Source organism: Leopardus geoffroyi, chromosome D1, assembly GCF_018350155.1.
Source record: "Leopardus geoffroyi isolate Oge1 chromosome D1, O.geoffroyi_Oge1_pat1.0, whole genome shotgun sequence".
NCBI classification, from domain to species: Eukaryota; Metazoa; Chordata; class Mammalia; order Carnivora; family Felidae; genus Leopardus; species Leopardus geoffroyi.
This window is the reverse complement of record NC_059329.1, coordinates 72,077,432-72,190,364: the sequence shown is the minus strand read 5'-3', so window position 1 is coordinate 72,190,364 and position 112,933 is coordinate 72,077,432. Positions and strand designations below refer to the sequence as shown.

At 46.0% G+C, this 112,933-nt stretch overlaps 5 long non-coding RNA genes across 6 annotated transcripts; all 5 read left to right on the top strand.

The window, feature by feature from the left end:
* The first annotated feature begins 20,878 nt into the window (after positions 1 to 20,878).
* On the top strand, positions 20,879 to 62,123 carry LOC123601419. 2 transcript variants are annotated; one of them, XR_006714102.1, is made up of 7 exons: positions 20,879 to 21,378; positions 22,446 to 22,648; positions 33,471 to 33,607; positions 45,999 to 46,096; positions 48,590 to 48,753; positions 53,381 to 53,608; positions 59,774 to 62,123. It is a non-coding gene; the product is annotated as an uncharacterized LOC123601419 (long non-coding RNA). The 2 variants fall into 2 exon arrangements; XR_006714103.1 differs by lacking the exon at positions 48,590 to 48,753.
* A 2,610-nt stretch (positions 62,124 to 64,733) lies between these two features.
* Positions 64,734 to 70,290, top strand: LOC123602587. Its single transcript, XR_006714513.1, has 3 exons — positions 64,734 to 66,001; positions 66,765 to 66,868; positions 69,965 to 70,290. It is a non-coding gene; the product is annotated as an uncharacterized LOC123602587 (long non-coding RNA).
* A 150-nt stretch (positions 70,291 to 70,440) lies between these two features.
* On the top strand, positions 70,441 to 73,814 carry LOC123602586. The gene is made up of 2 exons (XR_006714512.1): positions 70,441 to 70,810; positions 72,621 to 73,814. It is a non-coding gene; the product is annotated as an uncharacterized LOC123602586 (long non-coding RNA).
* An 802-nt stretch (positions 73,815 to 74,616) lies between these two features.
* LOC123602585 lies at positions 74,617 to 86,466 on the top strand. Its single transcript, XR_006714511.1, has 3 exons — positions 74,617 to 77,148; positions 78,328 to 78,433; positions 85,664 to 86,466. It is a non-coding gene; the product is annotated as an uncharacterized LOC123602585 (long non-coding RNA).
* Positions 86,467 to 98,399: 11,933 nt separating this feature from the next.
* On the top strand, positions 98,400 to 111,409 carry LOC123602584. Its single transcript, XR_006714510.1, has 2 exons — positions 98,400 to 99,192; positions 110,202 to 111,409. It is a non-coding gene; the product is annotated as an uncharacterized LOC123602584 (long non-coding RNA).
* Positions 111,410 to 112,933: the final 1,524 nt, after the last annotated feature.

Genomic DNA, 112,933 nt, shown 5'->3' with positions numbered 1-112,933 from the left:
AAGGCACATTTATACATAATTACATAATAAAGTAGTCATGGAATAAGACTGTACCTCTTAAACCATGGGGGAAATGTAACCATCTCAGGTTATTTTGTTTTTCTAATTGTCTATTAGAAGCAATGGAGAATATTGTGAGAATTTCAATTTTTAGTCAGTCCTGGAGTGGGAAATTGAACAAGCCTTGGATACAAAAGAGGGAGAGACTTTCTCTGGACCTGCGGGCTGGCTGAGGAATGATTCTGGTGGTGAGTGCCTCTGACTCATGGAGCAGGCCAGGTGAGCAGTACCCTTGACTTCCGGTTGTTTTCCTCTTCTTGGGCCATCAACAGGAGTGCCAGGGACAGCAACTATGGTGGGTGCTTTGTTTCCAAACTGCTCATCTTGACAAGCAACAATTCAGAAAACTGAGAATAATCTGAGGACTCACGGTGAGCAGGTACCACTCCACAGTCATAGGGGAGGAGTAGTTCTTAGTACAGTGTTACTTACCCTCGACCCTCACCACCCTGACACAGTGGATGCATCTTTGGGAAAACACTTGCATGTGAAAGATGAGCATAGCTGGTTGCATGGGTAAGACAACCGGAAAGGGATGGTAGGACCCAGTTCCTCCTCTGCCCCTAGATGAAAACTTGAGCTATCCCCTGAACTTCCTGGACTCTCTCTGTAATTAAAAAAAAAAGTTATCAGTTATTTAAGGTCTCAAAATATAGTCTCAATTTACAAATTAAATTGTCCAATCTCACATCGCAGTGGAATTTTCTATCTACATTTACAGTCATGACTTTTCTCCTCCTTCTACCTTGGGTTTGCTGCAGAGAGGAAGGCTGAAGTGAGAGAAGAGGGTCCAAGGGGCCACTCTTCCCTTTTCCATTCAGTGCTTTTACTCTTCTCTCCCCGCTCCTGCTTTGTATACCTCCGGGGCTGGAGCACAATGATTCAGAAGAGGGAAAAGGAGCACAAGAGTTCTGCCATGAGTGGTCCTGTTGAGTGAGGGCACACATCTGGGTTTTCCAGAATCCTCATTGCTGGAGGTCTTCATCTTCAGCACTTGCGATGATGATGCCTCCTCCCAGCTAGTTGCTTATTCCTTTTGCAGCCTCCTTGCACATGGTGGTGCCCCAACTTTTTTCTGCCAAGTTCTTCTCATCTATTCAGGTCCTCTTAGGTAAGACCTCAGATGGCCCCATGCAGGCTCTCTCTCACACGACCCCAAGCGTGGGCCGGCTTTCCTTTCCTCTCCAAATCTGAAGAGGTATCCCAAATGTAGCTGTCTGTCATTTGTTCCTCCACGCGAGCAGCTGCCTGGCCATAAAGTCTGCCCCTATAGACTTATTAGACATGGCTACACCACTGAAGTCCCCCGATCCTCCACCCAGCAGATTTATATTAAGGTTTGCTAGTCATGTCTTTGAAGTTCTTCTCTTTTAACTTGAGGTAAAGCTAGAAGTACCTTCCAGTTCTCTCCCTTCGGGACGCGAGGTTCAAAATGCATAGCTTTCTCTACAAAATCTCCTTCTAAACTCCAACTCAACTAATTTCCGCTTTTGTTGTGGGTGGAAGTTAAGAGTGATATAACCTGGCTTTTACATACCTTTTGAAAATCCTGCTCCGTGGCTTCTCACCTCACTTTGAAGTGTTGTGTATATTGTCTTTAGCTAAATTAAGAAAGAAGAACGAGGGGCACCTGGGTGGCTCAGTCAATAGAGCATGAGACTCTTGATCTCTGGGTCATGAGTTCAAGCCCCACATTGAGGGTAGAGTTTACTTTCAAAAAAAAAAAAAAAAAAAAAGGAGAAGAAGAAAGAAAGGAAGAAGAGCCAGTTTTACCATTATTTAAGTTGCACATTCTAGAGGCTGATGACTCATATGGAACAAGTGTTCTCTTGAAAGCTTAGGTTCCTGATTTTTTGTTACCCCTCTTTAAGACAGTAAAGAAGGTATGAAATGGCAGCTTCTCTCCACTACAAATCCCAACCTGGAGAATCACATGATAATGTTCCTTCCCTCCCTCCCTGCCAAAGTGATGCTTCAAGATATAACAAGAAATAAGATGATGACGTTGGTAAAACAGCCTGATATAAATGAGTAAAGTAAATGTTAAACAGCACAGAAATGGTCATCAAAGAAAATATATTCCAGGAATAAGAGGATGTTCTTTACTCCATGACTGATTCATCTTTATACCTTCCTAAGCCCCCAACACAGGGTCTGGCACATAAGGGTTTATAAATGTAGCTGATTTTGTTCCAAATACAATGTCAGGCATTGACTTCTGAGTGATGGACGAGGTCAGTTAGCTCCACAGTCTACTCATGTGCCTGGTGGCTATTTGTTGAATGAGGCCAAATTATCTAAAAGCATCCACTCTAAGGCTCATGTCCCCCACCTACAGTTGTCACATACTGTCTTCCAGGCCCTTCCCCTCTCCTACTGAAGATTTAGAGAGTTGATCACAATCTTTCCATTCCACAATATCAGGAGATTTTAATATCTACATGAGTCATCTATCAAACAGTATAGCTTCATACTTTCTGAGCCTCCTCGATTCCTTTTCAGGGCCACATCTTATCACGTGGGACTGTTCCCTCAGAAAAGTCCCTCTCCTGCTTCCGAATTTGACCATAACAACCAATTCCTTCCAGCAATCTTATCCCCTGTTTCTCACTACACCTGCACAGACTGTCACTTGGTCCTGCCATTCTCTCCCCCACTTCCTGATCCATCAGGGATCCCATGGCTGATCATTGCAATTACTTTCTCAAAGGCATCCTCAGTTCCCTTGCCCTTTTGTTTTTCTGCCATATCTGCCTGAACAAACCTCAGCTCTAATTTCCTTCATATTCTACTTATTCATCTTCTATATGTGTATAGAGCTGATTGATGCTGGAGAAGAAGCAAATAACCATAAACTTTGGTACTCTACAAATTCATGGTCTTAACCTCACCTTTGGTTGATTTCATCTAGCATCTTCTTTAAAAGTCCCAATCTGGGGCGCCTGGGTGGCGCAGTCGGTTGAGCGTCCGACTTCAGCCAGGTCACGATCTCTCGGTCCGGGAGTTCGAGCCCCGCGTCAGGCTCTGGGCTGATGGCTCAGAGCCTGGAGCCTGTTTCTGATTCTGTGTCTCCCTCTCTCTCTGCCCCTCCCCCGTTCATGCTCTGTCTCTCTCTGTCCCAAAAATAAAGAAACGTTGAAAAAAAAAAAAAAAAAAAAAAAAAAAGTCCCAATCTTCCTCATCTGTAAGTCTCCAAGTCAGCTTCTCCCCTACCTCCACTCCCACTCTCAGCCAGTAGCATTTTCTTGTACTTTGTCAAGACTCATCATGGGCTTGGGACATGGACATTGGTATGTTGTAAAAGCTCCCCTGGTGACTCTGACATGCAGCCACTGTTGAGAACAAGTGATCTAAGGAAACCTGGTGAATATCTGAAATGCTGCTTAGAGAATCTGTTTCAGGCCTCTGGCTCCACATCACCTCCACTTGTTATAATCACCACCCACTCAGTATCCCATGGTCCCAGCAGCTGGGCCCATCTTGGCTCCTTTTATCTCATTTTGTTCCATTAGTATTTCATGACCTAACTGTTGACCTGGATACTGCAGTGATGGCCCCATACAATACTTGTGATAATCTCAGCTGTGCACACATAATGGCTGGCATGGGACACCATGCTTCTGTGTCCCTGTCTATCTAGGAAGGGGTATCAGACTGGAGGAACTGAACTGTAAATGCCTTTTTTTTTTTTTAAGTTTTATTTATTTATTTTTGAGAGGGAGCGAGAGAGCGAGAGCGGGTGGGGCAGAGAGAAAGGGAGACACAGAATCCAAAGCAGGCTCCAGGCTACAAACTGTCAGCTCAGAGCCCGATCTGGGGCTTGAACTCATGGACCATGAGATCATGACCTGAGCCGAAATCATTGCTCAACCTACTGAGCCACCCAGGTGCCCCTATAAATGCCTTTTATTTATTTATTTATTTTTTTAAATTTTTTTTTTCAACGTTTATTTATTTTTGGGACAGAGAGAGACAGAGCATGAACGGGGGAGGGGCAGAGAGAGAGGGAGACACAGAATCGGAAACAGGCTCCAGGCTCTGAGCCATCAGCCCAGAGCCCGACGCGGGGCTCGAACTCACGGACCGCGAGATCGTGACCTGGCTGAAGTCGGACGCTTAACCAACTACGCCACCCAGGCGCCCCTATAAATGCCTTTTAAATGCAGAACATGACTGTGTCAGATTGGCGGTTGTCTTCTTCATAGTGCTGCCACCACGCAATTCTGAGGATGAATCTGCTTCCTGTAGAATTTTGGGTTAGTCTGCCCATGAGAAGATGCATGGGATTTGGAAGGTGAAAATGAAGCAGTCGTTCTTCACAGGAGGTTGTGGTGGTCAGACATGGCAGGCGTCCAGACCTCTTCCTAACTCTCCATGTTTGCAGTGGTTGGAGAACTTGTCTGTTTCAGTTCATCAGGCTTCATTCTGGTAAGTGTTTATCTGATCCTCAGATGGTAGCCTTCTCACTTCTCCAAACTCTTCTTACATTTGTGTGGGTCCCATGTTAATCTTAATCTTTTTATTCTCATAATGTCATAGAAGCTCAATCTTTTTTTTTTTTTTTTTTTTTTTTTTTTTTTTTTAACTGAACGTTGGCTGATCCCAGGGCTTAATATCCTGGACAAAGGATAGTTTCTGACAGTTCTAGGGTAGAAGGTCACACCATAAAGGGAATACTTAAGGCAAATTGTATATTTGGAAGCCAGAAACCTATCCAACAGTGGTGTTGGTAACTATCTCATTTTTTATGTGATCCTACTTTGAGTGCCACCTGGGGTAGGTTTGACAAGTCTGTTGTCACGCCCTTCTCCCCTTGCTCTGGTTGAGGGCATGTCAACATGTGCCTTTGCGTGGACTGGGGGTGCCTGAGGAGAAGGTGGTATAGCTCTCTTTGTTTATGCTAGTTCTGTTCTGTCACAAGCCCAGGGAAGACAGCTGATGTGTGAGATCCAGAACACCTGGCTCCGCTCTTGTCCACCGCGTGTGCCTGAGCCTACCCCTTCCTCTGCCCATTCTGCAGTTTCCTCATCTGTTAGTTGGTCAAGAAAATCAGTTATCACAGAGGTGCCTCTCAGCCCTAACATTCTCCAAGTCCACGATTCCATTGGACGACAGTTGGAGTTCCTCGGCTCAGAATGTCTCACCAAGCTGGGCCTGCGACAAGACCAGCCAGGGCAAGGCCAGGCCTAGAAGCTGTGAGCTTTCTCCTGGGCCTGCGGGGGCTGATTTATGGACGTGACTTTGTTCTGGGACAGGATCTGACGGCAGTCAGGGAGGTGACAATGCACAGGCACTAGGCAAGCAAACAACTCTGCCTGCAGGGTTAGGGCCCAGGGCGGGCTTGGCCACAGCGGCTGCTGACAGACAGACAAATGGACAGACATGCCTCACTCCAACCTCTTGTCCCTACCCTCGCAGGGGCTCCTGCTGCCTCTCACTGTGTGATGAGTAGGTTAAGAATAAGGCTCAGCGTGCAGTTATGTTGTCTTTAGGCCTCCTGGGTTTCCTTAGGGCAGATTCTCTCACCAAGCCTCCCTTTCCCTTGTCCTGAGGCCCCAAGCCTCAATCAGACACAAATCTTGTTTGCATAAGTTCCCTGTTCCTTCAGCGGCTCTGGTTTTCCCTCTTAAGACACACACCCTTTTCTACATTTTATTGTTCCCCCCCGCTGCCTCATTTTCTCACGGGTTCCTTTCTGGGGAGCTGGGACTCAGCCAGCCTCTTCTTGTGGCAAATAGACCAAGCACCCACAAGAAAGCCCCCTTTCCTCTTCAGTGTGTCTCTTCTTGTCATTAAAAAGAGAAAAAAAGACAATAAAATTCTCTTCCTCCTGCTTCTCTTTATAGGTTTTCTGCTTAAGAGAATTAAGAGCAATCCAAGCCAACTCCATAGCTACTTCTCTTCACACAAATCATCTTGAAAGTCTTTGTTCCTCAAGTCAAAAATGAGGATTGCTGGCTGCTAATACTGAGCTCCCAGGGTCAGCTTCTCCTTGTCACCTTCTCCACATTGCAACCAGGGGAGAGAGAAGTTAGTGGCGTTTGAGGCTGCACGTTTCTGCCCAACAACCATTTTCTCCCAGGGTGAAAGGGAGCTCCATGCTTGGTTTCTGACTAGGCTTCTGTAATGGGTCTATAGGATTGCTCTTTCTGGAAACCATCCAGACCCATAATGGGTTGAGGTAGTGATCTACCCATTTCTGGAAATGTTTGCATGGGAGACGTATGATCCTCTACTGGAGAGGAAGGACACTGGATGGCTGCTGAAGTCTCCTTTGACTTGGTAGTCTACTAAATCCCAAGCCCATGTGCCACCAGTTGTATCACAATAGCAGGTCCAACAAAGAAGGATCTGATGGGATGTAGGGCCTAGCTGCAGCCTCAGGAAGAGGTCCCCATGGCAGGCAAAGGGAAACTCCAGGTCAGGATATCTATAAAATTCTCTGCAGCCAAACCAGAACTTCTCAGGGCAATGGTGGGCATTGTATCATAAGACCCACACTGTGTAATGAGTACCTTGTAGGTTCCAGTACACAAGGAAAAGTAGAATATGGTGACATTAGCTTAATGACAGCAAGACATTAAATTACATTGGAGCGTGCAATGATCTGAGAGTCAGAAGAACTTGCTTACTGTTCTCTTTCTCTGTGTGCTTTTGGGAAATTATTGTCCCTTTCTAGGTCTTGGTTTCTTCATTTGTAAAAATTCAGGATTGGTGTCTATCTCCTTTTCCCAAAGAAGTTTCCAGGGAAACTTAATCCTACTAAATAATTCACATAAAATGATTTCATGGCAAAATATGCTTGGAAACCCCATGTGAGGTCCCCCTTAGAGAATGACAATGCTGATGTGCCCATGAATGGCTTCAAAAATCCTGCAACAAAAATACCTGTGTCTCTTTGTGTAAACAGTGTTTCCAGAATGTCTTTGAACATAAAAGTCTTTTTTCCCCAGTATAGGCCTTTATCACCCAAGGTGCTAATACTGCTTAGCACACACTCAGGGAAATAGTGATCTAGATCATCTCTGTGGCTCCTTAGTCTGAGGATATTCTGTGCTTTTCTAATCAGTAGGAGGATCAACAACAAAAAGCTATTTCCTTATGTGCATGAGCAAGACCCATGCTGCCTGCCTCTCTAGGTTAGCATCTCTGATTAGTGTCTGTTACAGGCTTCTGCCGACACTCTTTCTTCTGCCTGAAACACTGTCCGTAATTTGTGATTGGCTAACAGCCTTCTCGTGTCCGCCTCACTTGTACTTCCACTGGGCTGCCTTCTCTGTGCCTTGGGTCTGCCTTAGGTACCCAATTTATATGTCTTTCATTTTCCAGATCATGTCTAACACTGTAATAAAAGTTCCATGAAGCCCAGAGCCTTGCATGTTGTGTTCTCTATTATATCTCCAGTGTCTGTTAAAGGATTTGACATATTGGAGCCCTGATAAATATTTACGGAACAATTAGATACAAATTAATTGACTTCTGGGATTGCTCCTTTAATTGGGACAAGGAACGAGTGATTACCACCTATGGAAGGGAGAGGAGTCTTATTTTCTTATTACACTGGGGAGGTTACAGAAAGAAAGACATCAGAGTTGTTCTACTTGGGACTGGCTGCCTCTCTTAAGAGAGAGCTTCCCATGACTGAACTTGTTTATATGAACATAAAGGAGACCATCACCAGTTAGAATTTTGAATGAAATGACTCTGACATTCCCTTTGAATGCTACGAGTCTGGGACCAAATTCTTCCTTAACCAGTATTCTGTGTAATTTACACATTCCTACAAATTGTGGGCTTTTATTTATTTATTTATTTTTTGGTCATATATCTTTGGTTTTGAAGAACAATGACTAAATTTAAATTTTTTTTTTCAACGTTTATTTATTTTTGGGACAGAGAGAGACAGAGCATGAACGGGGGAGGGGCAGAGAGAGAGGGAGACACAGAATCAGAAACAGGCTCCAGGCTCTGAGCCATCAGCCCAGAGCCCGACGCGGGGCTCGAACTCACGGACCGTGAGATCGTGACCTGGCTGAAGTCGGACGCTTAACCGACTGCGCCACCCAGGCGCCCCAAACAATGACTAAATTTAAACAATAATTAGTTTACTAGCAATCTATTATATTAATAATAGCAATCTAAAGCATTAATAAAAATGCGGTTTAAATGCTGAAGTCAAGGAACAATTAAGCTATATTATGCAGCTCTCAGTGATAATAGAGACTAATTTTTTTAAGTTTATGATCTAATGTTAATTGGAAATATGTAGACTTAAACAAGCATTATATGAACACTGATTGCAACCTGGTTGCAATACAGAAGACAGAAAAGAAAAAAACGGAAAAGAAACATATAGAAATGCCAGGCATGTAGGTAAAGAAGAGGGAAAAGGTGACTAGAGATGAAGTTTGTTCGTTTTATAATTTGCTTCTGCAAAATTTTTCTCCAATTCTTTTCAACGTGCTTGCCTTCTTTGTAAAATTTTTTGAAGGTAAAAATAAGATTGGAAAGGGGCGCCTGGGTGGCGCAGTCGGTTAAGCGGCCGACTTCAGCCAGGTCACGATCTCGCGGTCCGGGAGTTCGAGCCCCGCGTCGGGCTCTGGGCTGATGGCTCAGAGCCTGGAGCCTGTTTCCGATTCTGTGTCTCCCTCTCTCTCTGCCCCTCCCCCGTTCATGCTCTGTCTCTCTCTGTACCAAAAATAAATAAAAACGTTGAAAAAAAAAATTTTTTTTTAAAAATAAGATTGGAAAGAACAGAAAATATGTTTGCTGGCTCTGCAAACATGATTTTGATTTTTTTTTTCCAGCTGAGGTGTTGGGGCCTTGTTCAAAGATGACTGGACTGTAAGGGTAATTCTGGCCTCACTCTCCTTTCCCAGCCATCTTGAAATGCCCTCCAGAGCAAGACGGAATGACAGCAGTCACCCCTGACTCAGACACTTCCTCGAGTCACTGACAACTGCCAAAGACGAGAGGCTGGAAGCTAGGCTAAGATGGAAAGATGAGAGGTTTGGACTTCACCTCCCCTCATTGCCATTTGTGACTTGTGAATTATGTTGCTTTTTTTGGAGGGGGCGGTGGGCAGTTGTCCCAGGTCAGTAACCTTTTTCCTTTGTCCCAAGATAAATCCCCAAAGCAATTACCAAGAAAAAGAAAAAAACAAAGTTTCTGTTTGGCTTTTTACTGCTCTGGCCCATAAACAGCAGTCTGGGATCAAGGGCGTTGTGGGTGCGCAGGATTTAATCTCCGCCAGGTTTTTGTCCCATAAACATCCTTTCAGCTGTCCTGGCCCCAGACATCATTCCCTTTGTGCTGCTGATGCATGGTCTGCGATGGAGTGGCCTGCTACATTGCTCTCTGTGGACCCAACTACCACCAATTCTGACCCTTCAAGCCTGGAAAATCCCAGCTCATTCATGCTTGAGATATTTGGACCCAAGACAGTCCCTGACTTGACAGTTAAATATAATTCAATGGAACAGAGAGGCCTGGCATAGTGGAAAGAGCACGGCTTTGGGGAGTCAGGACAATTTAAGTTTGAATCCCAGTGTCACGCCTACAAACAATGTGACTTTGGTCAGGCCAGTTACTTAACTTCTGGAAGCCCTCATCTTTCCTCTGATTCCTACTATCAGGGCTGTTTTGTGGACTGAATAAAGTATCAGATGTAAAGTGATTGGTAAAGTAAAACCGAGTTCTTATCCCCTTTGGTCGCTGGTGTCACAGACTGGAGTGCTGAAACCACATTTTCAGAAGGTTTCTGGTGAAACTAAACCCAGTCCTGAAGAAACTAACAAAGATGATGAGGGGTCCAGATCCCAGGCCCTATGAGGAGCAGGTGAAGGAACTGAGCATTTGGTGTGGAGAAGAGGAGGATCTTCACTAACTGCCTTCACATCTGGGAGTCACCCAAATCTGAAAGCAAGAGCAGATTTGGTCTCCCCCCACCCGCCTCTGTTACCAAAGTTACTGGATGTCTTCCACGTGCCAGACTCTGTGCTTATCACTGAGGATAGACTGGGGAACAAGAGGCCTCCAGATCTCCTGGAGCTTTTAATCTACTTGGAAAGACAAACATTGGATGAGTAATTTTAGGTGTGATTGGTCATCCAAAGGGGAGAGTAGTCAGTGGCACCTTGGGGTTTTATGAGTGGTCAGAATTAGGACCAGTGCACGGGAACTACAGCGTGATTGGGTTCAGCCTAGAAGTCAGAAGAGAGGCCTGTGACTGCGGGAGTGGGCCGGTTTGTGTACTGCACAAGGTTCTAACCGAGGTGATGAGTGAGGATTGAGACCTGCGCCTTACTTTATTGTCTCTGCCTCGAAGCAGTGCTTTTTCTGATTTGCACAGTCTGGTTGTGGCCCTGAACTGAGGTCACCAAAAGGTGGCCCATGACAGTATCTGGGCTACAGATACTCTTTACAGGCCAGCAAATTCTTTTTGTTTATTTGTTTGTGTGTGTGTGTGTTTAGTTTGTAGGAGCTGTCAGATTTCAAAGTTTGGGAGATTTTACATTAGCATCTAGATTTCTGGGATCTGTGGGAAAATTGGGAAATCTGCTAACACTGGCCCCTATGTTCCAACAAGGAGGAAATTACCTGGTGGTGAGTGATGGCTGCTCCCTTTAGAGAATTAAACTGTTCCCCACCCCAACCCTATCACTCAAATACTTTCCCACCCTGGACCCTGGGCAAAGGAGTTTGCTACCTCTGCTCTTTACACATCCAGAACTGAAAGGAATGGGCTGTCTGCTGATGGAGTGACGAACTCTATCCTTGCTGGTGTCCAAGCAATAACTGTAGACTCTGGGTCAGAGATGATGCAGGAGCCTTTCCTGCCTGGTAAGTTTGGACCAAGCTTTAGGCTTTGCAGGTGCCTGAACCCCTATGGATGAAAACCAGTCCTTGGTCCCATGACACAGTCATTATATACGTGGCACCAAAGTGTATGGACCATAATGAGAGCTTCCCTTTCTGTGGTTTTTACATGACGAAGCCAAACACCTCAATGTATTTATATGGTGAATTCCTGGCATGGACCCAACATTACACTATGTGATATGGGAAGGATTACACGTGAGTTTATTTTAGCTCTATTCAGTCTACTACATGGCAGAAGGTCCAGCTAACTAGGTAACTAACTAACGAAACGAAACTAACTAGCTAAGTAACTACCTAACTAACATGGGCTGAATTGTGTCCTCCCCTGCTGAAAAACAATTCAGGTGTGACAGATTCCATCCCTGGTCCTGGACACAGAATATGGATTATTACCCCCTACCTGGACCTCAGAATGTGATTATATTTGAAGGTAAGGCCTTTAAAGAGGTAATTAAGTTACAATGGAATCGTTAGGATAGGCCCTAATCCAGTATGACTGGTACCCTTAGAAAAGAGAGCTGAGCAAACAGTGAGAGGGTGACCATCCGCAAGCCAACGGGAGAAACCTGAGAAGAAATGAAACCTACTGACACCTTGATCTTGAACTTCTAGTCTCCAGTGTTGTGAGAAAATAAATTTCTGTTGTTGAAGCCCCCACACTGTGGGATTTTATTATGGCAGCTGCTATAAACTGAATGTTTATGCTCACCAAAATTCATACGTTGAAACCTAATCCTCACTATGATGGTATTAGGAATCGGGGCCTTTGGGAAACGGGTAGGTTGTAAGGATGGAGCCATCATGAGTGCAATTCGCACCATTACAAAAGAGACCCCGGAGAGTTCCCTCCCCGCTTCCACCATGTGAGGGCACAGCAAGAAGACAGCCCTATCTACGCACCAGGAAGCAGGCTTTCACCAGACAGTGAATCAGCTGGAGCCTCGAGCATGGACCTCTGGCCTCCAGAACTGTGAGAAATAAATTTCCATTTTTTATAAGCCACCCAGTGGGTTATTTTGGTATAGGAGTCCAAAAGGAGTAAGACAGCAGCCTTAGCAAACTAATACACTAGCTAACTAACTAAATAATCACACACCCAATTTCCTCTACCCAAAGGGCTGATATTACAGGAAGAAAGGTTGAATTGTAAACATTTCCACCAATAACCAGAGTGATGTTCTTATAGTGAGAACTGGATCACATCATTCCTCTGTTCTAAACCCCCCCTCGATGGCTTCTCCCTGTACTTGGATCAAAACCAAGCACTGGCCTAAAGGTCTTAGTGTGATCTAGTCCTTGAATGTTTATACTGGTCAGTATATACCCTCCAGTCAGTTTATACTGGTCAGTTTGTGCCACTCTCCTTCTTGCTTACGACACGCTGCATCCTGCCACAAGCTGCCACCAATCTCTTTCCTATCTAAGGTCTTGGTATGCTTTGCTGTTTCTACCTGTAACCCTCTTCCTCCTTTCTCATTTGACCTCACTCCTGTCACCTCTCCCAGCCAGGGCTGGTGGAGGGGAATTCAAGGGAGAAAAATGGACATTTTTCTGAGCAACAATTGAGCACTGCAGCAAAGCAGTGGACTTAGTGCTTTGCATTCATTATCTGAGTATATACAAAGCTTTATGACATAAGTAAGATTATCCTTATGAGCAAGTGAGAAAACTGAGGTGCAGAGAAGTCCCAAATCCTGAGTAAGAAGAGGCAGTGTCTGTTAAGGGCTTGGTGACATGAAAGGCAACCCAATGCATAATCCGTACATATAGAAATTAAGCTGGGGTCAGTGTCCAAGGAGATCCCAGCTGGTGAGCAGACCTGTACTTTCTAAGCAGTAAATTATGGCCAAACTCCAACAGGTATCAGCATTCAGGTCTGAAGTGATCATCCCCCTGAGAGCATGAGACCAGCCAAGGAGGCTGGACACAACTGATTCTCTCCTATTTCCCAAGGAGAGGGGTCAGGAGGAACTGGGCAGTTGTTGGGCCATAGCCAAGTAAGCTAAGGTTGAAGGTGGGTTTGGGTAGATAATACACTGAAGGGAAAAGTGAAGCTGAAGACCATTTGGGTAGAGAGTATGCTGTGTGGATGCTGTAACATGCCTCCTAAGTCACCCTTCAGAGAAGAACTTGTTGCCTCAGCACAGAGGCCCCTGTGCCCACAGTAACACCCTTCACCAAGGCCACATTCAGTGACTGATCAGTGCAGGGGTGTAAAGGCCTGGTCATCTCAGCCCACCCAAGAAAACTCTGAAGGGCCATTCTATATCCACATCTTCCAAGGGGATGGCCAAGCCTGTGGTTGGGCCTGCATCACAGCTAGACCTTTCCCTCCATCCTCTCCTACTTTTTCTCCTTTTCTTCCCTAAGTGTTGAACCCAAGGGCACTCCTTAGTAAATATCCTGTGTGCTTGTGCTTGACTCTGTCTCAGAGTCGACTCCCATGGGAACTCATTCTACAACATATGCCTCGTAAGGTTTAAATAAATGGATAGCGTTGTGGGAAAGTAGATTCCAGGGTTCCTCTTGGGAAGATAGAATACCAGGTCTCTGATGGCATGACTCATTACAAGTACTGTAAGCTGGTCCCTTCTGTCATCGTTAGGGTTGGCTCAGGGATTGGGCAATGCGAGGTATATGGATAGAATTGTCAATAAGTGCATATGAGCAGAGATCAGAAGATTGGCAGAGGGGCAGATGCACACGGGTTCATCATCTCACACGGCTCAGAGTTTCATGCATAGAAGCCCCACACGCAGGCTCAGTGTGTTAGTTAGCAGGCTTTGATGCTGTTAGTTATCAAAGGCTGGGTCTTCCGGGCCCAGACTGTGTGTTGCAGATGTTCCTCCTGGACCGCTAGGATGCAGGTGGACAGGGCCTTGAGGTGATAGAACCAAGATACTTCCAGATGCCATTCTGGCTTCTTCTTTCTGATCAAAACTAACAGCAACAGACCTTATAATGAACCAGACACTGTGCTAAGCACATGCCATAGATGATCTCATTTAATCCTTGCAACAACTCTATGGGGTAGATATCCATTGTACAGTTAAAACACATGAAGTTTAGGGAAGGAAAAGAACAGATTTGCACTCCAAGTATTCTTTTGTTTGTGTAGGTTTTGTCCCAAGAGACGCTTCAAATTCAACTTCAATTTCACAAGCTGGTAAATTTGTGGGAGGTTTCCCCCTAACCTGTGCCTTGAAAGGAGCTAATGGAATTAGTTATCTGCAGGCATCAGGCCACCCTGGGCTTCCTTGGCTTTTGGACCCAAGAGTTGTCATCTTGCTTGTCCACAAAGAAGCTGCATTTGTTCCTTCCAAGTCATAGCAGCATAAATCAAAGCTCTGATCAGAAGCAATGATGTACAAAAAGAAAACAGAGACAGAATAAGATCAGTCATCAGATTAGAGGGCTTGTCTATGATGGGAAGGAAGTAAACATTTGTTGAATAAACACAAGTATTGAATGAATAGAAGAATTTACTCAAGTTTATATGAGTCTGAAGGGTTTACTATATATGTGTAGGCATGTGAATTATTGGTCAAATGCTGGTTTTTGACAAGCTGCAAGAGAAATCAAGAGAAAAGGCTGACATCAAAGCAGCATTTGGTTTGAACTGTCCCTTTGATTGCACTTATTTATTTATTCATCAATTTGATTGGCTTTTTAAGTACTGCTCTAAGTCTGCTCAGGCTGCTGTAACAAGCATTATTTCTCCTAGTTCTAGGGGCAGGAAAGTCCAAGATAAAAATGCTGGATAATTCAGCTCATGATGAGGACTCTCTTTTTGGTTCTCAGATGGCTACCTTTTTGCTATGTCCACACATGGAAGAAAGGGGAAGAGAGAGAGAGAGCACATGAGCCCTCTCTGGTCTTTACTTATAAGGGCACTAATTCTATCATGGGGACTCCACCCTCATGACCTCATCTACACCTAATTGCCTCTCAAAAGCCCCATCTCCACATACCATCTCATTGGGAGTTAAGGCTTAACATGAATTTGAGGAGGACACAATTCAGTCCATCACAAGTACCCATTCTGTGCCCAACACAGTTCTAGATAATGAAATAGGTCAGTGAATAAAGCATATAGAAATCTCTGCACTCAGGAACTCGTGTGTGTGTGTGTGTGTGTGTGTGTGTGTGTGTGTGTGTGTGCACGTGTGCAGGGGGAAGAGGGGTGATGATACAATTGACATAATAAATAAGGTATTTTAGGAAATGAAACTGTCAAGAGAAAACAGAAATAGAGCCATGAGGGCCACCTGGGTAGCTCAGTTGGTTGAGCGTCAGACTTCGGCTCAGGTCATGAACTTGTGGCTCTGTGTCAGGCTCTGTGCTGACAGCTCAGACCTGGGACCTGCTTCAGATTCTGTGTCTCCCTCTCTTCTCTCTCTGCCCCTCCCCTGCTCTCTCTCTCTCTCTCTCTCTCTCTCTCTCTCTCTCTCTCAAAATTAAATAAATGTAAAAAAGAAAGAAAGAAAGAAAAGAAAGAAAGAAAGAAAGAAAGAAAGAAAGAAAGAAAGAAAGAAAGAAACGGAAGAAAAGAAAGAGAGAGAAAGAAAGAAATAGAGCCATGAGTAAGGGAGATGGTGTGGGCTGTTCTGTATTTAAAAGCCTCATTGGGGAGGGCTCATTGAGAAGGTGACATTAGAGCGGAGTTTAGGGAGTAGAGAGTGTGTACCACACAGATACCTGGAGGAAATGTGTCCCAAGCAGAGGGGCCAGTTGTGATAAAGCAGTACGTATGGTGAGGGTATGCCTGGTGTGTTTCAGTAAGGATGCCAGCATGGCCGTGGGGTGGGCGGCCAGGATTAAGAGAACAGTCCAAAAGGTAACAAGAGGCAGGATCACATATGCTTCATTGGTGTTTCCACTGAGTGAACCGGAGCTCATGGAGGGTTTTGTAAGAGGAGTGACGTGATCTGATGTTTTAGAAGGATCCCTCTGGCTGATGCATTGAGACAGATGGTAGGGAGTGTACACGACGTGGGCACCACTGTTCACCCTGCAGCTGCTCCCCAGTCAGAGAGGAAGGCCCCACTCATTGATGCTGCAAATGTTTGGACTCTCGTGGGATTCTGGGCTCTCCTCCAGGCTTGGGGGCTCCAGGCCCATACTGCATCTGTGGGGATGGTGTGTCCTGCTCCCCGCCTTCTGGAGGAGATCAGATCCCACCCTGTGGAGGCAAGATTGCATGGTTTGCTCTCATCCTCTGTAGACTCAGATGCTGGCCTTGCTTCAGAAGCAAACAGATCCTTCTGCTGGGTCCTCACTGCCTTTATCACAGTTGTCTTTATACTAAAGTATACTTTGTGCTGAAATGACTGGCTTTTTTTGTCTGCTTTTCAAACTGACTCTGCAGAAATGGAAACTTCCTCATTTTTATTTTAATCTCAAGCACCAGAGGAATGTCTAATACAAGTAGGGATTTGTCATATGTTTAAGAACTAAAAGAATGAATGAACAGAGACTGTCTTAGTCTTCTCAAGTTGCTATAAGAAAATACCATAGACTGGGCAGCTTAAACAACAGAAATTTATACCTTGAAGTTCTGGAGGCTCAGAAGTCCAAGATCAAGGTGCCAGGAAGGTGAGTTTCATTTGGTGCCTCTGCTCCTGCCTTGTAGGTGGTGCCATCTGGCTGTGTGCTCGCATGACCTCTCCTTTGTGTGCTGAGGAAAGAGCAAGCTCTCTGGTGTCTTCTTATAAGGGCTCTAATCCCATCACTAAGGCCTCACCCTCATGACCTCATCTAATCCTAATGATCTCCCCAAAGTCCCATCTCAAATATCATCACATTGGAGGTTAAGGCTTCAACATATGAATTTAGGGAGGACACAACTCAGTCCACAGCAGAGCCAATGGTTGGACATTATAGAAAATTTCACCCAATTAAAAAAAAAAAGATTTAACAGAGCTGCCCAACAATGTCCCATCACTGGGAAGTCAAGCAAGGCTAGATTAACAGCTTGGCAGGGCTACTAAAGACAATCCAGTGAGAGTTGAATAAGATCTGGAACACCATTCATTAATGATGATCTTGTGTAAGTTCCATTTGAAGGATGCAGTAAAAACTATAACATTTCATCTGTGTATTCAGAGGAGAGCCTCAGGGATTTGGAATATCCCATTTGATAGTAGAGTTTGGGGGTAATACTAATCCCACCTCTCTTCATCCTGTAGGTCAGACCATTTAAGAGAGTAGCTAGAGTCAGAAAGATGGAGCTTATTGGAGAAAGTTGCTTGGATCTTTATCCAAACTGACTCCCTAATTCCTCCGGCTCTGGACTGAACCTTTCCCTCTAGTTCTGGGTAGAGGTGGATGGACTATCACAGACCTTCCAAGTAGACTTCCACAACAGAACTCAGAAAGGGAGAGCTACACATGCCGGTATCCTTATTCCCCATCTCATCTACTCCTTGAGGAGCACCTAGGGGCTGGACAAGGGCCCTGCTTTTCCCTCTTTGGAATAAAGTGGGAATTTGTTCCCCTCAATGAAAAGCTGGGGATGAGGACGGAGAAATCAGTGTACTGCCCCCAAGCTGTGTGAATGCAACTAGATAGCAAATCAGGCCCTATAAAGGGGGACCTTTGCTGGCATTCCTTGCCCTGAGGTGTCTGGATCCTGTGAAGGGTTAAAAGCAAGAGCTGTGGTTCTGTCTGATGGGGAGGCAGAACTCTCCTCCAATTGAAGCTTTTACTTGAAGACACAATAAAAGACACTGACATGCTGCGTAAGCATTGTTCCTGGCTGTAGTTATTCCAATTATTTTTTATGTTTTCTCTGCAAATGAGGAACATATCAGACACTAACTCAAACACGGAGATACCTATTTATGCTTCAGAACAAACAGTTTAAGGGCATTATATACAGATGTCTAAATATTTAGAAAGTGTCTGTTTATGGGAGCAAAATGAAAAGTACCTGTTTTCATTTGAAGGATTTTATGTGACATTTGCATGTAAAAAAAAAGGCAGGCCCAGTGGCAAAGGGGTGTTAGTGAGAAGTGTGTGCACAGGCATGGAGTTGGCAGGGAGGGGGAGGAGGAGGAGATGTGGTCTGGGGCTGCCCTCAGCTGCCACAGACCCTGCACTGACCCACAGTCGGAGAGAACCGGCACCAATGAGGGGGCCATGCTTCTCTTTGGGGGTGTTGTAAATAAATGCCTTGAAGACACCGGCGTGTTTCAATGACCTAACTCACAACATCCTCTGTTTATTACACACTCATTTTAGCCCCAAAGGGACATTTAAAGAAAAATAGGATTCTGATTGCTTTGGAAGAGTGTAGTCAACTGGGGGATTGTTCGATTACTTGGTGGTGCTCTGGGTGCTCCCAAACCTGAGGTATCGTGACAGCTGAGATGCAAAAGCTGCAAGTTTGACACTTTATCTCACTTGAAGGCAGGTTGCAGACAAATTTAAAAGGGCAATATGATATGTGAAGATACGTATGGTTTTGTTAGGTAGTGAGGTCACTGTTTGCTGAGGTAGTCTAAAACAAGATGACCTCTTGTCAGAGGTATTTTAGGGGGTTAGCCAGATGGCCATGTATCTCCGGCCCTTTTCAGTCCTCGGGACTCTGAGACTGTGTGATTCAGAGTAGTTCAGGAGGAGCTGTCCCTGATTCTATCTCTGTCCCGGGGGCGTCCTCAGCACCTGACCGGATCTGGGTGTGGTGGAGAGAGCCACAGCTGTCTCTTGAGTAAATGAGAAGTGCTCTCTGTGCTGGGTGTGCCTCAGTGCCCCCCCAGAGCCCTTGAGGGTCCCAGGCATAGAGGTTTACACTCCCTGCAAAGGGATCTTTCTCTTGCTCGACTAAGGGAATGGTCTCAGACTTCTCTCCCCTTCTCCAAATGGGGTGGGATCTTGTATCACGTGTTCTTAGCAGAACCAGAATTTGCTGCAGGGTCCTGTGAGGACGGAGACCAGAAGCCCAGGGGCAGGGCAGGATTTCTGGGCATTCTGTTTGTCTGACCCGTCAGCGAGGCAGAGCTGCTCCCGGGGCGTTAGAGAACAATGTCCAAGTGCTGAGTTCCATCAAAGCCTCATTCAGCCCCCTCTCCTCAACCATCACAGCACAGAGGTTTAGGGAAAGGCAAAGGGCATAGCTGAACCAGATGAGGGGCTAAAAAGGCAGAGGTAAAATGCCCAGTGCTACTAGAACCCTTTATAGTCATGACTGAGAGTTGCTCCCTAAAGACACAATATGAATAACTGCGGTACATTCTTGGGGGTTCTGCCAGTGAGGGCAGGACCAAGGATGAGAGAACCTACACTCACCAGGTGGGGACATCCCTCACCATCTGCCCAAGCCTTGTGCCAGAAGGGACAGGCCAAAACAGGGGAAGCAAGAAAAGAGTTGGAGGTTGGGCATTGGGGGTGGTGTGGTGGAGAAAGAGAGCTTAGGCCGAGACGGAGATTGCAAGGATCAGCAACAGGAACTAGTCAGAGAGAGTGGAGAGAAAGAAAGAGACAAAAATGAGATTTCCGTCTCAAATCTCAAGTGCTGTGTTCCCTCTACTTCCCTTGTCCTAATGGAGGTGAGCTCTGAGGCTGAGCATTCATCTTTTGATGTATGTGTTTGACATTTTTTCAGTTGTATGTACAAGACAGGCGCTGTCTGTATTCTAGAACGAAGCCCCTGTCCTCAAAGAGCCGGGTGTTCAGTGGTGCCTGAACCTGCCAGACCACAGTGGGGATTTTATACTCAACTTGTCAAAGCCAGAGGTGGCTGGCATCTGGGAGCAGGCCCCTGAGACCAGCTGGGGATCAGGAGCAGGACTGCGGTAACTGGAGAGGATACTGGCAAACTCCTTAGAGGAGCTGGTCTCCTCCTTAGAGGAAACAAGGGAGTGGAGAGGCCACCAGAACCTGGGAGCAAACAGGCCAGACTGGTACTGATAACATCTAGCAAAAAGGCCTAGCTCAAAACCTGAGTTTTGTGGAGGGGGCCTTGGCTGTGGGAGGCGTGAGGGGGGAGCCCAGAATCTGGGTGGTAACACAGAGCACCTCCCAGGTCAGCCAGTGGAGAGGCAAGTCGGGAAAAACAGTGGAGTCCCGAACTCAGTGCCGGGGAAGTGACTCACAGACGAGGCCGATAAACAGGGTGAATCAACACTAAGCCCCATTGGACTAGGTTCTGAAGATGCTTAAGGACTTCCTGTCTTCCTGGTCAGATTTGGCTTGGGGCTGGGGCTGGGGCAGGGCCAGGCCAGCAGGTGGGAGCAGGCTGAGCCCTAACTGTGAGTCACTTCGGCCTTTTCCTCTCTTAGCCAGGAAACTGGACACATACGTTGTCGGCTGCTGTTCGTAGGGAGATTGACATTTCCTTGTGCTTGTCCTCACACCCAGACAGGGATAAAAGGGACAGCCTCTGCCTTGGAAGAGACACGAGCTCATGGCTTGCACAGGACTCTTAAACAGCCAATTGCTATCCACTGTGGCAAGGGCCCCAGATGGATCTGGCTGGATTTGCTCACACAGAGGGAGAGGCACGTAAATCTGCAGTGGAGTAGATACCTGACCAATGCTCATTGAACAAATTAACAATTTATTATTAGTATCACTACTATCATCTTTATTTAGTTATTTGTCTTTTGATTTTTTTGGTGGAGGGAAGAATGGATTAAGAAGGCCATCATAAAATAGGAGAAATTCGATCCTTGCCTTAAATGATGAGTTGGTGAAGAAGATGGGTCCAAGCAGAGGTCCTAACACAGGGGGCTTGGGAAGCGGGGAGTCATTCAGTGTGGTTGGAGGGAGATGAGGCTTAAAGAAGGAGAGTGACGGCAGATGGAGCAAAATCCTGAAGACAGTGTTAGTCAGCTTTGACCAGGTAACAAACAAGCACATAAAAAATGAGCATTGGTTTCGTGCACATGTATTTTCAGGTCGCTGGGTTGGCCCTGCTTCAGGCTTGGGGGGAAGTTCAGGTGTGCTTCCACCTATCTCCCTGTGGGTCCGTGCCAGAGGGTAGCAGCTCTTGAGAGCGCATTCACGGGGAAGGTCAGAAGTTTTCAGAGGAGCAAGTAGAAACACAGGATGCTTCTCAAAACCTAGGCTCGGGAACTGGAAACTGTCACTTTTACCAAGGCAGGTCATGTGGCCATGCCCCAAGAGAATGAGGAAAATAGGTGGGGTGAGGATAATGAGCTAATAGTTGGTGAACAATCCTCTAACCTGCCATATAATATAATGTAATTTTGTTTTGATTTGGGAGAACATGGGGGACTGTTGCTAGTCCTTTTTTCAGATAGGATAATTTTAATAAGAGTGTCCAGGAACATTTGCCATAATGCACAGGGACACTTTGTGCGTGGATGTAGTTAACACACTCTACTTTGTTTACATATCAGAGTTTCTGCAGGGCAGGGGCTGCGATTCACTTATCTCTCTAACCTCAGCACCCAGTGCGGCACCCAGCACAGAGTAAGTGCTCATAGTATTTGCCGAATAGACAAATGGTCTCTCCCTGTCATCAATGTGTGGTTAAAATTTAATAGGAAATGCACATTGCTCTGCCCCCATTGACAGTTCAAGGTAAGGGTGGGATGGTGAGTGAAGAGCAGGTATGACCCGCTCAGAGGTGGGAAGAAAATTGCTAAGCAGGGAAATCAACAATGGCAGGAGGTGGGTGGCCCAAACCCCAGCTGCTATAGTCAAAGGACTGTTTGATAATGACAGCCAAGAAGGTCTTCTAAATAATGGACTTCTTCCAAGTAACTGTCAACTTGAAAGATACAGATTTCTAATGATAATGGCTAACATATATTGAACGCCTCTTATGTGCCTGACACAATCTTAATACATTTTCTATTTCATTTGATTCGGTCCTCCCTTGGACCACAGTTATTAATAGGGGGCATCACTGAAGGTAACGACAGTTTGTTCGTATCGTGCTGGAGTTGCATCTTCACATGCTGAGTCCATGGCAAATGAGGACAAAAATGCCATGTAAATACAACTGAGTGGTGTAAGCACAGCTGATAAAGTCAGCAGATAATGAAGGCAAAGTAAGGTTGAGCAAATGCAGATGAAAGACCGAGAACGCACTGCAAATACTTCAGCTCTCAAACAAAAACACGACCAGGTCGGTGGACAGCAGACGGCAAAGATTCTGTCTCAGTCACTTTTTGTTCAGAAGTCCATCCATGTTCCAGCAAGGAGACACGTGGGTCCCACGACCTGCCCCCCCCCCCCCACAGCTGCCCTATGTCTGATCTTCAGACCATGGAGGGCAATGATGTGGTTGTCTAATTCTGATGCCCCACAGCATAGTACTGTAATGGATACATAGTGCATGTCTAGGATCTGAATTCTGGACCTTCATGGGACCCAGAGGCTTAAGAGAATCCATAAACCTCTGAACTAAGTTTCTGCAGACAATGTACACAGCCTCTTCTTGGCCCCTGTGGTAGACATCTCAGTGATAGAAGCACCTACCACCATAAGGAGGCTTAGGTTAACTACTCTTCTGTTCTCTCTTTCAATATCAGAACACAGTGTTTCCTCCAGCCCTGTCCCTGCTCCTCACTGCCGGCCCCAGGAAGCAGCCAGATGACAAGAGGCCACTGGGTAAACGTCTCTTGTTCTCTGAAGAGTGTTAGACTGTGAGGATGTACCTCTGAGGTTTTGGGAGGACGAAATGAAGAAGTACAATGGCTGGACAGCATAAGCACTCAGTCCATCGCCGGAAAGGGTATGTGTTTCTCCTAATTATCAGGAATACAAAAAAATGATACAAAGTATTTTTAAACCGTTCTCCTTAGGTTTTCTTCCAGTTCATCTACCAAGTTCACCTTAAGTGGACCCTTCCCCCTCCCCCTTTGTCTCTCTTCCTCCTTCTTTATCATCCTGTCTCAGAAGGGCCTGGGCTTTATCTACTGTGCTCCAATATGCAAGTTCTGTTCTGAGCTGTTGCCTCTTCAGTCTAAGTTGGAAAAGCCTACTTATTTATTAAATGAGAACACCAAGGGGATCTATTAGACTATACCAGATAGCTCATACTTTGAATGAGGAAAATGAAGGGCAAGCAGGCTCAAGCAGGAAGCAAGAGAGGACTGGTACAGCCAAAGAACGGTTGGCTTAGAACCATGCTGGAGTCATTGTCTCAAAACAATGAAGTTGACTCTTCCCAACACTTCCGCCAGGTTGCAGCCTGGGGATGCTCCCTGCTGCCACTGGAGGTGATCTCTGAAGGCAAGCCCTTTTTCCTTTTTCATTTCCTACTTTTCGGAGAAGTTTATATGAGGCTAAAAAACTTTTAAAATAGGGATCATCTGGTTAGCAATATCTTGATGTATTAAAATACGAAAAATACAGACACACCACAGAATCCAACTCTCTCCTAGATGGAGATGTGGGGGGTGCTAGGAAGCAGGAAAAAAGGGATGAAAAGAGTAGAGTATTTAGTTCTCCTCCTTGCACAAAGCATCTGTCACATAGCAGGGGACCGATACCTAAATCTCCCTGTCTTTGCAGCCTCTGCTGAATGACTTCCCTGAGGGGTATTTGCCCTGTGGGTTTTAAGCTTTGACCACACTGATCCCTCCTTGGCAGATGAGGCTGGTTGTATTAAGCAAGTTGAGGACAGCCTTGCGTTTACGATGTCTTTGCTCCTTGGAGCTGAATATTAAGAAATACCATGGGGGGAGGAAATCAAGCTACACCAAAGACAGCAAGATGGAAATTGCTCCCTGACTGTTGTGATGTTGAAGTTGCTGCAAAAGCCCAGTACCCCAGTCCCAGCATTTCCCCTGATTCCTTTATCCATTCACTCACTACATGGATTTCAATATCTATGTGCAAGATACCCTGAAAAGTCCAGGAAAGGGAAATAAGATACATGGCCCGCTAGTGGGAGAGCCAAGGGGGTAAGTCATCCATGACTGTGGGAGTTATTACAGCAGAGGCAGCCCCAGAGCACAATGCACGCACAAAGAAAAGGGTGTGTGATTTGGGACTGTCTTCAGAGAAGAGGTGCCATTGAGCCCAGTGTAAAAACAAATGTCCACATTCAATAGTGTGACAAAAGTATGAACTGTTTTCTGGGTAGAAAGAAGGGCATTGAGAGGGGCATGGAGGAATGAAAATGTCATATTTGGGGAACTCTAAGAATTTCTATTTGGCTTAGGTGCATGGTCTCCACATGGAGGCGTGACAGGGGATGAGACTTGAGAGAAAAACAGTCAGAGTCGCTCTCCAATGTGGGGCAAATCATGCACCACTTAGGACTTTGAGTAAGTTCATTTGTATGATGAGACTAGAGTTTCTGTTCTCCCTAATTCATAGGGCTTAGCTTTAGAATTACAGAGAACAGGAGGGGGAGTTCAAGGTCATCTAGTGTAGAGATTTTTGAGGTGTCTTCGCAGCACTTCCACTGGGACGGGGGTCAGCTGCCTCAGGAAGGGGTCCTCAGGTTTGGCCACATAGGGAGAGACCCTATGTCCAGCTTTGGTCAGGGCAGCTGTGCTTTGCTTTGAGTATTGGGCTTCCAGCTATGAATCGAAGGGGAAAAGGTGAGGTTCTGCTGCTAGCAGGTGAAGTTCGAAAATCACTGGGCTAGTGCAAGCCTCCTACAAGGAAATTGACTTGTGGGATCCAGTGAGACAATCAGACTGGGTTTCACAGCACCCAAGCCACATTCCCACAAGGATTTTCTTAGGCAGGCTCCAGCCAACAAAATCTTCCACAACACTTAAAAGACAAAAGATCAAAGTGGAAAAACAAATGCTAATGCCCCCAGCCTGCTGCCCCCCTGCTGGGCCCAAGAGGTTCAAAGCTTACAGACCAGGGAGGGAAAGCCCAGCCCCTCCTATCACCTGGGCTCCCTGCTGCTTTTCTGACCAGCACCCCTGCCCCTCCTTCCACGTGGCTTTCCAGACCCACTTGGGTCTCCTGACACCCTTGGACAAGAGAGGGTCCCGGAGGACCCTGTCTCCTGAATGTCCCCCTACCACAGAGAGGTGTGTGCCTGGGGTTAACAGCGGTGGACAGATAGCGCTTCCCTCTGTTCAAAACATGTTTACAAGGTGTAGGCAGAGAGAAAGCCTGTCAGTACACACACTTGAAACTGCTGAAGAATTTTGTGAAGTGCTCTGTGTGTTTTTGGGCAACCCGCTCCAGTTTTCTGGGTCTCGGCTTTCCGCTTTTGGAAACGAGCAGCTGGCGGAGTTATTTCCAAGGTCCTTATCGGCTGACGCATGCAGCTCAGCCTTGTTCTTTTCTCTTCTCTTAAGGCATTCTTTGCAGAGAGTTTTCCCACAAGGAAAGTGCTTCAGAGGGGAAAATATGTCAGGTATGTGTTCCCTGTGCTTATTTTAGGACAGTTTGGAGAAACAGGGATTGTGAAAGATGGAAAGGGGAAGAGGAAGAAGAAATCCCATGCCAAGTCTGGCGGGAATCCCCCGCTCCATTTCAAGAGTGGAAAGGACCCCTGTGTGGGCTCCGAGCCCCTTACAGAAACCACGGAAGCCCAGAGATGGCTTGATCTGTTCAGGGTCTTGATTTACCCAGGCTGGCCCTGGTAATGCCACTGGACCACCGTGAAATTCGAGTTGGGATGCATCTCAAGATTAAGTGGCAATGAGTACAGAGTGAAAATTAGTGAGAGGCCACCATCTATGTGCCTTGTGCTTTTGTAATTCCTGCTTTGACCGTTCTTTTAATGCTCATAAAAATTCAGGTCAGTCACTTTTACGCTGTTATTTTAAAAAGCCTCCTCCAGGCAGGGCTGATGTATACTGGTCCGCACAGATAATGCCAAATGGGTTGTTTACACCTGATTTTTGATCTGATGATCAGTGCAATTCTGTGCAATACCAGATGACTACATATTTTTAATCCCTCCCAAACCTCCTTGAGCAGGAGAGTAGCAGACAGAAACCCTCAGGAAGACTTCTCTTACTACTCTAAAACTTACTTACCGCCTACTACGTGTCGGATCTTTCCAGGTGACTGTAGTTCCTAAACATCAGGTCCTCTACAGCATGGTGCTGTCAGGAAAAGGGTGTGTGATTTGGGACAGTCTTCAGAGAAGAGGTGCCATTGAGCCCACTGTAAAAACAAATGTCCACATTCAATAGTGTGACAAAAGTATGAACTGTTTCCTGGGTAGAAAGAAGGGTATTTAGAAGGGCATTGAGGAATGAAAATGTGATTCCTCAATGTATTCCCCTGTATTATCAAATCCTAGAAAGGGCTCAGTTAGAAAAAAAGGCTATAGAACTAGCCCTGACCAAATCCCAAAGTTCCTTCTGCTGGACTAATTCCCTCTCCCCGCTGACTTCTGGGCAGAGCCCACGTGGGCTGTATTCCACAAATTGTTTGCAAGTCCCTGAAAGGGAAGGGACTGGCAACAGCAGGGAACCAAGTCCTCCTAACCTTGGTTTATCCCTTTTTAAAAAAAAAAATTCTTAAATGTTTTATTTATTTTTGAGAGACAGAGACAGAGTACAAGCAGGGGAGAGGCAGAGAACAGGGGAGACAGAATCCAAGGAGGCTCCGGGCTCTGAGCTGTCGGCACAGAGCGTGACACGGGGCTCGAACCCATGAACCGTCAGATCGTGACCTGAGCTGAAGTCAGATGCTCAACTAACTGAGCCACGAGGGCTCCCCTATCTTTTCTTTACTCATCTTTGGGGGAAGAGGTTACCTTCCCTTTGAAGTTTTGTTTTCAGATCTTTTTTTTTTTTTTTTTTTTAGAATTTCCTCCAATCTCTTTTGTTGCCTCTACCACTATTTGTACGTCAGCCGTTACAGTCCCCATAACCCTTCTCTATATTACTCTCTTTAAAATGTCTGCTCCAGGGGCGTCTGGGTGGCTCGGTCGGTTAAGCGTCCGACTTCGGCTCAGGTCATGATCTCGCGGTCTGTGAGTTCGAGCCCCGCGTCGGGCTCTGTGCTGACAGCGCAGAGCCTGGAGCCTGTTTCTGATTCTGTGTCTCCCTCTCTCTCTGCCCCTCCCCTGTTCACGCTCTTTCTCTCTCTGTCTCAAAAATAAACAAACGTTAAAAAAAAATTAAAAAAAAAAAATGTCTGCTCCAACCAGACTGGATCTCCTCTAAGAAGGGACCAAGTCTTATTTGTCTCTGCCTTCCCAGTGCCTAAGAGTGCCTAGCACATAACAGGCTTTGTAAATACTTGTAAGATAAAAAACAGAAGAACTGAATAATAAATAAAAAAAGAATAAATAAACAAGCCCATCCCCAGTCCCCGCTCCATGAAGGTATTACCAAGTTATGTTGCCTGCCTGGCTTCTGGTAGCATTTGTCTTCCAGATCCCTGTGGTAGGTGATAATTCATTAGAATTAGGATTAGCTGGAGTGTCAGAAAAGTCTGAAATATTGCTGGCTTAATCATAATGAAAGTTTATTCCTTTCTCATGTGACAGTTTGGAAGAAAAAGACAGGGTTTGCATAAGTGATCTATGGTGTGTTTCTATCTTACTATGCACTACCTTCATTGCCAAGGTCACTTTATGACCCAGGATGGTTACACTAGCTCCAGCCATCACATCTGCATTCCATCCTGCAGAAAGTAAGGAAATATAATGAAGAGCCTAACACTTCCCTGTAAGGACACTGCTAAAAGTCATACATTCCATTTCTAGGTGAGTCTCATTAGTTGAACATGAGTCACGTGACCATGCCTTGCTGCCAAAGAGGTTGGGAAATGTGGCGTTTATTCAGCAGCCTCCTAGAATGTGGAGGGTTGTGTTAATAGAGAAGAACAGAGACTGAAAAACAACACACTATTTCTCTTGTAGGAACCACTTAAAGCTTCTTGGTTTTGTTTTTTAGGGTTTTGTTTTGTTTTGTTTTTTGCTTTTCTTTTGGTAAAGGAGTGACTGGGTCAAATCAGTAACTTACACTGAAATGGCTCCTGGAAAGGAGAAGGGATTCGAGAAAGACTGGAGGCAGAGAAACTAGGAGGAGGTAGTTGTACAAATCCAAGCAGAGATGAGGGGGACATGAACTTAGTAGCAAGGGGATGGAAAGAAGGAGATGGATTTTGAAGCCATTTGGTGGTAAAGCAGGCGACGCCTGGTGACATTGGCTGTAGAGTGAGGGGACGGGAGTTGAGAATTAGCTTCGGCTTCTGCCCTGGGGCCCTGGAAATAGGGCAGTCATATGCTGATTTGGAGAAATGCAGGCAAACCTCCGGTGAGCGCTGTTCTGCACACTGATTTTGACTTGAGACTTAAAGAGCTGGGCACCTCCCCAAAAGGAAACTTTAGGGGTCCCCAGAGCAATCGGTAGGGGATGGGCAGTTAATCCAGTTGGAATGAGTACAAGGGAGCAGAAAGCCCAGTCGGGGCGGGGGTTCACATCCCTGTCGTCTCCCTGGTACTGGAGTCACTGCCCTGTCAGTGGGCCCCCACTATCTTAGACGCTGCCAACCAATTCTCCCGAGTTCCAAGACAGAAGCGATTTCAAATTCCCTCTAATTAAAAGGAGCGTATCAGTGTGTGCCTGGAGTCCCCGCTGCTGCTGGAGAGGGGAAGGGGCTTCCCAAATCCACCGCCAAGCCTCCAGGCTGACTCCAGAGGGAGGGAGGAGCTGGGACGGCTGGGGAGGGGCAGCCACGTGCCAGCTGGCTGTGCCAAGTGTAGGAGCAGCACGCCTGGGGTTCTGCCATGTGTTTGTTTATTTGGTTTGGCTGCTGTAAAACATACACACACAGACTCACAGCCTCGGGGCCTGTGTACAGAGCCCACGTTCAGTTCTTAACTAAAATCAGGAACAGTGTGGGGGAAAAGGAAGCTCTAATAGGAAGATAACAGATAGCAGAGTTCATTCACTCACTCACTCATTCATTCATTCATTCATTCATTCAGCAAAAGGATGCCAGGTACGATGCAAGGCACTGGGGCAATGATAAAATTCAGTTCCCGAGAAACTCAGACAGTGAAGGGGAACAGAAACCAGGAAAGAGGCCATTTCAGCCCAAAGTGAGAGGCACTTGATTCAGATTACAGCCCGCGTCTGGTCTGGTCATTTCCTGGATTAAGATCTGACCCGTGCTCCCTTGTGTCTAACCAGACTTTCACAGGCCCAGCAATCCCCCCCTCCAGCCCCTCACGCCTGGTTCAAGCTCATGGAAGTCGAAGCAGCTTCCCTCCCTCAGGTCTCCCCTCTGCAAGCTCATTCCCCCTGATTGCAAGGTTCTTCTTGTTCTCTGCCACTTCTTACTTAGACTTAAAGGTCCAGTTGAATCCTCTGGGGCAGCCATCACAGACCATGCTCTGGGTCCTCACTGCATTTCTTTATGGCTGACTCTTCTCAACTCCTACTGCCATGGTTCACCTGCCCATTTCCCCCATGGCCTGTGAGCCACTCAAGCAGAGAAGAATCTTGTCCACATCTCTATTCTGGCAGTTAATCGATGCCTGGCACAGAAACACTCTTAATAAATGCCTGACCGAATGAATGGACATAATTTAGTGCCACTGTGGATTGCCTCAAATGTGCCACAATTAAAATGCACTTGGATGCTGGAGTCAAACCCCAACTCCATCGCCTCTGACTAGCCATGTCCCTTCTCCCAGCCTCAGTTCGCTATTCTTAAACTGAAGCCAATACTGTTCCATGAGTGTGACTTACATGAGAAAGCTTTCTTTCATGTGTGGTCACCTTTATTTCTCTAACATTTGTAGGAGATTTTATTTATTACATTTATTACAATCACTCATCTGAGGGATGCCTGGGTAGCTCAATCAGTTAAGTGTCTGACTTTGGCTCAGGTCATAATCTTGCGGTTGGTGGATTCCAGCCCCATGTCAGGCATTGTGCTGACAGCTCAGTGCCTAGATCCTGCTTCGGATTCTGTGTCTCCCTCTCACTGTCTTTCCCCTACTCATGCTCTGCCTCTGTCTCTCTCTCTCTCTCTCTCTCTGTCTAAAATAAACAAAAATAAAAAATAAAAAAATAATAATCATTAGAAGACAGAGCTCTAATCAGTGAGGGCTTTTAAGATGGGCACTGTGGGACACCCCTGAGAGGCATGTCTCAAGAATTTTCTCCTGAGTTCAAATTCTTGAGATGTGCCCCTCAGGGGTGTCCTAGAGTGCCCATCTCTAGGGAACACCTCTGTTCGTCCGTGCATTTTCTACGGGCGAGGCTGTCCTGACCGCTCCCACTCTGGACATCTCCTCTGACCACTGCTCTTGGCAGGCAACAGTGCACAGTAGTTAAGAGCATGGACTCTGGAACCAGACAGCATGGGTTCAAATCCGTCTTCCCCTTGACTGGCTCCTTCTTTCTCTCCTGATCGGAGCACTGTCCCATTTCTGGACTTGGATGGAATGCCACACCACAGGCACGGAACCTGGTTTTCTGAAAGTACTGTTTTCAGACCAGGGCATCAGGGAGTCCAACCCTGAGCCACACTTTAGAGGGTTCTACTGTGGCCCACCCAGGCCAGTCCCCTTAAAGAGAAGGATTTGAGGAACTAAGGGGATGTGTCAGCCTAGAGTCCTCACCCTCTTCTGGTAGACTATGGTATGGGCATCTGGGACTCCATAATTCTAGCTTAAATGCCCCTGAGTCTGCTTTAAGGCCTACAGTGGCCTATAATCCCTGGGGGAACCCCACCTTCAGTGTGAACACCTCTAGGTCTGAAGGGTAGCCAAGAGGTGGCAGTTTGTAGAGGTTGTAAGCAGAGAGGAGTTCCCACACATAATGTAGGAGTGGGGAGAATTGGGGGAGGTCATAGTCTAGGGGGTCAGAGGTGAGCTCTACTATACCTAAGCAGGAGTGACATAGACTTCTGAGAATTCTAAATTCTAATGTAGCCTCTCAGGTCTTTACAAAGGTGTATGTGACAAGATAGAAACACTTTACTCACCCAGTTTGTTTTCTTCATGTCGAATATTCAGATATTTAAGTGTATGGTATATGAGCTTCTCTATTAGTCAACTTGTGCTGCCTTGGCAAAATACCATGACTGGGTGGCTTAAGCAACAGAAATTTATTTTCTTGGGACACCTGGGCGGCTCAGTCGGTTGAGCATCTGACTTGGGCTCTGGTCATGTTCTCATGGTTCGTGAGTTCAAGTCCCATATCAGACTCACTGCTGTCAGCGTAGAGCCCGCTTCAGATCATCTGTCCTCTCTGTGCCCTTCCCCTACTTGTACTCTCTCAAAAATAAATAAATATTTTTTAAAAAAGAAGTTTATTTTCTCACAGTTCTGGAGACTTAAACCCAAGAGTAAGATGTTGGCAGGACTGGTTTCTTCTGAGCAAGCCTGTCTGCTTGGCGTGTAGATGGCTGCCTTTTCACATGTGTGTGCACGTGTCACTAGTGTCTTTTTGTGTCCAAATTTTCCCTTCTTATAAGGACACCAGTCGGATTAGATTAGGGCCTGAGGGCCTCATTTTAACTTGATCATCTCTTTAAAGGACTATCTCCAAGTATAATCACTTTCTGAGATACTGGTAGTTAGGGTTTCAACATATGAATTTTGGAGGGACATCATTTAGCCCACATCAGCCATTCTAGAGTGCTACCTGTTTGTAGAGTGACCAATCTATCCAGGTTTGCTGGGACTTTCCTTGTTTTGACACTCATATTCCCACATCCCAGGATATCCCTCAGGACCAGGCAAACTGGGAAGACTCGGGACACTTGCTTGTCCAGAACCCTTACCTGAGTCTTTGGCAAAATGTAAGGACTAGAAAGACCAGACAAACCCAACAGGTATCCAGAAGTGAACTTTGACATCCATTTACTTCCTCAATCCTCACTTCAGCCTTGTGAGGTAGGTGGGACAGGAAATAATATTACAGTTACACAGAGGGGGAAATAGGATCAGAAAGGTTCATTTTTTCCCTTGGTCCTATTTATCTTTCTCCTGGTTCTTTCATTACTGGGTACTTCCTAGGCCAAAAGCCAGGCAATCACAGTATATGTTTCATGTCACCTGTGCCCAAGGGTCTGAACGAGAGGTAAGTACCAGGATGTATCAGTGAGTGAGTACTGATGTGTACCTACACTCATTTGAATTAAAGAAATTAAACAATCACACTTGCACTATGTGGGGAGAGGGGGGTGATAGGTGGGCCACACTCTGGGCCTTGTAGAGCAAATTCCTCCGACTGGAAAGAAGGGTGGGTGGGAGGGAAGCAGGGAGAGATGCAGGCTGTGTTTGATGATCTGCTCTGAAAGGCAAGGAGGAAGCCATTGATTAGTGAGCTTTGTTTGATGTGCTCAAGGATCAAAGGGACAAACACCATGTGCAAAGATGAAAGTTGACCCGGAAACCCTGCGTCCCAGCCACTGGGATGCCAGGCTGCTCTGGGCCCCATGGGTCACAAAGGACTCTTACAGAAATCATGGGCAAGATTGCAAGCCCACCTGTTCCTCAACTTGAACCCTGACCCTCTTCCCACCACTGTCTTTCAGAAGGGCTTCCTCTTGCCCCTTGGGCCCTCTCTGGAGTAACAGAAGCCCAGGGCTGTAAGGGGGCCCAAGGTTACCGCTGCAGGGATGGAGGCTTACTTGTGAGCAAGTAAGTAATAGTGTGCAATGGACGCTATGGTGAGGCTGAACTTGGGGAAATGAGGGTCTACCGCCAAGAAATCATTAAACCTGTCTGAGGGGGGTTGGGGGATGAGGCACAGAAGATGACCCAGCTGAGGTCTCAAGGAATAAAGTGGTAGTTGGGATAGGTTTTGTTTTTCTTTTGGGAGGTGGAGAGGAGAAGCAATGTAAAAAGTCAAGGAGGTGATAGACCCCAGAGTACACTGGGGACCAGCCAGTATTAACTGAACAACTAACCTGTGCCAGGACCTAGATCATCTCAGGAATCCTAAAGGCATCTGAGCAGGTAGGCCCTAGGATTATTCCATTTCATAAGGGTGGAAAATGAGGCTCACAAAGGTTGAGTAAAACGCCTAAGGACAGTTGGCATCTAGCAGAGTCAAGATTTGAACTCGGGCCTGCCTACTTGAAAACGTGGCTTCTTTCCAGTAGAGGCACGGTCATATCCATGTTTAAGTGTCCCTCTTGTCCTCGTGTAGAGGGAAGAGTGGGAAGTAGGGACAGACAGATCAGATAGGATATTACTGAGTAGTGTTAGGCAGCCAGTAAAATCTCCCAGGCCACAATACGAGATGTGCAAAAAACCGAACTTTATTTTCTATGAACTTGAACCCAAATCCACTCTTGGCAGAAGCTTAATCTTAGTTCAGATATTTTTCCCTCTCTTTCTGCTGTACAAGGCTGTATTAAGTTCTGTGTGGAGAAGAGTTTCTATAGCCTGAAGCTGTGGGGTTAGGACAGGATGGGGATGGGGGGACAGTGGCAGTGGCTCTCATCTGTTCATGCTGGAATCTGCTGGGACACCCAGGCTCTTACCCAGCACAAGCCTCATTCACACAGGTCATTGTGCAGACTTTGCATCTAGACAGCGGGTGCTTTTGGTCCATAGCATTCAGACTATTCTGGAGGTTCGTTGGGTCTGGAATAGGCCTTATGTCTAATTTCCTAAGCAGTTTTACCAACCATTCTGTTCCCATCAGGTAGGTCACCGAACTCTGGATGCTGCCATCTTGTCAGGCTAGAGATGGGAAGTGAGGCACAGGCCCTGCTTGCTCTTAGATCCAGCACTGAAGGGGAGAGCAATCACCTCCTCCACACCCTGGGCTCAGCTGGGCAGGTAGGACACGGGGACCCCTCTCAGAGACCCACACAGACATCCACTTGGTTCATTTGCTCTCTGACTCTCTGCCTGTTCTCCCAACTCAGTTAAACCTTATCCTTGCAAAAAGCATTCTAATTTCTTGTTTAGGCTTGGGTTTGGCTGCTATCCCAATAATTAACTTACTTCCTTCTCTGTGCGTTTCTACTATTATAACTCCCTTACTTTGAGGCAATGGATGTTCAGGCTTGATGTTCTAGTTTTGTTTTGTTTGTAATTTTTTTAAATGTTTACTTACTTTTGAGAGAGCGCATGCATGTGCACAGGAGCGGGGAAAGGGCAAAGAGAGAGGAGAACAGAGGATCACAAGCAGGCTCTGTGCTGACAGCAGAGAGCCTGATGTGGGGGTCAAACTTACAAACCTAACGGTAAGATCATGACCTGAGCAGAAGTCGGATGCCCAACTGACTGAGCCACCCAGGTGCCCCACTGGTGTTCTAGTTTTAATGAGGGGAAGACTGAGGGATGTGTAGCAATGCAAATGGGATCAAAAAATGCTGAGGTTAAAATTTCCGATTATTATTCTGTTAATACATACAAGATATTTGAGGTTCTGAATTATGACAGTGACATTGGGGAAAGCAGTGAGGGGTTGGCTTAGAGAGAATTTCAAGAGTCAGAAGCCAGATGTTTTGGTGACTGTTAGATGTGGAGGACAAGGGAGAGGGACAGCTTCTGTGTCTCATTCAGTTGTTACTTCATCCCTCATGAGTCTTCTCAGAATGTTTGGAATCAGTCACCAGGAGCCAGGCCAGGCTCTGCTGGGCTACAGCATACACAGCCAAATCAAGGGTACTGGGTTACTGAGGTCTTGCCCCATATTTGGTTTCCTTTTGTTATTTACTTAGCCTCCTCACTTTTTCGGAGATGAATAGACACTAAAGCCTGCTGCAAACCAAAGTGGCTCAGCCTAGGGTTCATTCCAAGCCCAGGACCCAGAGAACCCCAGTAATAGGGGTGAGGCACAGATTGGCTCCCACCTAAGCCATTGCATGTTCAATTCTATAGTCAGGAATGGGCCTGATGAAGGCCCAGAAGAAGAAATGATGGCTCTAAGCATGGCGAGAAAGCTTTTATGGAAAAGATCCATTGTTAAAGGGGTGAGGTGGTAGAGATACTGACTTTGCTCAGAGGAATCTAGGTCCCCACATCTAGATCTCCACTGGAGTCCCAGAAGAACAAGTTCTAGGAGTAGGGGGAGGGGGGAGGGGGAGTGGCTTGCCATGGAGGCCAAGGGGGCAAATATGAGGGCACATCACAGATTATAAATACATAAATAATATGTCAAGTGGTGATAAGTGTGATGAAGAAATGTCAGTAAGCGAAGGGTGCAAAATATGGCAGGTGTGGGACAGTGACATTTAAAATGAGAGTTAGAAAAGGCACAGATAGCATTTTGGAGAGAATCAAATGAAGAGAAGGAAAAAGTCCCAGGAGTCCTTATTGAAGAGGGATCATCAAGTGCAAAGATCCTGTGGCAGCCCCAGGTTTGATGTGCTCAAGGTGCAGCAGGAAAGGCAGTGGGACTGGAAAGGAATGGACAAAAGAGGAGGAGGCAAAAGGTGAACTTGTAGAGCGGGAGGTCCAGGCCGTGGAAATCCTGAATGCATGGTAAGGACTTTGTATTTTTTATCTTTATTATTTTTTAGTAAGATGGGAAGCCGCTGGAGATTTTTGAGTAAAGAAACTATATGATTAAACTACATTTTGACAGATTACCCTCATTACTGTGTGGAGATCAGAAGTATGGTGACCAGTCTGGAAACGGATCCAAATTGCAAATGGGAAAGGAGAGAGAGAAGGTGGCTTTTACCAGAGTGGTAGCCATGGAGGCAATGAGAGATGAAAAGTTTTGGGCTACATTTTTAATCAATTTGCTGATATCTGGGTATGTGAGGGAAAGAGGAATACACAGGAACATCAGAGTACTGAAGAAAGATGCTGCTATAGATCAAGTTCACTGGAAGATTCTGTGTCTCTGAGATTAGGGCACATGACGACATTTATTGGGGAGGGCTTTCAGGAGCAATGCCTGTGAGTGAGGGAAGGATGTTGGAGAGGGGAAGATGTTGCACTGTGATGCAGTTGCAACAGAGGCCTCAGCGGATCCCATGGAAAGTTCTGGAACTGAGATAACCCTTTATTGTCTCATTTGGGGCAAAGGAGCTAGACGTGTATACCCTATGCCAATCCATTAAGAGCAGGGAGTCCCTTCCAAGATGTAATTGGATGCAGGCTGTCCCCAGGGAGGTGGCTTCCTTCTGCTGAAGGCAATTCCTGGAGACAGATTCTTCTGTGAGCCATCAGCAGCCAATGTTCCAGGCAGCTGGGGAGGGGTGCCTGAGGGGAGACATGGGGAGGAACTGCACTGTCCCTATAGGTGCCCACTCCTGGTCTGGTGTGGGGAGGCTCAGGGGGATTTCTGGGAGGAGCTGATACATGGGCTGGTGCTAAAGGACCCCATGCTACTTTTCTTAGTCATGTGATTGTGACCATGAAAGAGAGGGTATTTGAACAAATCCCAGGCTTGGGCACCAAAACGGTCCTATTTACTCATTTATGAAATCTTTAACTAAATTCAAATCTGCTATCAGTTGCCTTTTAAACTAAAGTGTTTTTAGCTTCCAAAATTATAATAAATCTCTCTGATTCACATCTAGGCATATATATGTATATATTTTATTAATTCAGAACACATATCTATTTGTTGAGGCAAAATTGATATTTCAACTGGTTCAAATTTCTGGCAACCAAGTATTCCTCATTGAACAGAAGTCTAACATGCTGATATTTTTAATAGCTCTTAGGGGCAGGGAGGGCTTTCCAAGAGCTGACATAAATCCTGTTTGCTACAATTTTGGACATTTCCTCTAGATTTTTCTACAGAGGAGTTGGAGAATGGCTGGCATCAGGATCTGTGTAATAAGCTATTTCTGCACTTAAAGCCTACTTATGAGGATGATTCTCACCTTTCTGGGAGTAAGATATTGGATTCAGGCCCTGGAAGCTGGCAGAATATATTATAAAGAGCGTGTGCTCCTGTATGAGTGAGCGTGTATATATGTGTGCTTATGTGCTTGCATTGTTAGGTATGTGTATGGCTCTGTGTGTGTGTGTGTGCACATGTGAGTGTGTTTGCAGGCAAGTATGATGAGTGGAAGGGAGCATGTTGTATGAGTATTTTTGCTTGTTTAGGTGTGTGTGTGAATCTGCATGTGTGGAGGTGTGTTTATAACACACGCATGTCCAGGTGGGTGATTCAGGTGTGTGTATATATTTAGGTGTGTGTATGTGTGTTTGCATGTATGTATATATGAATGAGAGTGGACACGTGTGGGCATGTCAACAGTTCTCTTGGCTGCATGAGGTAATCCGATTCACAGTTCCACGGCAGGAATAGAAATGCCAAGGTCAGATTTCTCGCCTGCAGCAACTTTCCTCTAGTGATCCTGCTCCAAACATTTTCCTTAGGGGCCTCTCCAGTTCTTCCCTCTCTTCCCACCAGGGGTTGATGCCCAAAGGGGCCTCAGGCAGCTTCCTGGCCTTTGGAGCTGCCTCTCTGATGTCTGCCCCAGGAGCCTTGGCTGTGGCAGTCCTGTCATGTTGGACCCTCTGCTGTCACTGCCAAAGTGACAATTGATGATCAGGACTGGAGCTGTCCAGAAACCCAGCTTCTGCAGGGCCCTTTGATCTGCCCAGCCTTGGAGTGGAGCAGGGCCTGGCACAGGCGCCTTTGATGGGGACTGGCCAATGAGGGGGCTGCAGGCTGGCCCATCCTGTCCCCACAGCCTTTGATGCCCGCCCCACCCTGGAAGGGTCAGGCTGCAGAAGCAGGCAGGTTGGGGTCGGAGCCAGCCAAGCTACTCCCTATACTCTGGCTTCTGTGGAAAGTCACCGTCTGGGCACTTGGCCTGGTGATGCTCGAACCTCAGGATGCAGAAGCCAATTCTTAGAAACATTGCTCTTTCAACCACCCATTTATGGATTCAGCTAGTATTTATGGAGCACTTACAGAGTCGGCAGGGCAAAGTCATTACATGTACAGTTCTTCAAGCCAGAAAGCTTCAATTAAACTTGGCTAATTATTAGTTGTCCCGACTTGGGCGAGTTAAGTGAGTTGTTGCATGTTCCCCTCTGTATCTCCATTTTCTCCTTTCTTATGGGGTTGTTGTAAGGACCACAGTGGGTAGTGCACGTAAGGTGCCTGACACCTATTAAGCCCTGACGTGTTGGCTGTTATCACTGCAAGGAGGCTGCATGGTTGAGTGGTGAAGATGCATCAGCTCTGGAGCTGTGTGATCTGGGTTCAAATCCCATGGCCCCATTCCATTCTAGTTAACTTACCTCGTAGGATTATTATGGAGATTAAATTGGTACAAGGGCCCGCCTGCACAGGGCCATGAAAGTCTTTACTACCTGTGCAATAAATCTTCCATCTTCAATATTTTTGCCCCATCCCCACCCCTGAGAGATCATGTCCAGTCCTGTAGTTTTAACTGCACTCCCTGACTTCTAGGTCCCAAATTCTATCATCCACTCCTCTGTTTAAATTCTTTTGGTGGATTCCATTATCCCGAGAATAGTCTAAACCACTTGACATGGCATTCCAGGCTCCCTCCCACCTGTCCTCTGCTTATCTCCTTAGTATCCTAACTCCTCTTCCCACCTCCCATGTGCCCACCCTCCAGACATACTGGGCTAATTACAGGCCATGGAAATGTAGGTTCTTCTGCACCTTTATGTGTTTGACACTGTTGTCCTTTTGCCTGGAATACCATCTTCTGCACTGATGGCCTGTGAAAACCTTCTATTTCTTCAAGACTTAAATCTCAGACCCTTCCTATAAAAAGCTTTTAATCGCTCACCACATAGTTCAGTTAGCCATTACTTCTTTCATGCTCCTCTCTAGACCTAGGACATGCGTTTGTTCCTATGACATGGTAGGGTACCTCCTGGTCCACTCCCCTTATAGACTGTGCAGTCTTTGAGTGAGATTCTGAGCTGTTTGCTCTGGATAACCAGCTCTGAACACAGCACATGAACACATGAGCACATGAACACTTGCCCAATGGCTTAATTCAATCCCTCTGTCCTACGTGTCAGGTCCACTGGCCTCCTGGGCATCTTCCCCTTAGAGTTGCATGGTCCTCAAGCCATGATACTCTATGCCACGCTCCCTCAAGTTGTTGTTCCTTTCTTTTAATCTTTATTTATTTATTATTTTGAGAGAGACAGAATGAGTTGGGGGGGGGGCAGAGAAAGAGAGAATGATGGGGGAAAGAGAGAATCCCAAGCAAGCTCTGCACTATCAGCACAGAGCCCAACGTGGGGCTCAAACTTATGAACCACGAGATCATGACCTGAGCCAAAATGAAGAGTCAGACACTTAGCCAGCTGAGACACCCAAGCACCCCAAGTTGCTCTTCGTTAATTAAGTAAATGCCACCATCCATCTGCCCAATCATCCAATATGGAATCTGGAGGGTCATCCTTGAAGCCCTTGCTCATAGTCACTATATATACATCCCAAACCATCATGAGGACTTACTGAGTTGACCCCTTAAATGTTTCTCCTGTTTGTCCCCTCCACTCTCTTTGTATCTCCACTTCCATTCTGTGGATGATGCATAGGTAAATTTTACCACATTCCTCCAGAACTTAAAATTTTTTGCATAATTTCCAAGATCGCATCCAGACTCCTTGGAATCACTCAGAGGGACCTGCGTGATCTGATTCTGACCTCACTCCTCTCTCACCTGTCCTCATTTGTACCCAATCCTCTTGCCATGGCTGACCACTCATCCTTCCAGAATGTGCCAGCCTATACCTACCACTCTCTCACTGGACAGTTGTTCCCTGGACTGCTTGGAACACCTTTCCCCCACTTCCTCCCTAAAACATGCCTCCTATCCTCTGAACTCAGCACAAATGCCACTTTGTGATACCTTTCTAGACCTTTCTGCTACCCCTCCCCGCCCCCCACCATCTCTTGCTGCCACCATGTAGAGTCAGTTGTTCCTTCCTGGGGGCTCTCATAGCACTTAAGAATGACCTGGCCATGATGGATTGTAGTCATTTCTTTAAATGTATTTATACCCCTGTTTAGACTATGAGCCCTTTGAGGACAATTGTGTAAACTTAAGTTAATAACTCTCTCTGACATTCAGGTTCTTCATCTATAAAATGAGGATAGCCATAGCCTTATCTTCTTCACAGAGTATTGTAAGGGTGAAATGACACAATGTGTAAAAAGGGTCTGGCTCATAAGAGGCATTTGGTAAAGAAGACTATCTTTATGAATCTTGCTGGTAAGAGTGATGCCTGATGGGACAGGCTTCCAGAGATGTGAGCCCAGAGATCTCGCGATCACCCCAGTGGAGTTCTGACCAGCTTTAAGTTGCTTTCAAGGAGACTTAATAAAATGGCTCCATCAGTTTCTCCACCTCTCTGCAACTGAGTAACTTTACTTTGTTATCTTGCCTCTTTATATAGCTTCATTTCCTCATTTGAAATATGAAGATAAAATAGGAATGTACTTATTTCATAAGGTTGTGAGAATTTAATGATACAACGTGTGTAGATATTTGTATTAGCTATTGTTGTTATTGATGAGTAAACACCATGGAGTAGCTGGATCTATGTTTGGGAGACACTTCTTAAATGAGTAATTACGACCTTAATGGAGCTACTTCAAGATAAAGTTCTTTGAGGAGATAGAACTTGGAGATTCAAATCCAGTGACATCAATGACTGCAAATAGCTACAAGGTTAGTTACAGAATCCCAGCCCAGAATGGTGATTCCTACCCTATTTGCAGGCTTGGAAACACAAGGATCAGCTCAAACCTACAGAAGACTAGGGAGACTTTTGTAGTAATGCCAAAAATGGTGCTATGATCCCCCCATGATGAGGAGAAGACTCTGATGGAATTAGTGCTTTGCTCAGAAGCTCTTGCTGACTGCCAGTCTTGCCTCACCCTCACCCCACCCTGCCAGCACAGTGGTTAAGTGCTGGGCACAGGAGCCAGTCTGCCTCAGGCACATTAACAGCTTTGCCACTTACTAGCTGTACTTGGGGCAAGTTACTGAGCTTGTTTCTACCTGTCTTCTTGCCTGTAAAGTAGAGATAGTATCGGTACCAATCTCATTAGATTGTTGTGAGGATTACTTTGGATAATGCGAATAAAGATCAGGATTTGGCATATCGTAAATGTTCAATAAATGTTAATTAGCTCTTTTGATTAGTTGCCTGCAGGCTACCCCACCTGCTTTCTCCTGGAACCAATAAAAATCCAGTTGGTTTGTATATCAAGATACCTCTCCCCTTCTTGCTAAGTGGCAAGAGCGTGTCCTGAATGGTCTGTCAATGCCAGCACATGCCAGGTCACTTCTCACAGAAGAACAAAGCCCAGACTCCCCTTTCTGACACCCAAGTGTCCCCAACACAATCTCTAGTGGCTTTCATCCTACATGCCTAACACCCCATCACATTTGGGCTCTTCCAAGTGACCCACCCAGCCCTGCCTTTCCCTCTTCCTGGGCCTTCGCTCACCCTGTTCCACCAACCTGGCAGATCTTCCTCACCCCACTCTGCCCTTCTCAAATGCCACCTCTTCTATGAAGCCCCTTTTGATTTATCCAATGAGATGGAACCGTTCTCTCCTTTGTCTCTTCCCACTTTACTTTTAAATGTTTATCTCAACCCTATTTGCTACTCTAGACACCCAACACTTACTGAGCTGCAAGCTGCCTCGGGGATAAGGTTTTATCTTATTCATTGCTATATCCCTGACAGAGATCCTAGCACGTAGGTTTTAACACATGGCATTTCCCCCTTTATCATATAGCCATTAAGGAGAATTTATGAGCTCCCAAATTTCCAAGCTTTGAGAAAGATCAAGTTGTAGGAGATGGAAACAACCACCTAGCTGATGGTGGGACTTAGATGTTTGGTTTCTTCCCAAGCAGAGCAAAGATGGGGACTTAGTTTCAAGAGTTGTAAGGAGATGGTTCTGGTAAACAAGGATTGGGGAAAACGTCAATAGAATATGTTATTGAGGTTGCCTCTTTGGGCATTAGGGGCCATATTCCACTGGAAGCTCTTTTTTTTTTTTTTTAATGTTTATTTCTTTTTGAAAGGTGGGGGGAGGGGAAGAGAGAGATAGAGGGAGACACAGAATCTGAAGCAGGCTTCAAGCTCCAAGCTCTCAGCACAGAGACTGACACGGAGCTCGAACTCATGGACCATGAGATCATGACCTGAACCGAAGTCAGACACTTAACTGACTGAGCCACCCAGGTGACCCTCCATTGGAAGCTTCTGAATAGCATCCAGAACACCTCTGAGGATGATTCATCTGAAGGACAGGTGGCTGGGGAATTTACCTTCTGGCTCACATGTACCCTCAGTTAGGGTCTGCTCCCGTGAGGTCATGAGCTCCTCTGCACTTCCAGGCTCTGCATATGTAAAGGCCAAGAGGCTTCTCGTGTAGCTGGCAAGGGCCCTGGGGCAGAAAGTGAAAAGATGCACAGCACGTGGTTGAGGAGGGACCTGGGTGGTTTGAGGAGAGTCTGAGTTTGCGCTAAGTGTCCACTGAAGCTGTGACTCAAGTCTGAGGTGGTCTCAGAAGGTGTGATGTGGGGCACGGTCTTGGGTGGAGATTCCTGGAAACAGAGTGGAGGTGGAAATGGGAAGTATTCGGGACAACAATAACTCTAGAAGAGTAAGGGAGGTGGGATTAGGCAGAAGCAGAAGTGAATGCTAATCACTAAAGCACCAGGGGTCTTCTGCCAGTGCCAGAAGGGTCTCTGAAGCTAGGATGGCCCTTCAGAAATGTTTTGAATCAAGTCAGGGCACCTTGTCCTTGGTAGTGTCACATCAATCAGTTATTGAATGTGTGCTGCTCCAGAGAGAAGGCATAAACTGGGTTTCCCTCCAGTAGATGGCAACTCCAAGGGAGGGTCCCTGCAGAAGCCAATGGCAGGCAATGCTCTTAGCAGCTTGGGAAGGAGAACTTTGACCTTGGAGCAGGCATCCAGGTGGTGCCTCCCGCATCCACTATAAGCACCAAATGCATCTCCAGAGTCTACCCTTGGCACAGCTCAGATCAACTTCTGGCTCCCATTACCTCCTCTGTCAACTGAGCCTTTAAAGTGTTTTTTTAGCTTCACACTCTGAAAACGCTTAATATAGGAGGCTTGCCTAAATAAACTCCAGTCACCACCGGCATTTTTAATTGACTTTTGCCATCTCCCTCCTCTCCCACCTGTTCTAGATTCCCGTCTCCTGTGATAAGCATTGCAGCTACTCAGGGCTACATGTCCTTTGCAGTGATGTAGACTTTCCTCTTGAGGGCTGTGGAGCTTCAGTAGCCTTGCTCACTGGATGTGCACTTGTTCATTTGCCATTTCCCCTGGGTACAGAAAACTGAAAGATACTCTTTGAATCCTCTGGTTTCTAGCCACATTCCTCCACATTCTTCATTGCTCCCATTTTGTAGCAGCAATACTTGTCCCTCCAAAGAACTCCTTTTTTTTAACACTTTTTTTAAGTCTACTTATTTATTTTGAGAGAGGGAGAGGGAGAGAGAGAGACAGAGAGAGAGAGAGAGAGGAGAGAGAGAGCACAAGCAGGGGAAGGGAAGAGAGAAGGAAAGACAGAAGCCCAAGCAGGTTTTACATCATCAGCACAGAGCCTGATGCGAGTCTTGAACTCATGAACTGTGAGATCGTGCCCTGAACTGAGATCAAGAGTCACACTTAACTGACTGAGCCACCCAGGTGCCCCAAGAACTCCTTTCTTTACTGGCTGATCCACAAGCATGAGGAGCCCGAAGTGACAAGGTACAGGCATATCTTCAGTGGCACCCTTATTGTGCTCCCTGTTGGAAATGCTCTTTCCCTTGGAACCAGATCCTCTGACCCAGAAGAACCTAAAGTGTGGAGACAGGAAGCACAAATTCTGCAGGTTGGTCACTGGAAGTAAGAGGATTCAATTCTACTTTTGCCTCCTGGACCCTTACTTTGTGGCCCTTGGAGACCACAGCAGGCTCAATAATGGCCTGCAATGATATCAAGTCCTAATTTCTGGAACCTATAAATGCTACTTGATAAGGAAAAAGAATATTTACAGATGTAATTAAGTTAAGGGTCTTAGCCAGCTGGGCCCTAAGTGCCATCACATGTGCTCTTATAAGAGAAAGGTAGAGGGGAAGAGATACGGACAGAAGAGAGAGGCAGAGACTGGAAGATGGGGACACAAGCCAAGGACTGCTGGAGGCCACGAGAAGTTTGGAGAGGCAAGAAATAATGTACCCTAGAGTTTCTGTAGGAAGCACAACTCTGCCAACATGTTGATTTGGGCCCATTGATACTGATATCAGACTTCTGGCCTCTAGATCTGTGAGAGAATTAAAATCTGTTATTTTAAGTCATCAACTTTATTGGCAATTTGTTACAGCAGCCACAGGAAATAAATACAGGGACATGGTGCTGTACAATGTTCTGGTTTATTCTTTTTTTAATGTTTATTTATTTTGAGGGAAAGAGAGAGAAAGAGAGCACGTGCATGAGCAGGGGAGGGGTGGAAAGAGGAGAGTGAGAATCCTGAGCAGGTTCCACCCTTAGCATGGAGCCAGAGGTGAGGCTCGATCCCACAATCATGAGATCATGACCTGAGCCAAAATCAAGAGTTGGAAGCTTAACCCACTGAACCACCCAGGCGCCCCTGGTTTATTCTTATACCACATACTGGAAACAAATAGCTCAACCTCTCAGGGTTTCTCCCCAAAGTGGTACCTAGCTCGGTTTTGATGTACCATTCTATTGTTCCAATAGACATGCATTCTCTGATTCATCAACAATACTTGTCAGGAAATAGATCTTTATAGTAGTTTTGATGATAGCACTTCTGAGCTCAGCAGATCGCAAGTTATGAGAGTCGGTGTGAGTTTACATGAGAGCCTCTTCCCCTAGGTGCAGAAGGCCCTCACTAGGCTACCGGTAGACAAAGGGCAGATGAGACATTAAGTCAGAATCGATCTCCTACTTCCTTCCCTTTCTCTGCAGAATGCTCAGATCAAGCAGATTTCTGATTTTTAGCTATAAAAACATGCCTGATGGTAGCGGCTTTAGTTATAGAAGTTTACACTTTGCATATGTTCTATTTTCTACCCAGGTGTCATGCTGAATTTAGGAAGCATAAACATCTGAACCTCAGCAGGACCTTTTGTTTTCCCCTCTTCTTTCCTTCTTTTTCCCCCTTCAATGTGGAAGGATCATTATAGCTTAAATCTTCCTCTGCAAAGCAAAATAAGTCCATTTATTCTCCTAGCCGACAAGAGCCTGGGTCTGCCTTCCTTTCTGTAGCTCTGAGTGCATGTTCTCCTTGGCAAGGAGAGAAAGAAAGGCTATTGAGTACTTTTTTCCCCGTCTGTTTGATAAAAAAGCATGTTTGTTTTTGTTCGTAGATTTAAAGCCCAAAATGGGCCAGTACTGTAAATAAAACATGTGCTCTCATTTGAAAAATTTATTACAAGGAATTTTGTTTATGATTTCATCTTCTCCAGTAATAATTAATTGGAGGTCTTCTGTGGTCCCCACAGACCAACAATCATTCAGACTGTATGAAAGGATCATCCAACACAGCCTCTCTCCTGTCTCTCATCCATAGCCAGAGGAGCAGTGTCTGGGTGTGCTACAACGTTAGCCTGCTTTGGAGAAGTTCAGTTTATGATGTGACTGGCCTGTTCCAGTGTTTGGGGCCTATTTACAAGTCTGTCTGTAACACTGAAGTCAGAGCACCTTTTCAAGGATGCCTCAGATAAGGAAACTCTTCCTTTACACTATCCCCGTAGTTTAGAACCACACCCCATTTTACTTCTCGAGTGCTCAGAATGAAATTACTCAACTGTTTGGTTTAACAAAGGAAACACACATGTATACCCCTATCCACGCAATCATGTAAATGATAATACCTGAAAATTGGTGAGTATATTCTATGTACTGGACACTCTGCTAAGAGCTTTTTACATGAATGATCTCAGTTTCATAAAACAACTGTTTCAGTCAGGACAGGCTAGGTTATGACATGGTAACAAACAACCCCAAGATTTCCGTGGTTTACGATGACAAAGCTTATTTCTCCCTCTTGCTACATGTCCATTTATGTTTGTGGGAACCCTGTTCCACGTCACCCTCACTCTGGGTCCCAGAAGCTAAGCAGCCCATGTCTGGAACATTGGCAGAGGACAGAAAAGTTCCAGAAGATCTTACATCAGCAATTAAGTGACACTTATCACTTCTGCTCACGACTTGTTGGCTAGGACTAATCTCATGACCCTTCCCATTAGGGAGTGAGGAGGTACAATCTGACTCTATGTCCCACAAGTTGCAATGTGGCAACTGGAAATGTTTACTGAAAATGGTAACCACACAACAACTTTGTAAGGTAGGTACTCAAAGTTTTTTTTTTTTTTCCATTTTATAGATTTGCTGATTACAGATTAGGAAACTGAGGAATAGGGAGGATTTGTAACTTATTCTAGCTCTTGCATCTAATAACTGGGGGAGCCAAGAATCAGACTCAGGCAATTTGAAAGCATACTTCCCCCACCCCAACACATGCACTCATACGTGAGCATGCACATTCTTAAATACACACACACACACACACACACACACACACATCCTTAAATACACACACACACACACACACACACACACACACACACACACACATCCCTAGGTGCTAGTAGTTAAGTGATCCAGGAGCTGTTAGGTCACTGTATCCTGAAAATGCATCCAGGAGTGGAAATACAGTGGTGAGTGTGAGCCAAAGTCCTTAGAAAGAATCGAAGGTCAAAGCAGGGAAACTATGCTTAGTCACTATGTCCAAGAGGCAGGATCAAGGCCAAGAAGGAAAAATAAAGAAACTAAAAGCCAAGGGTCAAGAACAGGACACACTGAAATGGGAATATGGTTGGCAGCAGACAGGGGATGGTCTAGTGCTAGATGTTAACCACACAGAGGCCTTTGTATTTCTGTAGCGTGGGTGGGCTTGGCTGGGTTCAGGTCTAGGGAGGAAGCAGAGCATGACGAATACTGCCTCAAGGCTGATCCTCTCATCTAATTCCTACTCTCACTGGGGGAGTGTGTCCTCTCCAAATTGGGTGGGAAAGAACTCAAATATGGTGGATAGAATCTTCTTTGGAAGCCAGACTTGGCCATGTTACTGCTTTAGGAGTTTGTCTTAGTGATTAGCCTTTTACCTGGGACTGGTCTGATCCCTTGTCATAGGGATTTATGGCAGAGACTCGGCTCTTCCATGATTCCCTTTCTCTCTGACTTTACATCCTTGCCTGCTTGCATCTCATTCTTGTTGCCAGCCAAGGGTTTTTTGATATGTGTTTGGCAAGGTCCTTCCTGAAAAGGATGATTGAGAGTTTAATGAAGGGACTATTGACAAAGGACCAGACAAGGTTAAGGCAACTAACAAGGATGACGAGGTGCCCTGAGTCTAGCAACTGTGGGAGGTGTTACCTAGTAGAGGGAGCAGTTTATCAGACCCAGGGAGAGCTATGGCTGTAAGAGAGACCTCCTGATAGGGGTCAGATCTTAAGTAGAAAAACATGGTAAGAAGGGAGCTAGGGAAGTAAGTGCCCCAATTTCTCCCTTATTCTACATTCTGATCTACTGATGAACCTGAATTCAACCAAAAACCAAAGGGCAAGGGAATCTAGGTAATGAGTCTGTCAACCTCATATTCCCAGGGTACAGAGGGTAAAAAGGACAGAGAGAGCAAAAAATATCCAGCACATATGCTGGATATGGTTTCTTGCCTTGATGCTTCTGATGAGTCTCATCCCCTCAGCTCCACGACCACCATCACCCACTGTGGTCACTCCAAGTGACAGCAGCTGTGTGTGGTCCTTTGGCTGCTACTCTTGGGTCTGCTGTTTGTTCATCCATTAAGTCAGCCATTTGAAAAACATTTTTTGAACAAGCTGTTATGAGCCACGTCCTGTTTAAGATTCTCAGAATCCAGTAGTGAGCAGAACCGAGTGCCTGCCCTCATGGAACTTACATTCTAGCAAGGAAAGCTGATGATAAAGAAACTTACACAAGGCTATGTTACAGATACACTAGCTGTGAAAATGAGGCAGGGCAAGAGAGAAAGAGTGATGTGAACCACTCTTTTAGGTAGGGTTATCAGGAAAGTACCCTCAGAAGAAACTGTCATCACACGCCATATGCATAGAAATGCAATGGAGTGTGGTTCGTACACCATCTTTATCGTTTAGGAAATTTCGGTTCCTTTAGGAACAATGCATTACATTAAAAAATTGAAAGGACGAAGCTAACTAACAATTCAAAAGGGCTATTTCACAAAGTAAGAGAACGAGGCACTCTTTGAGAGCTTAGAGCTCATAGGAAGAAGTCCCTGCCCCAGAGAAATCAAGGGAGGCTTTGTGAAGGAGGCAATGCATTCAAGTTCCATTACGGATAGAGACATTGACTAGGCAGAAAGGAGCAGGGAGGACATTGTGGGTGGGGGAAGGGAAGCCAGTGTGAGCAAAGTTGCAGAGGTGACAATGAGTTATTGACAATGGGGGAAGATGGATGCAAGCTAATGAGTTTTGCAGGCTGCAGGCAAGGTTTCTACATATGCTTTGAATTACCCTGCAGCCAACTGGCATCAAAATGTGTTAGGGTAGTAGCTGGCGTAGTGGCAGAGTCAGGGCTAGGTTGAAATTTTCTCTCTGCCCATAATGAGCTGTGTAACTCTATGCAAGTTTCTGAGCTTCCTTGAACGTCAGTTTGCTCATCACTAAAGTGGAGAAGAAGTCCTAATTGGGATGTCCATTGCTATGCTTGGATGTGAAATATTTGGCACAGTGGCACATAGTAGGCACTAAAGGACTATTCTTCTTCTTGGCCTAAGAAATGAACAATAAAATGTTCTACTTGTCTGGACAAAAAAGAGCAATTAAGGTTGAGATAGGAAGCCAGCTTTTATGGTCGTGGAAAGCACAGGCTCTGGAGTCAGATTGACTGGATTCTAAACTGGGCTTCTCCATTTTCCAACGAGTGAACTGGGGTAAAATGGTAAGTAACCTCTTTGGACCTCATTTTTTACTCTGTAAAATAGGATGCTTACAATGACTATCATGCCTTGTTGTGAGGAGTCCATAGAATGCTAAAGAGCTTAGTGTGGTCCCTGGCACAGGGCAAGTACAGCTATCGTGTGTTTATTGTGATAACTGTCATTATTGACTCAGAACAATCCCTGCAGTGCTGGAATTCCCATCTGCACTGGATGAGAGCTTCCACCGGAGGCTGGGAGATGGTGGCTCTGGTGGGGATGGCAGATGTACCGCTCTCATTGGTGAGATGTGGAAGGATCCATTTCAATGCAGGAGAGAAGAGAGTGTGTGTGCAAGAGTGGGGAAAGCCTGTGTCCCAGCCAGTGCACCAGCAGCCCCACTCCTGCCTTAGCTCTTACCAAGCCCATGAATTACAGAGTTGGATACACTCTGGGAAACCACTTATTCACACGATTTTACCACCCTATTTAGAGAGGGACAGCTGAAGTCCAAAGATGGTAAAGACAGATGATCTCTGATTCCATCCACTGCTTTCTCTTTGCTGGCACTGCAAGTGCATGACAAAGTCAGGATCAAAACCAGACCCACTGAGACTCGGGGCTGTTATTTTTTCCATCAGCATCTTCCCTTTGCTCCTTCAAAAACACCATGCCCTTTCAGGAGCATCCTTCCTGAAAGCAGCCACCTTAAATGTTATACTGCCTTCTCTCGCTCTCCATTCCAGTGGAGGGGACTTGACATACCAGGAGGGTTGGGGAGGAAATGGATCAAGGAGAAAGGAGGGACTGGAGTGTCCCCCAGTGGGAACCTCATTCCAAGGTCGGGCTCCAGAAAGGGCCTTGTATACTGTCACTTTGCCAACTCATTCATTCATTCTAGAGTACTAGGAGATCTTTTCTGGTGTATTCTCATGGATTTTTAACATAGATGATAATGTCAGCTGTGAATAAAGACAGCTTTATCTTTTTCTTTTCCAAAGTCTATGCCTCTTATTTACTTTTTAAAAAAAAATTTCTTTTTCAATGTTTATTTATTTTTTGGGGGACAGAGAGAGACAGAGCATGAACGGGGGAGGGGCAGAGAGAGAGGGAGACACAGAATCAGAAACAGGCTCCAGGCTCTGAGCCATCAGCCCAGAGCCTGACGCGGGGCTCGAATTCACGGACCGCGAGATCGTGACCTGGCTGAAGTCGGACGCTTAACCGACTGCGCCACCCAGGCGCCCCACCTCTTATTTACTTTTATTGCCTTATTTCACTGGCTAGGACTTCCAACGTGTTGGACAAGGGTTATGAGAGCAGACATCCTTCCTTTGTTCCTGATCTTAGGGGGAAAATATTCAGTCTTTCACCATTAAGCATGATGGTAACTTCAGGGTTTTTTTGTTTTTGTTTTGTTTTGTTTTGTTTCTGTAAATTCCTTTTATTAGGTTGAGAGAGTTTCCATCTATTTTCAGTTTGCTGAGAGATTGTTTCTTTTTTTTTTTTTCCTCTGGAGTTATTTTTTTAATCATGATTGAAAAATTTTGTCAGATTGGTAAAACCATATAATCTTTCTTCTTTAGAATATTAATAAGGTGCTTATGTTGATTGATTTTTGAATATCAAACTGGTCCTACACTACCGGGATGAGCTCCATTGATCATGGCTTTACTGTTTAATTGAGATTTGATTTGCTAATTATATGTTGAAGATCTGTGTGTCTATGTTCATGAGGGCTATTGGTTTCAAATTTCTCTTCTTGTAATGTCTTTGTCTGGTTTTGGTGCCAGGGTAATGTGGGCCTCATAAATGAATTGAAAGTCTTCCCTTCTGTTCTACTTTCTGGAAGACGGCATGTAGAATTGGTGCTATTTCTTCTTTAAATATTTGCTGGATTTGCCAATAAAATCATGTGTAACTGAAGATTTCTTTTTCCAACTCAAGCTTTCTAATAGTTATAATAAAACTATTTATATGATGGATTTCATTTGTGGTGAATTCATGGTTTTCAAAGAATTGGTCCATTTCACCTAATGTGTCAAATTTATATGTGTAGGGTTGTTTTACAAATACTAGCCTTGCCATGTCTGTGGGGTTTGTCATGATATCCTCCCATTCACTGCTGATATCAGAAATTTGTAGGGTTTTTTTTTTATCTTCCTGCCTTTGTTAGTATTGCTAGAGGTGTATTAACTTTATTGATACTTTCAAAGAGCAAGGTTTTTGTTTCACTGAAATTCTCTTTTTTTCTGGTTTCAATTTTATTTATTTCTGCTCTTTATTTTTTGTTCTTCTGCTTGTTTGGGGTTTATTTTGCTCTTTTTCTAGCTGCTTCATGTGGAAGTTTAGCTTATTGATTTGAGATATTTCTTCCTTGCTCCTATAAGCATCTAGAGCTATAAATATTCCTCTAAGCAACGCCTTAGCTGCATCTCACAAATTTTCATTTGTTGTATTTTTTATTTTTCAGTCAGCTCAAAATATTTTCTCATTTTTCTTGAGAATTCCAATTTGATCCATAGGTGATTTAGAAGTATGTGGTTTAATTTCCAAGTATTTAGAGACTTTCTTGTTATCTTTTCAGTACTGATTTCAAGTTTAATTCCATTTTAATAGAAAGGCACACTTTATACGATTCAATGCTTTCAAACTTGTGAAGGTTTGCTGTATGACCCAAGATATGGTCTATCTTGGTAACTGATCGTTGTAGATTTTGAAAATGTGGCCTCTGTTGTTGGGTGGAGTATTCTCTAAATGCCCGTTAGATCCGGGCACCCAGTGGTGCTATTTATTTAGTTCTTATACACCCCTGCTGGTTTTCCCTCTACATGTCCTGTCAATTACTGAAAGAGAAGTTTTGAAATTTCTAGCTATAATTGTGGATTTGCCTATATTTTCAGTTTGGACCATTTTTGTTTCATATGTCTTGAGGCTCTGTTGGTAGATGTATCCACATTTAAAAGCATTAAATCTTCCTGGTAAATTGACTCTTATCATAATATCCTTCTATATTGCCTGTCATTTTCTTTGCACTGAAATCAACTTTATCTGATATTTTACAGCTACTGCAGCTTTTCTTTTTGATGAGTATTTGCATGGTATATCTTTTCCCATCATTTCACTTCTAACCTTCCCATACGGCTGTATATAAAGTGAGTTCTTTGTAGACAGTTTTAGTGAGTCTTTTATAAAAACAAAAAATCCATTCTGAGAATCTCTGACTTTTAATTGGTGTGTTAGGACCATTGACGTTTAAATGTATTTATTGATATGTGTGAATTTAGGCCTCCCATATTATTATTTGTTTTCTCTTTGTTCCCTGTGATTTATTGCCTTTGTTTCTCCTTTTCTTTTTTTGGATTGTTTGAAAAATTTTTAAAAATTATTCCAAATTAGTTTAATTGTTGTGGTTTTGACTATATATTTTTTGTATATTTAGTGGTTATTAAGATATTAAAATATACATACTTGTATCCTCACAGTCTATTTGGAATCAATGTTTTCCACAACAACTGTAACGTAGAAACCTTATCTACACATAGGTTCCTTTCTCTGTGTGTTTTATAGTTTTCTACATGTTATGTCTACATGTATTGGAAACCCCATCAAACAGTGTTATGATCTTTGCTTTCAGCCATCATATATTTAAATAATTCAAGAGAAGATCAATAGTTTATCGTATTTAACTACATATTTACTATTACCATTGCTCTTCCCTTATTTGTGATATTCCAAATGTCTCTGTAGTATCATTTCCCTTTGCTTAAAGATTTTCTATGTCAATTATTTTAAGGCAAGTCTACTTGGCAACAAATTTCTTTATTTCACCTTTGTTCCTAAAGGATATTTGCATTTCTTTTTTTTTTTTTTAATTTTTAAAATGTTATTTATTTATTTATTTATTTATTTATTTATTTATGAGAGAGAGAACACAAGCAGGGTAGGGGCAGAGAGAGAGGTAAACACAGAATCTGAAGCAGGCTCCAGGCTCCAAGCTGTCAGCACAGAGCCTGACCTGGGTCTTGAACTCACCAACCATGAGATCATGACTTTAGCTGAAGTCGGACACCCAACCAACTGAGGATATTTGTATTTCTAAGTTGACAGCTCCTTTCTTTCAACAATTTAGAAATGTTGTTCTACTTCCTTCTCCAATGACCCAAATGTTGACACTTTTGTTATTATGTGTTATTATATTGGATCATATGGTAGTTCTATTTTTAATTTTTCGAGGAACCTCCATTCTGTTTTCCATAACAACTGCACCAACTTACATTCTCACTAACAGTGCACAAGCGTTCCTTTTTTTCTACATCTTTGCCAACACTTGATATCTGTTGTATTTCTTATTTTAGCCATTATGACAGGTATAAGATTCTATCTCGTGTTTTTGATTTGCATTTCCCTGATGATGAGTGATGGTGAGCATCTCATTTACTCTTGAGAACCCATTTAACCTCGTGGAGGAGGGCTGGCATATCAGCAGGTAGAATTTAAGTCCTAGGTTAGCCTGAACTGGATTTTTGATTGTTGTTCCCCTTTTCTGTTGGTATTGTTAGAAAAACAAGGGGTCTCAGTCTTTCTACTGCCCCTTCTCATCTCAGTCTGAATCATAACCAGAGCCTGGAGGCTTCTAATGTTTTTCAGGGACCAGACTTGTCATCAGATCCAAGAGGCAAACACTGCTTCGCAGACTTACAGTGGGAACTATACTGTGCACTTGCACATGAGATGGCCCTCTACCTGTTTTGGCAACCACAAGACGGACCCTTTATATACAACCCTGGGGAGTCCTCCCTTCAGGACATCTTTCCATTGAAATACAGAGATGATGACTTCAGCCACTGTGGTGAAGTCTCAATGGAGGCCATTCAGGTAACAAAACTAAAAAATGTATGAATGACTCAGAGGTTTTCTAAGGTGAAGAACAGCAGGAAGGATAGAAGAGGGAGAAGAAAGAGATGCATGTGTGGTCCCTGTCTTGACTAATAAGTTGGCAGTGATGTAGAGAAGTAACTCGATGTGGGCTGAATTTTGTTCCTCTAGTTCCTGAGTCCTGATAACTGAACTATAGACTTAAAGAGTGTTAAAACAGGAGGGTTACTGCCCCAGAGATGGTCTGGGGAGAACCTGCCAATCAGACCAGTGTCTGCCTTCCACCACAGGACAGGAGAAAGGCCACACAGCACCCAGCTTCTGCCCGTCTGAAGAACACCTGGATGGCTATGCCCACACTCAGGACTGGAGGGACGGTCTGGCCCCTCATCAGACTAGCTGAAGGCCAAGATGGGAATCAGCACAAGTGGGATACCTGGCCTCAAATCCCAGCTTGGCCCCCACTTACTCATCTCTAAATGAGTACTAATATGGGGGCACCTGGGTGGCTCCGTCAGTTAAGCATCCAACTCTTGCTTTTGGCTCAGGTCATGATCTCACATTTCATGAGTTCGAGCCCCATGTCGGCCCTTTGTGCTGGCAGTAGGGAGCCTGCTTGGGATTCTCTCTCTCCCTCTCTTTCTGCCTCTTCCCTGCTTGCTTTCCCTCTCTCTCAAAATAAATAAACAAACACTGAAAAAAAATTAAAAAAAAAAAAGAAGGGTAAGAAACAACCTTATTCTATTACTAATCACACATGGTACTCCTCCTTGTCAAGCCTGTCATAACCTCCGAATATTCAACACAGTTATCAGAGAAGAAATGTGTCATCCTTGATCCAAACCAATATTCCAGCCAGAGGGGGAGGGGCAGAGAGACAGGGAGACACAGAATCCAAAGCAGGCTCCAGGCTCTACGCTGTCAGCACAGAGCCCAATGTGGGACTTGAACTCCCGAACTCCTGAACCGTGCGATCGTGACCTGAGCCGAAGTCAGATGCCAAACGACTGAGCCACCCCAGTGCCCCAGCCTGAGTTAAGTTTTAATATGTCAGTGAATGCTGTGAAATATAAGGTGTGTGAGTGCCCACGAGCGTGTGCAGCCCTGTGTGCATGTTGTGCTCATGACTCCTGACAGCGTGCTATGCGCAGGGACCACGTCAACATGCATGTTTTACATGCTGACCCATGTGCATGCTTCCAGCAGTGTCTGAGGGCACATGGGTTGGTGTGTCATGCATGTATGTGTGTGGACGTATGTGGAGGTGACCTATCGTGTTTGTCTCAAAAGCTGCAGGTGTTGCCAGTAGTGCTATGGCAGGTGGCACCTCTTTGCTTCTTGGCTGACTCCCCAGCCCTCATTAACACCCACGATTGCTCCACAGCCTTCCCATCACTAAGCTGTCCCAGCATCTGGATGCCTGCCAGTTAGAAGCAGGGACTCCTGACATTATCCAGGGGATGCACCATTCTGTCCCATCAATCCTGGCTTCACCCCAGGACCGAGAATACTCCCGAGAGCCAGCAAGGAGGAATTCACAAAGCTCACTTACTCCCACCTGAAATGTCTCTCCTGCCAGGCCCATTATTGGTGCCCCTGCCAGCCCCAGGCTCCTGTGCCTGCTGCCTCAGCCCTCCACTGAGCCGTTACTAAGGCCAGGCTGGGCCACGGACTTCAGCCCAGAGTGTGCCAGACATGGGCCCTCTGGCAGACAGAGATGTGACCCCGCTGAGAGGCATTCTTTGCTTTGGGGAGCTGCAAAGAAGGAATTTCATCATCCAGGAGGAACTTTCCTCCTACTATAATTCCCAGTGCCTAACACATAATTAGTTCTCAATATATGTTGAGTAAATGACTGACTGACTTACTGACCGAGTGTGGATAATGCATGCTGAGGTAAAAGACTAGGCGCTGTTTGGGGACAGGGTTGTGTACTCTTTGGTTTGCATGTTCTACTTGAGGCTGGTATAGTTGGAGTTAAAATTATGAATGGGCCGTCCCAGTGAGGTTAGCATTTATTGAGCACCTACTGTGTGTCAAGCACTAGGCCAGACCCTCAGGAAGAATGTCACAATGTTCTGGAGTGACAGCTGTATTTGTTTGCTAGGGCTGCCATAGCAAAGTACCTCAGACTGGGTGGCCTACACAACCTGTCAGCAGGTTCCCTTCTGAGGGCCACGAGGGAACGATCTCTGCTGGGCCTCATTCCTTGGTTGGTAGATGGCTATCTTCTTGTTGTGTCTTCCCATCATCTTCTCTCTGTATGTGTCTGGGTCTAAATTTCCTCTCGTTGGGAAGTCATCAGCCATACTGGATAAGAACTCATCCTAAGGACCTCATTTTAATTTAATTACTTCCTTAAAGACCCTGTCTCCAAATCCAGTTATATTTTGAAATGCTGGAGATTAGGACCTCATGATATAAATTTTGGAGGGTACACAGTTTAGCCCACAATACACATAGATGCAGGTCGTTGAAGTGTCACGTTGTCCATGAAGATTGCTTTGGCTTTCTTCAAGAGAATTTGATACTCCCATAATAACCGCTGTGCGAATTTTGTCATGGTCGTTATGTGTTTAAGCCACTATCTTCCTTCTAGTGTGAGGACTCGTGAGCCTCAGAACTTCGAGAGTTCATACTCTGTGTCTAGTATCTGGCATAACACGTGGTGCCAAGGAGTGCAGTAAATCCTTGTTATATGGAAGGACGGATGGAACTGATGAAAACGGAACAGAAGGAAATCACTAGAAAACGCTTGTGGCGGATCCCATGGTCCTGGTAATAAGTCTAAGGGAGCAGAGAGGTGTTGGACAGGCCTCTCAGAGGGGAAGCCCTGCTCCAGGCTCCATCCACTGGCAGTTAATCTTGCTTTGCAAAGAGGGCAACAGAAAGAAAGTGTGCCCAAACCAGGAATCTCTCCACCAGGGGAGATCGCATCGTTCCTGGCTTTTCGAGCTGATAGGGCCCATGACTCCTGAGGTCACGCTGGAAGAACAAAGAGACTCTGCACCAGGTCTTGTCCTGTTTCAGTCCTAGCCCATATCCCACTTACCCACCCCTGCCCTGGTTGCCACATTCCTTTCCTGGAATCAGTATGAGGGCAGCCAGGCAGGAGTTTCCAAATAAAAAACCCAGAATGGAGGTTGAAAATAGTGAGGGATGCTCTTCCTCCGAGGACTGAAGCCCTGAATGTACTAGGGTCTTCATCGGGTGGTGGCCCCTGTTTCCATACTGCTGGTCTAGAACACTTCACTGGTACAGCCAGGCTGCCTCCTGCCCCCACCACCCAGCCCCCTGTGTTTCTGGGGTCGCTGTCTTCACCTGTCCCCTCCTCCAAGAAGGCCTGAGTCTAGGGCAGGAAAAGTCATCTTCCCGCCTTTGCCCCCCATCCTGGACCTATTTCCCTTCACTCTCCCCAGCCTTACTACCGGAAGCATAGCCCTCTTTGTGCCTGTTGCCCTACCTCTGTCTGGGATTCCCAGAAAGGCCAGGCTTGGTACACAGTGCCCTTCCATGTCCCCTGCCCTACCCTTCTGAAGCCTCACCTTCATCCCTCCCTCCTTCTCCTGGGTGGTGGGCACGCTCCTCTCTGTGCTACCTGGCCCAGAATGGAATTGGAGCTGCCTCTTTCTGGATGCGAGGTCTCATTTGATCGCTTACACCCTGCAAAGATCCCGTTCCTGCTCTTCCTGTTCTGGCTTCCCCTTGACCGGGGACTCTCCGGGCCTGCTGGAGCCTGGGCTCAGGAGAAGGAGAGGACTGGCCCTAGTGGAGTGTGACTTCAGATGGCCCTTAAGTGTAGGCAGCAGGCGCACCCTGGCGCCTCTCTCAGCCCTGCTGGGGGGGCCTCACTCTAGTATACAGAACCGTGGCCCAGACAAAAGCCATTAGACATCACGACGACATCCGTGCCATGCCATGTTCCTGGCACCAAGGGCCCGGCTAAATACCTTTGCAAAGCTCTCATTGTGTTGCATCCTGCCCGCCCTCCCGGCCTTCCCCGCACTATCAAATCTTCCTGCGGCCCTTTGTTGTCAAACCAAATATAGCGCTACATTGTCTGGCCTTCCACCCATTCTGGCTGAATAAAGGGGCTCGGTCCCCAGACTGGGGGCGCGCGGCTCCGGCAGCCTCCTCAATGCTATCTCACCGCCCCAGCCCACACCGGGGGCCCGCAGCCGCCCCGCCCGCCCGCTCCGCTCCGGGGCTGGCCGCCGCGCCGCTGATACGCTGGGTATTCTTCTCCGGAGGTTCCCACGAGCATGTCACTAACCGTTTCCTGGGCCTTATCACCGGGAGAAAAAAAAGGAGCGCCTTTGAAGAGTGGAAACAAAACATCAGGCCCCATTGTTGTGTGACTTCCCCGGGCACAATCTAGGCTCTCCATCGCTCCGCACGCAGAGACTACAAACGCGGCCTAACACAGATACTCCAATCGGCAATTTGACCAGGACAGTTATTGTTCTGTATCTGCCATCTCTGCTCTGCGTTGTTTGTGGCTTTTAAATCAGCCTTTTCATTCCTCTCTCTTGGCTCGGAGCAAGTCAAAAGCCGCTGCCGGTGGTCGGCACTGTTAGAAGCGAGGGCCCAATCTGCACCCTCACGGGCGCCGTGCCGGTGGCCGCCCTCCTCGGCCTTGACCTCCTGGCTTCTCTCTGCCCTCGCTCTCATTCCTCTCCTCTGCCTCCGCCTCCTTCCTTTCCCTCCCATTTTCTTTACCCCCTTCCTCTTTCTTCCAGCCCACACCCCCCTCTGCCTCTCCCATTCACAAGTCAGCTCAGCCCTGTACCTAAGTGATGAGCGGGAAGCCCGTGCTTCTGGTCGACTTCTTGGGAATGAATGAAGGGGAGTTGGGACTTGATTAGGATCGATTGCTCGGGTAGAGCCTGCATGATTCTGGAGTACTAAATCTTAGGGAGCTCCCAAGACGAGTCCATCCCCTTGCTCTTACATGGGAAGAAGCACTAGAGGCTCTGAGACTAGAATGACCTGCCTGATACCACACGGTGAGTTGGTGACTGCCAGGACCGGAAGCCAGGTCTACCCAGCTTCTGGACCCCGGGCGGCAAATGCGGTGTCCTTCCTGGCTGCGACTCAAGATTCCCTCTGAGAAGCCCAGGGACATGTCCCTGTGTTAGGTGGCTGACTGAGATGCGGGCAGACCTAAAACTCATCTTCCATTTTAGAGAAAACCAGGAAACATTTCCTAGCCTAGCACAAGGCGGCTAACTAAGCACAGACCGTGCGTACTGAAAACCCTAGCCAGAATATTGGCTTTGCTATTTATTAGCTGTGTGACCGTGGGCAAGTCACTACACCTCTCTGTCTGATTCCTCATTTTAAATGGGCGCAAAAGCAGAACCTACCTCCTAGGTTTTTTGTGGAGATTTATAGAGAGTCCCAGATGCATAAGAAACGTTGTGTAAATATTAGCTATTTATGATTACTGAGAAGAAGCCCGTACTAACCTCCACTTTTACATCAGTCACTGGCTCATTTTGCTATCTTGTAAATGTGGACATCTCAGAGCTTGTCTTACAGTAGGGTGCTTGCACATGTACACTTTAGTTGGTCCCTCCCTCCCCCCCGCCCCGCCTTCCAGTCAGTAAACACCTTTCCCCACCCAGCAGCAGGTACTGAGAACATACTAGGTTGCCAGACACCGTGGGTAGCTTGCCCCATGGAGCTTCTGAGGAAAACGAAGGGATTAAGAACATAAACACACAAATATCCAACTACAAACTATAAAGTGAAGGAGGAGTACACGGTGTGATGAAAAGTTGTACTGATGGACCAAATCTAGATTGGGAGTGTAGGGAAAGCATCTCCGAGATAGAGACCTTCCGGTTGAGTTTTAAAAGAATGATGGAAGGTGGCCGGGCCAGGAGCAAGTGAACACTCCTGGCAGAAGCATGATGGGGCCCCTCTGAGGACTTGATCAGAGCCTGAAAGTCCGGCATGCCTGGCACAGACAGCTGGACGGAAGGGCATGGAGTCAGCAGAGGGTACACACGTCACTCAAGGTCGCGTGTGAATTTGGAATTTTACCCCCTAAGGCATTACAAAACCTCCAGTAGGTTCTAGTAGTTCATTTGGCTGCTGGATAGGGAATGGATAGAGCAGGGCAATTAAGTGCAGAGCAAAGAGGCTATTTATCTATTCCAGGTGGGAGAAGAGAGGAGCTTGGACCAGCATGGTGGATGTGGAAATGCAGACAGGAACTCGCGGGGTATTTGAAATAGAATCTGTAGAACTTGGTGATGGTTGGACTACAGGGTAAGAAGGGAGAACAATGACTGAAAGAAACGTCTGACCCGGGCATCCAGGCTTCGTACTGAGAAGGGGAGCCTGGAGGAAGCTCCAGACATCAAGAGCTCTAGTTGTGTCTGGGATGCCCAGCAGACAGCAGGGTACTTGGATCTGGAGTTTAGAGTAGCAGTCCAAGCTAGAGATGCACATGTGGGCATTCACAGCCCTGTATTGTGGTGAATGCATGCATGAATGAGTAAAGTGTTACTAAGATTGGAACTCAGATTTGTCTAACTGAACAGTTAATATTTTATATACTATTCAGTCACCCTCCAATGAACTAAATTCAGTAAAAGGGTGACTCTTCCAGTATCCAGAGACTAAGTGCAAGGCAAAAGATGGTACCTCCCAGATCAAGACAACAGCCTGGATTCTCAGAAGTCTTGAGAGCAGGCAGAACCCAAGAGTCTCCAGAGTCAGGGACTCTGGCATAAGATCTGGAGGTACATAGGAAGAAGAAGAATCTTGGGGAGTGTAGGATCCCATAACATCCCCACACTGCACTAGACCAAAACTCTCCAGAGTAGACTTTCATAAGTATGTACAGTACTTTAGTACTGTATTTTAGTAAGGCTGGGCTAAACTAGATGGCAAGAACAAACAACGCCTCCATCTCAATGACATAACTCCACCAAGTGCCATAGGGGTCAGGCACCATTGGAGACAGTTTGCCAAGAGCACTTCCTAGATCAGGACTATCTGTCCCCTCCCAACAGTGATATCCTGATGGTCTTGAAAGTGTGGAGAATTCACAGCTGCCCCTGACAACTTTGAACTGGAAGCCACACAAATGTCTGCCACTCCCAGCCTAAGGACCTGGTGTGTGGCCCCAGCCCAGCTGCAGAGGAGACCCGGTGATGGAGAGGAGCCTGTGGAGGCTTCATGAAGAGTGACTGTCCCTGCCTCGTGAGCAGGTGCACATGGTCTTTCCTTCTTCCAACGGGAGAAGTGATGAGACAGGATTGGAAGATCCAAGTGGGAGACGATTGGAGAGGGTCAAGGCTGGGGATGATGGCATTCAATCAACCTTTGACTGAGAGCTAGGATCAGAAATCTGTGACTGGAACCATGTCTGTTTCTAGTCACAGGGATTCCATTTTCTCCCATTCTCTACATGTGCTACTCATTGGAAAATGCTGCTACTTCTTTGACCTGGAGGAGAGGTTAAAGTGATTTACTCTGTCACAGCATGAGGTCTGTGCCCTCTCGTGCCTGCTACCACCCAGGATCCATGTGGAGGAGAGAGCTGAGAGGGTGGGACAAGACTGCCCTGACTGAGCCGAATCCTGAGAGGCCACATTCAGGGAACTCCCCACAGGCCCAAACCTTCCTAAGCCAGGATCATGGTCTCTGCCAGTGAGTTTCTGTATCCTTCCAGCATAGTGATCTTATCGAGGCAGATTAAAAATGAGAATGGGCCCATAAAACATGCATTATGGTCTCTCAAAGCCTCATAAAGCCAGATGAATGCCTTGCTCCAAAGGTCTTTACACGGAGTTTACACCTCTCTCCCTCTCCATAATGGAATTGTCAACAACAGATTATTGAAGTTAAAAAAAAATTAGTTAACTTGTAAAGTTCAACCCACTTTGAATCATTTGGCCTCATGGATTCCCTGGAGTAAAGTGGATCATGCCAGAAGATACCTGTTTTTCCTTGGCCCTAAATAGCTCCTCCACATTTTCCATGAGGCTTGGAGCAAAGGCACAGAAAGAAATCTTAGGGACAGCTCTTCCTTTCTGGGCGGTTCCATCTCCTCATCCCACTTTCCCACTGGTACCTAAGTCTGCAGCCCCAAAACAAAGTGTTTCAATTCAGGCAGATACCAGGCTTCTTATGAGTCTATTCCCAGGATTTCAGATCCTCTCCTGAGAATCAGCCTTGACAGGAAGAAGAGAGAGCTGCTAGACATTGGGCAGATTTTCTGTTCCTCTATCTCTGACCACCCCCGGCCAAGGGTAAATTACCCACACATTGCAGCCTTGCCTTTCTGTTCTCAGGCAGGAAGGATTGAAGGTGCTGGAGTGGAGCGACGAACCCGGCTCGTGGCATGCTCTGACTCTGGTCAAGCTGCCACCTCGTGCAAGTGACTCTGTTCCCAGATCCCCTGCACCCAAGTCCTTGTCTTGCTACTGTGTCCTCTGAGAGTGGAGATTATCGAGGGGATGGGAATCCTGACTGGGCTGAATCCAAGCCAGCCACGGGGACTTCCTTCCTATCCAACCTCCCCCAGAAGCTCAATTTCTTCCTCCTGTTTAAATAAATCCTTCCCTCGACTCCTTTCTCCTGGGTCCCAACCTGACCCACCCCTCAGCCTCCAGAGCTCTGAGGCCCCACTGTGGTGGGAATAGTGAGGATGAAGCCATGGTCTGGGAGGGGTTTGGGTCCAGGTTTATGGCTTTCCTTTGGACTGGGTGTGATAGTTCAGCCAACATAGACATCAGCCCAAATTTTCCCAACAGGCTAGACTAAAGAAGGCATGTTCTTTTGAATGAAGTATTTGGGCCCTCTTTACTACATCTCTGATGGCCTGACTCTAGAGATGGGCTGGCGTCTTTTCTCACTAGAGCCTCTGTTCTCTCCTGGACCTAAAGCTCAGACCACGTCTGTGCAGAAGATCCTTCATACCCAGCCATACGACCTCAACCACCATCTCCAGATTGGTCCTCAGTCCTATAACACTTCATGCTGACCATTGATTCAACCCCAATTACTCTGTATTATAATTGTTTCTTTGCATATCTGCACCCTGACTAAACTATGGGAATGTGGCAGGCAAGGGCCAACCAGCTTTGACTTACTGTTGTATCTCCAGAGCCTTACACAATGCCTGGCACATAGTACATGTTCAATAAATGTTTGCAGAATGAGTAGACATATTTAATTGTGTCTTCTTAGTCCGATTCTAAGCAGGCAAGAACTTTTGCAGTGTGTTGAGACTGTTTGCCCGTAAACTGTGTAGGGAAGCTCACTGATTCCGTGACCTCCTGGGATGGGCTCTAAAACACAAGTGAGACAGAATAAATGTCTGGCTGTTCTGTTTTGACTGGTGACAAGAGTTGCAAGCTGATTAATACATTTAAAGTGGTGATCAATTTGTCTTATTCACATCCTCTTATCTTGATTGTAATGAGTAGATCTTTTAACATAATGAAAACTGCATATTTCACTCAAATTCACAGTTTTGCATTCCAGAGGAGATGAAATGCTGTTTTTATTTCACGTTAAAATGAGGTGTAAGCTCTTGTCTTGGGAGGCCAGGGAAGGTGACAGGCAGCATCTCTCCTTGAATGCCAGAGGTGTGGCATCTCCTAAGACCTTGAGTTTGACTATAAAGATTGTTTCCCAAACTGTGGGATGGGACTGTACCTGTTCGGTCACCTTGTCCATCTTTTCCCCATCAAATGAGTGACCTATAAATCAGCTCTGACTGGAGGCGATCTAGTTTTGGCTTGAATGCTCTCTAGTAATGGAAAACTCGCCACTGTCCATTATATTTTTCAAAGCTTCCAAGCATAAGATTAATTCTTATATTGGTCCAAAATAGACCTCCCTACCATTTTAGAAAAATGATATTTTTTCTATTTCTGTTGTTTTTCCTTTTTCCCTTGATCCCTCTCTCCTTTCCTCCTTTTCTTCCTTTTCTAGCTTCTTATCAGTTCTCCCTAAAAATGTCTAATATCATAATAACCTCTTAAAATTACACAAAGGCTTGGAGCTTTCATTGTGCTCTTCAAACAGCCTTGCAGAGTTGGATGAGTGAGTAGTTTCCTTTTGATTCTTTGCCAGTGCTGTTTCTCCTGGAATGGCCTATCCCCCAAGACAAGGGTGGCCTCTCTGACCCACACCCCTTTCTGCCTCTTTCACTGCCATATCTCCAGCACCCAAAAAGTGCCCGGTACACATTGGGTTCTAGTCAACAGTTCTTGAATGAATGAATGCATGCGTGAGTGACTAAATGATGCCTGGAAGGTGTGACCTTCTGTGTGATCCTGTGCCCCTGTCCATGCTCGGTTGTATGACAGGCACCTCTCCACTAAGCAGTGAGGACCACACAGGTGCCAAGTGGAAATGGGGACAAAAAGGGACATTCACATGCTCTTCTGTGGCTGCACTCATGTTGGGGATGCTCAGGAGCTGTGAGAAGGCTGGGCTTTTGCTGTGGAGACCAATCAAGGGACAAGTCATTAGGTGCACAGACAAGAGCAGAGGTGAGAAGCAGAGAGTGAGTTGAGAGCTTACCCAGCCTGGCTCCCAGCGGTGCCTGTGGCTCAGCCACATCCTCATGCAGGGCTTCGGGAGATGACCCATGTCCTTATCCAAATCCCTCTTTATTGCTGAAGTCAACTCAAAATAATTTCCTTTACTTGCAATCAAGCATATCCATCTAAAGAAAGGTAGACATAAAGATGTCTGTTTCTTGGTCTTCAAAGGGAGGCTGGGGAGGGTAGGAAATTCTCCCGAGGCCATGCGAAAAGGAATGACGGAGTCGGGACTGAGTGTTCACCCAGTGTCCCCTGATTGAGCTGTTCTGTGCAGTCACTGAAGCTCGTCCCTGTCCCCTGCTGGAGCTCATCCCCAGCACTGCCTCTCGCTTTTAACAAAAGAAAGAGTCACTCCTGGAGCAGCCAGATGTAACTGAGCAGTGGGAACCCAAACCAAGAGGAATTCACTCTCCATAAATTATGCTTTAATAGATGTCAATTATTAATTCCTAAATAAATATTTGTTAATATTCAAAAGAGTTTGCCTACTAAGAAAAACTCAGGCTACACAGAATAATTAGTGCTTCTCACTGTGCAATGGTTGTGGCCCATAATGATTTTTTTTTTCCCTTTCTTCATCTTTATTTTTCCCGAAGTGTGAATGCCTGGCTGTGTCAGGTTTCCTGGGGAGGGTTCGGCTGGCCATGTGTGCTTAGGAGAACGCAAAGGGCTGATGCTTCCAGGGAAGCTTGCATACAGGCCGGTGGATCTTTCTCTGTAGAACGGGATTCTGTGAAAAACTGGACTTGCCTCATATCTAAGGAGAGGAATTGGAGATCCAGCCAAGACTGGGAAAATTTAACAATGAGTTTGCCAATAGCCTCATAACATATGACCAGTATTGAGCACCATGCTACAGCTGGGTTAGCAGGCAAGGGTGGGGGTGGATAAGGAACAGAATAGATGAGTCTCCAGGGTTCAAGGTGTGTGCAGACTAGTAGGGCAGAGCTTCATGGTAAATTCTTAGCACAAGGGAGAGGGATAGCAGTCCACAAGAATGGGGTCAAAAAAAAAAAAAAAAAAAAACGCCAGGGGAGCTTGGAGAAGCCAGAAATGTATCCTATTGAGGGCAAGGGAAGGAATCGATTTATGAAGGAAGGAGAACTTGAGACAGTCCACCCAAAATGGATAGGCTTTTGATGGGCAAAGACTGGCTTAGCATTTGAGTTTGAAAGGGCATTCAGGCATTTTCTCTCGTATTTAAGATACATTTACTGTATTTGGAGCAACTGATAGGTGCCAAGTCCTGGTCTAGGTACTAGAAATATAAAGAAACATCAAACTACATCTGTGACACATATAATGACAACTCATGATATCAGATGTAATATAAAAATAGTTGCAATACAGGGAATTATGAATCCAAGAGAATGACTACCTATACTAAGGGGGAGAGAGAAGGCTTCAAGAGGTGGGAACTCTTGATCTAGATCCCCAAGGATACATTCACTCAATTCTTCATTTACAGAAAATATTTACTAAATGCCTACACATGTCAGGCACTCACTGCATGTTAAGATAGAGCAGTGAATGAAACAAACTAAGCCTTTTTATATCCTAAGAGTTCAACAAATTAAAGAGGAAGGGCATTCCTACCAGATGCTCAAGGAAGGGGATTGTCAGGAGGTGAGACTGGAGAAGTCAAAGCCACATTTGGAAGGACCTTGCAAGCTAGGCTAAACACAGAACTGTCTCTGGAGGCGATCAATGCAAAACCAAGGAAGGTTGTTATAGCAGAATTTGAAGACGGTGACCTTGAAGGCTCTGTGGAAGCAGACTGGAGGAAGATGAAGCTGGAGGCAAAGAGGCTCCTCAGGAGGTAATTGCAATAGCCCAAGATACCCCTGACGAGGGCTTGAAGCCGGCACAGGTGGTAGGGCTGGAGAAAGGATGCGTTTGAATTGGAAGAGTGGTTCTGTGTATATGTAAGTGCATGTGCCCAAGCTCTTTGAGAATCTAATCAAGGCTTCTTGCCCCAGAAAAATTCTCATACTCACCTACATGTATTATTTTGCAAACAACTTCAAGGGGCATGAATTCCAGATTAAGAAGTGCTGAGTTATGGAAACAGTGAGGGTGCATGGGGACCAAGGAGGTGAACACATAAAATAGGAGGTTGCCACAATGATTTGGGTGTGGAACTGTCAGGACCTGCCTTCTTGAGCCCTTCCTCTGACTGCCTAGTACCCCATGCCTTTGGTGGGGCTGGGCCCACGGGATCCCGCAGCTACCCTGCAGATGTCCGTGTCCCTTATTCCCACCTGCCATTCAGACATCCACCTGAGCCACGGGCCAAGGGGGAAAGTTCCTTCCTGCCTTTTCCATTCTGAGGGAGAGTTCAAGGATTTCCCCAGTGACACTAACACCTCAGGGTCCAGACCCAAGAACACCTCCTCACAGATTCCAGAGGGCTGGACTGGGAAGGCTGGAAGACATCAACAAACCTCATTCCCTCACTGCACAGTGGGGAAAGTTAAGGATCAGAGAGGGGGAGGAGTTTTTCCAAGGCCACACGGAACAGGTGGCCAAGCTGGAACTAGAACCCCCGCCTGCTAATATCTCTCATCCTCTGCCCCTCATAGGAGGCACTGGTTCCCTTCTTCGTGCTCTGGGAGTACAGCATGTGTCTTGCTAATGGCACCGATCATGCCCGGTCCCTGTACCAAAATCACCGGACACAAGCTCTGTGAGTATGTCCACACCCAATGCAGGAACTCCAGGAGGGCGGGATGTAGACCTGAGGGAGGAGGCGCTTTGGTTGTCCCTGAACACTCACTAGTTTGTTCTGATGTCTCACCGTCCCACACCAGGGAAACAGCAGCCCTTACGGTTAACCCACAGAGCCCTGAGATTCCCCAGCAGTAGAATAATGGTAATGATACCTAATTCCCAAGGGTGTCCTGTGTATTGAAGGGAAAGAGTATGTAAATGGACTCCCACTGCATACACTCAGGAAGTGCTCCTTCCTGCCTTTCTTCTTGGGACTTCTTCCCACACTCAAACTGAACGGGGCTGTGGGAAGAGCTGGGGATGCGGAAGGCTGAGTTTCTGGTCAGAGAAGAAGGCAGAAGCTGAGTTTTGCCTTTGTTGTGGCCTAGAGCTACATAATTTTTCCGTATATTGTATTTCCTCATAAACTGGCACAGATACCTTTGACTCAGAACCAAAGTCAAAAAAGGGCAATAAGCAGGAGAAGACGGTGCTGGGATGCCCTTGGCATAAACCATATCTCTGCTGGCTTGGGTGGGCGATCTCCAGGTGCCTGACCCCGGCCCCTTCTGAGGGATCTTTCAGGTTCATGGGTGGCCATGCATGCTGTTGGGAAGGAACAAGAATAGGGGCCAGTGAGAGAAGGTAAGGGCCAGAGAGGCAGGATCTGGACCCAAATCAAAGGGAGTTAGTTGTACCATCCTGTTGTCCCGGGTAATCCCAATTCCTTTGATTCTGGAGCACAGACAGGAAGAAAGAGGGCTTGGAGAGACAGTCCTGGGGGCAGATTCTGGCTCATCCCTTAATAGCTGTGTGAATTTGGGAGGGTTATTTAGAGTCCTTAAGCATCCGTTTCCCCAGTGTCTCCATCCATTGGATAGGGATAATAATAGGAGCCACCTCAGTGCTGAGTCGTAGATTGAGTGAGATAAAGCATGGGAAGCAGCTGGCACAGAGCCCGTATTACCTAATGGTCAAAAAATCTACCAAGACACAAACAAGAGCAAGAGGGCAGTGCTGGCCCTCCTGGAACCAGCTGCTGTTGTCTCTGCCCCAACAGCTGCCTGAGTCCTTCTACGGCCCTCTTTTTTTTTCTTTTTCTTTTTCTTTTTCTTTTTCTTTTTCTTTTTCCTTTTTCTTTTTCTTTTCTTTTTCTTTTTTCTTTTTTGCTAAACTTTTTAAGAAAGGAAAACACACATACAGAAAAATATGCAACTCATAAGTTGTAACTGGATGAATTTTCTCAAAATGTACACTCACCCATGAAACCGGTCCCCAGATCAAGAAAGAGCCCCTCGTGTGCCTTTTGAGTCAATACCTAGTCCCCTTTGACTAGGGTAACTGCTTTCTGACTTCTCACACTGTGGATGAATAAGGTTTGTGCTTGAATTTTATAAAAATGGAATCATACAATACATACATTTTTGTGTTTGGCTTCTTTCAATCAGCAATGTGTTGGGTATAGTTGTATTTTCCTTGCATGCCCTTTTCTATTATATGAACAAACCAGAGCTTACTTGTCCATTCTATGGTCGGTGGGCTTTTGCACAGTGTCCAGTAGCTGATTATTATGAGCAGACCATCCTTATACATGACCTTTGATGGGCAAGTGTATGCATTTCTGTTACACATTAGGTTGAATCAAATCAAGTTGCCATTTTTGTAGGTCAAAAACAATAAAAAGTTGGCAACTTCATGTGGTTCAATCTGCTACTTTTGAGTAGAAATGTTGGGTCATAAGACGTTATGTTCAACTTTAGTAGATACTGCCAAACAGTTTTCTAAAGTGGTTGTGCCACAGCTTATATTCCCACCACTACTGTGTAAGTTTCCAATTTCCACAGCCTTTTAAACAAAGGCTACCCAGATCCTTCGGCTGAGTCTTAGCTACTGACATCTTCTGTTCCTGTGGGCCCTTTCATATCACCAATTTACAGTATGCTATGTGTTTACTTTCCCCTTGGGAAGGTCTTTCTGACAGTTCTAACCCTAATTGAGCCACGTTTTAGTATGTGAAGAATGTGGCTCGGTAAGATGGGGGGCAGAAGGAATCAAACCAAGAGGACAAGGAGCAAAGGCCATCCCCCCTTTCAATGATAAACTTGGAGAGCCTGAGTTTGATGGGTATTAAGGGCATTTTCTTACACCCCAACAATTTTTAATCTGTCCCCAGACAGGAAATGGGAAATAAGAGGACAGGAGGTAAAGCTCTTCCTTCTTGTCCAGATCCAAAGAAGCTAGATATTTTCAGAGCATTTGGGTTGATAGTTGGGGCCCATTCACCAAACGGAGGCAGAATGGATGGCTCTCTTCTCCCTGAGCTGACGTCCCTCGGCCTGGCAGGCAGGGCCAATATATCTATTAGCCATAGTAGGCTCAGTTCCCAGGACCCATAATACCTTTAGGGACTCATGAAAACATTTTAAATTCTTTTAAAATCAGAAAAAAAATGAACTTTTGGGTAGAAGAAATTGTTTTATTCTATTATATTAATATATTATTATTATATTAATATTCTTTATGTCAACAAACTCATAAATATAATTTTGTTTTTAATTTTTAAAAATTTTTTGTAATGGAGGAAGGAACCCTTGAAGGCAAAAGTGCCCAGGGCTTATGGAAGTTATAATAAGGCCCAGCAGCCTGAATCAGAGAACCAGCTAAAAGGTGCAAGATGGATATCCAGATTCATGGTGCTGTGTTTAGTTCCCCTTGGGAATGACTGATAGTTCTAGCCCGGTTTCAGTCATGCCCCCGGTTTAAGGAAGAGAGAAGCACGTCCACATTTGAGCCAAACACTAAAAGGGGTACACTGGGAAATTTTTTCATTGCACTTTATGGCCAAGAGTAAGGTAGAGTCTAATGGTCCTTTAGACCTGCCTTCTGGGTTGAGGTGAAATCTGAATCTTTAGACACCGTGGACACAACTCCCAAGAGGCACATGGGTGGGGAGCTCTGGCAAGGACAGAATCATGTCCTCTGGCTCCCAAAAGGATCCCAACATGGGCATCCAGCCGGTCTTGATGGCTGCTTTAGTTCCTATTTGTTCCTTCTTTTTTCTTCCTCTCCACAGCATACACATACCCAGAGACTAATTTAAGGGCTGGAGTCTGAGGCATCCAGATATAATTCCTTCCAAACATGTCTTTGTTGAGCTGGCCTTCAAGGAAATATCGAATGATGAATAGCTGTTTGCTGACTGGAGGAATTTGGAAAGGACAAGTTATTTAAAACTCCAGGAAGAACAACCAGGTTGGGAATATGTCTTGTATTATATGGGGAGGTTTAAAAAAGTCATTTTGCAAAATACTAATTATTAAAATAGGTCCAGCATGGACCTGATCTACTTTCTTTTTTTTTTTTTTTTAAGTTTATTTATTTATTTTGAGAGACGGGGGAGGGGGGTGGGCAGGGGCAGAGGAAGAGGGAGAGACAGAATCCCAAGAATGCTCTGCACTGTCAGCGAGGAGCCTGATGAGGGGCTGGATTCCACAGACCTTGAGAACATGACCTGAGCTGAAATCAAGAGTCAGACGCTCAACTGACTGAGCCACCCAAGCACCCCCTGATCTATTTTATTTCTATATTTTTATCCGAGTCAAAGAAGAAAGGAGACAGAGAAACCAATTCAGGAGAGTGAAAAGAAGAGAGCAGAAGGGTGGATGCAGTCAGGAACTCAGCGTTCTCCTTGCATCTCTGCCACAAATTTGCCGTGTGTGATCCAGGAAAAATCACCCAGCCTCTCAGAACTTTGGCTCCTACATCTGCGAAAAGAGGTGACTAGATAACCCTGAAGGTCTTCTCCAGCTTTCAAATATTAGCCCATAGTAGGTGTTCCCTCAGTAATTATGAAGCAGCGAGAGAGTGAGCGGTTGTGGACCAATGTCACACATTTGGATGAAAGCCGGAAATGGAGAGGGTAAGTGCATTAACAATAAGAACGATGCCGAGAAGCTGAGCCCATCTGTAGACAGCATTTGTATTGCCATAAAAATAGCATAACAAGATTATATTGAAATACCCCACTATTTAACTTAATAATTTAAATGTTTGCCTAATGAGGTGGACTTGATTGGATTAGGGCATTCACAATTAATTTTGATAGATCATTTTACACATTGGAGGTGCATTCTTCTGAACCAGGAGGTGGAACGGAAGTGCAAAATGTTTACGTTCAAACGAGCATGTGATTTTGCAGGAAACATTAATCCCAGATCATGCACACTAAGTCAATTTCAGAAATGGCTTCTCGGTGTATTATTAGAAATTGCTCTTCAAATATAAAAAGCTTGTAATAGAGTTCTGTCCATTTTTCCTTTGGCTGATGGAAGTTGTTTTATAAATATGCCTATGATATGATGTTTTCTTCATCCAAGCCTTTTGGTACTAATTGCAACTTTTTAAACAGTGTAAGTAGTGGCTGTCATGAACACTTTGAATCCTATTACAAATACTTTCTGAACAATTTCACATTTCAGGGTGCGTTCTTTCTTCAAATATTTTTAACTATGTTTTTCCCCATTTTTTTTTTCCTGAAAAGCACTCTAATTGGAAATGGTGGACCCCTCCCCACCTTTTTGGTTAAGGGAATGATTTTATTATGTCATAGGAGGAGGTGTCCATTCCCTGTCTCTACCCCTTCAAACATCAAAGAGCCAGGAGTGGCCACATATGCCCTTGAAGGCAGGAATGAGCAAAGGCAAATGGCTTCTGGAAAGGCGGATTGGAATCAGGCCATCAATTCTGTCCCAGAGTTCCAGGAAAACACGTTCCTCAGCACCATAGCTATCAGTTAAGAGCTGCAGCTCTGTTTTTTATCAGAAAGTTATCTGACAGAAGGTGTCCATGGGCAAGATGCTTCTTGGAGAATTCTCTGTGTCTCAGGATCCTCCTCTGAAAAATAGAGATAAATTGCCCATACCTCAAATCAGTGAAGGTTGGAGGTCCGAGATGTGACAACTTTTTGTGAGAGAGCGTGCAGTGGTGGTGGCACTGCCTTGGGACCACCTGACTAAGCATCGAATGTGAATGCTCGTATTAGCTGTCCATTTCTGGGACTTAAATGCATTGTTTGGTAAATGGGGACAGTGACCCCTCATTGAGAGTGCGAGCAGAATTAAATGCCACATCCCGGAAGCATGAGAGCAACTCAGTGAATACAGTTTCCCTCTCCTTCTCTGGGAGAAAAGCAGTTTCAAGTTCAAGGCACCATCACAGTTTTTGTTTCCTGATGTGCTCCCCGGACGACCATGGCATTTAGCACACAGGGGCTCTGGGCTTCCTGATCTTGGTGGACAGATGAGGTTCACGCTGTATAGTCTCCAGGCTCCAAGCCACCTTTGTTGGCAGAAGCACTTGAATCTGCTTTTCCCCTCTGAGGTCCATGTTCTATAATGGTATTTTATCAGACTCATCTTTTGTGAGGTTTCAGTGACCTTCGTAATAAAATCCAAATGCTTTGCATGGCATTCAGGGACCTTAAAACCTGCTCTCTGCTTGCCCTTCTGGCTTTCTTTCCCTTTCTGATTATGCCATGCCCTTTATTCACCCACAAACTACTTCCCTCTGCTCACTGTATTCTGAACACACCAACTTTCTCCAACCCCAGTCCCTTTGCTTATGCTGTCTGCTCCTTTACCCCAGGATGCTCTTTCCTTTATTCTTCAACTGAAGATGATCTCCTATTTCAGGTCTAGCTAAAATATCACCTCCTCCCTTGTGTCTTCTAGGATTCCATGGCTGAATCAGGTCCACTTCAGATTTGTCATTTGTCCTTGGTGTATTATTCTGTGGACACTAAGATATGACAGGATCCCTCAGAAAACTGCCGCGCCTCCTCATCTCTGTGGCCCCAGGATATTGAGAAACCAAGCTGAATATAAAATCCTTAAAATCCTCCCAGCAGCCTGTTGAAGTAGGTACTATTACTGATTCATTTTGCCACACAAAGACATCAGGTCTCAGAGATGCTACGTAACTTGTCTAGAGTCACACAGCTAGTGAGTCATAGAACAGAGATTTGGACCTACAGACTTCCACTCAACGTCTGTGCTCTTTCCACTCCTCTGTTCTGTAAGCCTCACCACAACTTCCTTTAATCTTCCGAACAACTCAATGGGCAGGGAAGGCATCATCATGGCTTCTCTACAGATGAGGAGACCAAGGCTTGAACGAGGACAGTCCCTTCCCCAGCCTATGTGACTAGACATTGGTGGAGCTGATGAGAGAGTTCCCAGCTTTGGATTCTGGATGTGAGCCTCTGCACAGCCACAGGCTGCCTGCCCCCAGTTGGTGACCGGCCGGTGTCTCACCTGCCGGAGGGGACAACCTTAATAAAGGAGGGGGGCCCCGGGCTGTTGCAACACTTGAGGAATTCGTGTGCCTCTCAGGCCCCGTCTGAGCCCCTCACCACAGAGGTGAGGAGTGACAAGGGACATCTTGGCTCCCAAGGGATTCCAGTCACGCGAACTCCTCCAATTAAGGCTGGAACGATGTCATCTCCTGAAATAGCATTTTAATGAGTGATGGCTCTGGGATAAATTGTCATCTCGTGATCTCTCGTTAGAGAGCTTAATTAGACCCATCATAAAACATATTGATCGATGGCACGGAGCAGGTCCACAGGACATCCACCACCCGCTGGAACATTCCTGCCCACTGCTTGGTGGAGCCAGTGTGGGACCTGTCCCAGGCCCTGACAGCTGCTGGGGCACAGTTTCTTTTTGAGCACTTGGGCACCATTTGCCAGGTTCTTTCTTCCCTCCCTTCTTTCCTTTTACAAATATTTATTTAGCACCAACTGTATACCAGGCACTGTCCTGCCCTCTTATGCTTTAACCCATTTTGTCTTCACAAAAAGCTGTTCTTTCCTTATTTTGCAAATGGTGAAACCAAGGCTTGGAACCCCGAGCTCTACTCGGTGCGGCCCCAGCCTACTGAGTTCTCTTTCTAGCAATTTCTGGTGGAGTGGCTCACATAAGAAGAACAAAAGGGGAAATTGAAGGAAAAAAATGGTCTTTATTAAACTCCTAATGCGTGCCTGCCACTCTACGAGGCACATTATTTTATAATCATGTCCCCTTTAACCTTTATATCCATCCCACAAGGTGAGAGAATTTTCATCGTTTTATAGTTGAGGAAACTGAGTCTCAGATATGTTACTTGCTCAGAGTCACTCAGCCAGTGACTCTCAGTGCTGGGACTGGAACACAGCTTTGAGGGATTACCAGTCCAGACAGACGATCGTTCAAATCCCAGCCCTGTCGTGTATCAGCTGTATAATTTGGGGCACATTACCCAAGCCTTCTGAATATCATACTGGATGTAATAACTGGACCCCTCTCAGAGTTATTGTGAGGATTAAATGAAATACTGCCTGTAAAGCATTTAGATAGTCTCTGACCCATGGAAAGTTTTCAGTAAAAATTAGTTTTCAATGAATACCCCAACTGTTTTCTCTTGGAAAGAAACTACCTGTTTCTTCATCCATAAAATGGGGGTAGAACCCCTGTCCTAAAACAATTCATAGGGAATGCTTTATACAAGATAAAGTAGCCCAACTGCCCTTATGTTTTATAATGCTTATTTATTCATTTTGAGAGAGAGAGAGAGAGAGATTGAGGGAGGGAGAGAGAGAAAATGGAAAGGACAAAGAGAGAAGGAGACAGAGTATTCCAAGCAGATTCCTCACTGTCAGCACAAAGTCCTATGTGGGGCTCAAACCCATGAACCGTGAGATCATGACCTGAACCAAAGTCAGCCGCTGAGCCACCCAGGCACCCCCAACTGCCCTTGTTGATCACTTTTCTTTATATTTGTGTGTTGGCAAAAAGCTTGAAGTGACCACCTACTTGATGGGCTTCCGGAGAGAGTAGGAAATGCTCTTGGGAAAATTTTATCTTAAGTATTATTATTATTATTAAAATAAGACATTAGCACAAAATGGTGGCAGGAGTGGGAGGTGGATGGATCAGATGAGACGACCTGGGGAGGTTTAATAAGATCAGAGTATTGAAACTTCAAGGGAATATGGGAGCTACCGTGGCAGCTCAGAAAGTCTCAGCAATGTGGCATGCGTGCCTGGATGCAATGGCCCGGGCTCAGCAGGGTGTGTGTGCCTTTGTGGCATGTCTGTCGTTGCATACCTGCAGTGAGTGTGTGTGTGTGTGTGTGTGTGTGTGTGTGTGTACCCGCATGATGGGCCTGGTGCACATGGGGTTATAGAACTTTTCATCAGAAAGGAGTCTGTGTGTGTATGCGTGTGTATGTTTAGGTGTGGACATCTCTGTGTGTGTTTTGAGTCCTGTTTCCATGAGAGGGTGACTTCCTTCACCTGTGTGCACTTGGAGATTTTTTTTCCCTTTTTTTTTATTCCAGTAAATGTAGCTTGAAAGCTGAGGATAGCACAGCTTTTCCCCAAACACAGATCACATCACAATTTTTCTTTCAGAGAAAAATGCTACAAAATAACCTGCAGATGGTGAGTCTCCCTCTTTTTTTTCCTCTCTTTCTGTCTTGCTCTTTCTCTGTGGCTTTCTGTCTGTGTCTCTGTCTCTGTGTTGGTATCTCTGCCTCTATCTCTAAGGCCCTATTTATAGCTTAAAATGCTCTCATATTTTCACACTTAGCATATGAAATGTCCCCATGTTACATAAAATAACACACATTTGAGTCTGTAATTAGATCAGTGTCTCATCCCACGTTTCACCTAGGAAAACCCTGGACATTGTTCCTTGCCCCTGCCCCTACCCACAAGCATCGCCGGGCCTGAGGATCCTGCCCTAACCCTTTTCTGGGGTCTGTTTTCCCAACTCCTGATGACAACCCTTCCATCTGCCTCCTCCCTGCTCCCTTGCTGACCCTCTCTGCTGCCTCTGACAGGGGCTCAGTGTTCCAGGGGCAGCTTGAATCATCAGAGACCTCCTCTCCCCAGAGCCAGAAAAATTGTCCCGTTCCTTGTCCTCGGAGTCTCTGAGCACAGTCACAAAATTCAGTCCCCCAAACTGCCCCAATGCAAACACTGCCCAGAGGAAAGGAAAGCTCCGACCGACTCTTTTTCGTGAAATAAGGAGAAGCTTTTTTTTTTTTTTTTTAAAGGAGGAAGAAGCCGAGATTCATCTCTAACCAATCTGGACATGTGTTCGGGAATATTGTTGAGAACAATTAGGGATGTATGAGTGAGGGGTTTATTTCTCACTTGCTTGTCAGGTCAGAAGACAATCTGTTTATTTTCCTGCTACAATTTGATTCAATAAATTGAAAGGATGTGCGCCGGGGAAGAGGGTATGAACAGGATGTGTGCTATCAATTTGTCAAATAAATAATCGAGCTTGGAAACAACAGATTTTATTAATTAGACAGGATGGTGTATTATTACCATTAAAGTGTTATATTGCATTGATTTTTATATTTTACTCGGCTACTAATTACTGTAAAAGATTTCGGGAATGAAGCAAAATAAAATCATGCAGCATTATACATAATGTAAAGATAGCGTGAATTAATTTGTCCGCTGCTCCCCGCCTGCCTGCCGCGGGAGTGGAAGAGGCCAGAAGTGGCCTCCCCTGCGGGGGACCCGCACCCCCTGCCCTGCCTTGACTGGGGGTAGGCGGGTGGGGGGACAACTGGGAGGACTGGGGTTCCAGACCAGGCTCAGCCATGCCCTAGCTTTGCCCCCTTTGGCGGATCACCTCTTCCGGAAGCCCGAGTTTTCTCTTTTGTAAATGCAAGCCCCTCTTTGCCTGCCTCCCGGAGGGGTAGTAAAGATGTAACGAATTCCCAAGAGTAAAAGCGCTTGGGAGAGCCAGTCTGACTTAGAAGAGGAGGCAGACAGGAGGGGGCGGCTCGGGCCAGGCCCCCTCTGCGGGAGACGGGCCCCTGCCGCTGGGCTTGGCAGCGCAGGAGAGGCCATCGCAGCCACTCCCCTCCGGGGACAGTGCTCCAGAACCGAGGCTCACCAGCCCGGGGCCACAGCACCGCTGAGCAGAGCCCGTCACCGGAAAGGCCACGGAGGCCGCCCGCAGGACAGCGGGCGCTCCTCGCGCCGGAGGCCCCAAGGGTGCTGCTCAGCGGGTGGAAGCGCGGGCTCCGGGCACGCGCGCGGAGCAGGGTTCGAATCCTGCCCGGCCACGGTCGCGCGCTGTGGCCACAGCCAGACCCCTTAACCTCTCTGAACGGCTGTTTCTCCTTCACTTAAAAAACAAAACAACAAAGCTATTCGCTCAGGAAGTAAATTCCCACGCCAGGCACTCGTTCTGGGTAAGGAGCCAGTGGGCAGGGCCCTCCCCAGGGGGCCAGGGTCCCCAGGGCGCCCCAGGACCGCGCAGCCTACGGGGGCCACGAGTCCCAGGGAGCCCTTTCAGGTCCCAGTCCCGCGCTACCTCCCAGGTCCTCGCAGACTCGGTTCGGCCGAAGCCGACGGCCCGGGGCGGCCCCCACGCCCCACCCCGGGGCGCGTTTCTCTCGGCGCCGCGGCCCAAGCCCAGCCGCGTTTTTCTCCGGGTTGGGTCTCCGCGCCCTGCCCGGCGACGACCGAGATTTCTCACGACCCACTGCCACCTACTGTCCGCATCGGGGAACTGCACGGCCGGGCCCGGCCGGCCTCGGAAGCGGCCATGGGGTGGGCCGACAGACCAGCTCAGGTCCCAATGCCTGGAACCCTGTTCCCGGGGAGTATTGCGTGGCGGTTGTGTGGGAGCAACTCAGCCAGGCCACCCGAAGCCCTGGTCCTCTGGCGTGCGCCCTTATGGGGGTGACTGGGGCCCTGCCCTTACAGAGACTGGAGTAACAGGCAAGCCCCTTGCTCCCCATCCCAGACTTGACTATGGCTCCCTTTAGAGCTCTGAAAATCCTGCTTCTGGGCCTAAAGGGCCCTCTCTGGCCGCCCAAACTGGACTGGACGTGGGTCTTCCAAAAATGGCTGCTGTCTCCGTTCTAGCTTCCTAAGGGTTAGAACTTCACTGTCCTGGAGGTCTGACCTCCTTCTGAGTCAGGCATGCTCTCAGCCTTTTCTATACGCTCTGGATCCCTTTATGTCACCCTCTCTTAGAGCATGAATCCTGAGCTCTAGTGTGGCCTTACTGGCCGTGTCATCTTAGACAAGTCATTGTACTGTCGTGAACATTGTAGTTGTAAAGTGGGACTAATAAGATGCTGGAAGCCCATCGAAGAGGGCTGCGGTCAAGTCGGACTGTGAAAGCAGCCGAACCCTTGGAGATATGTGTACAGGTTTTTCTTGCGCATTCAAAAGATTGTTCATTGTCCCTGGGCTGATGTTTGTGTCCACCCCCCTCCCCTAACAGGCTCTCCTGTTGAAATTCTAACCCCCGAGGTGACCATATTCAGTGGTGAGACCTTTGGGAGGTCATGGGGGTGGAACCCTCATGAATGGGATTAGTGTCCTCATAAAAGACAGTCTTGCCCCTTTTGCCACTCAAGGTTACAGTGCAGGGAGACTGCCATCAGTGAGGAAGCGGGTCCCCTCATGAATCTACCAGCCGTGTGATCTTGGACTTGCCAGCCTCTAGAGATGTGAAAACTAAAAGTTTGTTGTTTATAAGTCACCTCGCTTTGGGGATTTTGTTATAATAGCAGCCTGAGCGAACTAAGATACGCATTGAATCAAGAGAATATAAACCTACATAGGCAGAGGCCTATGATCTTTTGAAAAGCAGTTGGTGGGTGGCAGGAGATGGGGTGGTCTGGGAGGCACAGGGGGTACTACAGGGGGGAGAATGGGGGAGGTAGGGTATTGAGTCCTCCAATGCTGTCTTTCCTCTCCTATAGAAAACATGTCACAGTTTAAAATAATGCATTTAGATGCTGTATGCATTTGTTCTGTGTCCGACTTTCAGTAGACCGTAAGCTTCATGAGGATCTGGGCTATGTCTGTTCTGTAAACCACTCCACCCCATTGTCTAGCATTGTGGCCGGCACATGGGAGATACTCAATAAATACTTATTGAACGAATAAATGACTACAACCATCCATTTAACCAGAGACCATTAACTATCCCCTGGGCTCTTCCAAAATGATCCATCTTCTTACCCTTACCCACAGAGAGATCATCTCCAGAGCCTTCCTTCCTTTTTGGGTTCTGGGTCATCCTTATCTTAAACTCAGGCACCCCGCAGAGTTCCCTTCTTCCTTTTTTAACAAACATCTATACAAAAAATGCAGAGGAAGGTTGATGGCTATTTGATTTCTCTTTGGTTCTGCCTTTTGGTATGATAAACTACTTTTACCTCAGTTTACTCCTCTGATGCACACACAATCGGGTAGAATTGACTATTGTTGCCCTTTTCCAGATGAGGCAAATTGGGATGAATTGACTCATCCTATGTGATAGCTAGTGAGTGGCAGAGACATAGCTAAGTTCCAGCTCTCAGGGCTCTAAACCACATGACCCACAGCCCCAAGTGCAGTGCAGTCCCCCCCTTCATGCCCTGGGGCAAACCACGTGAGGATTATTCTCCAAAAAACAACTAAGGAGAAATATGATAAAAGACACATGGGAACACCTGTCCCTCCTGTCCCTCCTGGAGGCATTCACCTCCAGTGGCCATCAGGCACTTGGAGGACATATCAACACAGATATCTCCGTAGGTCCTCACCGCCTTCCCACTCTCTGACCTTGGGCAATTTGTCTAAGGTTTCTGAGCCACATGTGCCTCATCTGTAAAATGGGAATAATGATAGTGACTGCATCACAAGGTTTCTGCGTGGTTTAAATAACCCAGTACATGTAAAATGCTTAGAGCAGTGCCTCATTAAATATTTGCTGAACGAATAAAGAGCCGAATGAAGTCAAAGAGAAGAGGAAGGCTAATAAAGGGAGAAAGATGTGAAGAAGTGAAGGCAGAGTGAGAAAGATAACCTTTTTTCTTAATGTTTGTTTTTATCTTAAGGTAAGAACCGTATGATGAGAGCCGAAAATCTAACATGGGGCCCAGCCCTCCCACTCTCAATGCTGTGTTACCTCGAGCAATTCAGGCAACCTCTCTGGGCCTCCATTTTAGCATCTGTAAGACAGCAGCATTGAACAAGATCATCCGGGATGTTTTCTCTGTGTTTTCTCTGACACTGAGTGTACAAAGTCCACCAGTTTGAAGCGTGATGTTGACTCTCCCTAACATCTGAGAAAGGCGAGGTGGGGGAGGGGAAAAACCAAATGTGCATTTCCCTATGGGACCCCGTTTACCGGTGACACCAGAAAAAAGCTTTGCACTTGAATGCTGCTCTCATCTCCCACTGATGTTCAGTCTGTCTCCAGCTCTGCCTTTTCATGGCAGCGGGACTTTGAGCCAGATGCTCAGCATCTCTCAGGCCCCCTTTCCTCATCAGTAGGATGGGACTAAGTGAAATGATAGAGGCAAAATGCTTAGCACTGTGATGGGCACAGTAAATGCCCACTACATTGTGACTGGTGTGCGTTATTAAAGTGTGTGTAATATCACAGCCCTTAACAAAACCTTCTCCGAGGCCAAATGGCAATGAGTTTCCCATTAGCTGGTATTTTGGCCACTTTCTCCAGGAGTCATTCATTGAAAATCCACTATGTATTAGAATTTGAACCAGGTATAGGGTAGAAAAATGCATGGGCCATGAGCTCTGATGCCAAGTTTCAAAGGATTTCATGCATTTTTTCAGGTCCTAATAGATTCCTGGTACTGTGCTATATTCTCCTCTTTAACCTTCCTAACAACCTACAGGAGGTTAGTTTGTTTTATGTGTATTTATTTACTTATTTTTGAGAAAGAGAGACAGCACAAGCAGGGGAGGGGCAGAGAGAGAGGGAGCCACAGAATCCGAAGCAGGCTCCAGGCTCTGAGCTGTCAGCACAGAGGCCAACACGAGGCTCGAACTCACCAACCGTGAGATTATGACCTGAGCCGAATTCGGAAGCCTAACCCACGGAGCCACCCAGGCGGCCCAACCCTGCAGGACGTTTAGTTGGGGCCACGGGAATGAGTGAACTAGAAGAAGCTGCAGGTGGTGGCCGGAAGGAATGGGGAGTGATGGGGAATTCACAGGGCTCAGCCTGGACCACACCAGCTCCTTCCCCTCTTTACACCTCCATCAGCCAGTGGTCATGGAGTTTCCAGTATGCAAGCAAGGTGGAGACTCTCAGCAGCCCTCCAGGGTGGAAATAAATATGAGGACCTCCAGTAATTTCTTTCAGCCCTCTCTTCTGGCCTCCTGTCCCTTCCTTTCCAGTACTTTCTTCAGGAAAGGCTGGGGCATAAGTGATCTGTACCTGAGCATGCATTGAATATCCGTGGCCCCTACCGTCTTCCAGGGCAAGTCTTGCTTTTGCAGCTTAATCTCTCATATCTTTTGGAACCAAACACCAAACCTCCACATTCCTACCTGTTAGAATCCAGGGGCCTTAACCCAGCACACGAGTGCCTTCACGGCCTGCCTGCCGCTCCCATTTCCACTCCAGGCAGCTTCCGTGCAATTGCCCTTGCCTAATTCCAGCCCGAAGTCCCTGGACCACTTGTACACACCCACACTCCCCACCTCAGTGAGTCTACTAACACTGCTCCCTCTGCTGGAATATACTTCACACACCCAAATACTGCTTCTCCTTTAGGGCCGAGTTCGGAGATCACCTCCTCCAAGAAGGCCTCCTTAATCTCACGGCTGGAAATAATATTTCTCTCGGACAAAAAATGAGAGCCACACTTCACAAACTTTATTTTGAATGCAATGTCTTCATGTGAACCAGCCCAGAGATTTTGTCATTTATTTATTTTTTTAATTTTTAAAAAATTTTAAAAAAAATTTTTTTTTCAACGTTTATTTATTTTTGGGACAGAGAGAGACAGAGCATGAACGGGGGAGGGGCAGAGAGAGAGGGAGACACAGAATCGGAAACAGGCTCCAGGCTCTGAGCCATCAGCCCAGAGCCTGACGCGGGGCTCGAACTCACGGACCGCGAGATCGTGACCTGGCAGAAGTCGGATGCTTAACTGACTGCGCCACCCAGGCGCCCCAATTTTTAAAAATTTTAAATCCAAGTTAGTTAACATATAGTGTAGTTATAATTTCAGAAATAGAATCTAGTGATTTGTCACTTACCTATAATACCAGTGCTCCTCCCAACAAGTGTCCTCCTTAATGCCCCTCACCCATCTAGCCCATCCCCCTACCCAATACCCTTGCAACAACCCTCAGTTTGTTCTCTGTATTTAAGAGTCTTTTATGGTTTGTCTCCCTCTCTGTTTTTATCTTCCTTTTGTTTCCCTTCCCCTATGTGCATCTGTTTTGTTTCTTAAATTCGACATGTGAGTGAAATCATACGGTATTTGTCTTTCTCTGACATTTCGCTTAGGATAATACCCTCTAGTTCCATCCACGTTGTTGTAAATGGCAAGATTTCATTATTTTTGATTGCTGAGTAATATTCCATTACACACACACACACCCCCACACATACACACCACATCTTCTTTATCCATTCATCTGTCAATGGACATTTGTCAGCCCAGAGATTTTGTAAAAATGTGAACTCAGATATAATAGGTCTTAAGTGAATCCTGAGACTCTAAATTCCTAAGACACTCACCCGTGAAGCTGATGCTTCTGGTCTGTAAATTGATTGAGTAGCAAGTGATCTCCAACCCTGGCTGTGTACCAGAATCACTTAGCAAGTTATTAAAACTCCAGATCCCGGGGCCAGATGTGGTCCAGGTTTTATGGGGCCTGAGCTCGTTCTGTATGGAGGGACCTTTTTAAAGAAACATAACATTATAGAGGCATCGGGGTGGCTCAATTGGTTGAGCATCCAACTCTTGGTTTCGTTCCAAGTCATGATCTCACGGTTTGTGAGATTGAGCCCTGCATCAGGCTCTGTGCTGACAGCATGGAGCCTGCTTGGGATTCTCTCTCTCCCTCTGTCTCTGCCCTTCTCCTGCCTGGGCTCTCTCTCCCTAAATAAATAAACTTTTAGAAAAGTAAAAAAACAAAAAAATTATAAACAAGAAATGCACCTCGCCAGGTGCTGGAATGGTGTGCAAGTGAAGGTTCCTAAAGTATAAGCTTCATTAGCTTCTAGGTAAATCCATTTTTACCTGGGTCCACACATCAGCAATCCTAGGAGGACGTAATATATGTGTGCTTTGTTTTGTTTTGTTTTCAGAATTTTTCCAGGTGAGCCTTAGTAGCCCATCCCTGGACTCACCCCCCATCTCTGGGAACCACTGTCAAGAATTTCTTGATCTTTTCCTGCCTCTCTGCTCACCTCTCTCTACCTCTTCCGTCACTAAACGCCCCCATGTCAGGCACTGGGCCAGACCCCTCCATGATGGAGAGGCTCCTAAGTCAGGAAGCCCGTGGTCTACTGGAAAACCGGTCACAAAAAGAACGTTGTGTCAACTGTCCAAATGCTGTGGGGACAAGAGGAGGGAACAAAACTCTGCCTGGACAGGAGGACAAGACCGGGGGTCTTCAAGAGGGGCTGCTATTCAGCTGGGTCTTGTAAATGACTGGGGCTTTTCCAAGTAGAGGGAACAGCCTGGACAAAGGTGGGGATGCCCGAAAGAACACTGTCTCTTCAAGAGCCAGCCAAGAGAACCCACACGTGGCGAAAGAGTGGGGGCTAAGGTTGGGGTTGTGAGAGATGGGTCTGGAGGGTGGCCAGGGCCTCAGGAGTTTGGGCTCCTGCGGAATGGTGTGGTAGACACAGAGGGTGTTTGAGAAGGGGCTAGCAGAATCCAGTCTGTGTTTTGCACATGCATGCAAAACATGCATGTGTTTCTTCCAACTGCTAACTATAATTAGTTCTTTCTATGGCTTATCCCACTATTATATCCAGAGATCTTTCTTTCTTTCTTTCTTTCTTTCCTTCTTTCTTTCTTTCTTTCCTTTTAATCTTCAATTCTTTACTATTTCTTTTAAAGTAATCGCTATAGGTCAGATAGTGTGCTAAGCATTTTAACCTAATTCAATCATTCTACTAACTTTGGAAGGCATGTAAAAAAGGATGTCAGTTCTCCAAATAAACTGAGGATCAGAACCTTTGAGGGACTTGCCCAAGGTCACAGAGATACAAAATAAGAAAAGCCTGGAGACCCAAGGATTAGCACAGTGCCAGGCACACAGCAGAAATTGAAAATATTCCATGAATCAATAGCTGAATGTTGAGATAAAAACCTTCACTTTTTAAGCCAATCTTGGAAAGCATGTTTCAAGGAGTTGAAGGGAGATGGGGACTTCCTGTTTCCCGGAAGTCCCAGGTTCCTTCCCCCTGGGTGTCCAAGGACACATTCCTACTACCCTTTCTAGCAGCCAGGCTCTTTCCTCTTGTTCTCTGCTTCAGTTAAGGAAAAGGTAGAGAGGTGGGGCAGACCGCAGAACTTCATGAAGACAGTTGATTTGGTGATTTTATTTTATTTGTGTGTTTGGGGGTGGGTGGGTTGTAATTAAGTTTCAACCCTATTTCCTTTAATTCAATCCAACTCTTTTATCACAATTAAGACAAATGAGCTACATTTGAAAAACATTTAGGGAGTGTCTAATATTGCCACTGGGAGGCAAGTGATTGAGTGAGAACCCCCAGGATGATATAGGCTTCTGGAAACATAGGATTTGAATCTGATATAGATCCTTGATTTTAGTTCTTCTCCTGGAAATCCATTATAATCCACAATGAAATGTGGCTCCCCCTTCATGTTTCAAACCTCTAACCATTTCCTCCAGTGAGTTCAACCTCATCTGCCTGTTCTCACTGTCAAAAAGTGATGATGGTCATGACATTTCATACAGCACGTGACAGTGCTTACTGTATTTTGGGAGATCCTCACAGCCATGCAAAGAGAAAAGCAGAGTGAGACCATTATGACTCTTCCCTGACAGAAGCTCAGAGAGGCTCAAACACTTGCCTGGGGGCACCTGGGTGGCTCACTCAGTTGAGCACCTGACACTCTTGATTTCAGCTCAGGTCATGATCTCATGGTTCGTGAGATGGGGCCCTGTGTTGGACTCTGTGCTGACAGTGCAGAGCCTGCTTGGGATTCTCTCTCTCCCTCTCTCTCCCTACCTCCCTCTCTCTGTTTCTCTCTCTCAAAATAAATAAATAAACCTAAAAAAAAAAAAAAAAAAGTGACTGGGCCAGACAGCTAGGAAATTGGAGCACTGGGTCCAGAACCCAATTTCTTTTTCTTCTTTTTTTTTTTTAATTTTTTAAATGTTTTATTTATTTTTGAGGCAGAAAGTGACAGAGCATGAGCAGGGAAGGGGCAGAGAGAGAGAGGGAGACACAGAATCTGAAGCAGGCTCCAGGCTTCGAGCTGTCAGCACAGAGCCCCCAACACGGGGCTCGAACTCACAAACTGCGAGATCATGACCTGAGCCGAAGTCGGATGCTTAACCGACTGAGCCACCCAGGTGCCCCACCAGAACCCAATTTCTAATACATGGCAAGGTACGCTTCCAATATGACATTATTGATGAGCCTAGTCAATATTCTTATAACAGAATGTTCCCTGGAGTGGGTCTCTCCTCTGCTTACGTGGATTAGTCTTCTTTTCCCAAATATGCCACAATTTATAGGAAGGACACTTCTCTTATTTTTTTTTACTTCCCATGCATTAATGACTAGTATATGGCCAACACTCTAAGCGCTACTATGTGGAAGGTCTGAGGGATGCAATTATGAATAAAATAGATACCTTCCTGCTCTCCGAGAGTGTATAGTCTAATGGAATAATAATCTTTTATGACTTTTTGAGTTATTACTATGTCCTAAGGCTTGCATTCTCCATTTTTCAGGTGAACATACTGAGATGCAGAGAAGGACAAGTCGCTGTTTGGGTTGGGAAAGCTAGGTTCCCACGGATTCCCCAAAGAAGCCAGCCCCGGACCAAGCTAACATAGCGTGATAGAGCAGAGGTGAACATGGCTTTGGAAGGCAGGCAGAGTCCATCTCAGCTCAACCAATTGTTTGAGTGATCTTAGGAAGGGTATTTACCTATGAATCTCAGTTTCTGCACCTTTAAAATAGGGTAACCACACCACCTCCCAGTCTTGCTCTATGAATCAGTTGACAAAATGAATGTAAGGCCCTCGAGTAAATACCTGACTCACAGCAAGGGCGCACTACGTGGTAGCCGTTGCCACTATGATTGTGACTCAGCGGCCAAGGCCCGGCTGTGCGTTATTTACGTGCGCGATAGTCTGGTTGTGTCTTCTGCCCGAGACGGTTCCTGAGAGCAAAATGCTCGAAGTTCTCCACACCCAGCTGTGCACATGGCCGGGAACCGAGACCACTCACAACAGGGCCTATTTCCGTGACCAGTGGATGCCAATGGCCCCTCGCTGGAAACGTTGACGAGCGCGGCTCAGGACACAGAAGCCGCCAACAGGCTTCCAAACTCTGCCAAGCCCTCCTGCCCACTCGAGCACCAAGGGGAGGGGGTGACTGTGGCATAAACACACGTTTGCTTTCATTTGGCTTAGCTGACTGTGTGTTTTGTTAAACACATTTAGGTTTGGAAAAGATTATTTTTGGTACACTGCTGCGTAATTAGATGAATTTTCATGAGTTTATTCTTGAAATAAACTTTGAAATTGTCCATGTTTTACTGTTTTTTAATCATCTGCAGATACTGTTTTTTGAGACTTCGCATGAAAAAAAAAAACCTTGTTACATATCAGTTTAATTTAGATTCAAATAAAATAATTTTTTGAATTTGCAGCAACAACAAGTCTGCGAAAGTGGTTGTAACTGGCGCTGAGTTGTTTGAGGATCAAGATAATTACAGTATAAAGGATAAGAGAGAATATAATATCCTGGCATCCACTGCCTATTCAACTAATCCCCAGCCCTTGACAGATGTTCAAACACAGTATTTTTAAAAGCTGACTTTTAAAAAAACAGGGCGAGTCACTTATTAGATATAAACAACATGATAAGAAATTCAAAGTCTGACATCCATTAGAACCGTCCATGCCTTGCAAGAAGCGTAAGAGACAAGGTAAAGAGTCAAAGGCGCGCCGCGTTCATTGCTTTCATGGGTATCCGAGGCAGGGCTGGGGCTGCGGCCACACCGAGCCCCCGCTTTGCCAGGGGCCCAGGTTCTACCTGCACCAGCCCCCACGAGGCAGATTGCCAAAGGCGGCTTCCGCGATGCTGTCACCTGCACGACAGTAATGGCACCTCTTTGGTGGCTGTTTGGAGGCAAGGAGGCCGGCAGCCAGCACCAGGACGGGTTGGCTTGCTTTGAGCGATAGTGACAGTAGCCCAGAAAGATGGCCAGGCAGAGGGAGGGGTGATGAGCAGTGTGTTTGTTGGCTCACGGATCGCTCTCACCTTTGGCCCCTGCCACTCGTGTATGCACACATCTCACAGCTATTCTACAGAGCCTGAAGAGCTGTTGGGTATCGAGGCCATCTACTGACCTCTAGGGTTCAGAGACGGATTAGCCCTCGTCCCTGCCCCATCTCCACAATCTCACAGTACAACAATGGAGAGAAGTCACATCCGCCAGTAACAGCAACGACAACGATTATTACCGAGCTTCGTCGATATGCTAAGCTTCATTTTAAGCATTCTTACTGATCGCCACAATTGCATGGAGCAGGCACTATTGTGATGCCCATTTCACGGATGAGGAAACTATGGCACGGAATGAATTAGTATGGGATGAAATCGTTCTGACTGGGTAGTGGTGGTGGCGGCAGAGAGGGGGATCCCAGAAGTCTTCATGGATAGAGAGGGTGGGACCTGAGCTGGGGCCGTGAGGACTGATGGAGTTTGCACATGTGGACATGCTGGAGAAGAGCATTCAGGGCAGAGAGAACCATGCAGGGAGAACAGAAAAAATGAAATTAATATCCCAAGCTGCACCAAGGATGGCACAGAATTACCTTTTCTTTTCTTTTCTTTTTTCTTTCTTTCTTTTTTTTTTTTGGCTTTTCTATTTAAATGGAATTACATACGAAAAGCCCTTAGCACACTGGAAAGCACAAACCAGACTGAATGCTGAAGTTGTCTTCCCCTGAGACTTTTATCTGCGGTCCTTGAAACTGCTTCTGTAACAGCAATGGCTCCAAGGTGGCAAAGCGTTCTGGAATGAAAGGCTTCCTTCAGGGGACCCTCTGGGCCTGAGCTTGGAGCTGTAGGTCTGGGCTACAGAGTCAGGCGTCAACATCAGGAGGCGCTAGTGGGCCTGGAGGCAGGGCTGGGCCAGTGGGAGCACATTCGAAGGTGAACCACCTGTGCTACCTGTTTCCATCTCATGTTCCAGTTACGTAAGTCTTCCGGCTACCTCTAATCTCTTTTCAACACTGCCAAGAATTGCCTTATCGGCATGTTCCTTTAAAACGATTGCAGAAAAGGATCTTCTTCTAGAGAATATTCAGTCCTTCCCCCCCACCCCCACCTGCCCTCATTCCTGTTCAGAGAGCATATTCTTGCATGCATATCTGCATCCAGGGCAAGGGAGAGGACTTCCAGGAGACCCTGCAAAAAGCCTGATGTGAGTCTCCTGCTGTGTGGTGGCCAGGCTATGGCATGCTTTTGCCCTATGATGGACCCACACAGGACCTGGCTATCTGTCACGTCCTCAGAGTGAAGGAGAAGGTGGCCGGCTGCTGGGTGTGACCAGCACTCCAGGAGTTTGCCAGGGCAAGACTTTCCTGAGCGTTTTCTGGAGACCAGATGTTGGCCCCTTGTGAGTTGTGTGGTCTTAGGTCTTGTCCAAGAGGGCTATCGGGAGGGGCTGTGGGAGCACAGAGCAGGGAGACAACGAACTCCTTCAATCTCATGTTTACCCTGGGCATCACCTCAAGAGAGCAGACGTCTCCAGTGTGGTCTCGGTGGTATGCTCTCTGGCAATCTCCAGAAAGTCACCATGCTTCCAAAGAACAGCCCTTTCAAGGAACTTCTCGGTCCTGGCTTGCGCTGTGGGAGGAGGAGAGCACACAGGGCTGGGCTTCTGCCCCGCCGGCTCCCCCTGGAGGTGTCCACTGCTCAGGGTGTCCTTCATTCTCCTCAGGGTTCCTGCAGCAACCACGGGATTCAAGGTCCCAGGGCTCTGGTCATCGTCCTCTAACCCTTTGTAAATGTTTCCTTCTGAACACACATCTCAGATTTTCTGAGCTCAGGCTCAGTGTCAAAAGCTTCCTATCATTTCCCCTAAAATATTACTAGCCAGCCTTCAGGGAGTGTTTTCTAGTCACCAGGTACTGCTTGAGTTTACATGTATTATCTAATGTCATTCACACCCAAATCTTAAGGTGTGGAACGTGAGGTTCACACACGCTCTAGGAATAACGAATGGCTGTCTTTCCTAACTCATAGAAATTTCACAAAGCGTGAACTCCAGATGAGTGACAGACTGAACGAATGAATGAATGATGGAAGGGAAGGAGGGAAGAAAACAGATCACCAAGAGCGTAGGGAAAGAACTACTCAGACACTTCCTAGTTGGGAATGACTTTTAGCAAATGTTCTCACCTCTCTGAGTTTTTGTTCCCTTTGTAAAGAAAAGTTACGGGTACTCAAAGAGTCGAAAGGTAAGATGTAAAAGCATCTCGATTTACTTACAGTAAGTGCTCATTTGTCCTTCTTATTGCTGAGTGAATCTAATCTAACATTTTACCTGATGCAACCACTAATCCCACTTCTCCGTGTGGTCTGCTCTGGGGTGAGCATCAGAATCGCTAGGAGCAACAGGAAAATTCTGATGTCCCTTCATACACCTACCATAAAAACCACAACTTCACATGATTAAAACAAAACAAAACAAAACAAACAAATAAACAGCTATCCAGTCTGTGCTTGATCACCTTCAATAAACAGAATTCACTATTTCCTGAGGCATTGGTGAGGCACTGGTCACTCAATCCTAACAGTTGACCAGTTGCTTCTGGTTGAAATTTCCTGTCTACTTCATCAGATGAGAAAACAGAGCTTTCCTGGGCTAGGTTTTAGCTATTCTTTAATTGGAACAGAAAAGTATTGATTCACAGAATGTCAGAGTTTAAAGAGAATTTAGAAACCTCCTATTCTGGGGACCTAATTCACAGATTAAGGAAATCTATGCGCAAAAGTCAACCTTTCAATTGGTTGGGAAGAGAATTTTATCATTCAAACTGTCCAGACTACTGGACTGAATGATTTCTCCTTGGAATTCATTAAGAGGAAAGTCACTTTGGCCTCATGTGTACAAAGTGCCTGTTTCAGAACGACTTCTCCCAGAGCGGGTTCCGTGGTGCTTATGGTAGATTGTTGCAGTAATGGCTCCTGATATGTTCACACCACCCTGCATCCATGCCTTTGGGGAGCTCCCCCACATACTTACTCTGGGTTTGGTTGTGTGATTTGCTTTGGCTTCTGTGGTACAAATGGAGATTTGAAAAGTGCTATGCATTGGGACCTAACTCTCTCTTGATTCCCTTGCAACCCCATGACTACCCCCATGTAATCGAGCCAGAGCTAGCCTGCTGAATGATGAGACATGTAGCCCATATTGCCTCCATCATCCCACCCAACAGCCAGCTAACTCCCAGAAACAGGGTCACCTAGCTGGCTGGCAGTCAACTGTAAGCAGGTGAGTGAACCCATTTGCAATCAACAGAAGAACTGTCCAACTGAGCCTAAACCAAATTGGCAAGCTTCAGAATAATCAGCTAAGCGAATGGTTGCTGTTCTGAGCCGCTAAGGTTTGGGATGGTTTATTAGGCTGAGGTCCTCCAAATTAAATGGTCCTCCACGGGCTATTCCTCTAACTAACCTGTCCATCAGTTCACAACAGTCTTAATAGTGAGCAGGGCACTAGATACAAGGCTTAAAACTCACAAGAGGAAGAGTTATTAACTACACTTTTTAATTAGCAAAAGTTCACAGGCACCCATAGATAAACATGTGTATTCCTAGCTCCTGAGATCTTGCTTAAGGTCACAGAGACAACAGGTCGTCAGAAAATTAAGGAGTGAAACCCATATTTTAAGCCCTATTTTAAAACCCATATTTTAAACCCAAATTTTAAGCCCTAATATTTTAATAGAAGCCAACAAGGGCCTGCCCTGGTCTACCCCTGTGCTGGGCTCCTGATTTTCTTAGAAAGCCTGATTAGCCACCACCACATGAGAGTGAGGACAACCATTATGGGGCTGTCACGGAAGGAAGGGGAGGAAGAAAATCATGGCAGACCATGCACTGATAACTCTAATCACTGACACTGACCATGAGTTATTGACCCTTAACTGTGTGCTAGATATTCTAACACTTTATGTGTATTATCCGATTGAACCCTCACTGCAGCCAACTATGGGGGTTATTACTGTCTCCATTTTGCAAACATCTAACTAACTTGGCCAACTAGGTGAAGAGCAAGGATTCAAACCCAAGACAATACATGCTGTGCTGCCTCTTGATATTTGACCAGGTGGGCTTCTAAAAGGTAGCCAGGTTGCCAGAAAGCCTGCAAAATTACTTGCAGCTACTGGGGCTAATGCTTTCTGCTCTCTGCCTGGATTGTTAAGGGCATCAGTCCTGGAGGGAGAATTTATTGCTTTTTCTCCACTCACTATTTTTAAAATTGTTTCTGTATCATCTATAGATTGCTTCCCAAAAGCTGGGAGAGGGAACATGGTGGCCAGCTCTAGGTCCTAGAGCTCCATAAAAGATGTATTTTCTCCTCTGTGGTAGTTACTGTGCTAAGTCACCTCTGCATGGCATACTCGAGTATTCCTTACCTCCACCCTGGCACATCTGTGTGATTATCCCCTTATTACAGATACCAATTAATAGCAAGTCCCAATCAACAGAACCCTGGATAAACCATATTTTACTGTAATTGGGTATTTTCCTGGTGCCACAAAACGATTTGTTCTCTTTAGCTCGCTAAACAGTTCTCCTCCAATTTTATTTGCTTCCTTCGTTTGCTTGGCAAACTCTTTTCCACAAAGGTAAAATCTTGTTAAGAGAAAACTCCAGGAACATCCAAATTGTTTCACGGGAAGAAATTCTGGTATAATGAATATGTGATTGCCATTCTCATCCCCAAGCTATGGGATCTGGGAATGCAAACAGGTTAAATGTCCTGGACAGAGTCCCAACTCCAGTTGGGTGAGTGGGCCCTCTGACATTCGTGATTTACTGTACAGATTCTCTAACCCCATGCACACAGCGTCTTCTTCATTTTCTTGTTGCCCTTCAAGTTCTGTTGGTTTTGTTCAGATGTTTTTAATGAGTTTGTCCTGCGGCAGCCAGGGAATGGCTAACAAGTCTTCTGGGCCCTTAAAAACCCATTAGAATGTTATTTCTTACAAAGTGAAAAACTAACCTCATGCCAGATGCAAATAGGGCTCAAGCCATCAGAAATAAAGTTTGATTCTCAAGGAAAATTCCACTGAGACATGAAAGTTCTTCAGCTTAGAAAAATAATCTTTGATGTTAAGTCCAATTCGGCTGTCTGATATAATTATTAGGAGTATAAGTCAGCTTGAGTTCAAATCCACACTCTTGTTACTTACTAGCTCAGCGATCCAGGGCCAGTCACTTAACCTCTCTGAGTTTCTGTTACATCACCTGAAAAACGAGAATGTTGCCTACCTCATAGAACTGTTGGAGGATTGACCAATGTATTGTAGGTGTATAAGTTAGGATTCTGTTTAGCTGGGATAACAAAAAATAAAGGGACTTCAATGAGTAGAGGTGTATTTCTTTTCATTTAAAAGAAATTCAAAACTTGCTCATCTAGTATTGGCATGGCAGCTCCATAGTTGTCAGGGGCCCAGGCTTCCTCTAGCTTTCTGCTCTCCCGTCTTTGGCACTATCTTCCATTCTCAAGGTCGCCTGATGAACCTCATGGTTCAAAATGACTGCCAGGCACCAACTCTCAGCCTATATTCTAGACCGGAAGCAGAAGGAAAGGTAGAGGGAACAGAGGACATAGAACTGTGTGTGTCAAGGATGTTGGTAATCTGTTTAGGAAATTTCCTGGTAGTTACAACCAACAACTTCTTGGGTCTTTTGGGCTTCCTTAGCTGCAAAGGAAACTGGGAAATGATCCGCAGATGGCCATATTGGTATTTAGAATAAAAACTTGGGATTTCATGAGTAAAGAAGGGGAGAATACAATTGGATAGCTAACTAGCAGTGTGGTTATAACATTTAAAGTACTTAAAAATGGTGCCTGTTACTCAGTTGGCTGTCAATTTGGTGGAGGCAGCCTGCATGGTGAATTGAACATAGCCTTTGGAGTCTAGTGGACTTGAGTCGAACCCAGCTCCATCCCTTACTGGGAATGAGGTCTTGAGCATTACTGAATTTCTTTGAGCCTCAGCATTCTTGGTTGTTCAATGCAGTTACAAGTTTTGACCTTTTGGGATTTCTGGGTAAATAAAGTAAGAATAAGTGTTTAAAAGGTCTGATACATAGTAGATGTTCAGTAAATGTGAAGTCCCCTCTCAACTCTGTCCCACTAAGCTTCCAGCTCTTCAGTGCAAAACAAGAATCCAAGGAATCATCACCTCCCAGCAGGGCCCTGAGAAGTGGTCAGAAACCTCCCAGAAAACAAAGCTGCTTTGCCCCCAGGCTGCCTGCTCTCTGCCCACAAAGTGCTGAGGTGAGTGAAGCCAACCCTGTAATCAAACAATACCAGATACTTTAATTATAGTTTTTTGCCACGATCTGAATCACTGTTTTCATGTGCATTGCCGTGAATTAATCTCATAACAGTGGTGTTAATTCCTTGATGGATAAAGGAGTACTTCAGCTACCAAGGTATTCCACAGAGAAAGGGAATGGAGTTCACATTTAATTAGCTCCTACTCTCTGCCAGGCACTGTGCGACGTGCATTATAAACCTTGTCTTGTTTTTCTCTCACAATAACTCTGTTGGTGATTATTACCACCTCATTTTACAAGTGAGGGCACAGAGACTCAGAGATGTTAAGTAATGTGCCCAATGTTATAGTTTGTACAAATCCCAGAACTGGAATATGAATCCACATTTGTCTGATTCCAATATATCTGGCTACCTCCCTGCTTTCCCAGCCCCTAGAACAACCAGTTTTCAGAAGAGGACTGTTGAGGCATCTGGCAGAAGAAGGACAGGGAGACTGGGCTGGAAGTTGGCTCACTGCCTCTGAGTCCTGGATCTGATTTCCCAGCTCTGGGACCTCAGTAAGACATTGTCCCTCTAGGGCCTCATTTTCCTTTCTGTAAGGGAAGTAATGGGGTGGGGGGCGGAGATTAACAGGATGATCTGAGATCTCCCTTGCAGTTCCCAGAATCTATAACTGGAGAGTGAAATTGCACACCCTCATTTCTGTATGTTCCAATAGTAGGTGCACCTGCTATGAACTAAACTTCGCTCTGGGAAAAATAAAGCACAAACAAGATGTAGTGATGGTCTGAAGAAAGTTAAACTGAAATCTGGAGAAAGGGAAGCAGATTTTATCTAAATATGTGGAGATACATGGAAGAACTTTCTAGAAATTGCATTTATCCAAAAAGGCAATGTCAAAGGGGAGTAGGCTTCCTGTCCCTGGAGGAGGTCTTCCACACAGGGCTGGACCATTGTACGATAATGGTGCAGTTATAATATTGAGTGCTTGGACAAAAGGGTATCTGAGACCAAATGCAGACCTAATGCATCGTCATTAGAAGAGGACTAAAGATACAATCATGGTCAAATTGAAAGTCCCCATCTTCACTTCCCCTCTCCCAATTCCAATCTCTAGGAAAAACAAAAAAGAGTGGTTTTCCTTCTAAATCCCCTTTCAAGATATTATCTTACCAATCATGCGTTCTGAAATTTCTATTCATCGTGAACGTCCTTACATGGCTCACAAATAATTGCCCTCATTCCTTTTATCAGAGGCATGATGTGCCGCAGGTGACAGGGATGAGAATCATCACTGCGCATGTATTTTACACATTCTGTCCTTCTTTGCATATTCCTACCTCTCGACACCAACTCTGCTAAAGAGAGTTTGTTCGTTATTGGTTCAGATGAATTTTACAAGCTTATTTATGGTATTGTCGCCTTAAAAATCCATACATAGCTTTAGGAATGTACATGGTTGAATCTGTCGTATCATCTCTTTCAACATCTGCATTTCCTATCTTGCTTTAGAAAATCTTTATTATCGCCTTAGCTATGGTCGCAATAAAGCTGTATAACAAACCACCCCAAAATGTAGTGGCTTAAAAGTGTAATCATTCATGCATCTATGGATTAAGTATTAGCTGATCTAAATAGGGTGTGTGGGGTGCCTGGGGGGCTCAGTTAGTTGAGCGTATGACTCTTGATTTTGGCTCAGGTCATGACCTCATGGTTCATGGATTTGACCCTGAGTAGGGCTCTGCATTGACAGTGTGGAGTCTGCTTGGGATTCTCTCTCTCCCCCCCTCTCTCTCTGCCCCTCCCCTGCTCATGCTGTCTCTTTCTCTCTCTCTCAAAATAAATACATAAACATTAAAATAATAATAACAATAATGGTGCTTGGCTTTAAGCTGTACCTTGGTTCAGCTCTGCTCCATGTGTCCTTCACCCTCTTTGGATCAGTGGGCTGGCTAAGACATGTAATTTTCATGGTCATGGTAGACACACAAGCTAGTTCATGCCTTTGCTCGTGCCACATCCATTAACATCTTATTGGAAAGCAAGTAGGGTGGCCAAGACCAATCCTGACCGGGGAGAAGAAGAATATTTAGAAGTATATATCACACTGGGAGATTCCACTAGATTACACCCCTAAAATTTAAAAGAAAGATAATCTCTTTCTTTTTTACAGCTTTTTAAAGCTTTCTGTTTTACAGCTCTGGGGTTTTTTGTTCCATTCTTTCTCTATTTGTATTGAATGATGGGTGTATGTGTGTGTGAATGTGCATGTTAGAGATGTGGCATTAAACAAGGGAGTGATCCTAGAATGTAGTGTCAGGAGGTCGGTGACTGCGTTAGCAAGGGTATGTAAATTATGAAGGATAATGGAATCGCCAGACCTCTACTTTCCAATCTGGAAGGCTGGTGCTCCATGTGGAGGGGTTTATGTAGAAATTCATCCCAGTTGGAGAGTTGGTCACAGAATATGTAAAATGTGGGTCTCAGTCCCAGAGAGCTTGTCAAATGGAGGGATTTATATGACATTGGTTTTAGGGCTTTGGTTGATGGTGGGGAATTCTGCTCAGGTTTTAGCCCCATCAAAATACAATCATTTTCACAGAAAGCCCCCAAGAGGCAGTGCTAATGGACCAGGGGCAATTTGAGTTCAAAAACTGGAAATATAAAAGCAATAAAGAGACAGCCTATAGGCTGAAATCTGGAGCAGTTTTCTTCATCGTTTTTGTCCTGGAAGGGTGACTCTCCACCCCACCCTCCCTGCCATGCCAACCTCAGGAAGCAGGGGGGCTGCCCAATGTCCTTGAGCAGGACAGAACCATAATACACACTTCCTTAGGCAGGTAAGAATGTGGCTCTCATTTGTTCAATACCTATTTGCCAGAGAAGCTGAGCACAAGGATGAGGGATGTGGGAGTGAAGACCACGGGGGCAGGGCTGGCTTCTCCTTTACCATAAGGCACTACAGTAAAAACCTTGGCTCGTGAGCATAATTCGTTCCCCAAATAAGCTTGTAATCCAAAGCACTTGTATATCAAAGCGAATTTCAAGAACCATTGACTCAGTTATGGTCATGTGACATTCGGCATCCCATCTGACTCGTATTGCAAGACATGGCTCGTTTATCAAGTTAAAATTTATTAAAAATGTTTGCTCGTCTTGCGCAACACTCGCAGAACAAGTTGCTCACAGTCCAAGGTTTTACTATATTCTGCTTGGCCCCAAACATGCGTACTTCCCTTAACAAAACAAAAGCTCCTCAGTTAAGCAGATTCATCATCTGCAGGACACTGCTTAGCACAGGTTTGGGGGATCTTATGCTGTGGTAAGAGGCTGATGAAATATCTCTTTGTTTTGAACGGTGTCCTAAGGTCGATGGCTCTGTTTTGCTGGTGCCACTGCGGGTTGCCATCCAATTTAATAGCTCCCTATAGCTCACTGCAATCCCTGACCCATCACCAGAGAGAAAGAGCAGCCTCAGGAGTACAAGAAATCAACTACAATAGCCTTGTAACTTGGGCTAATGCTAGGACTTGCTCTATTTATCCAACACAGGGGCTGTTTGTGACAGGAGCCTAACCGAATATTAGCAATATATCCTGGCTCTTACCTCCAGCTTGGAGACCTGGTTTACATACTTTCCCTGTGCAATTCTAGGTGTCCTATTCCTGATCAGTGCCTCCGGGTGGGAGTCAGGCCCGGCAGAAAATCTTTTGGGGGTGCTATTTCTCTTTTTCTCGTAGATTATCTTTGGGGCAATGCAAAAAGGGGGCAGGAATAAGGCGCACCTGGGATTTCATGCCTTGGCAGCCCAAGGCTTAAGGAGTTTAGGCGTTTACTTCCCAAAGTGCATGCCAGACCTCGCATTTGCTCTGGACAGCCTAGTACCTTTCAATCACATACAGTATTCTCTTTGAGAGGAGCACCCTTAAATAAAATCTTTTCCATCTTCTTCCATTTCTCTAAACCTTTTGGCGCCCGTTGGACATTGGCATCTCACCGAACTACCCCTCCCCTGCTTGAGGTGGGACCGTGCAGGCTCATCAGAGCCTGTAGGAGTCACAGCTTCAACCCTTTCAGCATCCTTCTGTAGACACGATTCGGATCACGGAGGACAGGGAAATAAGAGAGGGCTCAGCATTCGACCACGTGTGCTGAGTTCTGTCTGTGTGCCACGCTGGGAGAGGAGCCCCCGAGGACAGAAAGCTGGGCGATGCAGGGCCGTGTGATGAATATACAGAGCAGCCCCACTGCCGATCTCTTCCCTTTATTAAGAACAGTGAGTGATCTAATACTTTTCATTCAGCTGTGGAAGTGCTTAACGCTGACACTTTGTAAACACACTAACATCGGCTGAAATGAGAGAAGTGAAGGATTATTTCTAGTTTCGCAAGAGACTGTCTTTGGCATTGTGGATTTATTGATAAAGGCACTGCCGTAATATTCTGTCTTCTGGATTCCATTTAAATCGTCCTTCTCTGGCCCACAATTATTTGCTTGGACGGAGTGTTGGTCAGGATTCTTTTAGTTGCAAGGGACGGAAACCCGGCCCCCACCAGCTTGAGCAGAAAAAAAAACAAAAACCAAAAAACAAAAAACATTTCAGTGGGGACTTCCACAACATCGCCAGTGTTTTTCTGACTTCCCCCTGCCATGCCCGCCCTCCCTCTTGAAATGGCTCAACTTCTCTGTGAGTTGGTCCTTGTCTTTTCTCCCACAACTGGGTTTCCTCCTTGTAGCCAGGGATGATGGCAGAGTCCTGGCTGATGTGGCTGCAGACAGTTCCAGGCTTATGGCACCTCCACTTAATGCCAGAAATCAAGAGAAAGTTATCTATCACTCTCCTGAGTTTAGATACAACATCCCGGGGAAAGTTCCTAAATTGCCTTGCTTAAGATGGGCACTTACCTTTCAAATGGGTGGCTTACAACTCCAGATGCACATTTGTCTGGGATACTTTTCAAAGTGTCAGCCCTACGCCCAGAGGTTCTGATTCATTTGGTCTGGTGGGACCTGGATGCCAGTATTTTTAACAGCTTTCTGCAGATGACAATAGCCAAGCCTGACTACTGCTTGAGACTCCTTCATTTATTCTTCAAAAGTCAAGTTGGAGTGCCCGCTCTGTGCCACGCAGTATATTACATGCTGATAGAGACGCGAACCAGCAGATAAAATCGTTCTCGTGAAGCTCACACTCCATGGAGGAAGGCAAGCAATAAAACCATTAATAAATGAATAAATAAATAGTGCTAATAAATAAATAAGCACTATCCAGAAAAACAAGACCAGAGTATGGGTAATGAGAAGAAGCAAGCCGTCAGCAGCTCGGGAGGAAGAACATTTGAGGCAGAGGGGACAGCCAATGCAAAGGCTAAGAGGCAGGAACAGATTGACCTATTCCAGAAAGAGAAAGAAGGCCAATGTGGCTGAGATTTGGTGAATGAAGAAGAGCGAAACATGGAGGAGGTCAGAGAGACAGGCAGCAGGGAGCCGTCATGGAACTTTGCCGTCAAATGTTCTACCACTTGTCATGGAGCTTTGTAAACAAGGCCACGGAATATGGATTTTATTGTATAAGCAATAGGATGTCAACAGACATGGAGGAATGATGGGCTCTGATTTACATTTTCAAGTGCTAACTCTGGCTGCTGGTTGGAGAAAGAACTAGATGGGGCAAAGAGTAGGAATGGATAGACCAAGTAGGAGACAAAAGCAATTGTCCAGGTGACCAGTGATGTTGGCTTGGTCTAAGTTGGTTTTGGGGAGAAGTAAATGGATGTAAGCTGAGTTTTGGAGGTTGACAGGACACCACACGGTAGCCCTTTAATTGTTCCTTCCACATCCTCGGTGTCCAGCGTGGGGAGTGGGGGTAACATACTCCAGCCAATAGGTGCTCAAGAAATATTTGTTGAATTGCCAGAGTCCAGAGGCATGAAGATGTAGGAGAAGGGATAGAAATAAAACTGAACTTACAGAGCCACAGAACAAACCTCTCTAATGAAGCCCGGGGTTGGTCACAGTGCTTCACACATGAAGAAGGAGAGCAGACAGAGACTCCAAACGTTACCGGAGGACAGACAATTTAGTGACACTGAAACCTGTGCAGGACACAAAAATCCACATCAGAGACATGCAAAGTGGGCATTCTGCTCCCGGGCAAGAGGCTTGATATGGGAAGACACTGCACCACCATCATGGTAAAGAGGAGTTGAGCCTATACTGGTCCCTGTCTAGCTAGCACAGCACCAAGAGAATCAAATATTCACTGGTGACATTAAGTAGGGATATATACCCTGGGACCCAGCAATCCTAGCCTCGATGTGTTTTGCAGAGAAATGCTTACGTAGGTCCACAGTGACCCAAGCAAGGATATCTGTCATGACATCGTGTGGAGTGGGTAATGGCGGGCTAGGAGTCACTCATGGAAGAGTGGATGAGTAAACCAAGGCCAACGCAAACTATGAACCGGCATGCAGTCATTAGCAGCCTCAAACTCAGTGTGTCCAGAACGACGCGGGAGACCTTAAAAATGTGGTGTCCATGGGGCGCTTGGGTGGCTCAGTTGGTTTACCTCCTGACTCTTGATTTCAGCTTAGATCATTATCTCATGGTCAGATGTGGAGCCTGCTTGAGAGTCTCTCTCTCTACCTCTCTGTCTGCCCCTCCCCCACTTGTGCACGCACACTCCTGTGCTCTCTCTCTGTCTCTCTCTAAAAATAAATTGTGTTCAGTGACAAATGGAAGAACAATACCACACACAGAACATAGAACAATACCATATATGCCAATTAAAAACATGTACATAGGGACGCCTGGGTGGCTCAGTTGGTTGAATTTCTGACTTTTGATTTTGGCTCAGGTCGTGAGATTGAGTCTCATGATTAGCTCTAAGTTGAGCATGGATCCTACTTGGGATCCTCTCTCTCTCTCTCTCTCTCTCTCTCTCTCAAAAAACTACACTGATGGTATGCTTACAAGGAAATGTGTGTTTCAGGGCACGTATTAAATACATGTGCACATTAGAGTAGATGCCGACAAGGACAAAGAACAGGAGTAAGATTGGGGATTGTGGAAGGCAGAATAATGCCCCCACCCCCTGAAATGTGCACAACTTAATCCCCAGAACTGTGGATCTGTTTTGTTATGTGACAAAGGGGAATTAAGGTTGCAGATGGAATTTACATTGCTAATCAGCATGTAGGGAGATTAGCCTAGATTATCCAGGTGAGCCCAGTGTAACCTCCAGGGTCCCTAAGAGTGGAAGAGGGAGGCAGGAATGTGGGTCGGAGAAAGATGTGACTATTTATGAGTGATGGCAGCATAAGTAAGGATTAGGCCCAAAGTTGCCAGCGTTGAAGTTGGAGAGAGGGGACCAAGAGCTGATGGAGGTGGAAGGCCTCTAGAAGCTAGAAAAGGGGAGGAAACAGATTCTCTTCTAGAGAGTTCCAGAAGGGAAGGCACCCTGTCAACACCTTCATCTTATCCGGGGAGATCCAAGTCAGACTTCTAGTGTGCAGAACTATAAAACAGTATATGTGTGTTGCTTTAAGCCTGAGTTTGTAGCAATTTGTTATGGCAGCCTTAGGAAATGAACCCAAGGGTAAAGGGGCTTGCATGGGCTTGTGATGATACACAACATGCACTGAACTGTGGAGTCTGAAAAAGTCTGCCCTCCTCGTCCAAGGTCTAAGACAACGCTGTTAAAATTGAAGGGAAAGAAGAATAAAAGAAATCCCCTCAGTACATAACACCAGATGTGACGGGAACAGCAGATCTGGGAATGAGCTCTCATCATGTCCCAAAGACTGAACTAGAACTTCATAGGCCTGAACCCATGTTTGATTCCTGGAGGGTACCTGCTAGAGGTACTGGGAATGGCCAATCAGGCTGACTGGTCTGAAGACATGGTCTTCCATGAAGCCTGTCTGTCCCTCCTTCTCCAGGGAACATCATTGTCCACTCTTTAAACCTTCCCAATCTCTTCTCTTCCACCCCCAGCCCCCACCCTGCAGCACCTGTCTCTGGGACCACAGTCAGCCTCAAGGACAGTGTCTAGGGCACAGCAAATCCTGTGCATGGGGAGCTGATCTTGTTGACACTTAGGGAATGTCCTGACTACCCCATTGCCCACACCATCCCAGAGCTTTTGCATCAGCGGGACCATTCATAAAAGAGCCCTGGGACTTCCATGAGCTATTTATTCTCAACAACTCAGAGCAACCCTTGGGGACCCAGTGTGATGTTTGCGCGTCTAATTTCCGTGAGCTATTGATAAGAGCCCACTCCAACCAGCTAGTTGTCAGCCTTGACTCCAAGGGCCTGGAAAATGTACTATTTGCAATTACTTGAAAAGAAACTAATTAGCTTTAAGGAGGAAACCATAGGTAGAAATGACTGAAATCATTCAACTGTTCAACTGTGCTTGGCAAAAAATTAAAAGGAGTAGGCGAGCGTACCTCGCATTGGTCTCACTTGAACGAAGAGTGGGAAGAAGGGCTAGCCGTGCAGAGGGGGTTTTCTGCGGCATTTTCTCTGCAAGGAGAGGCCTCTGAGCAGAAACAGTGTCAGCGAAGCTTTTGGGTGGCTGAGAGGTTACGAAGTGACCTTGAAAGTTACATGCGGACTTTGTTCAGTGGCAGTGATGAAAGGTATTTCAGAGAGTGATGATAAACTCGGGACTTTAGAAATGTGTACCGATGTTCATGGAAGTGTTAGATTTCTGCATTCGGTATGTAAGTTTTGTGTTCTCCTTCAGAAGTGGTCATCCTGAGTCATTTCTCAAAACGGATTTAAAAACACTACATTGCACTTTCTCAGAGCCTAGCACTCTGCCTGGAATACAGCAGGTAGTGATGAAAAGGGGAACAGCACCCTGGCGTGGCCTCGAGGCCACCTTGAATGCGAGAGGAGCAGGTGTCCTCACGGGGGAGTGTTGCAACAATCCAGAGGAGGAACAAGAGGCAATAGCAGCATCGGAAGTAAAGATGGTTCCAGATGCGAACCAGAGCAGTGACCTGTATTCTCACCGTTTACAGTCACAAGGGAACTGTGCATTTTCCTCTGTTGAGTGCTTGCCATGTCCTATGATTTACATGTGTCACCAATTGTTATTTCCAGTTTATTCTTTAAAAAAAATTTTTTTATTATTTACTTTCGAGAGAGAGATACAGGTAGAGCACAAGTGGGGGAAGGGGCAGAGAGAGAGACACACAGAATCTGAAGCAGGCTCCAGGCTCTGAGCTGTCAGCACAGAACCGGACGCGGGAGATTAACTCACAAACCACGAGATCATGACCTGAGCCGAAGTTGGACGCTTAACCGACTGAGCCACCCAGGCGCCCCGATTTCCAGTTTATTCTTGAGGAAACAGAAACAGTAACTGTTTCTGAGCTCAGAAGGAGACTCTGGGGAAGGGATATGGGGGATACGTAACTCATTCGGGAGCTGATTCCAGGAAAGAACCGGCAAAGATGTGAAACATAAAATAGCGAAGGGAAGGAAGACAACAACATTTGAGTTCTAACTGATTTATGATGGTGGACAGCCGAAGTTCAGCCCTGTGGGGGAACTCTGGAAAACGGAGCGGAACATTTTCAGAGTGATTATACCAGTCAAGAAGGCCAGGATGCTGGGGCATTTATCCACAGCCTCCCTATCTGTCATTGGTTGATGCTGCTTTGGGGACATCAACTCTACTGTTCCCGCTTGTCCAGTGCTCGAGGCTGGTCCTGCTCCACAGGTGCTCGCTGTCACAGAACCTCAGCACTGGAGGCGAGAACCAAGGGAGGGGGGCAGGGCACAGCAGTGCCCCATGCCCAGTCTGCCTGGGAATCCCTGTTGTCTGGAAATAATTATAAACATTCCCCCTTTTACTCTTAAAGGTGTCCTGCTCTGGAGGATTTATATGGCCAGTCTTGTAAGGAAAGGAACAGCTGCAAACCTGAGAGCCTATGCTTTCTGCCTCTGTCTAGTCCTCTATAAGCGCAGTGTGGCTTTTCTCATCAGGCTAGGAGATGCAGATACATCGCTCCTCACCAGAACCTTCTCCAGGGAGGTCCTGGGCCACTGCACCAGCATGGCGGATGGAGATTAGTAACACCCAGGCTCCTGTTTCTGGTCCTTAACATACTGAATCAGAATCTCTGGGGCTTGGGGCTGAGGATCAGCATTTTTAACACCTTCTCTGGCTAATCCACACAATAAAGTTTCAAAACTGAAGGCCCAGGAAAAGGAGACAATGAGTGTTAACATTTTCTGGGAAGCAGCAAAGTGGGGTAGTTAATAGCAGGGCCTCTGCCCTGGCCTGAGTCAAATCCCAGCTCTGTCACTCAGTGATTTCCAGCACATTACCGAACTTCTGTGTTCCTCACTGGGGGAAAAAAAAAAAAAAAAAAAAAATGGAGATAATAATAGCATCTACTTTATCAGGGCTGTTATGAGGATTAGACAAGTTAATCCATATAAAGCCCTTAGAACAGTGCTGGGCACGTAGCAAACACTCGAAATGCTAGTTAGTGTTATTACTGACTTTTAGCATTATGCCAGGGATCTTACCTAGGCTGTGATATTAATCCTTAGAACAACCACACAAGGAAGGTATTATTGAGGATTTGGGGCAAATAACTTATCTGAGGCTCAGAGGTTAAACAACAAACAACAGAGTGTGTGTACGGCGCGGCGGGGGGGGGGGGGGGGGGGGGGGGTGGCTGGAATTCTATCTCGTATCTCTTACATCTGCCTCCCTGTCCTTGTCAGGCCCATTCCCCGCCTCCACGGTGGCATCCTGGTTTTCACCTGGCCCTTGGGCCCACCGGAGACTTCTGGGAATGGAGAGGAGGGAAGCCAGCATATCAGTAGCACTTACCTGCAACATCCCGTCTGCCTTGGCCGGCTGGGCTGGAGCTGCTCTCTGGGATCTGGTTAGCAGCTAATGATCAGTGGGCTCTAGCTATAATGATCGGATTAGCTGCGCTTTAATCACTGTCTATTGTTTCAGCAGGGAGAGAATTTCACAGCTCATTGACTGCTCTGACTCCTAATCTACACGGAGGAAACAATGTTGCAGCTCATCAAATGCAATCAGCTGCTAATTGAAAGGAAATGGAATTTTACAATTACAGGCCACCTTGCAGTGCTCAGGATTTCTAAGCACTTCTCCCCACCCTCCTTTGCCAGCTCAGCACTGGCAGGAGCACTTGACAACCTGCTAGAGACTTCCCTGAGAGCTGCATTTAGGCCCTGGCCCATTTCTCCCTAGCCCCAGAGCAGCAGAAAAGGGAAGCAGCGTCCTCGCCAATTCCTAGGCTGTCCTTCAAGGCTCAGTGCAAAGGAAAAAGGCCTGGGCTGGGTGTCCGCAGAACTGAGTCTGCGTCCTGGCTCACCTTCCCCCTACACCTTGTGACTGTGTGACCTTGGACGTGTCCTCATTTCTCTTGAGCCCCACTTTCTTCCTTTCCAAAATCAAGACTTGAGGATCTCCAAGGTTCTCATCAGTTCTGATGATTCTGTTTGCCCCATTCTTGTTATTATCCCCGTCCAGTGGCGAACATCTAAATCGACGCCCTCTTTCTTGCCCAGATATCTGCTTTTCCAAATGCTTCCGGGGGGACTGTCTTAGGTCTCCCAAAGGGTTTGTCCTGATGAGATTTTAATGGGACAGAAAGCAAAGTTGGAAAATATCCTACTCAGGCTTGTGGTCAGACATCTCTCTCCCTGTCCTGGATCCAGTCACTAGCTTGGATGAGCATCAATCACGATTAATTCTAAAGATAGTCACATAGATTTTTCTGGGGTCTGTCTTTTTCCCAGAGAGATTCTGTGGAGACAAGGCTTGGATGAGAGGGCTACCAGCCAGAAAGAGCATTGCTGCTTTTGACCCTGTCTCAAAGATCCATTTCCAGCCGGCATTTTCTCTGAGAACAGGACAAACCAGCATCTGCTTTGAGCTCTGGTCTGTGTCATCCCACAATAACACTTGCTGTGTCCGGGAATGCATCCGAGGCTCACGTAACCCCACAGTGCCATTTTCTCTTGGTTCCCATGATCCGTGGGCTTGTCTGATGTGCTTATCAAACAGACGCTGGAATATCACCACTTTCCTTCAGGCAGACGAGTTATGGTGTGCCTCAAAAAAAAAAAAAAAGGCACAATCAAAAATAGTTTTTGTTTGGCCTGAGTTCATTCTCAGTCCCATTTCCTTCTCCGTGTCGGAGCGATGCTGTAGCAGGGTCTTAGGGTCTGAGGCTGACCTGTTGCCTAAGGATGTGGGCTGCAAACGAAGAGAAGGAAGGCAGAACAGGGCCGGCTGCACCTTCCTTCTAACAACACCGCAGTGGGCTGGGAAGGGCCTGCTGCAGGTAACGCCTGATGTCCTTCCAGAACTCTGGCTCTGGGGAAGGCTGAGGAGAAAGAGAACAAAGCCTGGGGGAGCCGATTTAGGATTTGGGGGAGGGCGTGTGAAGGAAACTCCAGAGCTCCCGGGTCTGCTCTGCAATATGAATAGGAAAGAAGCCGGAAGCCAGTTTAAGTTGGGGACAGAAACAAGATCACTCAGAAAGATTCCAGCTATGGGTCTACTGGCCAAAGGGGTCAGAGTTCAGAAAACCAATGTGGAGAGGAGAGAGAATATCCAAGACGAGAGTAAAATGGCCTAAAAGGGAGATGAAGAACATAAGAGATGCCAGAGGGTTGAGCAATGCGGCCATGTTGACACTGGCCAGCCCTCAGACGCCTGTCCCTGCTGACAGAAAGGCGCTGGCTGGTAGGAGGCCTGGCCCTGGCTACCCGCGGGCAGTCATGTGGGCACTAGGAAAAATTTCACACGGTGGGCAGCATGTGGCATCCAGAGACTATGAAAGTAGGCACCCTACGGTATTTTAGAGATGTCATTGGCATTGGAGTCCTAACCTAGATCTCCATGATGTTTTGACCTGTAGATGGGACAAAATGATGGAGGTTCAGAAGGAAAACTTGACCGGAAAGGCAACTCTGGGACGTCTAAAGACGCCTTCGTAAAATCTTTTAGTTTTTCCAGAGTAACCAAAGCATCCTATCTTTTATAGGGCTTTTAATCTTTTCATGTCTTGATCAAAATTCTGTTAAAAGTAAAACTTAGCATTAATGCTGATGAAGTTTTGGGGTGGTAGAGGGTTCAGGGGGTTCGGAGCCGACAGCCAAGAAAGAATTCTTGAAGATGTCTTTGGTGCAAAATTGTGTTTTTATTAAAGCACAGGGGACAGGACCCACCCGGGGGGGCAGGAAGAGCTGTCCTGGACTTGTGTAGAATGGCTGGTTATATACCTTGGACTTGGGGGAGGTAAAGTCAATAGGGTATTTCCAAAGAGACTTTCACATGCTAAAAACTTACTGGAGGCCTAGCCATTGTGAAGCTAAGGTTGTTTTTCCCTTTAGCAAGGCATTAACACAGTAGGGAGTTCCTGGACTTTAGGCTGTTGATGGGATTGCCTTTTTCTGGTAAACTGGTGGAGACTCTTATCAGTTTAACCATTTGGTTTTTTTTTTTTTTTTTTTTTGTCCTTTCCTGTTTTGGGGTAGCCAGGAGTGTCCAAGGAATATCACACACGTCCTGCCAGGGCTGGGGGGGCGGGGGAGGGGGGGGGCGGTGCTAGTTTGTGCTTTGTCCCTCAGCCTGCCTCACGCTTCCTCATCCAAAATCTTGGTATGTCAAGTGATTTGAATTTTGAAGAATTTTTGTTTCATCATTTTTAAAACTATAACTGGAATACTTTGCAGGGCTACCACATTTTTTGAGATGTACTAGACAAGGCCCATGGATAAAGTTTCATGTCTGCCTTCAGATTTATGAGCCTTCATTCATTCAACAAACATCAAATACCTACCATGTATTGGATGCACATCAGTGAAAAAAAAAAAAAAAAAACAACAGGCAAAATATGTCCCCGCCCTCTGGAACTTGTATGCTAGATCTAATAAAAGTATTTATTTAAATTAGTTAATCATTTTATTTAGTAAGCTGTTTACTATTTTAAATCCCCTATTAAGAAATAAATGAATTAAATAGGTGATGTATAAAAAAGAATAAATACATGATGTAAAATTTTAGATGTCTAAAAATAGTCAACTAGGTACATAGTTATCAAAATCAACAAACGACTTTGCAGTTGACTGTGGTGGTCCACTGTCTGTCATGCGTGTCTGCCATATTGTTGCCTAACTTCTACTCAGTCTCTTTCGACACCGAAGCACCACATTCCATTCCACAGGGCTCTGAGCGGGTAGAGGATTCCTTAGCTAGAACTTTTATCTTTTAACTTCCTCCACTGGGTTCTGGCTCTTCCCTCTGGGATCACGTAGAGCCTTGCTACTCAAAATGTGGCCCTCAGACCAGCAGCAGCTGGGTCCCCTGGAGGCTTGTTAGAAGGGAGGAATCTTAGGCCCCACCCCATTCCAGCAGAATTAGAATCTGAATTTCAACAGGTTTTCCAGGTGATTTGAATGTCCATTAAAGCTTGGGAAGTACTCATATAATGATTGTCTGCTCTTTACCTGATAAACAGTAGCTTTTCATCTATTCAAATAGTTCCACAGCTCTTTGAAGTCAATCTTTTTTCCTCCAGGCATGTGATGATGAGGTGAACCTCCAGGTAGAAATCAATGTCTACACATCTAAGTAGTTCTGCATGAGTGAGGCTCAAACCAGGACTGGGCACCAGGTTTCCCTACACACCATGGGTTTCATCCCTGACCATCCCTGTTTAGCTCTGAGGTCGACTATTGACCATACAGGGCTCTGGTCTTTGAATTCCACCTGCACTATTTATGAAACCATGTACTTTGCATTTTAAATTAGACCATCCCGAATAGACCCTCTCAATTTAGCAGAAACACATTCAGGGTTTGTTTTGCTTTTGTTTTTTGTTTTCTTGTTTTGTGTGTGTGTGTGTGTGTGTGTGTGTGTGTGTGTGTGTGTGTGTGTTGGTATGATTAACAATGTAGCTAGAATATAATGTGGATACCAAAACATTGCTCAGGATCCAAGATAGTTCTAGAGATAATCTCTCAGAGACCAGAGTTGATTGCTTCTCCCTACTTCCTTATCAACCAACTACCCTATTCTCTACTCCATGTAAATGTCATCCTTGTCTTGCTTATAATTCCTGTTTACTCGTAGCTTCTGATATCTCGTGGTAACCAAGTTGACATTCTCCTTGTATTTTCTACCTTCTGCTTCTGCTAATTGACTATCTGTATCTCAAGTTCAGATAGTTGAGAGACAAGACATGGTTGATTGGTTTGTGACCATTTCCCCTGCTTATCAGAGTTCTCCTGATAGGGCAGTTCATAAGGTACTACCCAGCTTACAGGATGGATACCTTAGGTCTCTACCCTGCCTAGATCCAGTTGGATCCTAGGATGATGACTTATGAAGAAGGGGCCCCATAGAAAGGGCTGTATATAAATCTGGCCAATTTAGTACATTCTCCATCTCATTTATTTGTTCTTCAAATATTTACCGAGCACGTATCTTATCCCAAACACAGTGCAGGATAAATACAAAGGTATATATGTGAAACATGGTCTCCAATTTTACAAAGTTCATGGTCTAGTGATGGAGATAAATAAGCAAGATAATATAGCATTTTTACACAAGAAAAATACTATAATAGATATCTATATAGGGTGACGTGGAGATAAAAAAGATGGGATCAATTCTACTTGAAGAAGGTGAGGGAAGACTTCACAGAGGTGGCAATAAGTGCATTGGGTACTAAAGATGAGTATAGTTTAAGGCAGGATGTGTTTGGGGAGGAAGCTGGCTGTACTCTCTTGGTGTGTCTTCGCAAGACCCAGAGCGACTTAACCAGGTGAGAACCAAGTTACTGAGGGCTTTGTAGGCCTTGCTGAGGAGTTTGGTTACATTCTGTGGAACAAGAAGAAGATTCTCGAATGACTTTAATGGGGGAATGTCACAGTTCAACGTATGTGTTGGGAAGAGACTACTTTGGTGGCAGAGGGAAAGATGGACTGGGGTTGAATGACAACAGAAGATGAAGACCAATTAGGAAGCTATTGCACTGAATGAGGAAATAAGGGTCTGGGCAAAAGTGGCCAAATATATGCCACGCATGCTGTTATTCTCCAACCCAGGTCTGTGGCCCACATTACTAAGTGATCAGGACATTCCTCCGCTGAGTCCCAGGGAAATTTCATCGTCTTACTCAACTGAGTATACAGGGCAGACATTACCAAGGGACCAGCAGTTGAAAGTCTTTGCAAATCGGGCTCAGCCCACATCACTGATAGTGGGGGAGGAGGCAAAAGAGGCTGTAAGGGTTGATGAACCTCCCAAACCCTCAAGAGTCTTTTCTTGGAGTCGTTCCCCTTACTGCTGGCTAGATGTGTGATCATCAGGTTCATTGCAATCACTGACAACTGGGTAGTGCTTTACAGCTTATAATGTAATTTTCAATTTTTAATTTCTCACTCTAGACATGCAAGAAAGACAGGGAAAGGAAGTCCCACTTTCCTTTCTTTATAGCCCAGAAACCTAAGGCTCGGAGAACCTAGACTCCTTTGGCTCTCTGAGCTCTAAGGGCACTTTATCCCTTCGACGGTCAGCGACCGAGTAACTATTATCCCCAACTTTTTGCCACACACTGAGCATACAGTTAAGCATGACTTGGTCCTTGTATTTCTTTTTATTGCCCCATATCGGATTTATCTGAGCATATTTCTTTTATACCTTCTTCCAGATTATCAGTTCCCTGAGGGCAAAGCCTCTGGAAAATATTACTGTTCCTCATCACAGCCTGGATGCCGCACACGAGAACACCCCAAAGAGACCGGCGTGTGGCCTGGATTTGCCTAACCTTGGCTGCGACATCAGAGCTCAGGGATCCAGTTACAGATCAGCCCAGAGGTCTGTTTCTGATCAGCTCGGCAGCCATCTGTAATGCCTGCTAGTCATTTAACCTGGCAGAGAGTAAGGGCCTCTCCCCCAAATAGAGTGTAAAACCACAACCACAGCCCGCAAGACCTTGAGACGTGCAAATCCAGCGATTACCCAATGGCAAGTATGGGTGTGCTGGAAGGCAGCCTTTTCCAAGTCTTCTAAGTCCAGAATCACTTGGATCACATCACACTTGCCCAAGATGGACACAACGGGGTGCGTGACATTCTGACTTCAACAACCCCCACCATTTCAGAGTCCTGAGGATGACTTTGAATCTGGATGCTTCTGAGGCCTCAAATGCTCACATCACCTGGAGACTCTGCAAGACGAAGAAGCTGTGGGATTGGCTGGCGGTGATGTCACAGCCACGCCAGCACTGCCTTCTGAGTGGCTGTCTGCCCCCCTTGACTATCTCCTACCCCATCTTGATTTATACATGATATAATATCCAAAGCAGCGCTCAAGGAATCTTCCTTAGCCTCAGCCTCCTACCGCCACCCCAGGCATGTAATAATGTCCCAGAAATACACAGGCTGCCATATCTTATTACATAAATATAGGCCTGAGAAGCTTCTCCATGTGACAGTAGGAAGCAAGTGCCACCCAGGAATGGCCCCGGGGAAGAGGGAGACAGAGCACTATCATCTCAGAGTTCTTAAGTGGAAATATTATCTCCCAGCATCGTTCCAATTAAAATTGGAAAATATGGGGCCCCACCTCCCCTTTCCAATATGTTGGAGCAGGAACACAGGGAAGGATATGCACCCAGAAGTCCTGCTTTGTTCCCTGGCTCTGCTGGGCATTTCAGTGTGTTGAGAAGGTCACTGTCTTCTGAGTTGTGGTTTCCTCCTCTCTAGAATAAGGGGAAACGGTACAACCTGCCAGGTGAATTTTTGACAGAATGAAAGGACACCACAGGTGTGAAAATACAAACTACAGCCACACAAATTTCATTTCATAATCATCATAACAACAGTGATAATAATGATAAATTTCCATGCCTCTTGACCTCAGTGAAACATCTATTTTGTATGGGATGGTAATATCAACAGGAAGTACATAATATTTGACAGTTTTACAGAGGATGTTGATCACCACTCTCCCATGTTTTATTACTTACTCCCCATTCATGGAAGAGACAAGTGTCCCTCACACAGTTGTATGAGCTGCCCAAGTCACACAGGCAGCTTAGGGTAGGTCCCTGAGGACCCCAGCTCATCTCTGGTCCCCCCAGCCCAAACCCCATGCTCTCCCTCATATGTTCTCCACAGGTAAGGGTGGGAGCAGCAGGGTGGGTGGGGGGGTCGTGTGTGTGTGTGTGTGTGTGTGTGTGTGTGTGTGTGGTGGTGGTGCAGGGGGAGAGAGCCGGAAACCTTGGCTCTGGTTCTTCCATGCAAAGGAAACTCTAGGCTTTGGCTCATTTATATGGAGGCAGCTTCTTTACTTGAAGCTTCTTCTGTCAAAAGTAATTGTATTTCTTGGTCTCCCTCTGCTCAAGCCCTTCATCCCCTGTGCCATTTATGGTAACTGTGCCATCTGAACTAATCTCACCGCTGGTTCTTTGGTGCTAAAAACAACATTGTGTCAAGCAGACCCTTTGTGCTGAGGTAGCTCTGCTCCCTGGTCACTCTGTGCTCAGGCAACTGGGTCACCTTGTCCCTCTGCGCTAATGTGTCTCTGGCTCTGTCCGTTCCCTTTGTTCTCGGGAATCCATATGCTCTAGTTTCGTCCATGTCCATTTGGGAGGGGTGAGGGCAGGCTGGGAATTTTCTGAGCTTAATCCTCTAGGCTGTGGGTAATTCCTGAGTTCACCTGGAAACAGCATCTAAGGCAGAGGCTGTTCTGTGCAGGTAGTTTATTTGGGCAGGGAGGGCTCTGGAGGGAGGCCCGCTGGAGGGAGACAGCGCAGGAGGGGAAGGCAATACAAGGATGTGCTACAGGTGACCGATGCTTCTCCCATGCCTTGGAGGAGACTCAGAAAATGAGAAGTCAGAGCACGAAGGAAAAACATATTTACCCATCAGCCTCTCTCCTCCATTGGTTCAGGTGGTCCTCTGGCCATTTACTTGACCGTGTTCCCAGTTACACGCGCACAGGGCTAGCAGGTTGCGTGGTTGCTCTCACTTTCATGTCAGAGATGTCCCAGGACAGGAAGGGAGGCGGATATGTGATGTGCACCTGGGCAAAGAGAGCAGGCAACCCCCACCCCCACCTCCACCATGAGAATCTGTCACCATCCAAGCAGATCCAAGAAGATGGGCGTCGCTGCTGGAAGATAAGAAGTGGAGCCCAGAAGCTGAGGAATAGTCCCCATAAGGTGTCCTGGACCACAATAGCATCATGTGGACCTTCTGGGGACCAGGATTTCAAGGCAGATGCTCGGCCAGATCCTCTGCGTGCGCCTCTGAACCGACAGATGGGTTCCCTTGGCGGCACACCCCCAGAGCTGTAGCTTGGGAAGAGTCCCCCTGAATTGATGCAGGCATAGAATGAGCTTTTAATTCCAGGGTGACCAGTTGTCTCCGCGACCTG